This window comes from Epinephelus lanceolatus, chromosome 4 (genome assembly GCF_041903045.1).
Source record: "Epinephelus lanceolatus isolate andai-2023 chromosome 4, ASM4190304v1, whole genome shotgun sequence".
NCBI classification, from domain to species: domain Eukaryota; kingdom Metazoa; phylum Chordata; class Actinopteri; order Perciformes; family Serranidae; genus Epinephelus; species Epinephelus lanceolatus.
In genome coordinates, this window is record NC_135737.1 from 12108059 (window position 1) to 12252237 (window position 144179).

The following is a 144179-nucleotide window of genomic DNA, read 5'->3' on the forward strand; positions in this document are numbered from 1 at the left end:
AAACGAGTTTCTGAGCCAGAAACATGTACTTTGCTGAAGTCTATAGTAGAAAGGCAGTTTCTTCTGGTTTTCATCACTAGTTGGTCAGAAAACAGCAACATGTCACTTTTAGTGTTTTCAGGGCCCGAAAAGCATTTTGACAGCATGTTGTCATTTAGGCTGTTACTTTTGTCCAGAAGCACTCAGAAACAAGTTTCCAAGCCAGAAACATGTACTTTGGTGAAGTCTATAGTAGCAAGGCAGTTTCTTCTGGTTTTCATCACTAGTTGGTCAGAAAACAGCAACATGTCACTTTTAGTGTTTTCAGGGCCCGAAAAGCATTTTGACAGCATGTTGTCATTTAGGCTGTTACTTTTGTCCAGAAGCACTCAGAAACAAGTTTCCAAGCCAGAAACATGTACTTTGGTGAAGTCTATAGTAGCAAGGCAGTTTCTTCTGGTTTTCATCACTAGTTGGTCAGAAAACAGCAACATGTCACTTTTAGTGTTTTCAGGGTCAGAAAAGCATTTTGACAGCATGTTGTCACTTAGGCTGTTTATTTTCACCAGAAGCACTCAGAAACGAGTTTCTGAGCCAGAAACATGTACTTTGCTGAAGTCTATAGTAGCAAGGCAGTTTCTTCTGGTTTTCATCACTAGTTGGTCAGAAAACAGCAACATGTCACTTTTAGTGTTTTCAGGGTCCGAAAAGCATTTTGACAGCATGTTGTCACTTAGGCTGTTACTTTTCACCAGAAGCACTCAGAAACGAGTTTCTGAGCCAGAAACATGTACTTTGCTGAAGTCTATAGTAGAAAGGCAGTTTCTTCTGGTTTTCATCACTAGTTGGTCAGAAAACAGCAACATGTCACTTTTAGTGTTTTCATGCCCCGAAAAGCATTTTGAGAGCATGTTGTCACTAAGGCTGTTACTTTTGACAAGATGCACTCAGAAACAAGTTTCCAAGACAGAAACATGTGGTTTGCTGAATTCTATAGTAGCAAGGCAGTTTCCTCTGGTTTCCATCACCAGTTGGTCAGAAAACAGCATCATGTTACTTTTAGCGTTGTCAGGCCCCGAAAGAATTTTGAGAGCATGTTGTCACTTAGGCTGTTACTTTTGACAAGATGCACTCAGAAACAAGTTTCCAAGCCAGAAACATGTGGTTTGGTGAATTCTACAGTTGTAAGGCAGTTTCCTCTGGTTTCCATCACTAGTTGGTCAGAAAACAGCATCATGTCAGTTTTCGCGTTTTCATGCCCCGAAAAGCATTTTGAGAGCATGTCCTCACTTAGGCTGTTACTTTTGACCAGAAGCACTCAGAAACAAGTTTCCAAGCCAGAAACATGTGGTTTGGTGAAATCTATAGTAGCAAGGCAGTTTCCATTGCTTTCCATCACTAGTTGGTCAGAAAACAGCATCATGTCACTTCTAGCGTTGTCAGGCCCTGAAAAGCATTTTGAGAGCATGTTGTCACTTAGGCTGTTACTGTTGACCAGAAGCACTCAGAAACAAGTTTACAAGCCAGAAACACGTGGTTTGCTGAATTCTATAGTAGCAAGGCAGTTTCCTCTGGTTTCCATCACCAGTTGGTCAGAAAACAGCATCATGTCACTTTTAGCGTTTCCATGCCCTGAAAAGCATTTTGAGAGCATGTTGTCATTTAGGCTGTTACTTTTGTCCAGAAGCACTCAGAAACAAGTTTCCAAGCCAGAAACATGTGGTTTGGTGAATTCTATATTACCAAGGCAGTTTCCTCTGGTTTCCATCACTAGTTGGTCAGAAAACAGCATCATGTCACTTTTAGCGTTTTCATGCCCCGAACAGCATTTTGAGAGCATGCTGTCACTTAGGCTGTTACTTTTGACCAGAAGCACTCAGAAACAAGTTTCCAAGCCAGAAACATGTGGTTTGGTGAATTCTACAGTTGTAAGGCAGTTTCCTCTGGTTTCCAAAACTAGTTGGTCAGAAAACAGCATCATGTCACTTTTAGTGTTTTCAGGCACTGAAAAGCATTTTGAGAGCATGTTGTCACTTAGGCTGTTACTTTTGACCAGAAGCACTCAGAAACAAGTTTCCAAGCCAGAAACATGTGGTTTGGTGAATGCTATAGTAGCAAGGCAGTTTCCTCTGGTTTCCATCACTAGTTGGTCAGAAAACAGTGTCATGTCCCTTCTAGCGTTGTTAGGCCCCGAAAAGCATTTGGAGAGCATGTTGTCACTTAGGCTGTTACTTTTGACAAGATGCACTCAGAAACAAGTTTACAAGCCAGAAACATGTGGTTTGGTGAATTCTACAGTAAGAAGGCAGTTTCCTCTGGTTTCCATCACTAGTTGGTCAGAAAACAGCATCATTTCACTTTTAGCGTTTTCATGCCCCGAAAAGCAATTTGAGAGCATGTTGTCACTTAGGCTGTTACTTTTGACAAGATGCACTCGTTAACAAGTTTACAAGCCAGAAACATGTGGTTTGGTGAATTCTATACTACCAAGGCAGTTTCCTTTGCTTTCCATCACTAGTTGGTCAGAAAACAGCATCATGTCACTTTTAGCGTTTTCATGCCCCGAAAAGCATTTTGAGAGCATGTTCTCACTTAGGCTGTTACTTTTCACCAGAAGCACTCAGAAACGAGTTTCCAAGCCAGAAACATGTACTTTGGTGAAGTCTATAGTAGCAAGTCAGTTTCTTCTGGTTTTCATCACTAGTTGGTCAGAAAACAGCAACATGTCACTTTTAGTGTTTTCAGGGTCAGAAAAGCATTTTGACAGCATGTTGTCACTTAGGCTGTTACTTTTCACCAGAAGCACTCAGAAACGAGTTTCTGAGCCAGAAACATGTACTTTGCTGAAGTCTATAGTAGAAAGGCAGTTTCTTCTGGTTTTCATCACTAGTTGGTCAGAAAACAGCAAAATGTCACTTTTAGTGTTTTCAGGGTCAGAAAAGCATTTTGACAGCATGTTGTCACTTAGGCTGTTACTTTTGTCCAGAAGCACTCAGAAACAAATTTCCAAGCCAGAAACATGTACTTTGGTGAAGTCTATAGTAGCAAGGCAGTTTCTTCTGGTTTTCATCACTAGTTGGTCAGAAAACAGCAACATGTCACTTTTAGTGTTTTCAGGTCCCGAAAAGCATTTTGACAGCATGTTGTCACTTAGGCTGTTACTTTTGTCCAGAAGCACTCAGAAACAAGTTTCCAAGCCAGAAACATGTACTTTGGTGAAGTCTATAGTAGCAAGGCAGTTTCTTCTGGTTTTCATCACTAGTTGGTCAGAAAACAGCAACATGTCACTTTTAGTGTTTTCAGGGCCCGAAAAGCATTTTGACAGCATGTTGTCACTTAGGCTGTTACTTTTCACCAGAAGCACTCAGAAACGAGTTTCCAAGCCAGAAACATGTACTTTGGTGAAGTCTATAGTAGCAAGTCAGTTTCTTCTGGTTTTCATCACTAGTTGGTCAGAAAACAGCAACATGTCACTTTTAGTGTTTTCAGGGTCCGAAAAGCATTTTGACAGAATGTTGTCACTTAGGCTGTTACTTTTCACCAGAAGCACTCAGAAACGAGTTTCTGAGCCAGAAACATGTACTTTGCTGAAGTCTATAGTAGCAAGGCAGTTTCCTCTGGTTTCCATCACCAGTTGGTCAGAAAACAGCATCATGTTACTTTTAGCGTTGTCAGGCCCCGAAAGAATTTTGAGAGCATGTTGTCACTTAGGCTGTTACTTTTGACAAGATGCACTCAGAAACAAGTTTCCAAGCCAGAAACATGTGGTTTGGTGAATTCTACAGTTGTAAGGCAGTTTCCTCTGGTTTCCATCACTAGTTGGTCACAAAACAGCATCATGTCAGTTTTCGCGTTTTCATGCCCCGAAAAGCATTTTGAGAGCATGTTCTCACTTAGGCTGTTACTTTTGACAAAATGCACTCAGAAACAAGTTTCCAAGTCAGAAACATGTGGTTTGGTGAATTCTATAGTAGCAAGGCAGTTTCCTCTGGTTTCCATCACCAGTTGGTCAGAAAACAGCATCATGTCACTTTTAGCGTTTCCATGCCCTGAAAAGCATTTTGAGAGCATGTTGTCACTTTAGGCTGTTACTTTTGACCAGAAGCACTCACAAACAAGTTTCCAAGCCAGAAACATGTGGTTTGGTGAATTCTACAGTTGTAAGGCACTTTCCTCTGGTTTCCATCACTAGTTGGTCAGAAAACAGCATCATGTCACTTTTAGCGTTTTCATGCCCCGAAAATCAATTTGAGAGCATGCTGTCACTTAGGCTGTTACTTTTGACAAGATGCACTCGTTAACAAATTTCCAAGCCAGAAACATGTGGTTTGGTGAATTCTACAGTAGCAAGGCAGTTTCCTGTGGTTTCCATCACTAGTTCGTCAGAAAACAGCATCATGTCACTTTTAGCGTTTTCATGCCCCGAAAAGCATTATGAGAGCATGTTGTCACTTAGGCTGTTACTTTTGACCAGAAGCACTCAGAAACAAGTTTCCAAGCCAGAAACATGTGGTTTGCTGAATTCTATAGTAGCAAGGCAGTTTCCTTTGCTTTCCATCACTAGTTGGTCAGAAAACAGCATCATGTCACTTTTAGTGTTTTCAGGCCCCGAAAAGCATTTTGAGAGCATGTTGTCACTTAGGCTGTTACTTTTGACAAGATGCACTCAGAAACAATTTTCCAAGCCAGAAACATGTGGCTTGGTGAATTCTATAGGAGAAAGGCAGTTTCCTGTGATTTCCATCACTAGTTGGTCAGAAAACAGCATCATGTCACTTTTAGTGTTTTCAGGCACCGAAAAGTAATTTGAGAGCATGTTGTCCTTTAGGCTGTTACTTTTGACAAGATGCACTCAGAAACAAGTTTCCAAGCCAGAAACATGTGATTTGGTGAATTCTATACTACCAAGACAGTTTCCTCTGGTTTCCATCACTAGTTGGTCATAAAACAGCATCATGTCACTTTTAGTGTTTTCAGGCACCGAAACGCATTTTGAGAGCATGTTTTCACTAAGGCTGTTACTTTTGACCAGAAGCACTCAGAAACAAGTTTACAAGCCAGAAACATGTGGTTTAGTGAATTCTATAGTAGCAAGGCAGTTTCCTGTGGTTTCCATCACTAGTTGGTCAGAAAACAGCATCATGTCACTTTTAGCGTTTTCATGCCCCGAAAAGCATTTTGAGAGCATGTTGTCACTTAGGCTGTTACTTTTGACAAGATGCACTCAGAAACAAGTTTACAAGCCAGAAACATGTGGTTTGGTGAATTCTACAGTTGTAAGGCAGTTTCCTCTGGTTTCCATCACTAGTTGGTCAGAAAACAGCATCATGTCAGTTTTCGCGTTTTCATGCCCCGAAAAGCATTTTGAGAGCATGTTGTCACTTAGGCTGTTACTTTTGACAAGATGCACTCAGAAACAAGTTTCCAAGCCAGAAACATGTGGTTTGCTGAATTCTATAGTAGCAAGGCAGTTTCCTCTGGTTTCCATCACCAGTTGGTCAGAAAACAGCATCATGCCACTTTTAGCGTTGTCATGCCCGGAAAAGCAATTTGAGAGCATGCTGTCACTTAGGCTGTTACTTTTGACAAGAAGCACTCAGAAACAAGTTTCCAAGCCAGAAACATGTGGTTTGGTGAATTCTATAGTAGCAAGGCAGTTTCCTCTGGTTTCCATCACCAGTTGGTCTGAAAACAGCATCATGCCACTTTTAGCGTTGTCAGGCCCCGAAAGCATTTTGAGAGCATGTTGTCACTTAGGCTGTTACTTTTGACCAGAAGCACTCAGAAACAAGTTTCCAAGCCAGAAACATGTGGTTTGCTGAATTCTATAGTAGCAAGGCAGTTTCCTTTGCTTTCCATCACTAGTTGGTCAGAAAACAGCGTCATGTCACTTTTAGTGTTTTCAGGCCCCGAAAAGCATTTTGAGAGCATGTTGTCACTTAGGCTGTTACTTTTGACAAGATGCACTCAGAAACAATTTTCCAAGCCAGAAACATGTGGCTTGGTGAATTCTATAGGAGAAAGGCAGTTTCCTGTGATTTCCATCACTAGTTGGTCAGAAAACAGCATCATGTCACTTTTAGTGTTTTCAGGTACCGAAAAGCAATTTGAGAGCATGTTGTCCTTTAGGCTGTTACTTTTGACAAGATGCACTCAGAAACAAGTTTCCAAGCCAGAAACATGTGATTTGGTGAATTCTATAGTAGCAAGGCAGTTTCCTCTGGTTTCCATCACCAGTTGGTCTGAAAACAGCTTCATGCCACTTTTAGCGTTGTCAGGCCCCGAAAGCATTTTGAGAGCATGTTGTCACTTAGGCTGTTACTTTTGACAAGATACACTCAGAAACAAGTTTACAAGCCAGAAACATGTGGTTTGCTGAATTCTATAGTAGCAAGGCAGTTTCCTTTGCTTTCCATCACTAGTTGGTCAGAAAACAGCATCATGTCACTTTTATTGTTTTCATGCCCCAAAAAGCATTTTGAGAGCATGTTCTCACTTAGGCTGTTACTTTTGACCAGAAGCACTCACAAACAAGTTTCCAAGCCAGAAACATGTGGTTTGGTGAATTCTACAGTTGTAAGGCACTTTCCTCTGGTTTCCATCACTAGTTGGTCAGAAAACAGCATCATGTCACTTTTAGCCTTTTCATGCCCCGAAAATCAATTTGAGAGCATGCTGTCACTTAGGCTGTTACTTTTGACAAGATGCACTCGTTAACAAATTTCCAAGCCAGAAACATGTGGTTTGGTGAATTCTACAGTAGCAAGGCAGTTTCCTGTGGTTTCCATCACTAGGTCGTCAGAAAACAGCATCATGTCACTTTTAGCGTTTCCATGCCCCGAAAAGCATTATGAGAGCATGTTGTCACTTAGGCTGTTACTTTTGACCAGAAGCACTCAGAAACAAGTTTCCAAGCCAGAAACATGTGGTTTGCGGAATTCTATAGTAGCAAGGCAGTTTCCTTTGCTTTCCATCACTAGTTGGTCAGAAAACAGCATCATGTCACTTTTAGTGTTTTCAGGCCCCGAAAAGCATTTTGAGAGCATGTTGTCACTTAGGCTGTTACTTTTGACAAGATGCACTCAGAAACAATTTTCCAAGCCAGAAACATGTGGCTTGGTGAATTCTATATGAGAAAGGCAGTTTCCTGTGATTTCCATCACTAGTTGGTCAGAAAACAGCATCATGTCACTTTTAGTGTTTTCAGGCACCGAAAAGCAATTTGAGAGCATGTTGTCCCTTAGGCTGTTACTTTTGACAAGATGCACTCAGAAACAAGTTTCCAAGCCAGAAACATGTGATTTGGTGAATTCTATACTACCAAGACAGTTTGCTCTGGTTTCCATCACCAGTTGGTCAGAAAACAGCATCATGTCACTTCTAGCGTTGTCAGGCCCCGAAAGCATTTTGAGAGCATGTTGTCACTTAGGCTGTTACTTTTGACAAGATGCACTCAGAAACAAGTTTCCAAGCCAGAAACATGTGGTTTGGTGAATTCTATAGTAGCAAGGCAGTTTTCTCTGGTTTCCATCACCAGTTGGTCAGAAAACAGCATCATGTCACTTTTAGCGTTTTCATGCCCTGAAAAGCATTTTGAGAGCATGTTGTCATTTTAGGCTGTTACTTTTGACAAGAAGCACTCAGAAACAAGATTACAAGCCAGAAACATGTGGTTTGCTGAATTCTATAGTAGCAAGGCAGTTTCCTCTGGTTTCCATCACTAGTTGGTCAGAACACAGCATCATTTCACTTTTAGCGTTTTCATGCCCCAAAAAGCATTTTGAGAGCATGTTCTCACTTAGGCTGTTACTTTTGACAAGATACACTCAGAAATAAGTTTCCAAGCCAGAAACATGTGGTTTGCTGAATTCTATAGTAGCAAGGCAGTTTCCTTTGCTTTCCATCACTAGTTGGTCAGAAAACAGCATCATGTCACTTTTAGCGTTTTCAGGCACCGAAAAGCAATTTGAGAGCATGTTGTCACTTAGGCTGTTACTTTTGACAAGATGCACTCGTTAACAAGTTTACAAGCCAGAAACATGTGATTTGGTGAATTCTACAGTAGCAAGGCAGTTTCCTGTGGTTTCCATCACTAGTTGGTCAGAAAACAGCATCATGTCACTTTTAGCGTTTTCATGCCCCGAAAAGCATTATGAGAGCATGTTGTCACTTAGGCTGTTACTTTTGACCAGAAGCACTCAGAAACAAGTTTCCAAGCCAGAAACATGTGGTTTGGTGAATTCTACAGTTGTAAGGCAGTTTCTTCTGGTTTCCATCACTAGTTGGTCAGAAAACAGCATCATGTCACTTTTAGCGTTTTCATGCCCCGAAAAGCATTTTGAGAGCATGTTCTCACTTAGGCTGTTACTTTTGACCAGAAGCACTCAGAAACAAGTTTCCAAGCCAGTAACATGTGGTTTGGTGAATTCTATAGTAGCAAGGCAGTTTCCTCTGGTTTCCATCACTAGTCGGTCAGAAAACAGCATCATGACACTTTTATTGTTTTCAGGCCCCGAAAGCATTTTGAGAGCATGTTGTCACTTAGGCTGTTACTTTTGACCAGAAGCACTCAGAAACAAGTTTCCAAGCCAGAAACATGTGGTTTGGTGAATTCTATACTACCAAGGCAGTTTCCTTTGCTTTCCATCACTAGTTGGTCAGAAAACAGCATCATGTCACTTTTAGCGTTTTCATGCCCCGAAAAGCATTATGAGAGCATGTTGTCACTTAGGCTGTTACTTTTGACCAGAAGCACTCAGAAACAAGTTTCCAAGCCAGAAACATGTGGTTTGGTGAATTCTACAGTTGTAAGGCAGTTTCTTCTGGTTTCCATCACTAGTTGGTCAGAAAACAGCATCATGTCACTTTTAGCGTTTTCATGCCCCGAAAAGCATTATGAGAGCATGTTCTCACTTAGGCTGTTACTTTTGACCAGAAGCACTCAGAAACAAGTTTCCAAGCCAGTAACATGTGGTTTGGTGAATTCTATAGTAGCAAGGCAGTTTCTTCTGGTTTTCATCACTAGTTGGTCAGAAAACAGCAACATGTCACTTTTAGTGTTTTCAGGCACCGAAACGCATTTTGAGAGCATGTTGTCACTAAGGCTGTTACTTTTGACCAGAAGCACTCAGAAACAAGTTTACAAGCCAGAAACATGTGGTTTAGTGAATTCTATAGTAGTAAGGCAGTTTCCTGTGGTTTCCATCACTAGTTGGTCAGAAAACAGCATCATGTTACTTTTAGCGTTTTCATGCCCCGAAAAGCATTTTGAGAGCATGTTGTCACTTAGGCTGTTACTTTTGACAAGATGCACTCAGAAACAAGTTTCCAAGCCAGAAACATGTGGTTTGGTGAATTCTACAGTTGTAAGGCAGTTTCCTCTGGTTTCCATCACTAGTTGGTCAGAAAACAGCATCATGTCAGTTTTCGCGTTTTCATGCCCCGAAAAGCATTTTGAGAGCATGTTCTCACTTAGGCTGTTACTTTTGACCAGAAGCACTCAGAAACAAGTTTCCAAGCCAGAAACATGTGGTTTGGTGAAATCTATAGTAGCAAGGCAGTTTCCTTTGCTTTCCATCACTAGTTGGTCAGAAAACAGCATCATGTCATTTCTAGCGTTGTCAGGCCCCGAAAAGCATTTTGAGAGCATGTTGTCACTTAGGCTGTTACTTTTGACAAAATGCACTCAGAAACAAGTTTCCAAGTCAGAAACATGTGGTTTGGTGAATTCTATAGTAGCAAGGCAGTTTCCTCTGGTTTCCATCACCAGTTGGTCAGAAAACAGCATCATGTCACTTTTAGCGTTTCCATGCCCTGAAAAGCATTTTGAGAGCATGTTGTCACTTTAGGCTGTTAATTTTGACAAGAAGAACTCAGAAACAAGTTTCCAAGCCAGAAACATGTGGTTTGGTGAATGCTATAGTAGCAAGGCAGTTTCCTCTGGTTTCCATCACTAGTTGGTCAGAAAACAGTATCATGTCACTTTTAGTGTTTTCAGGTCCCGAAAAGCATTTTGAGAGCATGTTGTCACTTAGGCTGTTACTTTTGACCAGAAGCACTCAGAAACAAGTTTCCAAGCCAGAAACATGTGGTTTAGTGAATTCTATAGTAGCAAGGCAGTTTCCCGTGGTTTCCATCACTAGATGGTCAGAACACAGCATCATGTTACTTTTAGCGTTTTCATGCCCCGAAAAGCATTTTGAGAGCATGTTGTCACTTAGGCTGTTACTGTTGACCAAAAGCACTCAGAAACAAGTTTCCAAGCCAGAAACATGTGGTTTGGTGAATTCTACAATTGTAAGGCAGTTTCCTCTGGTTTCCATCACTAGTTGGTCAGAAAACAGCATCATTTTACTTTTAGCGTTTTCATGCCCCGAAAATCAATTTGAGAGCATGCTGTCACTTAGGCTGTTACTTTTGACAAGATGCACTCAGAAACACGTTTACAAGCCAGAAACATGTGGTTTGCTGAATTCTACAGTTGTAAGGCAGTTTCCTCTGGTTTCCATCACTAGTTGGTCAGAAAACAGCATCATGTCACTTTTAGCGTTTTCATGCCCCGAACAGCATTTTGAGAGCATGCTGTCACTTAGGCTGTTACTTTTGACCAGAAGCACTCAGAAACACGTTTACAAGCCAGAAACATGTGGTTTGCTGAATTCTATAGTAGCAAGGCAGTTTCCTCTGGTTTCCATCACCAGTTGGTCAGAAAACAGCATCATGTCACTTCTAGCGTTGTCAGGCCCCGAAAGCATTTTGAGAGCATGTTGTCACTTAGGCTGTTACTTTTGACAAGATGCACTCAGAAACAAGTTTCCAAGCCAGAAACATGTGGTTTAGTGAATTCTATAGTAGCAAGGCAGTTTCCTGTGGTTTCCATCACTAGATGGTCAGAACACAGCATCATGTTACTTTTAGCGTTTTCATGCCCCGAAAGCATTTTGAGAGCATGTTGTCACTTAGGCTGTTACTGTTGACCAGAAGCACTCAGAAACAAGTTTCCAAGCCAGAAACATGTGGTTTGCTGAATTCTATAGTAGCAAGGCAGTTTCCTCTGGTTTCCATCACCAGTTGGTCAGAAAACAGCATCATGCCACTTTTAGCGTTGTCAGGCCCCGAAAGAATATTGAGAGCATGTTATCACTTAGGCTGTTACTTTTGACAAGATGCACTCAGAAACAAGTTTCCAAGCCAGAAACTTCTGGTTTGGTGTATACTATAGTAGCAAGGCAGTTTCCTCTGGTTTCCATCACTAGTTGGTCAGAAAACAGCATCATGACACTTTTATTGTTTTCAGGCCCCGAAAGCATTTTGAGAGCATGTTGTCACTAAGGCTGTTACTTTTGACCAGAAGCACTCAGAAACAAGTTTCCAAGCCAGAAACATGTGGTTTGGTTAATGCTATAGTAGCAAGGCAGTTTCCTCTGGTTTCCATCACTAGTTGGTCAGAAAACAGTATCATGTCACTTTTAGTGTTTTCAGGTCCCGAAAAGCATTTTGAGAGCATGTTGTCACTTAGGCTGTTACTTTTGACCAGAAGCACTCAGAAACAAGTTTCCAAGCCAGAAACATGTGGTTTGGTGAATTCTATAGTAGCAAGGCAGTTTCCTCTGGTTTCCATCACCAGTTGGTCTGAAAACAACATCATGCCACTTTTAGCGTTGTCAGGCCCCGAAAGCATTTTGAGAGCATGTTGTCACTTAGGCTGTTACTTTTGACAAGATACACTCAGAAACAAGTTTCCAAGCCAGAAACATGTGGTTTGCTGAATTCTACAGTTGTAAGGCATGTTCCTCTGGTTTCCATCACTAGTTGATCAGAAAACAGCATCATGACACTTTCATTGTTTTCAGGCCCCGAAAGCATTTTGAGAGCATGCTGTCTCTTAGGCTGTTACTTTTGACCAGAAGCACTCAGAAACAAGTTTCCAAGCCAGAAACATGTGGTTTGGTGAATTCTATATTACCAAGGCAGTTTCCTCTGGTTTCCATCACTAGTTGGTCAGAAAACAGCATCATGTCACTTTTAGTGTTTTCAGGCACTGAAAAGCATTTTGAGAGCATGTTGTCACTAAGGCTGTTACTTTTGACCAGAAGCACTCAGAAACAAGTTTCCAAGCCAGAAACATGTGGTTTGGTGAAATGTATAGTAGCAAGGCAGTTTCCTCTGGTTTCCATCACTAGTTGGTCAGAAAACAGCATCATGTCACTTCTAGCGTTGTCAGGCACCGAAAAGCATTTTGAGAGCATGTTGTCACTTAGGCTGTTACTGTTGACCAGAAGCACTCACAAACAAATTTACAAGCCAGAAACATGTGGTTTAGTGAATTCTATAGTAGCAAGGCAGTTTCCTCTGGTTTCCATCACTAGTTGATCAGAAAACAGCATCATTTCACTTTTAGCGTTTTCATGCCCTGAAAAGGATTTTGAGAGCATGTTCTCAGTTAGGCTGTTACTTTTGACCAGAAGCACTCAGAAACAAGTTTACAAGCCAGAAACATGTGGTTTGCTGAATTCTATAGTAGCAAGGCAGTTTCCTCTGGTTTCCATCACTAGTTGGTCAGAAAACAGCATCATGACACATTTATTGTTTTCAGGCCCCGAAAGCATTTTGAGAGCATGTTGTCACTTAGGCTGTTACTTTTGACCAGAAGCACTCAGAAACAAGTTTCCAAGCCAGAAACATGTGGTTTGGTGAATTCTATATTACCAAGGCAGTTTCCTCTGGTCTCCATCACTAGTTGGTCAGAAAACAGCATCATGTCACTTTTAGTGTTTTCAGGTCCCGAAAATCAATTTGAGAGCATGTTGTCACTTAGGCTGTTACTTTTGACAACATGCACTCAGAAACAAGTTTCCAAGCCAGAAACATGTGGTTTGCTGAATTCTATACTACCAAGGCAGTTTCCTCTGGTTTCCATCACCAGTTGGTCAGAAAACAGCATCATGCCACTTTTAGCGTTGTCAGGCCCCGAAAGCATTTTGAGAGCATGTTGTCACTTTGGCTGTTACTTTTGACAAGATGCACTCAGAAACAAGTTTACAAGCCAGAAACATGTGGTTTGGTGAATTCTACAGTAAGAAGGCAGTTTCCTCTGGTTTCCATCACTAGTTGGTCAGAAAACAGCATCATTTCACTTCTAGCGTTGTCAGACACCGAAAAGGATTTTGAGAGCATGTTGTCACTTAGGCTGTTACTGTTGACCAGAAGCACTCAGAAACACGTTTACAAGCCAGAAACATGTGGTTTGCTGAATTCTACAGTTGTAAGGCAGTTTCCTCTGGTTTCCATCACTAGTTGATCAGAAAACAGCATCATGACACTTTTATTGTTTTCAGGCCCCGAAAGCATTTTGAGAGCATGTTGTCACTAAGGCTGTTACTTTTGACCAGAAGCACTCAGAAACAAGTTTCCAAGCCAGAAACATGTGGTTTGGTGAATGCTATAGTAGCAAGGCAGTTTCCTCTGGTTTCCATCACTAGTTGGTCAGAAAACAGTATCATGTCACTTTTAGTGTTTTCAGGTCCCGAAAAGCATTTTGAGAGCATGTTGTCACTTAGGCTGTTACTTTTGACCAGAAGCACTCAGAAACAAGTTTCCAAGCCAGAAACATGTGGTTTGGTGAATTCTATAGTAGCAAGGCAGTTTCATCTGGTTTCCATCACCAGTTGGTCTGAAAACAGCATCATGCCACTTTTAGCGTTGTCAGGCCCCGAAAGCATTTTGAGAGCATGTTGTCACTTAGGCTGTTACTTTTGACAAGATACACTCAGAAACAAGTTTCCAAGTCAGAAACATGTAGTTTGGTGAATGCTATAGTAGCAAATCAGTTTCCTCTGCTTTCCATCACTAGTTGGTCAGAAAATAGCATCATGTCACTTTTAGTGTTGTCAGGCCCCGAAAAGCATTTTGAGAGCATGTTGTCACTTAGGCTGTTACTTTTGACCAGAAGCACTCAGAAACAAGTTTCCAAGCCAGAAACATGTGGTTTGCTGAATTCTATAGTAGCAAGGCATGTTCCTCTGGTTTCCATCACTAGTTGATCAGAAAACAGCATCATGACACTTTTATTGTTTTCAGGCCCCGAAAGCATTTTGAGAGCATGTTGTCACTTAGGCTGTTACTGTTGACCAGAAGCACTCAGAAACAAGTTTACAAGCCAGAAACACGTGGTTTGCTGAATTCTATAGTAGCAAGGCAGTTTCCTCTGGTTTCCATCACCAGTTGGTCAGAAAACAGCATCATGCCACTTTTAGCGTTGTCAGGCCCCGAAAGAATTTTGAGAGAATGTTGTCACTTAGGCTGTTACTTTTGACAAGATGCACTCAGAAACAAGTTTACAAGCCAGAAACATGTGGTTTGGTGAATTCTACAGTTGTAAGGCAGTTTCCTCTGGTTTCCATCACTAGTTGGTCAGAAAACAGCATCATGTCAGTTTTCGCGTTTTCATGCCCCGAAAAGCATTTTGAGAGCATGTTGTCACTTAGGCTGTTACTTTTGACAAGATGCACTCAGAAACAAGTTTCCAAGCCAGAAACATGTGGTTTGCTGAATTCTATAGTAGCAAGGCAGTTTCCTCTGGTTTCCATCACTAGTTGGTCAGAAAACAGCATCATGTCACTTTTCGCGTTTTCATTCCCCGAAAAGCATTTTGAGAGCATGTTGTCACTTAGGCTGTTACTTTTGACAAGATGCACTCAGAAACAAGTTTCCAAGCCAGAAACATGTGGTTTGCTGAATTCTATAGTAGCAAGGCAGTTTCCTGTGGTTTCCATCACTAGTTCGTCAGAAAACAGCATCATGTCACTTTTAGCGTTTTCATGCCCTGAAAAGCATTTTGAGAGCATGTTGTCACTTTAGGCTGTTACTTTTGACAAGAAGTACTCAGAAACAAGTTTCCAAGCCAGAAACATGTGGTTTGGTGAATGCTATAGTAGCAAAGCAGTTTCCTCTGCTTTCCATCACTAGTTGGTCAGAAAATAGCATCATGTCACTTTTAGTGTTGTCAGGCCCCGAAAAGCATTTTGAGAGCATGTTGTCACTTAGGCTGTTACTTTTGACCAGAAGCACTCAGAAACAAGTTTCCAAGCCAGAAACATGTGGTTTGCTGAATTCTATAGTAGCAAGGCATGTTCCTCTGGTTTCCATCACTAGTTGATCAGAAAACAGCATCATGACACTTTTATTGTTTTCAGGCCCCGAAAGCATTTTGAGAGCATGTTGTCACTTAGGCTGTTACTGTTGACCAGAAGCACTCAGAAACAAGTTTACAAGCCAGAAACACGTGGTTTGCTGAATTCTATAGTAGCAAAGGCAGTTTCCTCTGGTTTTCATCAGCAGTTGGTCAGAAAACAGCATCATGCCACTTTTAGCGTTGTCAGGCCCCGAAAGAATTTTGAGAGCATGTTGTCACTTAGGCTGTTACTTTTGACAAGATGCACTCAGAAACAAGTTTACAAGCCAGAAACATGTGGTTTGGTGAATTCTACAGTTGTTAGGCAGTTTCCTCTGGTTTCCATCACTAGTTGGTCAGAAAACAGCATCATGTCAGTTTTCGCGTTTTCATGCCCCGAAAAGCATTTTGAGAGCATGTTGTCACTTAGGCTGTTACTTTTGACAAGATGCACTCAGAAACAAGTTTCCAAGCCAGAAACATGTGGTTTGCTGAATTCTATAGTAGCAAGGCAGTTTCCTCTGGTTTCCATCACCAGTTAGTCAGAAAACAGCATCATGTCACTTTTAGCGTTTCCATGCCCTGAAAAGCATTTTGAGAGCATGTTGTCACTTTAGGCTGTTACTTTTGACAAGAAGCACTCAGAAACAAGTTTCCAAGCCAGAAACATGTGGTTTGGTGAATGCTATAGTAGCAAGGCAGTTTCCTCTGCTTTCCATCACTAGTTGGTCAGAAAACAGCATCATGTCACTTCTAGAGTTGTCAGGCCCCGAAAAGCATTTTGAGAGCATGTTGTCACTTAGGCTGTTACTTTTGTCCAGAAGCACTCAGAAACAAGTTTCCAAGCCAGAAACATGTGGTTTGCTGAATTCTATAGTAGCAAGGCATGTTCCTCTGGTTTCTATCACTAGTTGATCAGAAAACAGCATCATGACACTTTTATTGTTTTCAGGCCCCGAAAGCATTTTGAGAGCATGTTGTCACTTAGGCTGTTACTTTTGACAAGATGCACTCAGAAACAAGTTTACAAGCCAGAAACATGTGGTTTGGTGAATTCTACAGTTGTAAGGCAGTTTCCTCTGGTTTCCAGAGGAAACCAGAGGAAACTGCCTTACAACTGTAGAATTCACCAAACCACATGGTCAGAAAACAGCATCATGTCAGTTTTCGCGTTTTCATGCCCCGAAAAGCATTTTGAGAGCATGTTGTCACTTAGGCTGTTACTTTTGACAAGATGCACTCAGAAACAAGTTTCCAAGCCAGAAACATGTGGTTTGGTGAATTCTATACTACCAAGGCAGTTTCCTTTGCTTTCCATCACTAGTTGGTCAGAAAACAGCATCATGTCACTTTTAGCGTTTTCATGCCCCGAAAAGCATTTTGAGAGCATGTTCTCACTTAGGCTGTTACTTTTCACCAGAAGCACTCAGAAACGAGTTTCCAAGCCAGAAACATGTACTTTGGTGAAGTCTATAGTAGCAAGACAGTTTCTTCTGGTTTTCATCACTAGTTGGTCAGAAAACAGCAACATGTCACTTTTAGTGTTTTCAGGGCCCGAAAAGCATTTTGACAGCATGTTGTCACTTAGGCTGTTACTTTTGTCCAGAAGCAGTTTCCTCTGGTTTCCAGAGGAAACCAGAGGAAACTGCCTTACAACTGTAGAATTCACCAAACCACATGGTCAGAAAACAGCATCATGTCAGTTTTCGCGTTTTCATGCCCCGAAAAGCATTTTGAGAGCATGTTGTCACTTAGGCTGTTACTTTTGACAAGATGCACTCAGAAACAAGTTTCCAAGCCAGAAACATGTGGTTTGGTGAATTCTATACTACCAAGGCAGTTTCCTTTGCTTTCCATCACTAGTTGGTCAGAAAACAGCATCATGTCACTTTTAGCGTTTTCATGCCCCGAAAAGCATTTTGAGAGCATGTTCTCACTTAGGCTGTTACTTTTCACCAGAAGCACTCAGAAACGAGTTTCCAAGCCAGAAACATGTACTTTGGTGAAGTCTATAGTAGCAAGACAGTTTCTTCTGGTTTTCATCACTAGTTGGTCAGAAAACAGCAACATGTCACTTTTAGTGTTTTCAGGGCCCGAAAAGCATTTTGACAGCATGTTGTCACTTAGGCTGTTACTTTTGTCCAGAAGCACTCAGAAACAAGTTTCCAAGCCAGAAACATGTACTTTGGTGAAGTCTATAGTAGCAAGGCAGTTTCTTCTGGTTTTCATCACTAGTTGGTCAGAAAACAGCAACATGTCACTTTTAGTGTTTTCAGGGCCCGAAAAGCATTTTGACAGCATGTTGTCACTTAGGCTGTTACTTTTCACCAGAAGCACTCAGAAACGAGTTTCCAAGCCAGAAACATGTACTTTGGTGAAGTCTATAGTAGCAAGTCAGTTTCTTCTGGTTTTCATCACTAGTTGGTCAGAAAACAGCAACATGTCACTTTTAGTGTTTTCAGGATCCGAAAAGCATTTTGACAGCATGTTGTCACTTAGGCTGTTACTTTTCACCAGAAGCACTCAGAAACGAGTTTCTGAGCCAGAAACATGTACTTTGCTGAAGTCTATAGTAGCAAGTCAGTTTCTTCTGGTTTCCATCACCAGTTGGTCAGAAAACAGCATCATGTTACTTTTAGCATTGTCAGGCCCCGAAAGAATTTTGAGAGCATGTTGTCACTTAGGCTGTTACTTTTGACCAGAAGCACTCAGAAACAAGTTTCCAAGCCAGAAACATGTGGTTTGGTGAATTCTACAGTTGTAAGGCAGTTTCCTCTGGTTTCCAAAACTAGTTGGTCAGAAAACAGCATCATGTCACTTTTAGTGTTTTCAGGCACTGAAAAGCATTTTGAGAGCATGTTGTCACTTAGGCTGTTACTTTTGACCAGAAGCACTCAGAAACAAGTTTCCAAGCCAGAAACATGTGGTTTGGTGAAATCTATAGTAGCAAGGCAGTTTCTTCTGGTTTCCATCACTAGTTGGTCAGAAAACAGCATCATGTCAGTTTTCGCGTTTTCATGCCCCGAAAAGCATTTTGAGAGCATGTTGTCACTTAGGCTGTTACTTTTGACAAGATGCACTCAGAAACAAGTTTCCAAGCCAGAAACATGTGGTTTGCTGAATTCTATAGTAGCAAGGCAGTTTCCTCTGGTTTCCATCACCAGTTGGTCAGAAAACAGCATCATGTCACTTCTAGCGTTGTCAGGCCCCGAAAGCATTTTGAGAGCATGTTGTCACTTAGGCTGTTACTTTTGACCAGAAGCACTCAGAAACAAGTTTCCAAGCCAGAAACATGTGGTTTGGTGAAATCTATAGTAGCAAGGCAGTTTCCTCTGGTTTCCATCACTAGTTGGTCAGAAAACAGCATCATGTCACTTCTAAGCGTTGTCAGACACCGAAAAGGATTTTGAGAGCATGTTGTCACTTAGGCTGTTACTTTTGACAAGATACACTCAGAAACAAGTTTCCAAGCCAGAAACATGTGGTTTGGTGAATGCTATAGTAGCAAGGCAGTTTCCTCTGCTTTCCATCACTAGTTGTTCAGAAAACAGCATCATGTCACTTCTAGAGTTGTCAGGCCCCGAAAAGCATTTTGAGAGCATGTTCTCACTTAGGCTGTTACTTTTGACCAGAAGCACTCAGAAACAAGTTTCCAAGCCAGAAACATGTGGTTTGGTGAATTCTATACTACCAAGGCAGTTTCCTCTGGTTTCCATCACTAGTTGGTCAGAAAACAGTATCATGTCACTTTTAGTGTTTTCAGGTCCCGAAAAGCATTTTGAGAGCATGTTGTCACTTTGGCTGTTACTTTTGACCAGAAGCACTCAGAAACAAGTTTCCAAGCCAGAAACATGTGGTTTGCTGAATTCTATAGTAGCAAGGCAGTTTCCTCTGGTTTCCATCACCAGTTGGTCAGAAAACAGCATCATGCCACTTTTAGCGTTGTCATGCCCGGAAAAGCAATTTGAGAGCATGCTGTCACTTAGGCTGTTACTTTTGACAAGAAGCACTCAGAAACAAGTTTCCAAGCCAGAAACATGTGGTTTGGTGAATTCTATAGTAGCAAGGCAGTTTCATCTGGTTTCCATCACCAGTTGGTCTGAAAACAGCATCATGCCACTTTTAGCGTTGTCAGGCCCCGAAAGCATTTTGAGAGCATGTTGTCACTTAGGCTGTTACTTTTGACAAGATACACTCAGAAACAAGTTTCCAAGCCAGAAACATGTGGTTTGCTGAATTCTATAGTAGCAAGGCAGTTTCCTTTGCTTTCCATCACTAGTTGGTCAGAAAACAGCATCATGTCACTTTTAGCGTTTACATGCCCCGAAAAGCATTTTGAGAGCATGTTCTCACTTAGGCTGTTACTCTTGACCAGAAGCACTCAGAAACAAGTTTCCAAGCCAGAAACATGTGGTTTGGTGAAATTCTACAGTTGTAAGGCAGTTTCCTCTGGTTTCCATCACTAGTTGGTCAGAAAACAGTATCATGTCACTTTTAGTGTTTTCAGGTCCCGAAAAGCATTTTGAGAGCATGTTGTCACTTAGGCTGTTACTTTTGACAAGAAGCACTCAGAAATAAGTTTCCAAGCCAGAAACTTCTGGTTTGGTGAATTCTATAGTAGCAAGGCAGTTTCCTCTGGTTTCCATCACTAGTTGGTCAGAAAACAGCATCATGTCACTTTTAGCGTTTTCATGCCCTGAAAAGCATTTTGAGAGCATGTTGTCACTTTAGGCTGTTACTTTTGACAAGAAGCACTCAGAAACAAGTTTCCAAGCCAGAAACATGTAGTTTGGTGAATGCTATAGTAGCAAATCAGTTTCCTCTGGTTCCATCACTAGTTGGTCAGAAAATAGCATCATGTCACTTTTAGTGTTGTCAGGCCCCGAAAAGCATTTTGAGAGCATGTTGTCACTTAGGCTGTTACTTTTGACCAGAAGCACTCAGAAACAAGTTTCCAAGCCAGAAACATGTGGTTTGCTGAATTCTATAGTACCAAGGCATGTTCCTCTGGTTTCCATCACTAGTTGATCAGAAAACAGCATCATGACACTTTTATTGTTTTCAGGCCCCGAAAGCATTTTGAGAGCATGTTGTCACTTAGGCTGTTACTGTTGACCAGAAGCACTCAGAAACAAGTTTACAAGCCAGAAACACGTGGTTTGCTGAATTCTATAGTAGCAAGGCAGTTTCCTCTGGTTTCCATCACCAGTTGGTCAGAAAACAGCATCATGCCACTTTTAGCGTTGTCAGGCCCCGAAAGAATTTTGAGAGCATGTTGTCACTTAGGCTGTTACTTTTGACAAGATGCACTCAGAAACAAGTTTACAAGCCAGAAACATGTGGTTTGGTGAATTCTACAGTTGTAAGGCAGTTTCCTCTGGTTTCCATCACTAGTTGGTCAGAAAACAGCATCATGTCAGTTTTCGCGTTTTCATGCCCCGAAAAGCATTTTGAGAGCATGTTGTCACTTAGGCTGTTACTTTTGACAAGATGCACTCAGAAACAAGTTTCCAAGCCAGAAACATGTGGTTTGCTGAATTCTATAGTAGCAAGGCAGTTTCCTCTGGTTTCCATCACCAGTTGGTCAGAAAACAGCATCATGTCACTTCTAGCGTTGTCAGGCCCCGAAAGCATTTTGAGAGCATGTTGTGACTTAGGCTGTTACTTTTGACAAGATGCACTCAGAAACAAGTTTCCAAGCCAGAAACATGTGGTTTAGTGAATTCTATAGTAGCAAGGCAGTTTCCTGTGGTTTCCATCACTAGATGGTCAGAACACAGCATCATGTTACTTTTAGCGTTTTCATGCCCCGAAAGCATTTTGAGAGCATGTTGTCACTTAGGCTGTTACTGTTGACCAGAAGCACTCAGAAACAAGTTTCCAAGCCAGAAACATGTGGTTTGCTGAATTCTATAGTAGCAAGGCAGTTTCCTCTGGTTTCCATCACCAGTTGGTCAGAAAACAGCATCATGCCACTTTTAGCGTTGTCAGGCCCCGAAAGAATATTGAGAGCATGTTATCACTTAGGCTGTTACTTTTGACAAGATGCACTCAGAAACAAGTTTCCAAGCCAGAAACTTCTGGTTTGGTGTATACTATAGTAGCAAGGCAGTTTCCTCTGGTTTCCATCACTAGTTGGTCAGAAAACAGCATCATGACACTTTTATTGTTTTCAGGCCCCGAAAGCATTTTGAGAGCATGTTGTCACTAAGGCTGTTACTTTTGACCAGAAGCACTCAGAAACAAGTTTCCAAGCCAGAAACATGTGGTTTGGTTAATGCTATAGTAGCAAGGCAGTTTCCTCTGGTTTCCATCACTAGTTGGTCAGAAAACAGTATCATGTCACTTTTAGTGTTTTCAGGTCCCGAAAAGCATTTTGAGAGCATGTTGTCACTTAGGCTGTTACTTTTGACCAGAAGCACTCAGAAACAAGTTTCCAAGCCAGAAACATGTGGTTTGGTGAATTCTATAGTAGCAAGGCAGTTTCCTCTGGTTTCCATCACCAGTTGGTCTGAAAACAACATCATGCCACTTTTAGCGTTGTCAGGCCCCGAAAGCATTTTGAGAGCATGTTGTCACTTAGGCTGTTACTTTTGACAAGATACACTCAGAAACAAGTTTCCAAGCCAGAAACATGTGGTTTGCTGAATTCTACAGTTGTAAGGCATGTTCCTCTGGTTTCCATCACTAGTTGATCAGAAAACAGCATCATGACACTTTCATTGTTTTCAGGCCCCGAAAGCATTTTGAGAGCATGCTGTCACTTAGGCTGTTACTTTTGACCAGAAGCACTCAGAAACAAGTTTCCAAGCCAGAAACATGTGGTTTGGTGAATTCTATATTACCAAGGCAGTTTCCTCTGGTTTCCATCACTAGTTGGTCAGAAAACAGCATCATGTCACTTTTAGTGTTTTCAGGCACTGAAAAGCATTTTGAGAGCATGTTGTCACTAAGGCTGTTACTTTTGACCAGAAGCACTCAGAAACAAGTTTCCAAGCCAGAAACATGTGGTTTGGTGAATTCTACAGTTGTAATGCAGTTTCCTCTGGTTTCCAAAACTAGTTGGTCAGAAAACAGCATCATGACACTTTTATTGTTTTCAGGCCCCGAAAGCATTTTGAGAGCATGTTGTCACTAAGGCTGTTACTTTTGACCAGAAGCACTCAGAAACAAGTTTCCAAGCCAGAAACATGTGGTTTGGTTAATGCTATAGTAGCAAGGCAGTTTCCTCTGGTTTCCATCACTAGTTGGTCAGAAAACAGTATCATGTCACTTTTAGTGTTTTCAGGTCCCGAAAAGCATTTTGAGAGCATGTTGTCACTTAGGCTGTTACTTTTGACCAGAAGCACTCAGAAACAAGTTTCCAAGCCAGAAACATGTGGTTTGGTGAATTCTATAGTAGCAAGGCAGTTTCCTCTGGTTTCCATCACCAGTTGGTCTGAAAACAACATCATGCCACTTTTAGCGTTGTCAGGCCCCGAAAGCATTTTGAGAGCATGTTGTCACTTAGGCTGTTACTTTTGACAAGATACACTCAGAAACAAGTTTCCAAGCCAGAAACATGTGGTTTGCTGAATTCTACAGTTGTAAGGCATGTTCCTCTGGTTTCCATCACTAGTTGATCAGAAAACAGCATCATGACACTTTCATTGTTTTCAGGCCCCGAAAGCATTTTGAGAGCATGCTGTCACTTAGGCTGTTACTTTTGACCAGAAGCACTCAGAAACAAGTTTCCAAGCCAGAAACATGTGGTTTGGTGAATTCTATATTACCAAGGCAGTTTCCTCTGGTTTCCATCACTAGTTGGTCAGAAAACAGCATCATGTCACTTTTAGTGTTTTCAGGCACTGAAAAGCATTTTGAGAGCATGTTGTCACTAAGGCTGTTACTTTTGACCAGAAGCACTCAGAAACAAGTTTCCAAGCCAGAAACATGTGGTTTGGTGAATTCTACAGTTGTAATGCAGTTTCCTCTGGTTTCCAAAACTAGTTGGTCAGAAAACAGCATCATGTCACTTTTAGTGTTTTCAGGCACTGAAAAGCATTTTGAGAGCATGTTGTCACTGAGGCTGTTACTTTTGACCAGAAGCACTCAGAAACAAGTTTCCAAGCCAGAAACATGTGGTTTGGTGAAATGTATAGTAGCAAGGCAGTTTCCTCTGGTTTCCATCACTAGTTGGTCAGAAAACAGCATCATGTCACTTCTAGCGTTGTCAGGCACCGAAAAGCATTTTGAGAGCATGTTGTCACTTAGGCTGTTACTGTTGACCAGAAGCACTCACAAACAAATTTACAAGCCAGAAACATGTGGTTTAGTGAATTCTATAGTAGCAAGGCAGTTTCCTCTGGTTTCCATCACTAGTTGATCAGAAAACAGCATCATTTCACTTTTAGCGTTTTCATGCCCTGAAAAGGATTTTGAGAGCATGTTCTCATTTAGGCTGTTACTTTTGACCAGAAGCACTCAGAAACAAGTTTACAAGCCAGAAACATGTGGTTTGCTGAATTCTATAGTAGCAAGGCAGTTTCCTCTGGTTTCCATCACTAGTTGGACAGAAAACAGCATCATGACACATTTATTGTTTTCAGGCCCCGAAAGCATTTTGAGAGCATGTTGTCACTTAGGCTGTTACTTTTGACCAGAAGCACTCAGAAACAAGTTTCCAAGCCAGAAACATGTGGTTTGGTGAATTCTATATTACCAAGGCAGTTTCCTCTGGTCTCCATCACTAGTTGGTCAGAAAACAGCATCATGTCACTTTTAGTGTTTTCAGGTCCCGAAAATCAATTTGAGAGCATGTTGTCACTTAGGCTGTTACTTTTGACAAGATGCACTCAGAAACAAGTTTCCAAGCCAGAAACATGTGGTTTGCTGAATTCTATACTACCAAGGCAGTTTCCTCTGGTTTCCATCACCAGTTGGTCAGAAAACAGCATCATGCCACTTTTAGCGTTGTCAGGCCCCGAAAGCATTTTGAGAGCATGTTGTCACTTTGGCTGTTACTTTTGACAAGATGCACTCAGAAACAAGTTTACAAGCCAGAAACATGTGGTTTGGTGAATTCTACAGTAAGAAGGCAGTTTCCTCTGGTTTCCATCACTAGTTGGTCAGAAAACAGCATCATTTCACTTCTAGCGTTGTCAGACACCGAAAAGGATTTTGAGAGCATGTTGTCACTTAGGCTGTTACTGTTGACCAGAAGCACTCAGAAACACGTTTACAAGCCAGAAACATGTGGTTTGCTGAATTCTACAGTTGTAAGGCAGTTTCCTCTGGTTTCCATCACTAGTTGATCAGAAAACAGCATCATGTCACTTTTAGCGTTTTCATGCCCTGAAAAGCATTTTGAGAGCATGTTGTCACTTTAGGCTGTTACTTTTGACAAGAAGTACTCAGAAACAAGTTTCCAAGCCAGAAACATGTGGTTTGGTGAATGCTATAGTAGCAAAGCAGTTTCCTCTGCTTTCCATCACTAGTTGGTCAGAAAATAGCATCATGTCACTTTTAGTGTTGTCAGGCCCCGAAAAGCATTTTGAGAGCATGTTGTCACTTAGGCTGTTACTTTTGACCAGAAGCACTCAGAAACAAGTTTCCAAGCCAGAAACATGTGGTTTGCTGAATTCTATAGTAGCAAGGCATGTTCCTCTGGTTTCCATCACTAGTTGATCAGAAAACAGCATCATGACACTTTTATTGTTTTCAGGCCCCGAAAGCATTTTGAGAGCATGTTGTCACTTAGGCTGTTACTGTTGACCAGAAGCACTCAGAAACAAGTTTACAAGCCAGAAACACGTGGTTTGCTGAATTCTATAGTAGCAAGGCAGTTTCCTCTGGTTTTCATCAGCAGTTGGTCAGAAAACAGCATCATGCCACTTTTAGCGTTGTCAGGCCCCGAAAGAATTTTGAGAGCATGTTGTCACTTAGGCTGTTACTTTTGACAAGATGCACTCAGAAACAAGTTTACAAGCCAGAAACATGTGGTTTGGTGAATTCTACAGTTGTAAGGCAGTTTCCTCTGGTTTCCATCACTAGTTGGTCAGAAAACAGCATCATGTCAGTTTTCGCGTTTTCATGCCCCGAAAAGCATTTTGAGAGCATGTTGTCACTTAGGCTGTTACTTTTGACAAGATGCACTCAGAAACAAGTTTCCAAGCCAGAAACATGTGGTTTGCTGAATTCTATAGTAGCAAGGCAGTTTCCTCTGGTTTCCATCACCAGTTGGTCAGAAAACAGCATCATGTCACTTTTAGCGTTTCCATGCCCTGAAAAGCATTTTGAGAGCATGTTGTCACTTTAGGCTGTTACTTTTGACAAGAAGCACTCAGAAACAAGTTTCCAAGCCAGAAACATGTGGTTTGGTGAATGCTATAGTAGCAAGGCAGTTTCCTCTGCTTTCCATCACTAGTTGGTCAGAAAACAGCATCATGTCACTTCTAGAGTTGTCAGGCCCCGAAAAGCATTTTGAGAGCATGTTCTCACTTAGGCTGTTACTTTTGACAAGAAGCACTCAGAAACAAGTTTCCAAGCCAGAAACATGTGGTTTGGTGAATTCTACAGTTGTAAGGCAGTTTCCTCTGGTTTCCAAAACTAGTTGGTCAGAAAACAGCATCATGTCACTTTTAGTGTTTTCAGGCACTGAAAAGTATTTTGAGAGCATGTTGTCACTTAGGCTGTTACTTTTGACCAGAAGCACTCAGAAACAAGTTTCCAAGCCAGAAACATGTGGTTTGGTGAATGCTATAGTAGCAAGGCAGTTTCCTCTGGTTTCCATCACTAGTTGGTCAGAAAACAGTGTCATGTCCCTTCTAGCGTTGTCAGGCCCCGAAAAGCATTTGGAGAGCATGTTGTCACTTAGGCTGTTACTTTTGACAAGATGCACTCAGAAACAAGTTTACAAGCCAGAAACATGTGGTTTGGTGAATTCTACAGTAAGAAGGCAGTTTCCTCAGGTTTCCATCACTAGTTGGTCAGAAAACAGCATCATTTCACTTTTAGCGTTTTCATGCCCCGAAAAGCAATTTGAGAGCATGTTGTCACTTAGGCTGTTACTGTTGACCAGAAGCACTCAGAAACGAGTTTCCAAGCCAGAAACATGTACTTTGGTGAAGTCTATAGTAGCAAGACAGTTTCTTCTGGTTTTCATCACTAGTTGGTCAGAAAACAGCAACATGTCACTTTTAGTGTTTTCAGGGCCCGAAAAGCATTTTGACAGCATGTTGTCATTTAGGCTGTTACTTTTCACCAGAAGCACTCAGAAACGAGTTTCCAAGCCAGAAACATGTACTTTGGTGAAGTCTATAGTAGCAAGTCAGTTTCTTCTGGTTTTCATCACTAGTTGGTCAGAAAACAGCAACATGTCACTTTTAGTGTTTTCAGGGTCCGAAAAGCATTTTGACAGCATGTTGTCACTTAGGCTGTTACTTTTGTCCAGAAGCACTCAGAAACAAATTTCCAAGCCAGAAACATGTACTTTGGTGAAGTCTATAGTAGCAAGGCAGTTTCTTCTGGTTTTCATCACTAGTTGGTCAGATAACAGCAACATGTCACTTTTAGTGTTTTCAGGGCCCGAAAAGCATGTTGTCACTTAGGCTGTTACTTTTCACCAGAAGCACTCAGAAACGAGTTTCCAAGCCAGAAACATGTGGTTTGGTGAAATCTATAGTAGCAAGGCAGTTTCCTTTGCTTTCCATCACTAGTTGGTCAGAAAACAGCATCATGTCACTTCTAGCGTTGTCAGGCCCCGAAAAGCATTTTGAGAGCATGTTGTCACTTAGGCTGTTACTTTTGACAAAATGCACTCAGAAACAAGTTTCCAAGTCAGAAACATGTGGTTTGGTGAATTCTATAGTAGCAAGGCAGTTTCCTCTGGTTTCCATCACCAGTTGGTCAGAAAACAGCATCATGTCACTTTTAGCGTTTCCATGCCCTGAAAAGCATTTTGAGAGCATGTTGTCACTTTAGGCTGTTACTTTTGACAAGAAGCACTCAGAAACAAGTTTACAAGCCAGAAACATGTGGTTTGGTGAATGCTATAGTAGCAAGGCAGTTTCCTCTGCTTTCCATCACTAGTTGGTCAGAAAACAGCATCATGTCACTTCTAGAGTTGTCAGGCCCCGAAAAGCATTTTGAGAGCATGTCGTCACTTAGGCTGTTACTTTTCACCAGAAGCACTCAGAAACAAGTTTCCAAGCCAGAAACATGTGGTTTGGTGAAATTCTACAGTTGTAAGGCAGTTTCCTCTGGTTTCCATCACTAGTTGGTCAGAAAACAGCATCATGACACTTTTAGCGTTTTCAGGCCCCGAAAGCATTTTGAGAGCATGTTGTCACTTAGGCTGTTACTTTTGACCAGAAGCACTCAGAAACAAGTTTCCAAGCCAGAAACATGTGGTTTGGTGAATGCTATAGTAGCAAGGCAGTTTCCTCTGGTTTCCATCACTAGTTGGTCAGAAAACAGTATCATGTCACTTTTAGTGTTTTCAGGTCCCGAAAAGCATTTTGAGAGCATGTTCTCAGTTAGGCTGTTACTTTTGACCAGAAGCACTCAGAAACAAGTTTCCAAGCCAGAAACATGTGGTTTAGTGAATTCTATAGTAGCAAGGCAGTTTCCTTTGCTTTCCATCACTAGTTGGTCAGAAAACAGCATCATGTCACTTTTAGCGTTTTCATGCCCCGAAAAGCATTTTGAGAGCATGTTCTCAGTTAGGCTGTTACTTTTGACCAGAAGCACTCAGAAACAAGTTTCCAAGCCAGAAACATGTGGTTTGGTGAATTCTACAGTTGTAAGGCAGTTTCCTCTGGTTTCCAAAACTAGTTGGTCAGAAAACAGCATCATGTCACTTTTAGTGTTTTCAGGCACTGAAAAGCATTTTGAGAGCATGTTGTCACTTAGGCTGTTACTTTTGACCAGAAGCACTCAGAAACAAGTTTCCAAGCCAGAAACATGTGGTTTGGTGAAATCTATAGTAGCAAGGCAGTTTCCTCTGGTTTCCATGACTAGTTGGTCAGAAAACAGCATCATGTCACTTCTAGCGTTGTCAGACACCGAAAAGGATTTTGAGAGCATGTTGTCACTTAGGCTGTTACTGTTGACCAGAAGCACTCAGAAACACGTTTACAAGCCAGAAACATGTGGTTTGCTGAATTCTACAGTTGTAAGGCAGTTTCCTCTGGTTTCCATCACCAGTGGGTCAGAAAACAGCATCATGCCACTTTTAGCGTTGTCAGGCCCCGAAAGAATATTGAGAGCATGTTATCACTTAGGCTGTTACTTTTGACAAGATGCACTCAGAAACAAGTTTCCAAGCCAGAAACTTCTGGTTTGGTGTATACTATAGTAGCAAGGCAGTTTCCTCTGGTTTCCATCACTAGTTGGTCAGAAAACAGCATCATGACACTTTTATTGTTTTCAGGCCCCGAAAGCATTTTGAGAGCATGTTGTCACTAAGGCTGTTACTTTTGACCAGAAGCACTCAGAAACAAGTTTCCAAGCCAGAAACATGTGGTTTGGTTAATGCTATAGTAGCAAGGCAGTTTCCTCTGGTTTCCATCACTAGTTGGTCAGAAAACAGTATCATGTCACTTTTAGTGTTTTCAGGTCCCGAAAAGCATTTTGAGAGCATGTTGTCACTTAGGCTGTTACTTTTGACCAGAAGCACTCAGAAACAAGTTTCCAAGCCAGAACCATGTGGTTTGGTGAATTCTATAGTAGCAAGGCAGTTTCCTCTGGTTTCCATCACCAGTTGGTCTGAAAACAACATCATGCCACTTTTAGCGTTGTCAGGCCCCGAAAGCATTTTGAGAGCATGTTGTCACTTAGGCTGTTACTTTTGACAAGATACACTCAGAAACAAGTTTCCAAGCCAGAAACATGTGGTTTGCTGAATTCTACAGTTGTAAGGCATGTTCCTCTGGTTTCCATCACTAGTTGATCAGAAAACAGCATCATGACACTTTCATTGTTTTCAGGCCCCGAAAGCATTTTGAGAGCATGCTGTCACTTAGGCTGTTACTTTTGACCAGAAGCACTCAGAAACAAGTTTCCAAGCCAGAAACATGTGGTTTGGTGAATTCTATATTACCAAGGCAGTTTCCTCTGGTTTCCATCACTAGTTGGTCAGAAAACAGCATCATGTCACTTTTAGTGTTTTCAGGCACTGAAAAGCATTTTGAGAGCATGTTGTCACTAAGGCTGTTACTTTTGACCAGAAGCACTCAGAAACAAGTTTCCAAGCCAGAAACATGTGGTTTGGTGAATTCTACAGTTGTAATGCAGTTTCCTCTGGTTTCCAAAACTAGTTGGTCAGAAAACAGCATCATGTCACTTTTAGTGTTTTCAGGCACTGAAAAGCATTTTGAGAGCATGTTGTCACTGAGGCTGTTACTTTTGACCAGAAGCACTCAGAAACAAGTTTCCAAGCCAGAAACATGTGGTTTGGTGAAATGTATAGTAGCAAGGCAGTTTCCTCTGGTTTCCATCACTAGTTGGTCAGAAAACAGCATCATGTCACTTCTAGCGTTGTCAGGCACCGAAAAGCATTTTGAGAGCATGTTGTCACTTAGGCTGTTACTGTTGACCAGAAGCACTCACAAACAAATTTACAAGCCAGAAACATGTGGTTTAGTGAATTCTATAGTAGCAAGGCAGTTTCCTCTGGTTTCCATCACTAGTTGATCAGAAAACAGCATCATTTCACTTTTAGCGTTTTCATGCCCTGAAAAGGATTTTGAGAGCATGTTCTCAGTTAGGCTGTTACTTTTGACCAGAAGCACTCAGAAACAAGTTTACAAGCCAGAAACATGTGGTTTGCTGAATTCTATAGTAGCAAGGCAGTTTCCTCTGGTTTCCATCACTAGTTGGTCAGAAAACAGCATCATGACACATTTATTGTTTTCAGGCCCCGAAAGCATTTTGAGAGCATGTTGTCACTTAGGCTGTTACTTTTGACCAGAAGCACTCAGAAACAAGTTTCCAAGCCAGAAACATGTGGTTTGGTGAATTCTATATTACCAAGGCAGTTTCCTCTGGTCTCCATCACTAGTTGGTCAGAAAACAGCATCATGTCACTTTTAGTGTTTTCAGGTCCCGAAAATCAATTTGAGAGCATGTTGTCACTTAGGCTGTTACTTTTGACAAGATGCACTCAGAAACAAGTTTCCAAGCCAGAAACATGTGGTTTGCTGAATTCTATACTACCAAGGCAGTTTCCTCTGGTTTCCATCACCAGTTGGTCAGAAAACAGCATCATGCCACTTTTAGCGTTGTCAGGCCCCGAAAGCATTTTGAGAGCATGTTGTCACTTTGGCTGTTACTTTTGACAAGATGCACTCAGAAACAAGTTTACAAGCCAGAAACATGTGGTTTGGTGAATTCTACAGTAAGAAGGCAGTTTCCTCTGGTTTCCATCACTAGTTGGTCAGAAAACAGCATCATTTCACTTCTAGCGTTGTCAGACACCGAAAAGGATTTTGAGAGCATGTTGTCACTTAGGCTGTTACTGTTGACCAGAAGCACTCAGAAACACGTTTACAAGCCAGAAACATGTGGTTTGCTGAATTCTACAGTTGTAAGGCAGTTTCCTCTGGTTTCCATCACTAGTTGATCAGAAAACAGCATCATGACACTTTTATTGTTTTCAGGCCCCGAAAGCATTTTGAGAGCATGTTGTCACTAAGGCTGTTACTTTTGACCAGAAGCACTCAGAAACAAGTTTCCAAGCCAGAAACATGTGGTTTGGTGAATGCTATAGTAGCAAGGCAGTTTCCTCTGGTTTCCATCACTAGTTGGTCAGAAAACAGTATCATGTCACTTTTAGTGTTTTCAGGTCCCGAAAAGCATTTTGAGAGCATGTTGTCACTTAGGCTGTTACTTTTGACCAGAAGCACTCAGAAACAAGTTTCCAAGCCAGAAACATGTGGTTTGGTGAATTCTATAGTAGCAAGGCAGTTTCATCTGGTTTCCATCACCAGTTGGTCTGAAAACAGCATCATGCCACTTTTAGCGTTGTCAGGCCCCTAAAGCATTTTGAGAGCATGTTGTCACTTAGGCTGTTACTTTTGACAAGATACACTCAGAAACAAGTTTCCAAGCCAGAAACATGTGGTTTGCTGAATTCTATAGTAGCAAGGCAGTTTCCTTTGCTTTCCATCACTAGTTGGTCAGAAAACAGCATCATGTCAGTTTTCGCGTTTTCATGCCCCGAAAAGCATTTTGAGAGCATGTTGTCACTTAGGCTGTTACTTTTGACAAGATGCACTCAGAAACAAGTTTCCAAGCCAGAAACTTCTGGTTTGGTGAATTCTATAGTAGCAAGGCAGTTTCCTCTGGTTTCCATCACTAGTTGGTCAGAAAACAGCATCATGTCACTTTTAGCGTTTTCATGCCCTGAAAAGCATTTTGAGAGCATGTTGTCACTTTAGGCTGTTACTTTTGACAAGAAGCACTCAGAAACAAGTTTCCAAGCCAGAAACATGTAGTTTGGTGAATGCTATAGTAGCAAATCAGTTTCCTCTGCTTTCCATCACTAGTTGGTCAGAAAATAGCATCATGTCACTTTTAGTGTTGTCAGGCCCCGAAAAGCATTTTGAGAGCATGTTGTCACTTAGGCTGTTACTTTTGACCAGAAGCACTCAGAAACAAGTTTCCAAGCCAGAAACATGTGGTTTGCTGAATTCTATAGTAGCAAGGCATGTTCCTCTGGTTTCCATCACTAGTTGATCAGAAAACAGCATCATGACACTTTTATTGTTTTCAGGCCCCGAAAGCATTTTGAGAGCATGTTGTCACTTAGGCTGTTACTGTTGACCAGAAGCACTCAGAAACAAGTTTACAAGCCAGAAACACGTGGTTTGCTGAATTCTATAGTAGCAAGGCAGTTTCCTCTGGTTTCCATCACTAGTTGGTCAGAAAACAGCATCATGTCACTTTTCGCGTTTTCATTCCCCGAAAAGCATTTTGAGAGCATGTTGTCACTTAGGCTGTTACTTTTGACAAGATGCACTCAGAAACAAGTTTCCAAGCCAGAAACATGTGGTTTGGTGAATTCTACAGTTGTAAGGCAGTTTCCTCTGGTTTCCATCACTAGTTGGTCAGAAAACAGCATCATGTCAGTTTTCGCGTTTTCATGCCCCGAAAAGCATTTTGAGAGCATGTTGTCACTTAGGCTGTTACTTTTGACAAGATGCACTCAGAAACAAGTTTCCAAGCCAGAAACATGTGGTTTGCTGAATTCTATAGTAGCAAGGCAGTTTCCTCTGGTTTCCATCACTAGTTGGTCAGAAAACAGCATCATGTCACTTTTCGCGTTTTCATTCCCCGAAAAGCATTTTGAGAGCATGTTGTCACTTAGGCTGTTACTTTTGACAAGATGCACTCAGAAACAAGTTTCCAAGCCAGAAACATGTGGTTTGCTGAATTCTATAGTAGCAAGGCAGTTTCCTGTGGTTTCCATCACTAGTTCGTCAGAAAACAGCATCATGTCACTTTTAGCGTTTTCATGCCCTGAAAAGTATTTTGAGAGCATGTTGTCACTTTAGGCTGTTACTTTTGACAAGAAGTACTCAGAAACAAGTTTCCAAGCCAGAAACATGTGGTTTGGTGAATGCTATAGTAGCAAAGCAGTTTCCTCTGCTTTCCATCACTAGTTGGTCAGAAAATAGCATCATGTCACTTTTAGTGTTGTCAGGCCCCGAAAAGCATTTTGAGAGCATGTTGTCACTTAGGCTGTTACTTTTGACCAGAAGCACTCAGAAACAAGTTTCCAAGCCAGAAACATGTGGTTTGCTGAATTCTATAGTAGCAAGGCATGTTCCTCTGGTTTCCATCACTAGTTGATCAGAAAACAGCATCATGACACTTTTATTGTTTTCAGGCCCCGAAAGCATTTTGAGAGCATGTTGTCACTTAGGCTGTTACTGTTGACCAGAAGCACTCAGAAACAAGTTTACAAGCCAGAAACACGTGGTTTGCTGAATTCTATAGTAGCAAGGCAGTTTCCTCTGGTTTTCATCAGCAGTTGGTCAGAAAACAGCATCATGCCACTTTTAGCGTTGTCAGGCCCCGAAAGAATTTTGAGAGCATGTTGTCACTTAGGCTGTTACTTTTGACAAGATGCACTCAGAAACAAGTTTACAAGCCAGAAACATGTGGTTTGGTGAATTCTACAGTTGTAAGGCAGTTTCCTCTGGTTTCCATCACTAGTTGGTCAGAAAACAGCATCATGTCAGTTTTCGCGTTTTCATGCCCCGAAAAGCATTTTGAGAGCATGTTGTCACTTAGGCTGTTACTTTTGACAAGATGCACTCAGAAACAAGTTTCCAAGCCAGAAACATGTGGTTTGGTGAATTCTATAGTAGCAAGGCAGTTTCCTCTGGTTTCCATCACCAGTTGGTCAGAAAACAGCATCATGTCACTTTTAGCGTTTCCATGCCCTGAAAAGCATTTTGAGAGCATGTTGTCACTTTAGGCTGTTACTTTTGACAAGAAGCACTCAGAAACAAGTTTCCAAGCCAGAAACATGTGGTTTGGTGAATGCTATAGTAGCAAGGCAGTTTCCTCTGCTTTCCATCACTAGTTGGTCAGAAAACAGCATCATGTCACTTCTAGAGTTGTCAGGCCCCGAAAAGCATTTTGAGAGCATGTTCTCACTTAGGCTGTTACTTTTGACAAGAAGCACTCAGAAACAAGTTTCCAAGCCAGAAACATGTGGTTTGGTGAATTCTACAGTTGTAAGGCAGTTTCCTCTGGTTTCCAAAACTAGTTGGTCAGAAAACAGCATCATGTCACTTTTAGTGTTTTCAGGCACTGAAAAGTATTTTGAGAGCATGTTGTCACTTAGGCTGTTACTTTTGACCAGAAGCACTCAGAAACAAGTTTCCAAGCCAGAAACATGTGGTTTGGTGAATGCTATAGTAGCAAGGCAGTTTCCTCTGGTTTCCATCACTAGTTGGTCAGAAAACAGTGTCATGTCCCTTCTAGCGTTGTCAGGCCCCGAAAAGCATTTGGAGAGCATGTTGTCACTTAGGCTGTTACTTTTGACAAGATGCACTCAGAAACAAGTTTACAAGCCAGAAACATGTGGTTTGGTGAATTCTACAGTAAGAAGGCAGTTTCCTCTGGTTTCCATCACTAGTTGGTCAGAAAACAGCATCATTTCACTTTTAGCGTTTTCATGCCCCGAAAAGCAATTTGAGAGCATGTTGTCACTTAGGCTGTTACTTTTGACCAGAAGCACTCAGAAACAAGTTTCCAAGCCAGTAACATGTGGTTTGGTGAATTCTATAGTAGCAAGGCAGTTTCCTCTGGTTTCCAAAACTAGTTGGACAGAAAACAGCATCATGACACTTTTATTGTTTTCAGGCCCCGAAAGCATTTTGAGAGCATGTTGTCACTTAGGCTGTTACTGTTGACCAGAAGCACTCAGAAACGAGTTTCCAAGCCAGAAACATGTACTTTGGTGAAGTCTATAGTAGCAAGACAGTTTCTTCTGGTTTTCATCACTAGTTGGTCAGAAAACAGCAACATGTCACTTTTAGTGTTTTCAGGGCCCGAAAAGCATTTTGACAGCATGTTGTCACTTAGGCTGTTACTTTTCACCAGAAGCACTCAGAAACGAGTTTCCAAGCCAGAAACATGTACTTTGGTGAAGTCTATTGTAGCAAGTCAGTTTCTTCTGGTTTTCATCACTAGTTGGTCAGAAAACAGCAACATGTCACTTTTAGTGTTTTCAGGGTCCGAAAAGCATTTTGACAGCATGTTGTCACTTAGGCTGTTACTTTTCACCAGAAGCACTCAGAAACGAGTTTCTGAGCCAGAAACATGTACTTTGCTGAAGTCTATAGTAGAAAGGCAGTTTCTTCTGGTTTTCATCACTAGTTGGTCAGAAAACAGCAACATGTCACTTTTAGTGTTTTCAGGGTCAGAAAAGCATTTTGACAGCATGTTGTCACTTAGGCTGTTACTTTTGTCCAGAAGCACTCAGAAACAAATTTCCAAGCCAGAAACATGTACTTTGGTGAAGTCTATAGTAGCAAGGCAGTTTCTTCTGGTTTTCATCACTAGTTGGTCAGATAACAGCAACATGTCACTTTTAGTGTTTTCAGGGCCCGAAAAGCATGTTGTCACTTAGGCTGTTACTTTTCACCAGAAGCACTCAGAAACGAGTTTCCAAGCCAGAAACATGTGGTTTGGTGAAATCTATAGTAGCAAGGCAGTTTCCTTTGCTTTCCATCACTAGTTGGTCAGAAAACAGCATCATGTCACTTCTAGCGTTGTCAGGCCCCGAAAAGCATTTTGAGAGCATGTTGTCACTTAGGCTGTTACTTTTGACAAAATGCACTCAGAAACAAGTTTCCAAGTCAGAAACATGTGGTTTGGTGAATTCTATAGTAGCAAGGCAGTTTCCTCTGGTTTCCATCACCAGTTGGTCAGAAAACAGCATCATGTCACTTTTAGCGTTTCCATGCCCTGAAAAGCATTTTGAGAGCATGTTGTCACTTTAGGCTGTTACTTTTGACAAGAAGCACTCAGAAACAAGTTTACAAGCCAGAAACATGTGGTTTGGTGAATGCTATAGTAGCAAGGCAGTTTCCTCTGCTTTCCATCACTAGTTGGTCAGAAAACAGCATCATGTCACTTCTAGAGTTGTCAGGCCCCGAAAAGCATTTTGAGAGCATGTCGTCACTTAGGCTGTTACTTTTGACCAGAAGCACTCAGAAACAAGTTTCCAAGCCAGAAACATGTGGTTTGGTGAAATTCTACAGTTGTAAGGCAGTTTCCTCTGGTTTCCATCACTAGTTGGTCAGAAAACAGCATCATGACACTTTTAGCGTTTTCAGGCCCCGAAAGCATTTTGAGAGCATGTTGTCACTTAGGCTGTTACTTTTGACCAGAAGCACTCAGAAACAAGTTTCCAAGCCAGAAACATGTGGTTTGGTGAATTCTACAGTTGTAAGGCAGTTTCCTCTGGTTTCCAAAACTAGTTGGTCAGAAAACAGCATCATGTCACTTTTAGTGTTTTCAGGCACTGAAAAGCATTTTGAGAGCATGTTGTCACTTAGGCTGTTACTTTTGACCAGAAGCACTCAGAAACAAGTTTCCAAGCCAGAAACATGTGGTTTGGTGAAATCTATAGTAGCAAGGCAGTTTCCTCTGGTTTCCATGACTAGTTGGTCAGAAAACAGCATCATGTCACTTCTAGCGTTGTCAGACACCGAAAAGGATTTTGAGAGCATGTTGTCACTTAGGCTGTTACTGTTGACCAGAAGCACTCAGAAACACGTTTACAAGCCAGAAACATGTGGTTTGCTGAATTCTACAGTTGTAAGGCAGTTTCCTCTGGTTTCCATCACCAGTTGGTCAGAAAACAGCATCATGCCACTTTTAGCGTTGTCAGGCCCCGAAAGAATATTGAGAGCATGTTATCACTTAGGCTGTTACTTTTGACAAGATGCACTCAGAAACAAGTTTCCAAGCCAGAAACTTCTGGTTTGGTGTATACTATAGTAGCAAGGCAGTTTCCTCTGGTTTCCATCACTAGTTGGTCAGAAAACAGCATCATGACACTTTTATTGTTTTCAGGCCCCGAAAGCATTTTGAGAGCATGTTGTCACTAAGGCTGTTACTTTTGACCAGAAGCACTCAGAAACAAGTTTCCAAGCCAGAAACATGTGGTTTGGTTAATGCTATAGTAGCAAGGCAGTTTCCTCTGGTTTCCATCACTAGTTGGTCAGAAAACAGTATCATGTCACTTTTAGTGTTTTCAGGTCCCGAAAAGCATTTTGAGAGCATGTTGTCACTTAGGCTGTTACTTTTGACCAGAAGCACTCAGAAACAAGTTTCCAAGCCAGAAACATGTGGTTTGGTGAATTCTATAGTAGCAAGGCAGTTTCCTCTGGTTTCCATCACCAGTTGGTCTGAAAACAACATCATGCCACTTTTAGCGTTGTCAGGCCCCGAAAGCATTTTGAGAGCATGTTGTCACTTAGGCTGTTACTTTTGACAAGATACACTCAGAAACAAGTTTCCAAGCCAGAAACATGTGGTTTGCTGAATTCTACAGTTGTAAGGCATGTTCCTCTGGTTTCCATCACTAGTTGATCAGAAAACAGCATCATGACACTTTTATTGTTTTCAGGCCCCGAAAGCATTTTGAGAGCATGTTGTCACTAAGGCTGTTACTTTTGACAAGATGCACTCAGAAACAAGTTTCCAAGCCAGAAACATGTGGTTTGCTGAATTCTATACTACCAAGGCAGTTTCCTCTGGTTTCCATCACCAGTTGGTCAGAAAACAGCATCATGCCACTTTTAGCGTTGTCAGGCCCCGAAAGCATTTTGAGAGCATGTTGTCACTTTGGCTGTTACTTTTGACAAGATGCACTCAGAAACAAGTTTACAAGCCAGAAATATGTGGTTTGGTGAATTCCACAGTAAGAAGGCAGTTTCCTCTGGTTTCCATCACTAGTTGGTCAGAAAACAGCATCATTTCACTTCTAGCGTTGTCAGACACCGAAAAGGATTTTGAGAGCATGTTGTCACTTAGGCTGTTACTGTTGACCAGAAGCACTCAGAAACACGTTTACAAGCCAGAAACATGTGGTTTGCTGAATTCTACAGTTGTAAGGCAGTTTCCTCTGGTTTCCATCACTAGTTGATCAGAAAACAGCATCATGACACTTTTATTGTTTTCAGGCCCCGAAAGCATTTTGAGAGCATGTTGTCACTAAGGCTGTTACTTTTGACCAGAAGCACTCAGAAACAAGTTTCCAAGCCAGAAACATGTGGTTTGGTGAATGCTATAGTAGCAAGGCAGTTTCCTCTGGTTTCCATCACTAGTTGGTCAGAAAACAGTATCATGTCACTTTTAGTGTTTTCAGGTCCCGAAAAGCATTTTGAGAGCATGTTGTCACTTAGGCTGTTACTTTTGACCAGAAGCACTCAGAAACAAGTTTCCAAGCCAGAAACATGTGGTTTGGTGAATTCTATAGTAGCAAGGCAGTTTCATCTGGTTTCCATCACCAGTTGGTCTGAAAACAGCATCATGCCACTTTTAGCGTTGTCAGGCCCCTAAAGCATTTTGAGAGCATGTTGTCACTTAGGCTGTTACTTTTGACAAGATACACTCAGAAACAAGTTTCCAAGCCAGAAACATGTGGTTTGCTGAATTCTATAGTAGCAAGGCAGTTTCCTTTGCTTTCCATCACTAGTTGGTCAGAAAACAGCATCATGTCAGTTTTCGCGTTTTCATGCCCCGAAAAGCATTTTGAGAGCATGTTGTCACTTAGGCTGTTACTTTTGACAAGATGCACTCAGAAACAAGTTTCCAAGCCAGAAACTTCTGGTTTGGTGAATTCTATAGTAGCAAGGCAGTTTCCTCTGGTTTCCATCACTAGTTGGTCAGAAAACAGCATCATGTCACTTTTAGCGTTTTCATGCCCTGAAAAGCATTTTGAGAGCATGTTGTCACTTTAGGCTGTTACTTTTGACAAGAAGCACTCAGAAACAAGTTTCCAAGCCAGAAACATGTAGTTTGGTGAATGCTATAGTAGCAAATCAGTTTCCTCTGCTTTCCATCACTAGTTGGTCAGAAAATAGCATCATGTCACTTTTAGTGTTGTCAGGCCCCGAAAAGCATTTTGAGAGCATGTTGTCACTTAGGCTGTTACTTTTGACCAGAAGCACTCAGAAACAAGTTTCCAAGCCAGAAACATGTGGTTTGCTGAATTCTATAGTAGCAAGGCATGTTCCTCTGGTTTCCATCACTAGTTGATCAGAAAACAGCATCATGACACTTTTATTGTTTTCAGGCCCCGAAAGCATTTTGAGAGCATGTTGTCACTTAGGCTGTTACTGTTGACCAGAAGCACTCAGAAACAAGTTTACAAGCCAGAAACACGTGGTTTGCTGAATTCTATAGTAGCAAGGCAGTTTCCTCTGGTTTCCATCACTAGTTGGTCAGAAAACAGCATCATGTCACTTTTCGCGTTTTCATTCCCCGAAAAGCATTTTGAGAGCATGTTGTCACTTAGGCTGTTACTTTTGACAAGATGCACTCAGAAACAAGTTTCCAAGCCAGAAACATGTGGTTTGCTGAATTCTATAGTAGCAAGGCAGTTTCCTGTGGTTTCCATCACTAGTTCGTCAGAAAACAGCATCATGTCACTTTTAGCGTTTTCATGCCCTGAAAAGTATTTTGAGAGCATGTTGTCACTTTAGGCTGTTACTTTTGACAAGAAGTACTCAGAAACAAGTTTCCAAGCCAGAAACATGTGGTTTGGTGAATGCTATAGTAGCAAAGCAGTTTCCTCTGCTTTCCATCACTAGTTGGTCAGAAAATAGCATCATGTCACTTTTAGTGTTGTCAGGCCCCGAAAAGCATTTTGAGAGCATGTTGTCACTTAGGCTGTTACTTTTGACAAGATGCACTCAGAAACAAGTTTCCAAGCCAGAAACATGTGGTTTGGTGAATTCTACAGTTGTAAGGCAGTTTCCTCTGGTTTCCATCACTAGTTGGTCAGAAAACAGCATCATGTCAGTTTTCGCGTTTTCATGCCCCGAAAAGCATTTTGAGAGCATGTTGTCACTTAGGCTGTTACTTTTGACAAGATGCACTCAGAAACAAGTTTCCAAGCCAGAAACATGTGGTTTGCTGAATTCTATAGTAGCAAGGCAGTTTCCTCTGGTTTCCATCACTAGTTGGTCAGAAAACAGCATCATGTCACTTTTCGCGTTTTCATTCCCCGAAAAGCATTTTGAGAGCATGTTGTCACTTAGGCTGTTACTTTTGACAAGATGCACTCAGAAACAAGTTTCCAAGCCAGAAACATGTGGTTTGCTGAATTCTATAGTAGCAAGGCAGTTTCCTGTGGTTTCCATCACTAGTTCGTCAGAAAACAGCATCATGTCACTTTTAGCGTTTTCATGCCCTGAAAAGTATTTTGAGAGCATGTTGTCACTTTAGGCTGTTACTTTTGACAAGAAGTACTCAGAAACAAGTTTCCAAGCCAGAAACATGTGGTTTGGTGAATGCTATAGTAGCAAAGCAGTTTCCTCTGCTTTCCATCACTAGTTGGTCAGAAAATAGCATCATGTCACTTTTAGTGTTGTCAGGCCCCGAAAAGCATTTTGAGAGCATGTTGTCACTTAGGCTGTTACTTTTGACCAGAAGCACTCAGAAACAAGTTTCCAAGCCAGAAACATGTGGTTTGCTGAATTCTATAGTAGCAAGGCATGTTCCTCTGGTTTCCATCACTAGTTGATCAGAAAACAGCATCATGACACTTTTATTGTTTTCAGGCCCCGAAAGCATTTTGAGAGCATGTTGTCACTTAGGCTGTTACTGTTGACCAGAAGCACTCAGAAACAAGTTTACAAGCCAGAAACACGTGGTTTGCTGAATTCTATAGTAGCAAGGCAGTTTCCTCTGGTTTTCATCAGCAGTTGGTCAGAAAACAGCATCATGCCACTTTTAGCGTTGTCAGGCCCCGAAAGAATTTTGAGAGCATGTTGTCACTTAGGCTGTTACTTTTGACAAGATGCACTCAGAAACAAGTTTACAAGCCAGAAACATGTGGTTTGGTGAATTCTACAGTTGTAAGGCAGTTTCCTCTGGTTTCCATCACTAGTTGGTCAGAAAACAGCATCATGTCAGTTTTCGCGTTTTCATGCCCCGAAAAGCATTTTGAGAGCATGTTGTCACTTAGGCTGTTACTTTTGACAAGATGCACTCAGAAACAAGTTTCCAAGCCAGAAACATGTGGTTTGCTGAATTCTATAGTAGCAAGGCAGTTTCCTCTGGTTTCCATCACCAGTTGGTCAGAAAACAGCATCATGTCACTTTTAGCGTTTCCATGCCCTGAAAAGCATTTTGAGAGCATGTTGTCACTTTAGGCTGTTACTTTTGACAAGAAGCACTCAGAAACAAGTTTCCAAGCCAGAAACATGTGGTTTGGTGAATGCTATAGTAGCAAGGCAGTTTCCTCTGCTTTCCATCACTAGTTGGTCAGAAAACAGCATCATGTCACTTCTAGAGTTGTCAGGCCCCGAAAAGCATTTTGAGAGCATGTTCTCACTTAGGCTGTTACTTTTGACCAGAAGCACTCAGAAACAAGTTTCCAAGCCAGAAACATGTGGTTTGGTGAATGCTATAGTAGCAAGGCAGTTTCCTCTGGTTTCCATCACTAGTTGGTCAGAAAACAGTGTCATGTCCCTTCTAGCGTTGTCAGGCCCCGAAAAGCATTTGGAGAGCATGTTGTCACTTAGGCTGTTACTTTTGACAAGATGCACTCAGAAACAAGTTTACAAGCCAGAAACATGTGGTTTGGTGAATTCTACAGTAAGAAGGCAGTTTCCTCTGGTTTCCATCACTAGTTGGTCAGAAAACAGCATCATTTCACTTTTAGCGTTTTCATGCCCCGAAAAGCAATTTGAGAGCATGTTGTCACTTAGGCTGTTACTTTTGACCAGAAGCACTCAGAAACAAGTTTCCAAGCCAGTAACATGTGGTTTGGTGAATTCTATAGTAGCAAGGCAGTTTCCTCTGGTTTCCAAAACTAGTTGGACAGAAAACAGCATCATGACACTTTTATTGTTTTCAGGCCCCGAAAGCATTTTGAGAGCATGTTGTCACTTAGGCTGTTACTGTTGACCAGAAGCACTCAGAAACGAGTTTCCAAGCCAGAAACATGTACTTTGGTGAAGTCTATAGTAGCAAGACAGTTTCTTCTGGTTTTCATCACTAGTTGGTCAGAAAACAGCAACATGTCACTTTTAGTGTTTTCAGGGCCCGAAAAGCATTTTGACAGCATGTTGTCACTTAGGCTGTTACTTTTCACCAGAAGCACTCAGAAACGAGTTTCCAAGCCAGAAACATGTACTTTGGTGAAGTCTATAGTAGCAAGTCAGTTTCTTCTGGTTTTCATCACTAGTTGGTCAGAAAACAGCAACATGTCACTTTTAGTGTTTTCAGGGTCCGAAAAGCATTTTGACAGCATGTTGTCACTTAGGCTGTTACTTTTCACCAGAAGCACTCAGAAACGAGTTTCTGAGCCAGAAACATGTACTTTGCTGAAGTCTATAGTAGAAAGGCAGTTTCTTCTGGTTTTCATCACTAGTTGGTCAGAAAACAGCAACATGTCACTTTTAGTGTTTTCAGGGTCAGAAAAGCATTTTGACAGCATGTTGTCACTTAGGCTGTTACTTTTGTCCAGAAGCACTCAGAAACAAATTTCCAAGCCAGAAACATGTACTTTGGTGAAGTCTATAGTAGCAAGGCAGTTTCTTCTGGTTTTCATCACTAGTTGGTCAGATAACAGCAACATGTCACTTTTAGTGTTTTCAGGGCCCGAAAAGCATGTTGTCACTTAGGCTGTTACTTTTCACCAGAAGCACTCAGAAACGAGTTTCCAAGCCAGAAACATGTGGTTTGGTGAAATCTATAGTAGCAAGGCAGTTTCCTTTGCTTTCCATCACTAGTTGGTCAGAAAACAGCATCATGTCACTTCTAGCGTTGTCAGGCCCCGAAAAGCATTTTGAGAGCATGTTGTCACTTAGGCTGTTACTTTTGACAAAATGCACTCAGAAACAAGTTTCCAAGTCAGAAACATGTGGTTTGGTGAATTCTATAGTAGCAAGGCAGTTTCCTCTGGTTTCCATCACCAGTTGGTCAGAAAACAGCATCATGTCACTTTTAGCGTTTCCATGCCCTGAAAAGCATTTTGAGAGCATGTTGTCACTTTAGGCTGTTACTTTTGACAAGAAGCACTCAGAAACAAGTTTACAAGCCAGAAACATGTGGTTTGGTGAATGCTATAGTAGCAAGGCAGTTTCCTCTGCTTTCCATCACTAGTTGGTCAGAAAACAGCATCATGTCACTTCTAGAGTTGTCAGGCCCCGAAAAGCATTTTGAGAGCATGTCGTCACTTAGGCTGTTACTTTTCACCAGAAGCACTCAGAAACAAGTTTCCAAGCCAGAAACATGTGGTTTGGTGAAATTCTACAGTTGTAAGGCAGTTTCCTCTGGTTTCCATCACTAGTTGGTCAGAAAACAGCATCATGACACTTTTAGCATTTTCAGGCCCCGAAAGCATTTTGAGAGCATGTTGTCACTTAGGCTGTTACTTTTGACCAGAAGCACTCAGAAACAAGTTTCCAAGCCAGAAACATGTGGTTTGGTGAATGCTATAGTAGCAAGGCAGTTTCCTCTGGTTTCCATCACTAGTTGGTCAGAAAACAGTATCATGTCACTTTTAGTGTTTTCAGGTCCCGAAAAGCATTTTGAGAGCATGTTCTCAGTTAGGCTGTTACTTTTGACCAGAAGCACTCAGAAACAAGTTTCCAAGCCAGAAACATGTGGTTTGGTGAATTCTACAGTTGTAAGGCAGTTTCCTCTGGTTTCCAAAACTAGTTGGTCAGAAAACAGCATCATGTCACTTTTAGTGTTTTCAGGCACTGAAAAGCATTTTGAGAGCATGTTGTCACTTAGGCTGTTACTTTTGACCAGAAGCACTCAGAAACAAGTTTCCAAGCCAGAAACATGTGGTTTGGTGAAATCTATAGTAGCAAGGCAGTTTCCTCTGGTTTCCATGACTAGTTGGTCAGAAAACAGCATCATGTCACTTCTAGCGTTGTCAGACACCGAAAAGGATTTTGAGAGCATGTTGTCACTTAGGCTGTTACTGTTGACCAGAAGCACTCAGAAACACGTTTACAAGCCAGAAACATGTGGTTTGCTGAATTCTACAGTTGTAAGGCAGTTTCCTCTGGTTTCCATCACTAGTTGATCAGAAAACAGCATCATGACACTTTTATTGTTTTCAGGCCCCGAAAGCATTTTGAGAGCATGTTGTCACTAAGGCTGTTACTTTTGACCAGAAGCACTCAGAAACAAGTTTCCAAGCCAGAAACATGTGGTTTGGTGAATACTATAGTAGCAAGGCAGTTTCCTGTGGTTTCCATCACTAGTTGGTCAGAAAACAGTATCATGTCACTTTTAGTGTTTTCAGGTCCCGAAAAGCATTTTGAGAGCATGTTGTCAGTTAGGCTGTTACTTTTGACCAGAAGCACTCAGAAACAAGTTTCCAAGCCAGAAACATGTGGTTTAGTGAATTCTATAGTAGCAAGGCAGTTTCCTGTGGTTTCCATCACTAGTTGGTCAGAAAACAGCATCATGCCACTTTTAGCGTTGTCAGGCCCCAAAAGAATATTGAGAGCATGTTATCACTTAGACTGTTACTTTTGACAAGATGCACTCAGAAACAAGTTTCCAAGCCAGAAACTTCTGGTTTGGTGAATTTTATAGTAGCAAGGCAGTTTCCTCTGGTTTCCATCACTAGTTGGTCAGAAAACAGCATCATGTCACTTTTCGCGTTTTCATTCCCCGAAAAGCATTTTGAGAGCATGTTGTCACTTAGGCTGTTACTTTTGACCAGAAGCACTCAGAAACAAGTTTCCAAGCCAGAAACATGTGGTTTAGTGAATTCTATAGTAGCAAGGCAGTTTCCTGTGGTTTCCATCACTAGATGGTCAGAACACAGCATCATGTTACTTTTAGCATTTTCATGCCCCGAAAGCATTTTGAGAGCATGTTGTCACTTAGGCTGTTACTGTTGACCAGAAGCACTCAGAAACAAGTTTCCAAGCCAGAAACATGTGGTTTGGTGAATGCTATAGTAGCAAGGCATGTTCCTCTGGTTTCCATCACTATTTGATCAGAAAACAGCATCATGACACTTTTATTGTTTTCAGGCCCCGAAAGCATTTTGAGAGCATGTTGTCACTTAGGCTGTTACTTTTGACCAGAAGCACTCAGAAACAAGTTTCCAAGCCAGAAACATGTGGTTTGGTGAAATCTATAGTAGCAAGGCAGTTTCCTCTGGTTTCCATCACTAGTTGGTCAGAAAACAGCATCATGTCACTTCTAGCGTTGTCACACACCGAAAAGGATTTTGAGAGCATGTTGTCACTTAGGCTGTTACTGTTGACCAGAAGCACTCAGAAACAAGTTTCCAAGCCAGAAACATGTGGTTTGCTGAATTCTATAGTAGCAAGGCAGTTTCATCTGGTTTCCATCACTAGTTGATCAGAAAACAGCATCATTTCACTTTTAGCGTTTTCATGCCCCGAAAAGCATTATGAGAGCATGTTCTCACTTATGCTGTTACTTTTGACCAGAAGCACTCAGAAACAAGTTTCCAAGCCAGAAACATGTGGTTTGGTGAATTCTATATTACCAAGGCAGTTTCCTCTGGTTTCCATCACTAGTTGGTCAGAAAACAGCATCATGTCACTTCTAGCGTTGTCAGGCAACGAAAACCATTTTGAGAGCATGTTGTCACTTAGGCTGTTACTGTTGACCAGAAGCACTCAGAAACATGTTTCCAAGCCAGAAACATGTGGTTTCGTGAATTCTACAGTAGCAAGGCAGTTTCCTGTGGTTTCCATCACTAGTTTTTCAGAAAACAGCATCATGTCACTTTTAGCGTTTTCATGCCCCGAAAAGCATTATGAGTGCATGTTCTCACTTATGCTGTTACTTTTGACCAGAAGCACTCAGAAACAAGTTTCCAAGCCAGAAACATGTGGTTTAGTGAATTCTATAGTAGCAAGGCAGTTTCCTGTGGTTTCCATCACTAGTTGGTCAGAAAACAGCATCATGTTACTTTTAGCGTTTTCATGCCCCGAAAAGCATTTTGAGAGCATGTTGTCACTTAGGCTGTTACTTTTGACAAGATGCACTCAGAAACAAGTTTCCAAGACAGAAACATGTGGTTTGCTGAATTCTATAGTAGCAAGGCAGTTTCCTTTGCTTTCCATCACTAGTTGGTCAGAAAACAGCATCATGTCACTTCTAGCGTTGTCAGGCACCGAAAACCATTTTGAGAGCATGTTGTCACTTAGGCTGTTACTGTTGACCAGAAGCACTCAGAAACAAGATTACAAGCCAGAAACATGTGGTTTGCTGAATTCTATAGTAGCAAGGCAGTTTCCTCTGGTTTCCATCACTAGTTGGTCAGAAAACAGCATCATTTCACTTTTAGCTTTTTCATGCCCCGAAAAGGATTTTGAGAGCATGTTCTCAGTTAGGTGTTACTTTTGACCAGAAGCACTCAGAAACAAGTTTACAAGCCAGAAACATGTGGTTTGCTGAATTCTATAGTAGCAAGGCAGTTTCCTCTGGTCTCCATCAGTAGTTGATCAGAAAACAGCATCATGTCACTTTTAGCGTTTTCATGGCCCGAAAAGCATTATGAGAGCATGTTCTCACTTAGGCTGTTACTTTTGACCAGAAGCACTCAGAAACAAGTTTCCAAGCCAGAAACATGTGGTTTGCTGAATTCTATAGTAGCAAGGCATGTTCCTCTGGTTTCCATCACTAGTTGATCAGAAAACAGCATCATGACACTTTCATTGTTTTCAGGCCCCGAAAGCATTTGAGAGCATGTTGTCACTTAGGCTGTTACTTTTGACCAGAAGCACTCAGAAACAAGTTTCCAAGCCAGAAACATGTGGTTTGGTGAATTCTACAGTTGTAAGGCAGTTTCCTCTGGTTTCCAAAACTAGTTGGTCAGAAAACAGCATCATGTCACTTTTAGTGTTTTCAGGCACTGAAAAGCATTTTGAGAGCATGTTGTCACTTAGGCTGTTACTTTTGACCAGAAGCACTCAGAAACAAGTTTCCAAGCCAGAAACATGTGGTTTGGTGAAATATATAGTAGCAAGGCAGTTTCCTCTGGTTTCCATCACTAGTTGGTCAGAAAACAGCATCATGTCACTTCTAGCGTTGTCAGGCACCGAAAAGCATTTTGAGAGCATGTTGTCACTTAGGCTGTTACTTTTGACAAGAAGCACTCAGAAACAAGTTTCCAAGCCAGAAACATGTGGTTTGGTGAATTCTATATTACCAAGGCAGTTTCCTCTGGTTTCCATCACTAGTTGGTCAGAAAACAGCATCATGTCACTTTTAGTGCTTTCAGGTCCCGAAAATCAATTTGAGAGCATGTTGTCACTTAGGCTGTTACTTTTGACAAGATGCACTCAGAAACAAGTTTCCAAGCCAGAAACATGTGGTTTGCTGAATTCTATACTGCCAAGGCAGTTTCCTCTGGTTTCCATCACCAGTTGGTCAGAAAACAGCATCATGCCACTTTTAGCGTTGTCAGGCCCCGAAAGCATTTTGAGAGCATGTTGTCACTTAGGCTGTTACTTTTGACAAGATACACTCAGAAACAAGTTTCCAAGCCAGAAACATGTGGTTTGCTGAATTCTATAGTAGTAAGGCAGTTTCCTTTGCTTTCCATCACTAGTTGGTCAGAAAACAGCATCATGTCACTTTTAGTGTTTTCAGGCACCGAAAAGCATTTTGAGAGCATGTTGTCACTTAGGCTGTTACTTTTGACCAGAAGCACTCAGAAACAAGTTTCCAAGCCAGAAACATGTGGTTTGGTGAATTCTACAGTTGTAAGGCAGTTTCCTCTGGTTTCCATCACTAGTTGGTCAGAAAACAGCATCATGTCACTTCTAGCGTTTTCAGGCACTGAAAAGCATTTTGAGAGCATGTTGTCACTTAGGCTGTTACTTTTGACCAGAAGCACTCAGAAACAAGTTTCCAAGCCAGAAACATGTGGTTTGGTGAATGCTATAGTAGCAAGGCAGTTTCCTCTGGATTCCATCACTAGTTGGTCAGAAAACAGCATCATGTCACTTCTAGCGTTTTCAGGCACTGAAAAGCATTTGGAGAGCATGTTGTCACTTAGGCTGTTACTTTTGACAAGATGCACTCAGAAACAAGTTTACAAGCCAGAAACATGTGGTTTGGTGAATTCTACAGTAAGAAGGCAGTTTCCTCTGGTTTCCATCACTAGTTGGTCAGAAAACAGCATCATTTCACTTTTAGCGTTTTCATGCCCCGAAAACCAATTTGAGAGCATGTTGTCACTTAGGCTGTTACTTTTGACAAGATGCACTCGTTAACAAGTTTACAAGCCAGAAACATGTGGTTTGGTGAATTCTACAGTAGCAAGGCAGTTTCCTGTGGTTTCCATCACTAGTTGGTCAGAAAACAGCATCATGTCACCTTTAGCGTTTTCATGCCCCGAAAAGCATTATGAGAGCATGTTGTCACTTAGGCTGTTACTTTTGACCAGAAGCACTCAGAAACAAGTTTCCAAGCCAGAAACATGTGGTTTGCTGAATTCTATAATAGCAAGGCAGTTTCCTCTGGTTTCCATCACTAGTTGGTCAGAAAACAGCATCATGTCACTTTTAGCGTTGTCAGGCCCCGAAGACATTTTGAGAGCATGTTGTCACTTAGGCTGTTACTTTTGACAAGATGCACTCAGAAACAAGTTTCCAAGCCAGAAACATGTGGTTTGGTGAATGCTATAGTAGCAAGGCAGTTTCCTCTGGTTTCCATCACTAGTTGGTCAGAAAACAGCATCATTTCACTTTAAGCGTTTTCATGCCCCGAACAGCATTTTGAGAGCATGTTGTCACTTAGGCTGTTACTTTTGACCAGAAGCACTCAGAAACAAGTTTCCAAGCCAGAAACATGTGGTTTGCTGAATTCTATAGTAGCAAGGCAGTTTCCTCTGGTTTCCATCAGTAGTTGGTCAGAAAACAGCATCATTTCACTTTTAGCGTTTTCATGCCCCGAAAAGCAATTTGAGAGCATGCTGTCACTTAGGCTGTTACTTTTATCAAGATGCACTCAGAAACACGTTTACAAGCCAGAAACATGTGGTTTGCTGAATTCTGCAGTTGTAAGGCAGTTTCCTCTGCTTTCCATCACTAGTTGGTTAGAAAACAGCATCATGTCACTTTTAGTGTTTTCAGGCACCGAAACGCATTTTGAGAGCATGTTGTCACTAAGGCTGTTACTTTTGACCAGAAGCACTCAGAAACAAGTTTACAAGCCAGAAACATGTGGTTTAGTGAATTCTATAGTAGCAAGGCAGTTTCCTGTGGTTTCCATCACTAATTGGTCAGAAAACAGCATCATGTCACTTCTAGCGTTGTCAGGCCCCGAAAGCATTTTGAGAGCATGTTGTCACTTAGGCTGTTACTTTTGACAAGATACACTCAGAAACAAGTTTCCAAGCCAGAAACATTTGGTTTTTGATGAATTCTACAGTTGTAAGGCAGTTTCCTCTGGTTTCCATCACTAGTTCGTCAGAAAACAGCATCATGCCACTTTTAGCGTTGTCAGGCCCCGAAAGCATTTTGAGAGCATGTTGTCACTTAGGCTGTTACTTTTGACAAGATACACTCAGAAACAAGTTTCCAAGCCAGAAACATGTGGTTTGCTGAATTCTATAGTAGCAAGGCAGTTTCCTTTGCTTTCCATCACTAGTTGGTCAGAAAACAGCATCATGTCACTTTTAGCGTTTTCATGCCCCGAACAGCATTTTGAGAGCATGTTGTCACTTAGGCTGTTACTGTTGACCAGAAGAACTCAGAAACAAGTTTCCAAGCCAGAAACATGTGGTTTGGTGAATTCTACAGTTGTAAGGCAGTTTCCTCTGGTTTCCATCACTAGTTGGTCAGAAAACAGCATCATTTCACTTTTAGCGTTTTCATGCCCCGAAAAGCATTTTGAGAGCATGCTGTCACTTAGGCTGTTACTTTTGACCAGAAGCACTCAGAAACACGTTTCCAAGCCAGAAACATGTGGTTTGCTGAATTCTATAGTAGCAAGGCATGTTCCTCTGGTTTCCATCACTAGTTGATCAGAAAACAGCATCATGACACTTTTATTGTTTTCAGGCCCCGAAAGCATTTTGAGAGCATGTTGTCACTTAGGCTGTTACTGTTGACCAGAAGCACTCAGAAACAAGTTTACAAGCCAGAAACACGTGGTTTGCTGAATTCTATAGTAGCAAGGCAGTTTCCTCTGGTTTTCATCAGCAGTTGGTCAGAAAACAGCATCATGCCACTTTTAGCGTTGTCAGGCCCCGAAAGAATTTTGAGAGCATGTTGTCACTTAGGCTGTTACTTTTGACAAGATGCACTCAGAAACAAGTTTACAAGCCAGAAACATGTGGTTTGGTGAATTCTACAGTTGTAAGGCAGTTTCCTCTGGTTTCCATCACTAGTTGGTCAGAAAACAGCATCATGTCAGTTTTCGCGTTTTCATGCCCCGAAAAGCATTTTGAGAGCATGTTGTCACTTAGGCTGTTACTTTTGACAAGATGCACTCAGAAACAAGTTTCCAAGCCAGAAACATGTGGTTTGCTGAATTCTATAGTAGCAAGGCAGTTTCCTCTGGTTTCCATCACCAGTTGGTCAGAAAACAGCATCATGTCACTTTTAGCGTTTCCATGCCCTGAAAAGCATTTTGAGAGCATGTTGTCACTTTAGGCTGTTACTTTTGACAAGAAGCACTCAGAAACAAGTTTCCAAGCCAGAAACATGTGGTTTGGTGAATGCTATAGTAGCAAGGCAGTTTCCTCTGCTTTCCATCACTAGTTGGTCAGAAAACAGCATCATGTCACTTCTAGAGTTGTCATGCCCCGAAAAGCATTTTGAGAGCATGTTCTCACTTAGGCTGTTACTTTTGACAAGAAGCACTCAGAAACAAGTTTCCAAGCCAGAAACATGTGGTTTGGTGAATTCTACAGTTGTAAGGCAGTTTCCTCTGGTTTCCAAAACTAGTTGGTCAGAAAACAGCATCATGTCACTTTTAGTGTTTTCAGGCACTGAAAAGTATTTTGAGAGCATGTTGTCACTTAGGCTGTTACTTTTGACCAGAAGCACTCAGAAACAAGTTTCCAAGCCAGAAACATGTGGTTTGGTGAATGCTATAGTAGCAAGGCAGTTTCCTCTGGTTTCCATCACTAGTTGGTCAGAAAACAGTGTCATGTCCCTTCTAGCGTTGTCAGGCCCCGAAAAGCATTTGGAGAGCATGTTGTCACTTAGGCTGTTACTTTTGACAAGATGCACTCAGAAACAAGTTTACAAGCCAGAAACATGTGGTTTGGTGAATTCTACAGTAAGAAGGCAGTTTCCTCTGGTTTCCATCACTAGTTGGTCAGAAAACAGCATCATTTCACTTTTAGCGTTTTCATGCCCCGAAAAGCAATTTGAGAGCATGTTGTCACTTAGGCTGTTACTTTTGACCAGAAGCACTCAGAAACAAGTTTCCAAGCCAGTAACATGTGGTTTGGTGAATTCTATAGTAGCAAGGCAGTTTCCTCTGGTTTCCAAAACTAGTTGGACAGAAAACAGCATCATGACACTTTTATTGTTTTCAGGCCCCGAAAGCATTTTGAGAGCATGTTGTCACTTAGGCTGTTACTGTTGACCAGAAGCACTCAGAAACGAGTTTCCAAGCCAGAAACATGTACTTTGGTGAAGTCTATAGTAGCAAGACAGTTTCTTCTGGTTTTCATCACTAGTTGGTCAGAAAACAGCAACATGTCACTTTTAGTGTTTTCAGGGCCCGAAAAGCATTTTGACAGCATGTTGTCACTTAGGCTGTTACTTTTCACCAGAAGCACTCAGAAACGAGTTTCCAAGCCAGAAACATGTACTTTGGTGAAGTCTATAGTAGCAAGTCAGTTTCTTCTGGTTTTCATCACTAGTTGGTCAGAAAACAGCAACATGTCACTTTTAGTGTTTTCAGGGTCCGAAAAGCATTTTGACAGCATGTTGTCACTTAGGCTGTTACTTTTCACCAGAAGCACTCAGAAACGAGTTTCTGAGCCAGAAACATGTACTTTGCTGAAGTCTATAGTAGAAAGGCAGTTTCTTCTGGTTTTCATCACTAGTTGGTCAGAAAACAGCAACATGTCACTTTTAGTGTTTTCAGGGTCAGAAAAGCATTTTGACAGCATGTTGTCACTTAGGCTGTTACTTTTGTCCAGAAGCACTCAGAAACAAATTTCCAAGCCAGAAACATGTACTTTGGTGAAGTCTATAGTAGCAAGGCAGTTTCTTCTGGTTTTCATCACTAGTTGGTCAGATAACAGCAACATGTCACTTTTAGTGTTTTCAGGGCCCGAAAAGCATGTTGTCACTTAGGCTGTTACTTTTCACCAGAAGCACTCAGAAACAAGTTTCCAAGCCAGAAACATGTGGTTTGCTGAATTCTACAGTTGTAAGGCATGTTCTTCTGGTTTCCATCACTAGTTGATCAGAAAACAGCATCATGACACTTTCATTGTTTTCAGGCCCCGAAAGCATTTTGAGAGCATGCTGTCACTTAGGCTGTTACTTTTGACCAGAAGCACTCAGAAACAAGTTTCCAAGCCAGAAACATGTGGTTTGGTGAATTCTATATTACCAAGGCAGTTTCCTCTGGTTTCCATCACTAGTTGGTCAGAAAACAGCATCATGTCACTTTTAGTGTTTTCAGGCACTGAAAAGCATTTTGAGAGCATGTTGTCACTAAGGCTGTTACTTTTGACCAGAAGCACTCAGAAACAAGTTTCCAAGCCAGAAACATGTGGTTTGGTGAATTCTACAGTTGTAATGCAGTTTCCTCTGGTTTCCAAAACTAGTTGGTCAGAAAACAGCATCATGTCACTTTTAGTGTTTTCAGGCACTGAAAAGCATTTTGAGAGCATGTTGTCACTGAGGCTGTTACTTTTGACCAGAAGCACTCAGAAACAAGTTTCCAAGCCAGAAACATGTGGTTTGGTGAAATGTATAGTAGCAAGGCAGTTTCCTCTGGTTTCCATCACTAGTTGGTCAGAAAACAGCATCATTTCACTTTTAGCGTTTTCATGCCCTGAAAAGGATTTTGAGAGCATGTTCTCAGTTAGGCTGTTACTTTTGACCAGAAGCACTCAGAAACAAGTTTACAAGCCAGAAACATGTGGTTTGCTGAATTCTATAGTAGCAAGGCAGTTTCCTCTGGTTTCCATCACTAGTTGGTCAGAAAACAGCATCATGACACATTTATTGTTTTCAGGCCCCGAAAGCATTTTGAGAGCATGTTGTCACTTAGGCTGTTACTTTTGACCAGAAGCACTCAGAAACAAGTTTCCAAGCCAGAAACATGTGGTTTGGTGAATTCTATATTACCAAGGCAGTTTCCTCTGGTCTCCATCACTAGTTGGTCAGAAAACAGCATCATGTCACTTTTAGTGTTTTCAGGTCCCGAAAATCAATTTGAGAGCATGTTGTCACTTAGGCTGTTACTTTTGACAAGATGCACTCAGAAACAAGTTTCCAAGCCAGAAACATGTGGTTTGCTGAATTCTATACTACCAAGGCAGTTTCCTCTGGTTTCCATCACCAGTTGGTCAGAAAACAGCATCATGCCACTTTTAGCGTTGTCAGGCCCCGAAAGCATTTTGAGAGCATGTTGTCACTTTGGCTGTTACTTTTGACAAGATGCACTCAGAAACAAGTTTACAAGCCAGAAATATGTGGTTTGGTGAATTCTACAGTAAGAAGGCAGTTTCCTCTGGTTTCCATCACTAGTTGGTCAGAAAACAGCATCATTTCACTTCTAGCGTTGTCAGACACCGAAAAGGATTTTGAGAGCATGTTGTCACTTAGGCTGTTACTGTTGACCAGAAGCACTCAGAAACACGTTTACAAGCCAGAAACATGTGGTTTGCTGAATTCTACAGTTGTAAGGCAGTTTCCTCTGGTTTCCATCACTAGTTGATCAGAAAACAGCATCATGACACTTTTATTGTTTTCAGGCCCCGAAAGCATTTTGAGAGCATGTTGTCACTAAGGCTGTTACTTTTGACCAGAAGCACTCAGAAACAAGTTTCCAAGCCAGAAACATGTGGTTTGGTGAATGCTATAGTAGCAAGGCAGTTTCCTCTGGTTTCCATCACTAGTTGGTCAGAAAACAGTATCATGTCACTTTTAGTGTTTTCAGGTCCCGAAAAGCATTTTGAGAGCATGTTGTCACTTAGGCTGTTACTTTTGACCAGAAGCACTCAGAAACAAGTTTCCAAGCCAGAAACATGTGGTTTGGTGAATTCTATAGTAGCAAGGCAGTTTCATCTGGTTTCCATCACCAGTTGGTCTGAAAACAGCATCATGCCACTTTTAGCGTTGTCAGGCCCCTAAAGCATTTTGAGAGCATGTTGTCACTTAGGCTGTTACTTTTGACAAGATACACTCAGAAACAAGTTTCCAAGCCAGAAACATGTGGTTTGCTGAATTCTATAGTAGCAAGGCAGTTTCCTTTGCTTTCCATCACTAGTTGGTCAGAAAACAGCATCATGTCAGTTTTCGCGTTTTCATGCCCCGAAAAGCATTTTGAGAGCATGTTGTCACTTAGGCTGTTACTTTTGACAAGATGTACTCAGAAACAAGTTTCCAAGCCAGAAACTTCTGGTTTGGTGAATTCTATAGTAGCAAGGCAGTTTCCTCTGGTTTCCATCACTAGTTGGTCAGAAAACAGCATCATGTCACTTTTAGCGTTTTCATGCCCTGAAAAGCATTTTGAGAGCATGTTGTCACTTTAGGCTGTTACTTTTGACAAGAAGCACTCAGAAACAAGTTTCCAAGCCAGAAACATGTAGTTTGGTGAATGCTATAGTAGCAAATCAGTTTCCTCTGCTTTCCATCACTAGTTGGTCAGAAAATAGCATCATGTCACTTTTAGTGTTGTCAGGCCCCGAAAAGCATTTTGAGAGCATGTTGTCACTTAGGCTGTTACTTTTGACCAGAAGCACTCAGAAACAAGTTTCCAAGCCAGAAACATGTGGTTTGCTGAATTCTATAGTAGCAAGGCATGTTCCTCTGGTTTCCATCACTAGTTGATCAGAAAACAGCATCATGACACTTTTATTGTTTTCAGGCCCCGAAAGCATTTTGAGAGCATGTTGTCACTTAGGCTGTTACTGTTGACCAGAAGCACTCAGAAACAAGTTTACAAGCCAGAAACACGTGGTTTGCTGAATTCTATAGTAGCAAGGCAGTTTCCTCTGGTTTCCATCACTAGTTGGTCAGAAAACAGCATCATGTCACTTTTCGCGTTTTCATTCCCCGAAAAGCATTTTGAGAGCATGTTGTCACTTAGGCTGTTACTTTTGACAAGATGCACTCAGAAACAAGTTTCCAAGCCAGAAACATGTGGTTTGCTGAATTCTATAGTAGCAAGGCAGTTTCCTGTGGTTTCCATCACTAGTTCGTCAGAAAACAGCATCATGTCACTTTTAGCGTTTTCATGCCCTGAAAAGTATTTTGAGAGCATGTTGTCACTTTAGGCTGTTACTTTTGACAAGAAGTACTCAGAAACAAGTTTCCAAGCCAGAAACATGTGGTTTGGTGAATGCTATAGTAGCAAAGCAGTTTCCTCTGCTTTCCATCACTAGTTGGTCAGAAAATAGCATCATGTCACTTTTAGTGTTGTCAGGCCCCGAAAAGCATTTTGAGAGCATGTTGTCACTTAGGCTGTTACTTTTGACAAGATGCACTCAGAAACAAGTTTCCAAGCCAGAAACATGTGGTTTGGTGAATTCTACAGTTGTAAGGCAGTTTCCTCTGGTTTCCATCACTAGTTGGTCAGAAAACAGCATCATGTCAGTTTTCGCGTTTTCATGCCCCGAAAAGCATTTTGAGAGCATGTTGTCACTTAGGCTGTTACTTTTGACAAGATGCACTCAGAAACAAGTTTCCAAGCCAGAAACATGTGGTTTGCTGAATTCTATAGTAGCAAGGCAGTTTCCTGTGGTTTCCATCACTAGTTCGTCAGAAAACAGCATCATGTCACTTTTAGCGTTTTCATGCCCTGAAAAGTATTTTGAGAGCATGTTGTCACTTTAGGCTGTTACTTTTGACAAGAAGTACTCAGAAACAAGTTTCCAAGCCAGAAACATGTGGTTTGGTGAATGCTATAGTAGCAAAGCAGTTTCCTCTGCTTTCCATCACTAGTTGGTCAGAAAATAGCATCATGTCACTTTTAGTGTTGTCAGGCCCCGAAAAGCATTTTGAGAGCATGTTGTCACTTAGGCTGTTACTTTTGACCAGAAGCACTCAGAAACAAGTTTCCAAGCCAGAAACATGTGGTTTGCTGAATTCTATAGTAGCAAGGCATGTTCCTCTGGTTTCCATCACTAGTTGATCAGAAAACAGCATCATGACACTTTTATTGTTTTCAGGCCCCGAAAGCATTTTGAGAGCATGTTGTCACTTAGGCTGTTACTGTTGACCAGAAGCACTCAGAAACAAGTTTCCAAGCCAGAAACATGTGGTTTGGTGAATGCTATAGTAGCAAGGCAGTTTCCTCTGGTTTCCATCACTAGTTGGTCAGAAAACAGTATCATGTCACTTTTAGTGTTTTCAGGTCCCGAAAAGCATTTTGAGAGCATGTTGTCACTTAGGCTGTTACTTTTGACCAGAAGCACTCAGAAACAAGTTTCCAAGCCAGAAACATGTGGTTTGGTGAATTCTATAGTAGCAAGGCAGTTTCATCTGGTTTCCATCACCAGTTGGTCTGAAAACAGCATCATGCCACTTTTAGCGTTGTCAGGCCCCTAAAGCATTTTGAGAGCATGTTGTCACTTAGGCTGTTACTTTTGACAAGATACACTCAGAAACAAGTTTCCAAGCCAGAAACATGTGGTTTGCTGAATTCTATAGTAGCAAGGCAGTTTCCTTTGCTTTCCATCACTAGTTGGTCAGAAAACAGCATCATGTCAGTTTTCGCGTTTTCATGCCCCGAAAAGCATTTTGAGAGCATGTTGTCACTTAGGCTGTTACTTTTGACAAGATGTACTCAGAAACAAGTTTCCAAGCCAGAAACTTCTGGTTTGGTGAATTCTATAGTAGCAAGGCAGTTTCCTCTGGTTTCCATCACTAGTTGGTCAGAAAACAGCATCATGTCACTTTTAGCGTTTTCATGCCCTGAAAAGCATTTTGAGAGCATGTTGTCACTTTAGGCTGTTACTTTTGACAAGAAGCACTCAGAAACAAGTTTCCAAGCCAGAAACATGTAGTTTGGTGAATGCTATAGTAGCAAATCAGTTTCCTCTGCTTTCCATCACTAGTTGGTCAGAAAATAGCATCATGTCACTTTTAGTGTTGTCAGGCCCCGAAAAGCATTTTGAGAGCATGTTGTCACTTAGGCTGTTACTTTTGACCAGAAGCACTCAGAAACAAGTTTCCAAGCCAGAAACATGTGGTTTGCTGAATTCTATAGTAGCAAGGCATGTTCCTCTGGTTTCCATCACTAGTTGATCAGAAAACAGCATCATGACACTTTTATTGTTTTCAGGCCCCGAAAGCATTTTGAGAGCATGTTGTCACTTAGGCTGTTACTGTTGACCAGAAGCACTCAGAAACAAGTTTACAAGCCAGAAACACGTGGTTTGCTGAATTCTATAGTAGCAAGGCAGTTTCCTCTGGTTTCCATCACTAGTTGGTCAGAAAACAGCATCATGTCACTTTTCGCGTTTTCATTCCCCGAAAAGCATTTTGAGAGCATGTTGTCACTTAGGCTGTTACTTTTGACAAGATGCACTCAGAAACAAGTTTCCAAGCCAGAAACATGTGGTTTGCTGAATTCTATAGTAGCAAGGCAGTTTCCTGTGGTTTCCATCACTAGTTGGTCAGAAAACAGCATCATGTCACTTTTAGCGTTTTCATGCCCTGAAAAGTATTTTGAGAGCATGTTGTCACTTTAGGCTGTTACTTTTGACAAGAAGTACTCAGAAACAAGTTTCCAAGCCAGAAACATGTGGTTTGGTGAATGCTATAGTAGCAAAGCAGTTTCCTCTGCTTTCCATCACTAGTTGGTCAGAAAATAGCATCATGTCACTTTTAGTGTTGTCAGGCCCCGAAAAGCATTTTGAGAGCATGTTGTCACTTAGGCTGTTACTTTTGACAAGATGCACTCAGAAACAAGTTTCCAAGCCAGAAACATGTGGTTTGGTGAATTCTACAGTTGTAAGGCAGTTTCCTCTGGTTTCCATCACTAGTTGGTCAGAAAACAGCATCATGTCAGTTTTCGCGTTTTCATGCCCCGAAAAGCATTTTGAGAGCATGTTGTCACTTAGGCTGTTACTTTTGACAAGATGCACTCAGAAACAAGTTTCCAAGCCAGAAACATGTGGTTTGCTGAATTCTATAGTAGCAAGGCAGTTTCCTGTGGTTTCCATCACTAGTTCGTCAGAAAACAGCATCATGTCACTTTTAGCGTTTTCATGCCCTGAAAAGTATTTTGAGAGCATGTTGTCACTTTAGGCTGTTACTTTTGACAAGAAGTACTCAGAAACAAGTTTCCAAGCCAGAAACATGTGGTTTGGTGAATGCTATAGTAGCAAAGCAGTTTCCTCTGCTTTCCATCACTAGTTGGTCAGAAAATAGCATCATGTCACTTTTAGTGTTGTCAGGCCCCGAAAAGCATTTTGAGAGCATGTTGTCACTTAGGCTGTTACTTTTGACCAGAAGCACTCAGAAACAAGTTTCCAAGCCAGAAACATGTGGTTTGCTGAATTCTATAGTAGCAAGGCATGTTCCTCTGGTTTCCATCACTAGTTGATCAGAAAACAGCATCATGACACTTTTATTGTTTTCAGGCCCCGAAAGCATTTTGAGAGCATGTTGTCACTTAGGCTGTTACTGTTGACCAGAAGCACTCAGAAACAAGTTTACAAGCCAGAAACACGTGGTTTGCTGAATTCTATAGTAGCAAGGCAGTTTCCTCTGGTTTTCATCAGCAGTTGGTCAGAAAACAGCATCATGCCACTTTTAGCGTTGTCAGGCCCCGAAAGAATTTTGAGAGCATGTTGTCACTTAGGCTGTTACTTTTGACAAGATGCACTCAGAAACAAGTTTACAAGCCAGAAACATGTGGTTTGGTGAATTCTACAGTTGTAAGGCAGTTTCCTCTGGTTTCCATCACTAGTTGGTCAGAAAACAGCATCATGTCAGTTTTCGCGTTTTCATGCCCCGAAAAGCATTTTGAGAGCATGTTGTCACTTAGGCTGTTACTTTTGACAAGATGCACTCAGAAACAAGTTTCCAAGCCAGAAACATGTGGTTTGCTGAATTCTATAGTAGCAAGGCAGTTTCCTCTGGTTTCCATCACCAGTTGGTCAGAAAACAGCATCATGTCACTTTTAGCGTTTCCATGCCCTGAAAAGCATTTTGAGAGCATGTTGTCACTTTAGGCTGTTACTTTTGACAAGAAGCACTCAGAAACAAGTTTCCAAGCCAGAAACATGTGGTTTGGTGAATGCTATAGTAGCAAGGCAGTTTCCTCTGCTTTCCATCACTAGTTGGTCAGAAAACAGCATCATGTCACTTCTAGAGTTGTCAGGCCCCGAAAAGCATTTTGAGAGCATGTTCTCACTTAGGCTGTTACTTTTGACAAGAAGCACTCAGAAACAAGTTTCCAAGCCAGAAACATGTGGTTTGGTGAATTCTACAGTTGTAAGGCAGTTTCCTCTGGTTTCCAAAACTAGTTGGTCAGAAAACAGCATCATGTCACTTTTAGTGTTTTCAGGCACTGAAAAGTATTTTGAGAGCATGTTGTCACTTAGGCTGTTACTTTTGACCAGAAGCACTCAGAAACAAGTTTCCAAGCCAGAAACATGTGGTTTGGTGAATGCTATAGTAGCAAGGCAGTTTCCTCTGGTTTCCATCACTAGTTGGTCAGAAAACAGTGTCATGTCCCTTCTAGCGTTGTCAGGCCCCGAAAAGCATTTGGAGAGCATGTTGTCACTTAGGCTGTTACTTTTGACAAGATGCACTCAGAAACAAGTTTACAAGCCAGAAACATGTGGTTTGGTGAATTCTACAGTAAGAAGGCAGTTTCCTCTGGTTTCCATCACTAGTTGGTCAGAAAACAGCATCATTTCACTTTTAGCGTTTTCATGCCCCGAAAAGCAATTTGAGAGCATGTTGTCACTTAGGCTGTTACTTTTGACCAGAAGCACTCAGAAACAAGTTTCCAAGCCAGTAACATGTGGTTTGGTGAATTCTATAGTAGCAAGGCAGTTTCCTCTGGTTTCCAAAACTAGTTGGACAGAAAACAGCATCATGACACTTTTATTGTTTTCAGGCCCCGAAAGCATTTTGAGAGCATGTTGTCACTTAGGCTGTTACTGTTGACCAGAAGCACTCAGAAACGAGTTTCCAAGCCAGAAACATGTACTTTGGTGAAGTCTATAGTAGCAAGACAGTTTCTTCTGGTTTTCATCACTAGTTGGTCAGAAAACAGCAACATGTCACTTTTAGTGTTTTCAGGGCCCGAAAAGCATTTTGACAGCATGTTGTCACTTAGGCTGTTACTTTTCACCAGAAGCACTCAGAAACGAGTTTCCAAGCCAGAAACATGTACTTTGGTGAAGTCTATAGTAGCAAGTCAGTTTCTTCTGGTTTTCATCACTAGTTGGTCAGAAAACAGCAACATGTCACTTTTAGTGTTTTCAGGGTCCGAAAAGCATTTTGACAGCATGTTGTCACTTAGGCTGTTACTTTTCACCAGAAGCACTCAGAAACGAGTTTCTGAGCCAGAAACATGTACTTTGCTGAAGTCTATAGTAGAAAGGCAGTTTCTTCTGGTTTTCATCACTAGTTGGTCAGAAAACAGCAACATGTCACTTTTAGTGTTTTCAGGGTCAGAAAAGCATTTTGACAGCATGTTGTCACTTAGGCTGTTACTTTTGTCCAGAAGCACTCAGAAACAAATTTCCAAGCCAGAAACATGTACTTTGGTGAAGTCTATAGTAGCAAGGCAGTTTCTTCTGGTTTTCATCACTAGTTGGTCAGATAACAGCAACATGTCACTTTTAGTGTTTTCAGGGCCCGAAAAGCATGTTGTCACTTAGGCTGTTACTTTTCACCAGAAGCACTCAGAAACGAGTTTCCAAGTCAGAAACATGTGGTTTGGTGAATTCTATAGTAGCAAGGCAGTTTCCTCTGGTTTCCATCACCAGTTGGTCAGAAAACAGCATCATGTCACTTTTAGCGTTTCCATGCCCTGAAAAGCATTTTGAGAGCATGTTGTCACTTTAGGCTGTTACTTTTGACAAGAAGCACTCAGAAACAAGTTTACAAGCCAGAAACATGTGGTTTGGTGAATGCTATAGTAGCAAGGCAGTTTCCTCTGCTTTCCATCACTAGTTGGTCAGAAAACAGCATCATGTCACTTCTAGAGTTGTCAGGCCCCGAAAAGCATTTTGAGAGCATGTCGTCACTTAGGCTGTTACTTTTCACCAGAAGCACTCAGAAACAAGTTTCCAAGCCAGAAACATGTGGTTTGGTGAAATTCTACAGTTGTAAGGCAGTTTCCTCTGGTTTCCATCACTAGTTGGTCAGAAAACAGCATCATGACACTTTTAGCGTTTTCAGGCCCCGAAAGCATTTTGAGAGCATGTTGTCACTTAGGCTGTTACTTTTGACCAGAAGCACTCAGAAACAAGTTTCCAAGCCAGAAACATGTGGTTTGGTGAATGCTATAGTAGCAAGGCAGTTTCCTCTGGTTTCCATCACTAGTTGGTCAGAAAACAGTATCATGTCACTTTTAGTGTTTTCAGGTCCCGAAAAGCATTTTGAGAGCATGTTCTCAGTTAGGCTGTTACTTTTGACCAGAAGCACTCAGAAACAAGTTTCCAAGCCAGAAACATGTGGTTTAGTGAATTCTATAGTAGCAAGGCAGTTTCCTTTGCTTTCCATCACTAGTTGGTCAGAAAACAGCATCATGTCACTTTTAGCGTTTTCATGCCCCGAAAAGCATTTTGAGAGCATGTTCTCAGTTAGGCTGTTACTTTTGACCAGAAGCACTCAGAAACAAGTTTCCAAGCCAGAAACATGTGGTTTGGTGAATTCTACAGTTGTAAGGCAGTTTCCTCTGGTTTCCAAAACTAGTTGGTCAGAAAACAGCATCATGTCACTTTTAGTGTTTTCAGGCACTGAAAAGCATTTTGAGAGCATGTTGTCACTTAGGCTGTTACTTTTGACCAGAAGCACTCAGAAACAAGTTTCCAAGCCAGAAACATGTGGTTTGGTGAAATCTATAGTAGCAAGGCAGTTTCCTCTGGTTTCCATGACTAGTTGGTCAGAAAACAGCATCATGTCACTTCTAGCGTTGTAAGACACCGAAAAGGATTTTGAGAGCATGTTGTCACTTAGGCTGTTACTGTTGACCAGAAGCACTCAGAAACACGTTTACAAGCCAGAAACATGTGGTTTGCTGAATTCTACAGTTGTAAGGCAGTTTCCTCTGGTTTCCATCACTAGTTGATCAGAAAACAGCATCATGACACTTTTATTGTTTTCAGGCCCCGAAAGCATTTTGAGAGCATGTTGTCACTAAGGCTGTTACTTTTGACCAGAAGCACTCAGAAACAAGTTTCCAAGCCAGAAACATGTGGTTTGGTGAATACTATAGTAGCAAGGCAGTTTCCTGTGGTTTCCATCACTAGTTGGTCAGAAAACAGTATCATGTCACTTTTAGTGTTTTCAGGTCCCGAAAAGCATTTTGAGAGCATGTTGTCACTTAGGCTGTTACTTTTGACCAGAAGCACTCAGAAACAAGTTTCCAAGCCAGAAACATGTGGTTTAGTGAATTCTATAGTAGCAAGGCAGTTTCCTGTGGTTTCCATCACTAGTTGGTCAGAAAACAGCATCATGCCACTTTTAGCGTTGTCAGGCCCCAAAAGAATATTGAGAGCATGTTATCACTTAGACTGTTACTTTTGACAAGATGCACTCAGAAACAAGTTTCCAAGCCAGAAACTTCTGGTTTGGTGAATTTTATAGTAGCAAGGCAGTTTCCTCTGGTTTCCATCACTAGTTGGTCAGAAAACAGCATCATGTCACTTTTCGCGTTTTCATTCCCCGAAAAGCATTTTGAGAGCATGTTGTCACTTAGGCTGTTACTTTTGACCAGAAGCACTCAGAAACAAGTTTCCAAGCCAGAAACATGTGGTTTAGTGAATTCTATAGTAGCAAGGCAGTTTCCTGTGGTTTCCATCACTAGATGGTCAGAACACAGCATCATGTTACTTTTAGCATTTTCATGCCCCGAAAGCATTTTGAGAGCATGTTGTCACTTAGGCTGTTACTGTTGACCAGAAGCACTCAGAAACAAGTTTCCAAGCCAGAAACATGTGGTTTGGTGAATGCTATAGTAGCAAGGCATGTTCCTCTGGTTTCCATCACTATTTGATCAGAAAACAGCATCATGACACTTTTATTGTTTTCAGGCCCCGAAAGCATTTTGAGAGCATGTTGTCACTTAGGTTGTTACTTTTGACCAGAAGCACTCAGAAACAAGTTTCCAAGCCAGAAACATGTGGTTTGGTGAAATCTATAGTAGCAAGGCAGTTTCCTCTGGTTTCCATCACTAGTTGGTCAGAAAACAGCATCATGTCACTTCTAGCGTTGTCACACACCGAAAAGGATTTTGAGAGCATGTTGTCACTTAGGCTGTTACTGTTGACCAGAAGCACTCAGAAACAAGTTTCCAAGCCAGAAACATGTGGTTTGCTGAATTCTATAGTAGCAAGGCAGTTTCATCTGGTTTCCATCACTAGTTGATCAGAAAACAGCATCATTTCACTTTTAGCGTTTTCATGCCCCGAAAAGCATTATGAGAGCATGTTCTCACTTATGCTGTTACTTTTGACCAGAAGCACTCAGAAACAAGTTTCCAAGCCAGAAACATGTGGTTTAGTGAATTCTATAGTAGCAAGGCAGTTTCCTGTGGTTTCCATCACTAGTTGGTCAGAAAACAGCATCATGTTACTTTTAGCGTTTTCATGCCCCGAAAAGCATTTTGAGAGCATGTTGTCACTTAGGCTGTTACTTTTGACAAGATGCACTCAGAAACAAGTTTCCAAGACAGAAACATGTGGTTTGCTGAATTCTATAGTAGCAAGGCAGTTTCCTTTGCTTTCCATCACTAGTTGGTCAGAAAACAGCATCATGTCACTTCTAGCGTTGTCAGGCACCGAAAACCATTTTGAGAGCATGTTGTCACTTAGGCTGTTACTGTTGACCAGAAGCACTCAGAAACAAGATTACAAGCCAGAAACATGTGGTTTGCTGAATTCTATAGTAGCAAGGCAGTTTCCTCTGGTTTCCATCACTAGTTGGTCAGAAAACAGCATCATTTCACTTTTAGCTTTTTCATGCCCCGAAAAGGATTTTGAGAGCATGTTCTCAGTTAGGTGTTACTTTTGACCAGAAGCACTCAGAAACAAGTTTACAAGCCAGAAACATGTGGTTTGCTGAATTCTATAGTAGCAAGGCAGTTTCCTCTGGTCTCCATCAGTAGTTGATCAGAAAACAGCATCATGTCACTTTTAGCGTTTTCATGGCCCGAAAAGCATTATGAGAGCATGTTCTCACTTAGGCTGTTACTTTTGACCAGAAGCACTCAGAAACAAGTTTCCAAGCCAGAAACATGTGGTTTGCTGAATTCTATAGTAGCAAGGCATGTTCCTCTGGTTTCCATCACTAGTTGATCAGAAAACAGCATCATGACACTTTCATTGTTTTCAGGCCCCGAAAGCATTTGAGAGCATGTTGTCACTTAGGCTGTTACTTTTGACCAGAAGCACTCAGAAACAAGTTTCCAAGCCAGAAACATGTGGTTTGGTGAATTCTACAGTTGTAAGGCAGTTTCCTCTGGTTTCCAAAACTAGTTGGTCAGAAAACAGCATCATGTCACTTTTAGTGTTTTCAGGCACTGAAAAGCATTTTGAGAGCATGTTGTCACTTAGGCTGTTACTTTTGACCAGAAGCACTCAGAAACAAGTTTCCAAGCCAGAAACATGTGGTTTGGTGAAATATATAGTAGCAAGGCAGTTTCCTCTGGTTTCCATCACTAGTTGGTCAGAAAACAGCATCATGTCACTTCTAGCGTTGTCAGGCACCGAAAAGCATTTTGAGAGCATGTTGTCACTTAGGCTGTTACTTTTGACAAGAAGCACTCAGAAACAAGTTTCCAAGCCAGAAACATGTGGTTTGGTGAATTCTATATTACCAAGGCAGTTTCCTCTGGTTTCCATCACTAGTTGGTCAGAAAACAGCATCATGTCACTTTTAGTGCTTTCAGGTCCCGAAAATCAATTTGAGAGCATGTTGTCACTTAGGCTGTTACTTTTGACAAGATGCACTCAGAAACAAGTTTCCAAGCCAGAAACATGTGGTTTGCTGAATTCTATACTGCCAAGGCAGTTTCCTCTGGTTTCCATCACCAGTTGGTCAGAAAACAGCATCATGCCACTTTTAGCGTTGTCAGGCCCCGAAAGCATTTTGAGAGCATGTTGTCACTTAGGCTGTTACTTTTGACAAGATACACTCAGAAACAAGTTTCCAAGCCAGAAACATGTGGTTTGCTGAATTCTATAGTAGTAAGGCAGTTTCCTTTGCTTTCCATCACTAGTTGGTCAGAAAACAGCATCATGTCACTTTTAGTGTTTTCAGGCACCGAAAAGCATTTTGAGAGCATGTTGTCACTTAGGCTGTTACTTTTGACCAGAAGCACTCAGAAACAAGTTTCCAAGCCAGAAACATGTGGTTTGGTGAATTCTACAGTTGTAAGGCAGTTTCCTCTGGTTTCCATCACTAGTTGGTCAGAAAACAGCATCATGTCACTTCTAGCGTTTTCAGGCACTGAAAAGCATTTTGAGAGCATGTTGTCACTTAGGCTGTTACTTTTGACCAGAAGCACTCAGAAACAAGTTTCCAAGCCAGAAACATGTGGTTTGGTGAATGCTATAGTAGCAAGGCAGTTTCCTCTGGATTCCATCACTAGTTGGTCAGAAAACAGCATCATGTCACTTCTAGCGTTTTCAGGCACTGAAAAGCATTTGGAGAGCATGTTGTCACTTAGGCTGTTACTTTTGACAAGATGCACTCAGAAACAAGTTTACAAGCCAGAAACATGTGGTTTGGTGAATTCTACAGTAAGAAGGCAGTTTCCTCTGGTTTCCATCACTAGTTGGTCAGAAAACAGCATCATTTCACTTTTAGAGTTTTCATGCCCCGAAAACCAATTTGAGAGCATGTTGTCACTTAGGCTGTTACTTTTGACAAGATGCACTCGTTAACAAGTTTACAAGCCAGAAACATGTGGTTTGGTGAATTCTACAGTAGCAAGGCAGTTTCCTGTGGTTTCCATCACTAGTTGGTCAGAAAACAGCATCATGTCACCTTTAGCGTTTTCATGCCCCGAAAAGCATTATGAGAGCATGTTGTCACTTAGGCTGTTACTTTTGACCAGAAGCACTCAGAAACAAGTTTCCAAGCCAGAAACATGTGGTTTGCTGAATTCTATAATAGCAAGGCAGTTTCCTCTGGTTTCCATCACTAGTTGGTCAGAAAACAGCATCATGTCACTTTTAGCGTTGTCAGGCCCCGAAGACATTTTGAGAGCATGTTGTCACTTAGGCTGTTACTTTTGACAAGATGCACTCAGAAACAAGTTTCCAAGCCAGAAACATGTGGTTTGGTGAATGCTATAGTAGCAAGGCAGTTTCCTCTGGTTTCCATCACTAGTTGGTCAGAAAACAGCATCATTTCACTTTTAGCGTTTTCATGCCCCGAACAGCATTTTGAGAGCATGTTGTCACTTAGGCTGTTACTTTTGACCAGAAGCACTCAGAAACAAGTTTCCAAGCCAGAAACATGTGGTTTGCTGAATTCTATAGTAGCAAGGCAGTTTCCTCTGGTTTCCATCAGTAGTTGGTCAGAAAACAGCATCATTTCACTTTTAGCGTTTTCATGCCCCGAAAAGCAATTTGAGAGCATGCTGTCACTTAGGCTGTTACTTTTATCAAGATGCACTCAGAAACACGTTTACAAGCCAGAAACATGTGGTTTGCTGAATTCTGCAGTTGTAAGGCAGTTTCCTCTGCTTTCCATCACTAGTTGGTCAGAAAACAGCATCATGTCACTTCTAGCGTTGTCAGGCCCCGAAAGCATTTTGAGAGCATGTTGTCACTTAGGCTGTTACTTTTGACAAGATACACTCAGAAACAAGTTTCCAAGCCAGAAACATTTGGTTTTTGATGAATTCTACAGTTGTAAGGCAGTTTCCTCTGGTTTCCATCACTAGTTCGTCAGAAAACAGCATCATGCCACTTTTAGCGTTGTCAGGCCCCGAAAGCATTTTGAGAGCATGTTGTCACTTAGGCTGTTACTTTTGACAAGATACACTCAGAAACAAGTTTCCAAGCCAGAAACATGTGGTTTGCTGAATTCTATAGTAGCAAGGCAGTTTCCTTTGCTTTCCATCACTAGTTGGTCAGAAAACAGCATCATGTCACTTTTAGCGTTTTCATGCCCCGAACAGCATTTTGAGAGCATGTTGTCACTTAGGCTGTTACTGTTGACCAGAAGAACTCAGAAACAAGTTTCCAAGCCAGAAACATGTGGTTTGGTGAATTCTACAGTTGTAAGGCAGTTTCCTCTGGTTTCCATCACTAGTTGGTCAGAAAACAGCATCATTTCACTTTTAGCGTTTTCATGCCCCGAAAAGCATTTTGAGAGCATGCTGTCACTTAGGCTGTTACTTTTGACCAGAAGCACTCAGAAACACGTTTACAAGCCAGAAACATGTGGTTTGCTGAATTCTATAGTAGCAAGGCAGTTTCCTTTGCTTTCCATCACTAATTGGTCAGAAAACAGCATCATGTCACTTCTAGCGTTGTCAGGCCCCGAAAAGCATTTTGAGAGCATGTTGTCACTAAGGCTCTTACTTTTGACCAGAAGCACTCAGAAACAAGTTTCCAAGCCAGAAACATGTGGTTTGCTGAATTCTATAGTAGCAAGGCAGTTTCCTGTGGTTTCCATCACTAGTTGGTCAAAAAACAGCATCATGTTACTTTTAGCGTTTTCATGCACCGAAAAGCATTTTGAGAGCATGTTGTCACTTAGGCTGTTACTTTTGACAAGATGCACTCAGAAACAAGTTTCCAAGCAAGAAACATGTGGTTTGCTGAATTCTATAGTAGCAAGGCAGTTTCCTCTGGTTTCCATCACCAGTTGGTCAGAAAACAGCATCATGCCACTTTTAGCGTTGTCATGCCCGGAAAAGCAATTTGAGAGCATGCTGTCACTTAGGCTGTTACTTTTGACAAGAAGCACTCAGAAACAAGTTTCCAAGCCAGAAACATGTGGTTTGCTGAATTCTACAGTTTCAAGGCAGTTTCCTCTGGTTTCCACCACTAGTTGGTCAGAAAACAGCATCATGTCACTTTTAGCGTTTTCATGCCCTGAAAAGCATTTTGAGAGCATGTTGTCACTTTAGGCTGTTACTTTTGACAAGAAGCACTCAGAAACAAGTTTCCAAGCCAGAAACATGTGGTTTGGTGAATGCTATAGTAGCAAAGCAGTTTCCTCTGCCTTCCATCACTAGTTGGTCAGAAAACAGCATCATGTCACTTTTAGTGTTGTCAGGCCCCGAAAAGCATTTTGAGAGCATGTTGTCACTTAGGCTGTTACTTTTGACCAGAAGCACTCAGAAACAAGTTTCCAAGCCAGAAACATGTGGTTTGCTGAATTCTATAGTAGCAAGGCATGTTCCTGTGGTTTCCATCACTAGTTGATCAGAAAACAGCATCATGACACTTTTATTGTTTTCAGGCCCCGAAAGCATTTTGAGAGCATGTTGTCACTTAGGCTGTTACTTTTGACAAGATGCACTCAGAAACAATTTTCCAAGCCAGAAACATGTGGTTTGGTGAATTCTATAGTAGCAAGGCAGTTTCCTGTGGTTTCCATCACTAGTTCGTCAGAAAACAGCATCATGTCACTTTTAGCGTTTTCATGCCCTGAAAAGCATTTTGAGAGCATGTTGTCACTTTAGGCTGTTACTTTTGACAAGAAGCACTCAGAAACAAGTTTCCAAGCCAGAAACATGTGGTTTGGTGAATGCTATAGTAGCAAAGCAGTTTCCTCTGCTTTCCATCACTAGTTGGTCAGAAAATAGCATCATGTCACTTTTAGTGTTGTCAGGCCCCGAAAAGCATTTTGAGAGCATGTTGTCACTTAGGCTGTTACTTTTGACAAGATGCACTCAGAAACAAGTTTCCAAGCCAGAAACATGTGGTTTGCTGAATTCTATAGTAGCAAGGCAGTTTCCTCTGGTTTCCATCACCAGTTGGTCAGAAAACAGCATCATGTCACTTCTAGCGTTGTCAGGCCCCGAAAGCATTTTGAGAGCATGTTGTCACTTAGGCTGTTACTTTTGACAAGATGCACTCAGAAACAAGGTTCCAAGCCAGAAACATGTGGTTTAGTGAATTCTATAGTAGCAAGGCAGTTTCCTGTGGTTTCCATCACTAGATGGTCAGAACACAGCATCATGTTACTTTTAGCGTTTTCATGCCCCGAAAGCATTTTGAGAGCATGTTGTCACTTAGGCTGTTACTGTTGACCAGAAGCACTCAGAAACAAGTTTCCAAGCCAGAAACATGTGGTTTGCTGAATTCTATAGTAGCAAGGCAGTTTCCTCTGGTTTCCATCACCAGTTGGTCAGAAAACAGCATCATGCCACTTTTAGCGTTGTCAGGCCCCGAAAGAATATTGAGAGCATGTTATCACTTAGGCTGTTACTTTTGACAAGATGCACTCAGAAACAAGTTTCCAAGCCAGAAACTTCTGGTTTGGTGTATACTATAGTAGCAAGGCAGTTTCCTCTGGTTTCCATCACTAGTTGGTCAGAAAACAGCATCATGTCACTTTTCGCGTTTTCATGCCCCGAAAAGCATTTTGAGAGCATGTTGTCACTTAGGCTGTTACTTTTGACAAGATGCACTCAGAAACAAGTTTCCAAGCCAGAAACATGTGGTTTGCTGAATTCTATAGTAGCAAGGCAGTTTCCTCTGCTTTCCATCACTAGTTGGTCAGAAAATAGCATCATGTCACTTTTATTGTTTTCAGGCCCCGAAAGCATTTTGAGAGCATGTTGTCACTTAGGCTGTTACTGTTGACCAGAAGCACTCAGAAACAAGTTTACAAGCCAGAAACACGTGGTTTGCTGAATTCTATAGTAGCAAGGCAGTTTCCTCTGGTTTCCATCAGCAGTTGGTCAGAAAACAGCATCATGCCACTTTTAGCGTTGTCAGGCCCCGAAAGAATTTTGAGAGCATGTTGTCACTTAGGCTGTTACTTTTGACAAGATGCACTCAGAAACAAGTTTACAAGCCAGAAACATGTGGTTTGGTGAATTCTACAGTTGTAAGGCAGTTTCCTCTGGTTTCCATCACTAGTTGGTCAGAAAACAGCATCATGTCAGTTTTCGCGTTTTCATGCGCCGAAAAGCATTTTGAGAGCATGTTGTCACTTAGGCTGTTACTTTTGACAAGATGCACTCAGAAACAAGTTTCCAAGCCAGAAACATGTGGTTTGCTGAATTCTATAGTAGCAAGGCAGTTTCCTTTGCTTTCCATCACTAGTTGGTCAGAAAACAGCATCATGTCACTTTTAGCGTTTTCATGCCCCGAAAAGCATTTTGAGAGCATGTTCTCACTTAGGCTGTTACTTTTGACCAGAAGCACTCAGAAACAAGTTTCCAAGCCAGAAACATGTGGTTTGGTGAATTCTACAGTTGTAAGGCAGTTTCCTCTGGTTTCCAAAACTAGTTGGTCAGAAAACAGCATCATGTCACTTTTAGTGTTTTCAGGCACTGAAAAGCATTTTGAGAGCATGTTGTCACTTAGGCTGTTACTTTTGACCAGAAGCACTCAGAAACAAGTTTCCAAGCCAGAAACATTTGGTTTGGTGAAATCTATAGTAGCAAGGCAGTTTCCTCTGGTTTCCATCACTAGTTGGTCAGAAAACAGCATCATGTCACTTCTAGCGTTGTCAGACACCGAAAAGGATTTTGAGAGCATGTTGTCACTTAGGCTGTTACTGTTGACCAGAAGCACTCAGAAACAAGTTTACAAGCCAGAAACATGTAGTTTGGTGAAATTCTACAGTTGTAAGGCAGTTTCCTCTGGTTTCCATCACTAGTTGGTCAGAAAACAGCATCATGTCACTTTTAGCGTTTTCATGCCCCGAAAAGCATTATGAGAGCATGTTCTCACTTAGGCTGTTACTTTTGACCAGAAGCACTCAGAAACAAGTTTCCAAGCCAGAAACATGTGGTTTGCTGAATTCTATAGTAGCAAGGCATGTTCCTCTGGTTTCCAATCACTAGTTGATCAGAAAACAGCATCATGACACTTTTATTGTTTTCAGGCCCCGAAAGCATTTTGAGAGCATGTTGTCACTAAGGCTGTTACTTTTGACCAGAAGCACTCAGAAACAAGTTTCCAAGCCAGAAACATGTGGTTTGCTGAATTCTATAGTAGCAAGGCAGTTTCCTCTGGTTTCCATCACTAGTTGGTCAGAAAACAGCATCATGTCATTTTTAGTGTTTTCAGGCACCGAAAAGCATTTTGAGAGCATGTTGTCACTTAGGCTGTTACTGTTGACCAGAAGCACTCAGAAACAAGTTTCCAAGCCAGAAACATGTGGTTTGCTGAATTCTATAGTAGCAAGGCAGTTTCCTCTGGTTTCCATCACTAGTTGATCAGAAAACAGCATCATTTCACTTTTAGCGTTTTCATGCCCCGAAAAGCATTTTGAGAGCATGTTGTCACTTTGGCTGTTACTTTTGACAAGATGCACTCAGAAACATGTTTCCAAGCCAGAAACATGTGGTTTGCTGAATTCTACAGTTTTAAGGCAGTTTCCTCTGGTTTCCATCAGTAGTTGGTCAGAAAACAGCATCATGTCACTTTTAGTGTTTTCAGGCACCGAAAAGCATTTTGAGAGCATGTTGTCACTTAGGCTGTTACTTTTGACCAGAAGCACTCAGAAACAAGTTTCCAAGCCAGAAACATGTGGTTTGCTGAATTCTATAATAGCAAGGCAGTTTCCTCTGGTTTCCATCACTAGTTGGTCAGAAAACAGCATCATGTCACTTTTAGCGTTGTCAGGCCCCGAAGGCATTTTGAGAGCATGTTGTCACTTAGGCTGTTACTTTTGACAAGATGCACTCAGAAACAATTTTCCAAGCCAGAAACATGTGGCTTGGTGAATTCTATAGGAGAAAGGCAGTTTCCTGTGATTTCCATCACTAGTTGGTCAGAAAACAGCATCATGTCAGTTTTAGTGTTTTCAGGCACCGAAAAGCATTTTGAGAGCATGTTGTCACTTAGGCTGTTACTTTTGACCAGAAGCACTCAGAAACAAGTTTCCAAGCCAGAAACATGTGGTTTGGTGAATTCTATATTACCAAGACAGTTTCCTCTGGTTTCCATCACTAGTTGGTCAGAAAACAGCATCATGTCACTTTTAGTGTTTTCAGGCACTGAAAAGCATTTTGAGAGCATGTTGTCACTAAGGCTGTTACTTTTGACCAGAAGCACTCAGAAACAAGTTTCCAAGCCAGAAACATGTGGTTTGGTGAATTCTACAGTTGTAAGGCAGTTTCCTCTGGTTTCCAAAACTAGTTGGTCAGAAAACAGCATCATGTCACTTTTAGTGTTTTCAGGCACTGAAAAGCATTTTGAGAGCATGTTGTCACTTAGGCTGTTACTTTTGACCAGAAGCACTCAGAAACAAGTTTCCAAGCCAGAAACATGTGGTTTGGTGAAATATATAGTAGCAAGGCAGTTTCCTCTGGTTTCCATCACTAGTTGGTCAGAAAACAGCATCATGTCACTTCTAGCGTTGTCAGGCACCGAAAAGCATTTTGAGAGCATGTTGTCACTTAGGCTGTTACTTTTGACAAGAAGCACTCAGAAACAAGTTTCCAAGCCAGAAACATGTGGTTTGGTGAATTCTATATTACCAAGGCAGTTTCCTCTGGTTTCCATCACTAGTTGGTCAGAAAACAGCATCATGTCACTTTTAGTGCTTTCAGGTCCCGAAAATCAATTTGAGAGCATGTTGTCACTTAGGCTGTTACTTTTGACAAGATGCACTCAGAAACAAGTTTCCAAGCCAGAAACATGTGGTTTGCTGAATTCTATACTACCAAGGCAGTTTCCTCTGGTTTCCATCACCAGTTGGTCAGAAAACAGCATCATGCCACTTTTAGCGTTGTCAGGCCCCGAAAGCATTTTGAGAGCATGTTGTCACTTAGGCTGTTACTTTTGACAAGATACACTCAGAAACAAGTTTCCAAGCCAGAAACATGTGGTTTGCTGAATTCTATAGTAGTAAGGCAGTTTCCTTTGCTTTCCATCACTAGTTGGTCAGAAAACAGCATCATGTCACTTTTAGTGTTTTCAGGCACCGAAAAGCATTTTGAGAGCATGTTGTCACTTAGGCTGTTACTTTTGACCAGAAGCACTCAGAAACAAGTTTCCAAGCCAGAAACATGTGGTTTGGTGAATTCTACAGTTGTAAGGCAGTTTCCTCTGGTTTCCATCACTAGTTGGTCAGAAAACAGCATCATGTCACTTCTAGCGTTTTCAGGCACTGAAAAGCATTTTGAGAGCATGTTGTCACTTAGGCTGTTACTTTTCACCAGAAGAACTCAGAAACAAGTTTCCAAGCCAGAAACATGTGGTTTGCTGAATTCTATAGTAGCAAGGCAGTTTCCTCTGGTTTCCATCAGTAGTTGGTCAGAAAACAGCATCATTTCACTTTTAGCGTTTTCATGCCCCGAAAAGCAATTTGAGAGCATGCTGTCACTTAGGCTGTTACTTTTATCAAGATGCACTCAGAAACACGTTTACAAGCCAGAAACATGTGGTTTGCTGAATTCTGCAGTTGTAAGGCAGTTTCCTCTGGTTTCCATCACTAGTTGGTCAGAAAACAGCATCATTTCACTTTTAGCGTTTTCATGCCCCGAAAAGCATTTTGAGAGCATGCTGTCACTTAGGCTGTTACTTTTGACAAGATGCACTCAGAAACACGTTTACAAGCCAGAAACATGTGGTTTGCTGAATTCTACAGTTGTAAGGCAGTTTCCTTTGCTTTCCATCACTAATTGGTCAGAAAACAGCATCATGTCATTTCTAGCGTTGTCAGGCCCCGAAAAGCATTTTGAGAGCATGTTGTCACTAAGGCTCTTACTTTTGACCAGAAGCACTCAGAAACAAGTTTCCAAGCCAGAAACATGTGGTTTGCTGAATTCTATAGTAGCAAGGCAGTTTCCTGTGGTTTCCATCACTAGTTGGTCAGAAAACAGCATCATGTTACTTTTAGCGTTTTCATGCACCGAAAAGCATTTTGAGAGCATGTTGTCACTTAGGCTGTTACTTTTGACAAGATGCACTCAGAAACAAGTTTCCAAGCAAGAAACATGTGGTTTGCTGAATTCTATAGTAGCAAGGCAGTTTCCTCTGGTTTCCATCACCAGTTGGTCAGAAAACAGCATCATGCCACTTTTAGCGTTGTCATGCCCGGAAAAGCAATTTGAGAGCATGCTGTCACTTAGGCTGTTACTTTTGACAAGAAGCACTCAGAAACAAGTTTCCAAGCCAGAAACATGTGGTTTGCTGAATTCTACAGTTTCAAGGCAGTTTCCTCTGGTTTCCACCACTAGTTGGTCAGAAAACAGCATCATGTCACTTCTAGTGTTGTCAGGCCCCGAAAAGCATTTGGAGAGCATGTTCTCACTTAGGCTGTTACTTTTGACAAGATGCACTCAGAAACAAGTTTCCAAGCCAGAAACATGTGGTTTGGTGAATGCTATAGTAGCAAAGCAGTTTCCTCTGCCTTCCATCACTAGTTGGTCAGAAAACAGCATCATGTCACTTTTAGTGTTGTCAGGCCCCGAAAAGCATTTTGAGAGCATGTTGTCACTTAGGCTGTTACTTTTGACCAGAAGCACTCAGAAACAAGTTTCCAAGCCAGAAACATGTGGTTTGCTGAATTCTATAGTAGCAAGGCATGTTCCTGTGGTTTCCATCACTAGTTGATCAGAAAACAGCATCATGACACTTTTATTGTTTTCAGGCCCCGAAAGCATTTTGAGAGCATGTTGTCACTTAGGCTGTTACTTTTGACAAGATGCACTCAGAAACAATTTTCCAAGCCAGAAACATGTGGTTTGGTGAATTCTATAGTAGCAAGGCAGTTTCCTTTGCTTTCCATCACTAGTTGGTCAGAAAACAGCATCATGTCACTTTTAGCGTTTTCAGGCCCCGAAAAGCATTTTGAGAGCATGTTGTCACTTAGGCTGTTACTTTTGACCAGAAGCACTCAGAAACAAGTTTCCAAGCAAGAAACATGTGGTTTGGTGAAATCTATAGTAGCAAGGCAGTTTCCTTTGCTTTCCATCACTAGTTGGTCAGAAAACAGCATCATGTCACTTCTAGCGTTGTCAGGCACCGAAAACCATTTTGAGAGCATGTTGTCACTTAGGCTGTTACTGTTGACCAGAAGCACTCAGAAACAAGATTACAAGCCAGAAACATGTGGTTTGCTGAATTCTATAGTAGCAAGGCAGTTTCCTCTGGTTTCCATCACTAGTTGGTCAGAAAACAGCATCATTTCACTTTTAGCGTTTTCATGCCCCAAAAAGCATTTTGAGAGCATGTTCTCAGTTAGGCTGTTACTTTTGACCAGAAGCACTCAGAAACAAGTTTCCAAGCCAGAAACATGTGGTTTGGTGAATTCTATAGTAGCAAGGCAGTTTCCTCTGGTTTCCATCACTAGTTGGTCAGAAAACAGCATCATGTCACTTTTAGCGTTTTCATGCCCTGAAAAGCATTTTGAGAGCATGTTGTCACTTTAGGCTGTTACTTTTGACAAGAAGCACTCAGAAACAATTTTCCAAGCCAGAAACATGTGGTTTGGTGAATGCTATAGTAGCAAGGCATGTTCCTCTGGTTTCCATCACTATTTGATCAGAAAACAGCATCATGACACTTTTATTGTTTTCAGGCCCCGAAAGCATTTTGAGAGCATGTTGTCACTTAGGCTGTTACTTTTGACCAGAAGCACTCAGAAACAAGTTTCCAAGCCAGAAACATGTGGTTTGGTGAAATCTATAGTAGCAAGGCAGTTTCCTCTGGTTTCCATCACTAGTTGGTCAGAAAACAGCATCATGTCACTTCTAGCGTTGTCACACACCGAAAAGGATTTTGAGAGCATGTTGTCACTTAGGCTGTTACTGTTGACCAGAAGCACTCAGAAACAAGTTTCCAAGCCAGAAACATGTGGTTTGCTGAATTCTATAGTAGCAAGGCAGTTTCCTCTGGTTTCCATCACTAGTTGATCAGAACACAGCATCATTTCACTTTTAGCGTTTTCATGCCCCGAAAAGCATTTTGAGAGCATGTTGTCACTTTGGCTGTTACTTTTGACAAGATGCACTCAGAAACATGTTTCCAAGCCAGAAACATGTGGTTTGGTGAATTCTACAGTAGCAAGGCAGTTTCCTGTGGTTTCCATCACTAGTTCGTCAGAAAACAGCATCATGTCACTTTTAGCGTTTTCATGCCCCGAAAAGCATTATGAGTGCATGTTCTCACTTATGCTGTTACTTTTGACCAGAAGCACTCAGAAACAAGTTTCCAAGCCAGAAACATGTGGTTTGCTGAATTCTATAGTAGCAAGGCAGTTTCCTCTGGTTTCCATCACTAGTTGGTCAGAAAACAGCATCATTTCACTTTTAGCTTTTTCATGCCCCGAAAAGGATTTTGAGAGCATGTTCTCAGTTAGGTGTTACTTTTGACCAGAAGCACTCAGAAACAAGTTTACAAGCCAGAAACATGTGGTTTGCTGAATTCTATAGTAGCAAGGCAGTTTCCTCTGGTCTCCATCAGTAGTTGATCAGAAAACAGCATCATGTCACTTTTAGCGTTTTCATGGCCCGAAAAGCATTATGAGAGCATGTTCTCACTTAGGCTGTTACTTTTGACCAGAAGCACTCAGAAACAAGTTTCCAAGCCAGAAACATGTGGTTTGCTGAATTCTATAGTAGCAAGGCATGTTCCTCTGGTTTCCATCACTAGTTGATCAGAAAACAGCATCATGACACTTTCATTGTTTTCAGGCCCCGAAAGCATTTGAGAGCATGTTGTCACTTAGGCTGTTACTTTTGACCAGAAGCACTCAGAAACAAGTTTCCAAGCCAGAAACATGTGGTTTGGTGAATTCTATATTACCAAGACAGTTTCCTCTGGTTTCCATCACTAGTTGGTCAGAAAACAGCATCATGTCACTTTTAGTGTTTTCAGGCACTGAAAAGCATTTTGAGAGCATGTTGTCACTAAGGCTGTTACTTTTGACCAGAAGCACTCAGAAACAAGTTTCCAAGCCAGAAACATGTGGTTTGGTGAATTCTACAGTTGTAAGGCAGTTTCCTCTGGTTTCCAAAACTAGTTGGTCAGAAAACAGCATCATGTCACTTTTAGTGTTTTCAGGCACTGAAAAGCATTTTGAGAGCATGTTGTCACTTAGGCTGTTACTTTTGACCAGAAGCACTCAGAAACAAGTTTCCAAGCCAGAAACATGTGGTTTGGTGGAATATATAGTAGCAAGGCAGTTTCCTCTGGTTTCCATCACTAGTTGGTCAGAAAACAGCATCATGTCACTTCTAGCGTTGTCAGGCACCGAAAAGCATTTTGAGAGCATGTTGTCACTTAGGCTGTTACTGTTGACCAGAAGCACTCAGAAACAAGTTTACAAGCCAGAAACATGTGGTTTGCTGAATTCTATAGTAGCAAGGCAGTTTCCTCTGGTTTCCATCACTAGTTGGTCAGAAAACAGCATCATGACACTTTTATTGTTTTCAGGCCCCGAAAACATTTTGAGAGCATGTTGTCACTTAGGCTGTTACTTTTGACCAGAAGCACTCAGAAACAAGTTTCCAAGCCAGAAACATGTGGTTTGGTGAATTCTATATTACCAAGGCAGTTTCCTCTGGTTTCCATCACTAGTTGGTCAGAAAACAGCATCATGTCACTTTTAGTGCTTTCAGGTCCCGAAAATCAATTTGAGAGCATGTTGTCACTTAGGCTGTTACTTTTGACAAGATGCACTCAGAAACAAGTTTCCAAGCCAGAAACATGTGGTTTGCTGAATTCTATACTACCAAGGCAGTTTCCTCTGGTTTCCATCACCAGTTGGTCAGAAAACAGCATCATGCCACTTTTAGCGTTGTCAGGCCCCGAAAGCATTTTGAGAGCATGTTGTCACTTAGGCTGTTACTTTTGACAAGATACACTCAGAAACAAGTTTCCAAGCCAGAAACATGTGGTTTGCTGAATTCTATAGTAGTAAGGCAGTTTCCTTTGCTTTCCATCACTAGTTGGTCAGAAAACAGCATCATGTCACTTTTAGTGTTTTCAAGCACCGAAAAGCATTTTGAGAGCATGTTGTCACTTAGGCTGTTACTTTTGACCAGAAGCACTCAGAAACAAGTTTCCAAGCCAGAAACATGTGGTTTGGTGAATGCTATAGTAGCAAGGCAGTTTCCTCTGGTTTCCATCACTAGTTGGTCAGAAAACAGCATCATGTCACTTCTAGCGTTTTCAGGCACTGAAAAGCATTTGGAGAGCATGTTGTCACTTAGGCTGTTACTTTTGACAAGATGCACTCAGAAACAAGTTTACAAGCCAGAAACATGTGGTTTGGTGAATTCTACAGTAAGAAGGCAGTTTCCTCTGGTTTCCATCACTAGTTGGTCAGAAAACAGCATCATTTCACTTTTAGCGTTTTCATGCCCCGAAAACCAATTTGAGAGCATGTTGTCACTTAGGCTGTTACTTTTGACAAGATGCACTCGTTAACAAGTTTACAAGCCAGAAACATGTGGTTTGGTGAATTCTACAGTAGCAAGGCAGTTTCCTGCGGTTTCCATCACTAGTTGGTCAGAAAACAGCATCATGTCACCTTTAGCGTTTTCATGCCCCGAAAAGCATTATGAGAGCATGTTGTCACTTAGGCTGTTACTTTTGACCAGAAGCACTCAGAAACAAGTTTCCAAGCCAGAAACATGTGGTTTGCTGAATTCTATAATAGCAAGGCAGTTTCCTCTGGTTTCCATCACTAGTTGGTCAGAAAACAGCATCATGTCACTTTTAGCGTTGTCAGGCCCCGAAGACATTTTGAGAGCATGTTGTCACTTAGGCTGTTACTTTTGACAAGATGCACTCAGAAACAAGTTTCCAAGCCAGAAACATGTGGTTTGGTGAATGCTATAGTAGCAAGGCAGTTTCCTCTGGTTTCCATCACTAGTTGGTCAGAAAACAGCATCATTTCACTTTTAGCGTTTTCATGCCCCGAACAGCATTTTGAGAGCATGTTGTCACTTAGGCTGTTACTTTTGACCAGAAGCACTCAGAAACAAGTTTCCAAGCCAGAAACATGTGGTTTGCTGAATTCTATAGTAGCAAGGCAGTTTCCTCTGGTTTCCATCAGTAGTTGGTCAGAAAACAGCATCATTTCACTTTTAGCGTTTTCATGCCCCGAAAAGCAATTTGAGAGCATGCTGTCACTTAGGCTGTTACTTTTATCAAGATGCACTCAGAAACACGTTTACAAGCCAGAAACATGTGGTTTGCTGAATTCTGCAGTTGTAAGGCAGTTTCCTCTGCTTTCCATCACTAGTTGGTCAGAAAACAGCATCATGTCACTTTTAGTGTTTTCAGGCACCGAAACGCATTTTGAGAGCATGTTGTCACTAAGGCTGTTACTTTTGACCAGAAGCACTCAGAAACAAGTTTACAAGCCAGAAACATGTGGTTTAGTGAATTCTATAGTAGCAAGGCAGTTTCCTGTGGTTTCCATCACTAGTTGGTCAGAAAACAGCATCATGTTACTTTTAGCGTTTTCATGCCCCGAAAAGCATTTGGAGAGCATGTTGTCACTTAGGCTGTTACTTTTGACAAGATGCACTCAGAAACAAGTTTCCAAGACAGAAACATGTGGTTTGGTGAATTCTACAGTTGTAAGGCAGTTTCCTCTGGTTTCCATCACTAGTTCGTCAGAAAACAGCATCATGCCACTTTTAGCGTTGTCAGGCCCCGAAAGCATTTTGAGAGCATGTTGTCACTTAGGCTGTTACTGTTGACCAGAAGAACTCAGAAACAAGTTTCCAAGCCAGAAACATGTGGTTTGGTGAATTCTACAGTTGTAAGGCTGTTTCCTCTGGTTTCCATCACTAGTTGTTCAGAAAACAGCATCATTTCACTTTTAGCGTTTTCATGCCCCGAAAAGCATTTTGAGAGCATGCTGTCACTTAGGCTGTTACTTTTGACAAGATGCACTCAGAAACACGTTTACAAGCCAGAAACATGTGGTTTGCTGAATTCTAAAGTTGTAAGGCAGTTTCCTCTGGTTTCCATCACTAGTTGGTCAGAAAACAGCATCATGTCACTTTTAGCGTTTTCATGCCCCGAACAGCATTTTGAGAGCATGCTGTCACTTAGGCTGTTACTTTTGACCAGAAGCACTCAGAAACACGTTTACAAGCCAGAAACATGTGGTTTGCTGAATTCTATAGTAGCAAGGCAGTTTCCTTTGCTTTCCATCACTAATTGGTCAGAAAACAGCATCATGTCACTTCTAGCGTTGTCAGGCCCCGAAAAGCATTTTGAGAGCATGTTGTCACTAAGGCTCTTACTTTTGACCAGAAGCACTCAGAAACAAGTTTCCGAGCCAGAAACATGGGGTTTGCTGAATTCTATAGTAGCAAGGCAGTTTCCTCTGGTTTCCACCACTAGTTGGTAAGAAAACAGCATCATGTCACTTCTAGCGTTGTCAGGCCCCGAAAAGTATTTGGAGAGCATGTTCTCACTTAGGCTGTTACTTTTGACAAGATGCACTCAGAAACAAGTTTCCAAGCCAGAAACATGTGGTTTGCTGAATTCTATAGTAGCAAGGCAGTTTCCTCTGGTTTCCATCAACAGTTGGTCAGAAAACAGCATCATGTCACTTCTAGCGTTGTCAGGCCCCGAAAGCATTTTGAGAGCATGTTGTCACTTAGGCTGTTACTTTTGACAAGATGCACTCAGAAACAAGTTTCCAATCCAGAAACATGTGGTTTGCTGAATTCCATAGTAGCAAGGCAGTTTCCTCTGGTTTCCATCACTAGTTGGTCAGAAAACAGCATCATTTCACTTTTAGCGTTTTCATGCCCCGAAAGAATATTGAGAGCATGTTGTCACTAAGGCTGTTACTTTTGACCAGAAGCACTCAGAAACAAGTTTACAAGCCAGAAACATGTGGTTTAGTGAATTCTATAGTAGCAAGGCAGTTTCCTGTGGTTTCCATCACTAGTTGGTCAGAAAACAGCATCATGTTACTTTTAGCGTTTTCATGCCCCGAAAAGCATTTTGAGAGCATGTTGTCACTTAGGCTGTTAGTTTTGACAAGATGCACTCAGAAACAAGTATCCAAGACAGAAACATGTGGTTTGGTGAATTCTACAGTTGTAAGGCAGTTTCCTCTGGTTTCCATCACTAGTTGGTCAGAAAACAGCATCATGTCAGTTTTCGCGTTTTCATGCCCCGAAAAGCATTTTGAGAGCATGTTGTCACACTTAGGCTGTTACTTTTGACAAGATGCACTCAGAAACAAGTTTCCAAGCCAGAAACATGTGGTTTGGTGAATGCTATAGTAGCAAAGCAGTTTCCTCTGCCTTCCATCACTAGTTGGTCAGAAAACAGCATCATGTCACTTTTAGTGTTGTCAGGCCCCGAAAAGCATTTTGAGAGCATGTTGTCACTTAGGCTGTTACTTTTGACCAGAAGCACTCAGAAACAAGTTTCCAAGCCAGAAACATGTGGTTTGCTGAATTCTATAGTAGCAAGGCATGTTCCTCTGGTTTCCATCACTAGTTGATCAGAAAACAGCATCATGACACTTTTATTGTTTTCAGGCCCCGAAAGCATTTTGAGAGCATGTTGTCACTTAGGCTGTTACTGTTGACCAGAAGCACTCAGAAACAAGTTTCCAAGCCAGAAACATGTGGTTTGGTGAAATCTATAGTAGCAAGGCAGTTTCCTTTGCTTTCCATCACTAGTTGGTCAGAAAACAGCATCATTTCACTTCTAGCGTTGTCAGGCACCGAAAACCATTTTGAGAGCATGTTGTCACTTAGGCTGTTACTGTTGACCAGAAGCACTCAGAAACAAGATTACAAGCCAGAAACATGTGTTTTGCTGAATTCTATAGTAGCAAGGCAGTTTCCTCTGGTCTCCATCACTAGTTGATCAGAAAACAGCATCATTTCACTTTTAGCTTTTTCATGCCCCAAAAAGCATTTTGAGAGCATGTTGTCACTTAGGCTGTTAATTTTGACCAGAAGCACTCAGAAACAAGTTTCCAAGCCAGAAACATGTGGTTTGCTGAATTCTATAGTAGCAAGGCAGTTTCCTCTGGTTTCCATCACTAGTTGGTCAGAAAACAGCATCATGCCACTTTTAGTGTTTTCAGGCCCTGAAAAGCAATTTGAGAGCATGCTGTCACTTAGGCTGTTACTTTTGACAAGATGCACTCAGAAACAAGTTTCCAAGCCAGAAACATGTACTTTGGTGAATTCTACAGTAGCAAGGCAGTTTCCTGTGGTTTCCATCACTAGTTCGTCAGAAAACAGCATCATGCCACTTTTAGCGTTGTCAGGCCCCGAAAGCATTTTGAGAGCATGTTGTCACTTAGGCTGTTACTTTTGACAAGATACACTCAGAAACAAGTTTCCAAGCCAGAAACATGTGGTTTGCTGAATTCTATAGTAGCAAGGCAGTTTCCTCTGGTTTCCATCACCAGTTGGTCAGAAAACAGCATCATGTCACTTTTAGCGTTTTCATGCCCTGAAAAGCATTTTGAGAGCATGTTGTCACTTTAGGCTGTTACTTTTGACAAGAAGCACTCAGAAACAAGTTTCCAAGCCAGAAACATGTGGTTTGGTGAATTCTACAGTTGTAAGGCAGTTTCCTCTGGTTTCCATCACTAGTTGGTCAGAAAACAGCATCATGTCACTTTTAGCGTTTTCATGCCCCGAAAAGCATTTTGAGAGCATGTTATCACACTTAGGCTGTTACTTTTGACAATATGCACTCAGAAACAAGTTTCCAAGCCAGAAACATGTGGTTTGCTGAATTCTATAGTAGCAAGGCAGTTTCCTTTGCTTTCCATCACTAGTTGGTCAGAAAACAGCATCATGTCACTTTTAGCGTTTTCATGCCCCGAACAGCATTTTGAGAGCATGTTGTCACTTAGGCTGTTACTGTTGACCAGAAGAACTCAGAAACAAGTTTCCAAGCCAGAAACATGTGGTTTGGTGAATTCTACAGTTGTAAGGCTGTTTCCTCTGGTTTCCATCACTAGTTGTTCAGAAAACAGCATCATTTCACTTTTAGCGTTTTCATGCCCCGAAAAGCATTTTGAGAGCATGCTGTCACTTAGGCTGTTACTTTTGACAAGATGCACTCAGAAACACGTTTACAAGCCAGAAACATGTGGTTTGCTGAATTCTAAAGTTGTAAGGCAGTTTCCTCTGGTTTCCATCACTAGTTGGTCAGAAAACAGCATCATGTCACTTTTAGCGTTTTCATGCCCCGAACAGCATTTTGAGAGCATGCTGTCACTTAGGCTGTTACTTTTGACCAGAAGCACTCAGAAACACGTTTACAAGCCAGAAACATGTGGTTTGCTGAATTCTATAGTAGCAAGGCAGTTTCCTTTGCTTTCCATCACTAATTGGTCAGAAAACAGCATCATGTCACTTCTAGCGTTGTCAAGCCCCGAAAAGCATTTTGAGAGCATGTTGTCACTAAGGCTCTTACTTTTGACCAGAAGCACTCAGAAACAAGTTTCCAAGCCAGAAACATGGGGTTTGCTGAATTCTATAGTAGCAAGGCAGTTTCCTCTGGTTTCCACCACTAGTTGGTAAGAAAACAGCATCATGTCACTTCTAGCGTTGTCAGGCCCCGAAAAGTATTTGGAGAGCATGTTCTCACTTAGGCTGTTACTTTTGACAAGATGCACTCAGAAACAAGTTTCCAAGCCAGAAACATGTGGTTTGCTGAATTCTATAGTAGCAAGGCAGTTTCCTCTGGTTTCCATCAACAGTTGGTCAGAAAACAGCATCATGTCACTTCTAGCGTTGTCAGGCCCCGAAAGCATTTTGAGAGCATGTTGTCACTTAGGCTGTTACTTTTGACAAGATGCACTCAGAAACAAGTTTCCAATCCAGAAACATGTGGTTTGCTGAATTCCATAGTAGCAAGGCAGTTTCCTCTGGTTTCCATCACTAGTTGGTCAGAAAACAGCATCATTTCACTTTTAGCGTTTTCATGCCCCGAAAAGCAATTTGAGAGCATGTTGTCACTAAGGCTGTTACTTTTGACCAGAAGCACTCAGAAACAAGTTTACAAGCCAGAAACATGTGGTTTAGTGAATTCTATAGTAGCAAGGCAGTTTCCTGTGGTTTCCATCACTAGTTGGTCAGAAAACAGCATCATGTTACTTTTAGCGTTTTCATGCCCCGAAAAGCATTTTGAGAGCATGTTGTCACTTAGGCTGTTAGTTTTGACAAGATGCACTCAGAAACAAGTATCCAAGACAGAAACATGTGGTTTGGTGAATTCTACAGTTGTAAGGCAGTTTCCTCTGGTTTCCATCACTAGTTGGTCAGAAAACAGCATCATGTCAGTTTTCGCGTTTTCATGCCCCGAAAAGCATTTTGAGAGCATGTTGTCACACTTAGGCTGTTACTTTTGACAAGATGCACTCAGAAACAAGTTTCCAAGCCAGAAACATGTGGTTTGGTGAATGCTATAGTAGCAAAGCAGTTTCCTCTGCCTTCCATCACTAGTTGGTCAGAAAACAGCATCATGCCACTTTTAGTGTTTTCAGGCCCTGAAAAGCAATTTGAGAGCATGCTGTCACTTAGGCTGTTACTTTTGACAAGATGCACTCAGAAACAAGTTTCCAAGCCAGAAACATGTGGTTTGCTGAATTCTATAGTAGCAAGGCATGTTCCTCTGGTTTCCATCACTAGTTGATCAGAAAACAGCATCATGACACTTTTATTGTTTTCAGGCCCCGAAAGCATTTTGAGAGCATGTTGTCACTTAGGCTGTTACTTTTGACAAGATGCACTCAGAAACAAGTTTCCAAGCCAGAAACATGTGGTTTGCTGAATTCTATAGTAGCAAGGCAGTTTCCTCTGGTTTCCATCACTAGTTGGTCAGAAAACAGCATCATGTCACTTTTAGCGTTTTCAGGCCCCGAAAAGCATTTTGAGAGCATGTTCTCACTTAGGCTGTTACTTTTGACCAGAAGCACTCAGAAACAAGTTTCCAAGCCAGAAACATGTGGTTTGGTGAAATCTATAGTAGCAAGGCAGTTTCCTTTGCTTTCCATCACTAGTTGGTCAGAAAACAGCATCATGTCACTTTTAGTGTTTTCAGGCACCGAAAAGCATTTTGAGAGCATGTTGTCACTTAGGCTGTTACTTTTGACCAGAAGCACTCAGAAACAAGTTTCCAAGCCAGAAACATGTGGTTTGGTGAATTCTACAGTTGTAAGGCAGTTTCCTCTGGTTTCCAAAACTAGTTGGTCAGAAAACAGCATCATGTCACTTTTAGTGTTTTCAGGCACTGAAAAGCATTTTGAGAGCATGTTGTCACTTAGGCTGTTACTTTTGACAAGATGCACTCAGAAACAAGTTTCCAAGCCAGAAACACGTGCTTTGGTGAATTCTATAGTAGCAAGGCAGTTTCCTCTGGTTTCCATCACCAGTTGGTCAGAAAACAGCATCATGTCACTTTTAGCGTTTTCATGCCCTGAAAAGCATTTTGAGAGCATGTTGTCACTTTAGGCTGTTACTTTTGACAAGAAGCACTCAGAAACAAGTTTCCAAGCCAGAAACATGTGGTTTGGTGAATGCTATAGTAGCAAAGCAGTTTCCTCTGCCTTCCATCACTAGTTGGTCAGAAAACAGCATCATGTCACTTTTAGTGTTTTCAGGCACCGAAAAGCATTTTGAGAGCATGTTGTCACTTAGGCTGTTACTTTTGACCAGAAGCACTCAGAAACAAGTTTCCAAGCCAGAAACATGTGGTTTGGTGAATTCTACAGTTGTAAGGCAGTTTCCTCTGGTTTCCAAAACTAGTTGGTCAGAAAACAGCATCATGTCACTTTTAGTGTTTTCAGGCACTGAAAAGCATTTTGAGAGCATGTTGTCACTTAGGCTGTTACTTTTGACAAGATGCACTCGTTAACAAGTTTACAAGCCAGAAACATGTGGTTTGGTGAATTCTACAGTAGCAAGGCAGTTTCCTGTGGTTTCCATCACTAGTTGGTCAGAAAACAGCATCATGTCACTTTTAGCGTTGTCAGGCCCTGAAGACATTTTGAGAGCATGTTGTCACTTAGGCTGTTACTTTTGACAAGATGCACTCAGAAACAAGTTTCCAAGCCAGAAACATGTGGTTTGGTGAATTCTACAGTTGTAAGGCAGTTTCCTCTGGTTTCCATCACTAGTTGGTCAGAAAACAGCATCATGTCACTTTTAGCGTTTTCATGCCCCGAAAAGCATTATGAGAGCATGTTCTCACTTAGGCTGTTACTTTTGACCAGAAGCACTCAGAAACAAGTTTCCAAGCCAGTAACATGTGGTTTGGTGAATTCTATAGTAGCAAGGCAGTTTCCTCTGGTTTCCATCACTAGTTGGTCAGAAAACAGCAACATGACACTTTTATTGTTTTCAGGCCCCGAAAACATTTTGAGAGCATGTTGTCACTTAGGCTGTTACTTTTGACCAAAAGCACTCAGAAAGAAGTTTCCAAGCCAGAAACATGTGGTTTGGTGAATTCTATACTACCAAGGCAGTTTCCTTTGCTTTCCATCACTAGTTGGTCAGAAAACAGCATCATGTCACTTTTAGCGTTTTCATGCCCCGAAAAGCATTTTGAGAGCATGTTCTCACTTAGGCTGTTACTTTTGACCAGAAGCACTCAGAAACAAGTTTCCAAGCCAGAAACATGTGGTTTGGTGAAATTCTACAGTTGTAAGGCAGTTTCCTCTGGTTTCCATCACTAGTTGGTCAGAAAACAGCATCATGTCACTTTTAGCGTTTTCATGCCCCGAAAAGCATTATGAGAGCATGTTCTCACTTAGGCTGTTACTTTTGACAAGATGCACTCAGAAACAAGTTTCCAAGCCAGAAACATGTGGTTTGCTGAATTCTATAGTAGCAAGGCATGTTCCTCTGGTTTCCATCACTAGTTGGTCAGAAAACAGCAACATGACACTTTTATTGTTTTCAGGCCCCGAAAGCATTTTGAGAGCATGTTGTCACTAAGGCTGTTACTTTTGACCAGAAGCACTCAGAAACAAGTTTCCAAGCCAGAAACATGTGGTTTGGTGAATGCTATAGTAGCAAGGCAGTTTCCTCTGGTTTCCATCACTATTTTATCAGAAAACAGCATCATGACACTTTTATTGTTTTCAGGCCCCGAAAGCATTTTGAGAGCATGTTGTCACTTAGGCTGTTACTGTTGACCAGAAGCACTCAGAAACAAGTTTACAAGCCAGAAACACGTGGTTTGCTGAATTCTATAGTAGCAAGGCAGTTTCCTCTGGTTTCCATCACCAGTTGGTCAGAAAACAGCATCATGCCACTTTTAGCGTTGTCAGGCCCCGAAAAGCATTTTGAGAGCATGTTCTCACTTAGGCTGTTACTTTTGACCAGAAGCACTCAGAAACAAGTTTCCAAGCCAGAAACATGTGGTTTGCTGAATTCTATAGTAGCAAGGCAGTTTCCTCTGGTTTCCATCACCAGTTGGTCAGAAAACAGCATCATGTCACTTCTAGCGTTGTCAGGCCCCGAAAGCATTTTGAGAGCATGTTGTCACTTAGGCTGTTACTTTTGACAAGATGCACTCAGAAACAAGTTTCCAAGCCAGAAACATGTGGTTTGGTGAATTCTATAGTAGCAAGGCAGTTTCCTCTGGTTTCCATCACCAGTTGGTCAGAAAACAGCATCATGTCACTTTTAGCGTTTTCAGGCCCCGAAAAGCATTTTGAGAGCATGTTCTCACTTAGGCTGTTACTTTTGACCAGAAGCACTCAGAAACAAGTTTCCAAGCCAGAAACATGTGGTTTGGTGAAATCTATAGTAGCAAGGCAGTTTCCTTTGCTTTCCATCACTAGTTGGTCAGAAAACAGCATCATTTCACTTCTAGCGTTGTCAGGCACCGAAAACCATTTTGAGAGCATGTTGTCACTTAGGCTGTTACTGTTGACCAGAAGCACTCAGAAACAAGATTACAAGCCAGAAACATGTGTTTTGCTGAATTCTATAGTAGCAAGGCAGTTTCCTCTGGTTTCCATGACTAGTTGGTCAGAAAACAGCATCATTTCACTTTTAGCGTTTTCATGCCCCGAAAAGGATTTTGAGAACATGTTCTCAGTTAGGCTGTTACTTTTGACCAGAAGCACTCAGAAACAAGTTTACAAGCCAGAAACATGTGGTTTGCTGAATTCTATAGTAGCAAGGCAGTTTCCTCTGGTCTCCATCACTAGTTGATCAGAAAACAGCATCATTTCACTTTTAGCTTTTTCATGCCCCAAAAAGCATTTTGAGAGCATGTTCTCACTTAGGCTGTTACTTTTGACAGGATGCACTCAGAAACAAGTTTCCAAGCCAGAAACATGTGGTTTGGTGAATTCTATATTACCAAGGCAGTTTCCTCTGGTTTCCATCACTAGTTGGGCAGAAAACAGCATCATGCCACTTTTAGTGTTTTCAGGCCCTGAAAAGCAATTTGAGAGCATGCTGTCACTTAGGCTGTTACTTTTGACAAGATGCACTCAGAAACAAGTTTACAAGCCAGAAACATGTACTTTGGTGAATTCTACAGTAGCAAGGCAGTTTCCTGTGGTTTCCATCACTAGTTCGTCAGAAAACAGCATCATGCCACTTTTAGCGTTGTCAGGCCCCGAAAGCATTTTGAGAGCATGTTGTCACTTAGGCTGTTACTTTTGACCAGAAGCACTCAGAAACAAGTTTCCAAGCCAGAAACATGTGGTTTGGTGAAATCTATAGTAGCAAGGCAGTTTCCTTTGCTTTCCATCACTAGTTGGTCAGAAAACAGCATCATGTCACTTTTAGTGTTTTCAGGCACCGAAAAGCATTTTGAGAGCATGTTGTCACTTAGGCTGTTACTTTTGACCAGAAGCACTCAGAAACAAGTTTCCAAGCCAGAAACATGTGGTTTGGTGAATTCTACAGTTGTAAGGCAGTTTCCTCTGGTTTCCAAAACTAGTTGGTCAGAAAACAGCATCATGTCACTTTTAGTGTTTTCAGGCACTGAAAAGCATTTTGAGAGCATGTTGTCACTTAGGCTGTTACTTTTGACAAGATGCACTCAGAAACAAGTTTCCAAGCCAGAAACACGTGGTTTGGTGAATTCTATAGTAGCAAGGCAGTTTCCTCTGGTTTCCATCACCAGTTGGTCAGAAAACAGCATCATGTCACTTTTAGCGTTTTCATGCCCTGAAAAGCATTTTGAGAGCATGTTGTCACTTTAGGCTGTTACTTTTGACAAGAAGCACTCAGAAACAAGTTTCCAAGCCAGAAACATGTGGTTTGGTGAATGCTATAGTAGCAAAGCAGTTTCCTCTGCCTTCCATCACTAGTTGGTCAGAAAACAGCATCATGTCACTTTTAGTGTTGTCAGGCCCCGAAAAGCATTTTGAGAGCATGTTGTCACTTAGGCTGTTACTTTTGACCAGAAGCACTCAGAAACAAGTTTCCAAGCCAGAAACATGTGGTTTGCTGAATTCTATAGTAGCAAGGCATGTTCCTCTGGTTTCCATCACTAGTTGATCAGAAAACAGCATCATGACACTTTTATTGTTTTCAGGCCCCGAAAGCATTTTGAGAGCATGTTGTCACTTAGGCTGTTACTTTTGACAAGATGCACTCAGAAACAATTTTCCAAGCCAGAAACATGTGGTTTGGTGAATTCTATAGTAGCAAGGCAGTTTCCTTTGCTTTTCATCACTAGTTGGTCAGAAAACAGCATCATGTCACTTTTAGTGTTTTCAGGCCCCGAAAAGCATTTTGAGAGCATGTTGTCACTTAGGCTGTTACTTTTGACAAGATGCACTCAGAAACAATTTTCCAAGCCAGAAACATGTGGCTTGGTGAATTCTATAGGAGAAAGGCAGTTTCCTGTGATTTCCATCACTAGTTGGTCAGAAAACAGCATCATGACACTTTTAGCGTTTTCAGGCCCCGAAAAGCATTTTGAGAGCATGTTGTCACTTAGGCTGTTACTTTTGACAAGATGCACTCAGAAACAAGTTTCCAAGCCAGAAACATGTGGTTTGCTGAATTCTATACTACCAAGTCAGTTTCCTCTGGTTTCCATCACCAGTTGGTCAGAAAACAGCATCATGTCACTTTTAGCTTTGTCAGGCCCCGAAAGCATTTTGAGAGCATGTTGTCACTTAGGCTGTTACTTTTGACAAGATACACTCAGAAACGAGTTTCCAAGCCAGAAACATGTGGTTTGCTGAATTCTATAGTAGCAAGGCAGTTTCCTCTGGTTTCCATCACTAGTTGGTCAGAAAACAGCATCATGTCACTTTTAGCGTTTTCATGCCCCGAAAAGCATTATGAGAGCATGTTCTCACTTAGGCTGTTACTTTTGACCAGAAGCACTCAGAAACAAGTTTCCAAGCCAGAAACATGTGGTTTGGTGAATGCTATAGTAGCAAGGCAGTTTCCTCTGGTTTCCATCACTAGTTGGTCAGAAAACAGTATCATGTCAGTTTTAGTGTTTTCAGGTCCCGAAAAGCATTTTGAGAGCATGTTGTCACTTAGGCTGTTAGTTTTGACCAGAAGCACTCAGAAACAAGTTTCCAAGCCATAAACATGTGGTTTAGTGAATTCTATAGTAGCAAGGCAGTTTCCTCTGGTTTCCATCACTAGTTGGTCAGAAAACAGCATCATGTCACTTTTAGCGTTTTCATGCCCTGACAAGCATTTTGAGAGCATGTTGTCACTTTAGGCCTTTACTTTTGACAAGATGCACTCAGAAACAAGTTTCCAAGCCAGAAACATGTGGTTTGGTGAATTCTACAGTTGTAAGGCAGTTTCCTCTGGTTTCCATCACTAGTTGGTCAGAAAACAGCATCATTTCACTTTTAGCGTTTTCATGCCCCAAAAGCAATTTGAGAGCATGCTGTCACTTAGGCTGTTACTTTTGACAAAATGCACTCAGAAACAAGTTTCCAAGTCAGAAACATGTGGTTTGGTGAATTCTATAGTAACAAGGCAGTTTCCTTTGCTTTCCATCACTAGTTGGTCAGAAAAAAGCATCATGTCACTTTTAGTGTTTTCATGCACTGAAAAGCATTTTGAGAGCATGTTGTCACTTAGGCTGTTACTGTTGACCAGAAGCACTCAGAAACAAGTTTCCAAGCCAGAAACATGTGGTTTGGTGAATTCTACAGTAGCAAGGCAGTTTCCTCTGGTTTCCATCACTAGTTGGTCAGAAAACAGCATCATGTCACTTCTAGCGTTGTCAGGCCCCGAAAGCATTTTGAGAGCATGTTGTCACTAAGGCTGTTACTTTTGACCAGAAGCACTCAGAAACAAGTTTACAAGCCAGAAACATGTGGTTTGGTGAATTCTACAGTAGCAAGGCAGTTTCCTCTGGTTTCCATCACTAGTTGGTCAGAAAACAGTATCATGTCAGTTTTAGTGTTTTCAGGTCCCGAAAAGCATTTTGAGAACATGTTGTCACTTAGGCTGTTAGTTTTGACCAGAAGCACTCAGAAACAAGTTTCCAAGCCAGAAACATGTGGTTTGGTGAATGCTATAGTAGCAAGGCAGTTTCCTCTGGTTTCCATCACTAGTTGGTCAGAAAACAGCATCATGTCACTTTTAGTGTTTTCAGGCACTTAGGCTGTTACTTTTGACCAGAAGCACTCAGAAACAAGTTTCCAAGCCAGAAACATGTGGTTTGCTGAATTCTATAGTAGCAAGGCAGTTTCCTCTGGTTTCCATCACCAGTTGGTCAGAAAACAGCATCATGCCACTTTTAGCGTTGACAGGCCCCGAAAGAGCATGTTATCACTTAGGCTGTTACTTTTGACAAGATGCACTCAGAAACAAGTTTCCAAGCCAGAAACTTCTGCTTTGGTGAATTCTATAGTAGCAAGGCAGTTTCCTCTGGTTTCCATCACTAGTTGGTCAGAAAACAGCATCATGTCAATTCTAGAGTTGTCATGCCCCGAAAAGCATTTTGAGAGCATGTTGTCACTTAGGCTGTTACTTTTGACAAGATGCACTCAGAAACAAGTTTCCAAGCCAGAAACATGTGGTTTGCTGAATTCTATAGTAGCAAGGCAGTTTCCTCTGGTTTCCATCACTAGTTGGTCAGAAAACAGCATCATGTCATTTTTAGCGTTTTCATGCCCTGAAAAGCATTTTGAGAGCATGTTGTCACTTTAGGCCTTTACTTTTGACAAGAAGCACTCAGAAACAAGTTTCCAAGCCAGAAACATGTGGTTTGGTGAATGCTATAGTAGCAAAGCAGTTTCCTCTGCTTTCCATCACTAGTTGGTCAGAAAATAGCATCATGTCACTTTTAGTGTTGTCAGGCCCCGAAAAGCATTTTGAGAGCATGTTATCACTTAGGCTGTTACTTTTGACAAGATGCACTCAGAAACAAGTTTCCAAGCCAGAAACTTCTGTTTTGCTGAATTCTATAGTAGCAAGGCAGTTTCCTCTGGTTTCCATCACCAGTTGGTCAGAAAACAGCATCATGTCACTTCTAGCGTTGTCAGGCCCCGAAAGCATTTTGAGAGCATGTTGTCACTTAGGCTTTTACTTTTGACAAGATGCACTCAGAAACAAGTTTCCAAGCCAGAAACATGTGGTTTGCTGAATTCTATAGTAGCAAGGCAGTTTCCTTTGCTTTCCATCACTAGTTGGTCAGAAAACAGCATCATTTCACTTTTAGCGTTTTCATGCCCCGAAAAGCAATTTGAGAGCATGCTGTCACTTAGGCTGTTACTTTTGACAAGATGCACTCAGAAACACGTTTCCAAGCCAGAAACATGTGGTTTGCTGAATTCTACAGTTGTAAGGCAGTTTCCTCTGGTTTCCAAAACTAGTTGGTCAGAAAACAGCATCATGTCACTTTTAGTGTTTTCAGGCACTGAAAAGCATTTTGAGAGCATGTTGTCACTTAGGCTGTTACTTTTGACCAGAAGCACTCAGAAACAAGTTTCCAAGCCAGAAACATGTGGTTTGGTGAAATCTATAGTAGCAAGGCAGTTTCCTCTGGTTTCCATCACTAGTTGGTCAGAAAACAGCATCATGTCACTTCTAGCGTTGTCAGACACCGAAAAGGATTTTGAGAGCATGTTGTCACTTAGGCTGTTACTTTTGACAAGATGCACTCAGAAACAAGTTTCCAAGCCAGAAACATGTGGTTTGGTGAATTCTATAGTAGCAAGGCAGTTTCCTCTGGTTTCCATCACTAGTTGGTCAGAAAACAGCATCATGTCACTTTTAGTGTTTTCAGGCCCCGAAAAGCAATTTGAGAGCATGTTGTCACTTAGGCTGTTACTTTTGACCAGAAGCACTCAGAAACAAGTTTCCAAGCCAGAAACATGTGGTTTGCTGAATTCTATAGTAGCAAGGCAGTTTCCTCTGGTTTCCATCACTAGTTGGTCAGAAAACAGCATCATTTCACTTTTAGCGTTTTCATGCCCCGAAAAGCAATTTGAGAGCATGCTGTCACTTAGGCTGTTACTTTTGACAAGATGCACTCAGAAACACGTTTCCAAGCCAGAAACATGTGGTTTGCTGAATTCTACAGTTGTAAGGCAGTTTCCTCTGGTTTCCATCACTAGTTGGCCAGAAAACAGCATCATGTCACTTTTAGTGTTTTCAGGCACCGAAAAGCATTTTGAGAGCATGTTGTCACTTAGGCTGTTACTTTTGACCAGAAGCACTCAGAAACAAGTTTCCAAGCCAGAAACATGTGGTTTGCTGAATTCTATAATAGCAACGCAGTTTCCTCTGGTTTCCATCACTAGTTGGTCAGAAAACAGCATCATGTCACTTTTAGTGTTTTCAGGCCCCGAAAAGCATTTTGAGAGCATGTTGTCACTTAGGCTGTTACTTTTGACCAGAAGCACTCAGAAACAAGTTTCCAAGCCAGAAACATGTGGTTTGGTGAATTCTACAGTTTCAAGGCAGTTTCCTCTGGTTTCCACCACTAGTTGGTCAGAAAACAGCATCATGTCACTTCTAGCATTGTCAGGCCCCGAAAAGCATTTGGAGAGCATGTTGTCACTTAGGCTGTTACTTTTGACCAGAAGCACTCAGAAACAAGTTTCCAAGCCAGAAACATGTGGTTTGCTGAATTCTATAGTAGCAAGGCAGTTTCCTCTGGTTTCCATCACTAGTTGATCAGAAAACAACATCATTTCACTTTTAGCGTTTTCATGCTCCGAAAAGCATTTTGAGAGCATGTTGTCACTTTGGCTGTTACTTTTGACAAGATGCACTCAGAAACATGTTTCCAAGCCAGAAACATGTGGTTTGCTGAATTCTATAGGAACAAGGCAGTTTCCTCTGCTTTCCATCACTAGTTCGTCAGAAAACAGCATCATGTCACTTTTAGCGTTTTCATGCCCCGAAAAGCATTATGAGAGCATGTTCTCACTTATGCTGTTACTTTTGACCAGAAGCACTCAGAAACAAGTTTCCAAGCCAGAAACATGTGGTTTGCTGAATTCTATAGTAGCAAGGCATGTTCCTCTGGTTTCCATCACTAGTTGATCAGAAAACAGCATCATGACACTTTTATTGTTTTCAGGCCCCGAAAGCATTTTGAGAGCATGTTCTCACTTAGGCTGTTACTTTTGACCAGAAGCACTCAGAAACAAGTTTCCAAGCCAGAAACATGTGGTTTGGTGAATTCTATATTACCAAGGCAGTTTCCTCTGGTTTCCATCACTAGTTGGTCAGAAAACAGCATCATGTCACTTTTAGTGTTTTCAGGCCCCGAAAAGCAATTTGAGAGCATGTTGTCACTTAGGCTGTTACTTTTGACAAGATGCACTCAGAAACAAGTTTCCAAGCCAGAAACATGTGGTTTAGTGAATGCTATAGTAGCAAGGCAGTTTCCTCTGGTTTCCATCACCAGTTGGTCAGAAAACAGCATCATGTCACTTCTAGCGTTGTCAGGCCCCGAAAGCATTTTGAGAGCATGTTGTCACTTAGGCTGTTACTTTTGACAAGATGCACTCAGAAACAAGTTTCCAAGCCAGAAACATGTGGTTTGCTGAATTCTATAGTAGCAAGGCAGTTTCCTTTGCTTTCCATCACTAGTTGGTCAGAAAACAGCATCATGTCACTTTTAGCGTTTTCATGCCCTGAAAAGCATTTTGAGAGCATGTTCTCACTTAGGCTGTTACTTTTGACCAGAAGCACTCAGAAACAAGTTTCCAAGCCAGAAACATGTGGTTTGGTGAATTCTACAGTTTCAAGGCAGTTTCCTCTGGTTTCCACCACTAGTTGGTCAGAAAACAGCATCATGTCACTTCTAGCGTTGTCAGGCCCCAAAAAGCATTTGGAGAGCATGTTGTCACTTAGGCTGTTACTTTTGACAAGATGCACTCAGAAACAAGTTTACAAGCCAGAAACATGTGGTTTGGTGAAATATATAGTAGCAAGGCAGTTTCCTGTGGTTTCCATCACTATTTCGTCAGAAAACAGCATCATGTCACTTTTAGCGTTTTCGTGCCCCGAAAAGCATTATGAGAGCATGTTCTCACTTAGGCTGTTACTTTTGACCAGAAGCACTCAGAAACAAGTTTCCAAGCCAGAAACATGTGGTTTGGTGAATTCTATATTACCAAGGCAGTTTCCTCTGGTTTCCATCACTAGTTGGTCAGAAAACAGCATCATGTCACTTTTAGTATTGTCAGGCCCCGAAAAGCATTTTGAGAGCATGTTGTCACTTAGGCTGTTACTTTTGACCAGAAGCACTCAGAAACAAGTTTCCAAGCCAGAAACATGTGGTTTGGTGAATTCTATATTACCAAGGCAGTTTCCTCTGGTTTCCATCACTAGTTGGTCAGAAAACAGCATCATGTCACTTTTAGTGTTTTCAGGCACTGAAAAGCATTTTGAGAGCATGTTCTCACTTAGGCTGTTACTTTTGACCAGAAGCACTCAGAAACAAGTTTCCAAGCCAGAAACATGTGGTTTGGTGAATTCTATATTACCAAGGCAGTTTCCTCTGGTTTCCATCACTAGTTGGTCAGAAAACAGCATCATGTCACTTTTAGTGTTTTCAGGCACTGAAAAGCATTTTGAGAGCATGTTCTCACTTAGGCTGTTACTTTTGACCAGAAGCACTCAGAAACAAGTTTCCAAGCCAGAAACATGTGGTTTGGTGAATTCTACAGTTGTAAGGCAGTTTCCTCTGGTTTCCAAAACTAGTTGGTCAGGAAACAGCATCATGTCACTTTTAGTGTTTTCAGGCACTGAAAAGCATTTTGAGAGCATGTTGTCACTTAGGCTGTTACTTTTGACCAGAAGCACTCAGAAACAAGTTTCCAAGCCAGAAACATGTGGTTTGGTGAAATCTATAGTAGCAAGGCAGTTTCCTCTGGTTTCCATCACTAGTTGGTCAGAAAACAGCATCATGTCACTTCTAGCGTTGTCAGACACCGAAAAGGATTTTGAGAGCATGTTCTCAGTTAGGCTGTTACTTTTGACCAGAAGCACTCAGAAACAAGTTTCCAAGCCAGAAACATGTGGTTTGGTGAATTCTACAGTTTCAAGGCAGTTTCCTCTGGTTTCCACCACTAGTTGGTCAGAAAACAGCATCATGTCACTTCTAGCATTGTCAGGCCCCGAAAAGCATTTGGAGAGCATGTTGTCACTTAGGCTGTTACTTTTGACCAGAAGCACTCAGAAACAAGTTTCCAAGCCAGAAACATGTGGTTTGGTGAATTCTATATTACCAAGGCAGTTTCCTCTGGTTTCCATCACTAGTTGGTCAGAAAACAGCATCATGTCACTTTTAGTGTTTTCAGGCCCCGAAAAGCATTTTGAGAGCATGTTGTCACTTAGGCTGTTACTTTTGACCAGAAGCACTCAGAAACAAGTTTCCAAGCCAGAAACATGTGGTTTGGTGAAATCTATAGTAGCAAGGCAGTTTCCTCTGGTTTCCATCACTAGTTGATCAGAAAACAGCATCATTTCACTTTTAGCGTTTTCAGGCCCCGAAAAGCATTTTGAGAGCATGTTGTCACTTTGGCTGTTACTTTTGACAAGATGCACTCAGAAACATGTTTCCAAGCCAGAAACATGTGGTTTGCTGAATTCTATAGGAACATGGCAGTTTCCTCTGGTTTCCATCACTAGTTCGTCAGAAAACAGCATCATGTCACTTTTAGCGTTTTCATGCCCCGAAAAGCATTATGAGAGCATGTTCTCACTTATGCTGTTACTTTTGACCAGAAGCACTCAGAAACAAGATTACAAGCCAGAAACATGTGGTTTGCTGAATTCTATAGTAGCAAGGCAGTTTCCTCTGGTTTCCATCACTAGTTGGTCAGAAAACAGCATCATGTTATTTTTAGTGTTTTCAGGCACCGAAAAGCATTTTGAGAGCATGTTGTCACTTAGGCTGTTACTGTTGACCAGAAGCACTCAGAAACAAGTTTCCAAGCCAGAAACATGTGGTTTGCTGAATTCTATAGTAGCAAGGCATGTTCCTCTGGTTTCCATCACTAGTTGATCAGAAAACAGCATCATGACACTTTTATTGTTTTCAGGCCCCGAAAGCATTTTGAGAGCATGTTGTCACTTAGGCTGTTACTTTTGACCAGAAGCACTCAGAAACAAGTTTCCAAGCCAGAAACATGTGGTTTGGTGAATTCTATATTACCAAGGCAGTTTCCTCTGGTTTCCATCACTAGTTGGTCAGAAAACAGCATCATGTCACTTTTAGTGTTTTCAGGCCCCGAAAAGCAATTTGAGAGCATGTTGTCACTTAGGCTGTTACTTTTGACAAGATGCACTCAGAAACAAGTTTCCAAGCCAGAAACATGTGGTTTAGTGAATGCTATAGTAGCAAGGCAGTTTCCTCTGGTTTCCATCACTAGTTGGTCAGAAAACAGCATCATTTCACTTTTAGCGTTTTCATGCCCCGAAAAGCATTTTGAGAGCATGTTGTCACTTAGGCTGTTACTTTTGACCAGAAGCACTCAGAAACAAGTTTCCAAGCCAGAAACATGTGGTTTGCTGAATTCTATAATAGCAAGGCAGTTTCCTCTGGTTTCCATCACTAGTTGGTCAGAAAACAGCATCATTTCACTTTTAGCGTTTTCATGCCCCGAAAAGCAATTTGAGAGCATGCTGTCACTTAGGCTGTTACTTTTGACAAGATGCACTCAGAAACACGTTTACAAGCCAGAAACATGTGGTTTGCTGAATTCTACAGTTGTAAGGCAGTTTCCTCTGCTTTCCATCACTAGTTGGTCAGAAAACAGCATCATGTCACTTTTAGCGTTTTCATGCCCCGAAAAGCATTTTGAGAACATGTTCTCACTTAGGCTGTTACTTTTGACCAGAAGCACTCAGAAACAAGTTTCCAAGCCAGAAACATGTGGTTTGGTGAAATTCTACAGTTGTAAGGCAGTTTCCTCTGGTTTCCATCACTAATTGGTCAGAAAACAGCATCATGTCACTTTTAGCGTTTTCATGCCCCGAAAAGCATTATGAGAGCATGTTCTCACTTAGGCTGTTACTTTTGACAAGATGCACTCGTTAACAAATTTCCAAACCAGAAACATGTGGTTTGGTGAATTCTACAGTAGCAAGGCAATTTCCTGTGGTTTCCATCACTAGTTCGTCAGAAAACAGCATCATGTCACTTTTAGCGTTTTCATGCCCCGAAAAGCATTATGAGAGCATGTTGTCACTTAGGCTGTTACTTTTGACCAGAAGCACTCAGAAACAAGTTTCCAAGCCAGAAACATGTGGCTTGGTGAATTCTATAGGAGAAAGGCAGTTTCCTGTGATTTCCATCACTAGTTGGTCAGAAAACAGCATCATGTCACTTTTAGTGTTTTCAGGCACCGAAAAGCAATTTGAGAGCATGTTGTCCCTTAGGCTGTTACCTTTGACAAGATGCACTCAGAAACAAGTTTCCAAGCCAGAAACATGTGATTTGGTGAATTCTATACTGCCAAAACAGTTTCCTCTGGTTTCCATCACTAGTTGGTCAGAAAACAGCATCATCTCACTTTTAGTGTTTTCAGACACCGAAACGCATTTTGAGAGCATGTTGTCACTAAGGCTGTTACTTTTGACCAGAAGCACTCAGAAACAAGTTTACAAGCCAGAAACATGTGGTTTAGTGAATTCTATAGTAGCAAGGCAGTTTCCTGTGGTTTCCATCACTAGTTGGTCAGAAAACAGCATCAGGTTACTTTTAGCGTTTTCATGCCCCGAAAAGCATTTTGAGAGCATGTTGTCACTTAGGCTGTTACTTTTGACAAGATGCACTCAGAAACAAGTTTCCAAGCCAGAAACATGTGGTTTGCTGAATTCTATAGTAGCAAGGCAGTTTCCTCTGGTATCCATCACCAGTTGGTCAGAAAACAGCATCATGTCACTTCTAGCGTTGTCAGGCCCCGAAAGCATTTTGAGAGCATGTTGTCACTTAGGCTGTTACTTTTGACAAGATGCACTCAGAAACAAGTTTCCAAGCCAGAAACATGTGGTCTGGTGAATTCTATAGTAGCAAGGCAGTTTCCTCTGGTTTCCATCACCAGTTGGTCAGAAAACAGCATCATGTCACTTTTGGCGTTTTCATGCCCCGAAAAGCAATTTGAGACCATGCTGTCACTTAGGCTGTTACTTTTGACCAGAAGCACTCAGAAACAAGTTTCCAAGCCAGAAACATGTGGTTTGGTGAATTCTATACTACCAAGGCAGTTTCCTCTGGTTTCCATCACTAGTTGGTCAGAAAACAGCATCATGTCACTTTTAGCGTTTTCATGCCCCGAAAAGCATTTTGAGAGCATGTTCTCACTTAGGCTGTTACTTTTGAACAGAAGCACTCAGAAACAAGTTTCCAAGCCAGAAACATGTGGTTTGGTGAAATTCTACAGTTGTAAGGCAGTTTCCTCTGGTTTCCATCACTAGTTGGTCAGAAAACAGTATCATGTCACTTTTAGTGTTTTCAGGTCCCGAAAAGCATTTTGAGAGCATGTTGTCACTTAGGCTGTTACTTTTGACCAGAAGCACTCAGAAACAAGTTTCCAAGCCAGAAACATGTGGTTTGGTGAATTCTATAGTAGCAAGTCAGTTTCCTCTGGTTTCCATCACTAGTTGGTCAGAAAACAGCATCATGTCAGTTTTAGCGTTGTCAGGCCCCGAAGGCATTTTGAGAGCATGTTCTCACTTAGGCTGTTACTTTTGACAAGATGCACTCGTTAACAAATTTTCAAACCAGAAACATGTGGTTTGGTGAATTCTACAGTAGCAAGGCAATTTCCTGTGGTTTCCATCACTAGTTCGTCAGAAAACAGCATCATGTCACTTTTAGCGTTTTCATGCCCCGAAAAGCATTATGAGAGCATGTTGTCACTTAGGCTGTTACTTTTGACCAGAACCACTCAGAAACAAGTTTCCAAGCCAGAAACATGTGGTTTGCTGAATTCTATAGTAGCAAGGCAGTTTCCTTTGCTTTCCATCACTAGTTGGTCAAAAAACAGCATCATGTCACTTTTAGTGTTTTCAGGCCCCGAAAAGCATTTTGAGAGCATGTTGTCACTTAGGCTGTTACTTTTGACAAGATGCACTCAGAAACAAGTTTCCAAGCCAGAAACATGTGGCTTGGTGAATTCTATAGGAGAAAGGCAGTTTCCTGTGATTTCCATCACTAGTTGGTCAGAAAACAGCATCATGTCACTTTTAGTGTTTTCAGGCACCGAAAAGCAATTTGAGAGCATGTTGTCCCTTAGGCTGTTACTTTTGACAAGATGCACTCAGAAACAAGTTTCCAAGCCAGAAACATGTGATTTGGTGAATTCTATACTACCAAAACAGTTTCCTCTGGTTTCCATCACTAGTTGGTCAGAAAACAGCATCATCTCACTTTTAGTGTTTTCAGACACCGAAACGCATTTTGAGAGCATGTTGTCACTAAGGCTGTTACTTTTGACCAGAAGCACTCAGAAACAAGTTTACAAGCCAGAAACATGTGGTTTAGTGAATTCTATAGTAGCAAGGCAGTTTCCTGTGGTTTCCATCACTAGTTGGTCAGAAAACAGCATCATGTTACTTTTAGCGTTTTCATGCCCCGAAAAGCATTTTGAGAGCATGTTGTCACTTAGGCTGTTACTGTTGACCAGAAGCACTCAGAAACAAGTTTACAAGCCAGAAACATGTGGTTTGGTGAATTCTATAGTAACAAGGCAGTTTCCTTTGCTTTCCATCACTAGTTGGTCAGAAAAAAGCATCATGTCACTTTTAGCGTTTTCATGCCCCGAAAAGCATTTTGAGAGCATGTTCTCACTTAGGCTGTTACTTTTGACCAGAAGCACTCAGAAACAAGTTTCCAAGCCAGAAACATGTGGTTTGGTGAATTCTATACTACCAAGGCAGTTTCCTCTGGTTTCCATCACTAGTTGGTCAGAAAACAGTATCAAGTCACTTTTAGTGTTTTCATGCACCGAAAAGCATTTTGAGAGCATGTTGTCACTTAGGCTGTTACTTTTGACCAGAAGCACTCAGAAACAAGTTTCCAAGCCAGAAACATGTGGTTTGGTGAATTCTACAGTTGTAAGGCAGTTTCCTCTGGTTTCCATCACCAGTTGGTCAGAAAACAGCTTCATGTCACTTCTAGCGTTGTCAGGCCCCGAAAGCATTTTGAGAGCATGTTGTCACTTAGGCTGTTACTTTTGACAAGATGCACTCAGAAACATGTTTCCAAGCCAGAAACATGTGGTTTGGTGAATGCTATAGTAGCAAAGCAGTTTCCTCTGCTTTCCATCACTAGTTGATCAGAAAACAGCATCATGACACTTTTATTGTTTTCAGGCCCCGAAAGCATTTTGAGAGCATGTTGTCACTTACGCTGTTACTTTTGACCAGAAGCACTCAGAAACAAGTTTACAAGCCAGAAACATGTGGTTTGGTGAATTCTACAGTAGCAAGGCAGTTTCCTCTGGTTTCCATCACTAGTTGGTCAGAAAACAGTATCATGTCAGTTTTAGTGTTTTCAGGTCCCGAAAAGCATTTTGAGAGCATGTTGTCACTTAGGCTGTTAGTTTTGACCAGAAGCACTCAGAAACAAGTTTCCAAGCCAGAAACATGTGGTTTGGTGAATGCTATAGTAGCAAGGCAGTTTCCTCTGGTTTCCATCACTAGTTGGTCAGAAAACAGCATCATGTCACTTTTAGTGTTTTCAGGCACTTAGGCTGTTACTTTTGACCAGAAGCACTCAGAAACAAGTTTCCAAGCCAGAAACATGTGGTTTGCTGAATTCTATAGTAGCAAGGCATGTTCCTCTGGTTTCCATCACTAGTTGATCAGAAAACAGCATCATGACACTTTTATTGTTTTCAGGCCCCGAAAGCATTTTGAGAGCATGTTGTCACTAAGGCTGTTACTTTTGACCAGAAGCACTCAGAAACAAGTTTCCAAGCCAGAAACATGTGGTTTGGTGAATGCTATAGTAGCAAGGCAGTTTCCTCTGGTTTCCATCACTAGTTGGTCAGAAAACAGTATTATGTCACTTTTAGTGTTTTCAGGTCCCGAAAAGCATTTTGAGAGCATGTTGTCACTTAGGCTGTTAGTTTTGACCAGAAGCACTCAGAAACAAGTTTCCAAGCCAGAAACATGTGGTTTAGTGAATTCTATAGTAGCAAGGCAGTTTCCTGTGGTTTCCATCACTAGATGGTCAGAACACAGCATCATGTTACTTTTAACGTTTTCATGCCCCGAAAAGCATTTTGAGAGCATGTTGTCACTTAGGCTGTTACTGTTGACCAGAAGCACTCAGAAACAAGTTTCCAAGCCAGAAACATGTGGTTTGCTGAATTCTATAGTAGCAAGGCAGTTTCCTCTGGTTTCCATCACCAGTTGGTCAGAAAACAGCATCATGCCACTTTTAGCGTTGTCAGGCCCCGAAAGAATATTGAGAGCATGTTATCACTTAGGCTGTTACTTTTGACAAGATGCACTCAGAAACAAGTTTCCAAGCCAGAAACTTCTGGTTTGGTGAATTCTATAGTAGCAAGGCAGTTTCCTCTGGTTTCCATCACTAGTTGGTCAGAAAACAGCATCATGTCACTTTTCACGTTTTCATGCCCCGAAAAGCATTTTGAGAGCATGTTGTCACTTAGGCTGTTACTTTTGACAAGATGCACTCAGAAACAAGTTTCCAAGCCAGAAACATGTGGTTTGCTGAATTCTATAGTAGCAAGGCAGTTTCCTCTGGTTTCCATCACTAGTTGGTCAGAAAACAGCATCATGTTATTTTTAGTGTTTTCAGGCACCGAAAAGTATTTTGAGAGCATGTTGTCACTTAGGCTGTTACTGTTGACCAGAAGCACTCAGAAACAACTTTCCAAGCCAGAAACATGTGGTTTGCTGAATTCTATAGTAGCAAGGCAGTTTCCTCTGGTTTCCATCACTAGTTGATCAGAAAACAACATCATTTCACTTTTAGCGTTTTCATGCCCCGAAAAGCATTTTGAGAGCATGTTGTCACTTTGGCTGTTACTTTTGACAAGATGCACTCAGAAACATGTTTCCAAGCCAGAAACATGTGGTTTGCTGAATTCTATAGGAACAAGGCAGTTTCCTGTGGTTTCCATCACTATTTCGTCAGAAAACAGCATCATGTCACTTTTAGCGTTTTCGTGCCCCGAAAAGCATTATGAGAGCATGTTCTCACTTAGGCTGTTACTTTTGACCAGAAGCACTCAGAAACAAGTTTCCAAGCCAGAAACATGTGGTTTGCTGATTTCTATAGTAGCAAGGCATGTGCCTCTGGTTTCCATCACTAGTTGATCAGAAAACAGCATCATGACACTTTTATTGTTTTCAGGCCCCGAAAGCATTTTGAGAGCATGTTGTCACTTAGGCTGTTACTTTTGACCAGAAGCACTCAGAAACAAGTTTCCAAGCCAGAAACATGTGGTTTGGTGAAATTCTACAGTTGTAAGGCAGTTTCCTCTGGTTTCCATCACTAATTGGTCAGAAAACAGCATCATGTCACTTTTAGTGTTTTCAGGCACCGAAAAGCATTTTGAGAGCATGTTGTCACTTAGACTGTTACTTTTGACCAGAAGCACTCAGAAACAAGTTTCCAAGCCAGAAACATGTGGATTGCTGAATTCTATAATAGCAAGGCAGTTTCCTCTGGTTTCCATCACTAGTTGATCAGAAAACAGCATCATGTCAGTTTTAGCGTTGTCAGGCCCCGAAGGCATTATGAGAGCATGTTCTCATTTAGGCTGTTACTTTTGACAAGATGCACTCGTTAACAAATTTCCAAACCAGAAACATGTGGTTTGGTGAATTCTACAGTAGCAAGGCAGTTTCCTGTGGTTTCCATCACTAGCTCGTCAGAAAACAGCATCATGTCACTTTTAGCGTTTTCATGCCCCGAAAAGCATTATGAGAGCATGTTGTCACTTAGGCTGTTACTTTTGACAAGAAGCACTCAGAAACAAGTTTCCAAGCCAGAAACATGTGGTTTGGTGAATGCTGTAGTAGCAAAGCAGTTTCCTCTGCCTTCCATCACTAGTTGGTCAGAAAACAGCATCATGTCACTTTTAGTGTTGTCAGGCCCCGAAAAGCATTTTGAGAGCATGTTCTCACTTAGGCTGTTACTTTTGACCAGAAGCACTCAGAAACAAGTTTCCAAGCCAGAAACATGTGGTTTGCTGAATTCTATAGTAGCAAGGCATGTTCCTCTGGTTTCCATCACTAGTTGATCAGAAAACAGCATCATGACACTTTTATTGTTTTCAGGCCCCGAAAGCATTTTGAGAGCATGTTGTCACTTAGGCTGTTACTTTTGACAAGATGCACTCAGAAACAATTTTCCAAGCCAGAAACATGTGGTTTGGTGAATTCTATAGTAGCAAGGCAGTTTCCTTTGCTTTCCGTCACTAGTTGGTCAGAAAACAGCATCATGTCACTTTTAGCGTTTTCAGGCCCCGAAAAGCATTTTGAGAGCATGTTCTCACTTAGGCTGTTACTTTTGACCAGAAGCACTCAGAAACAAGTTTCCAAGCCAGAAACATGTGGTTTGGTGAAATCTATAGTAGCAAGGCAGTTTCCTTTGCTTTCCATCACTAGTTGGTCAGAAAACAGCATCATGTCACTTCTAGCGTTGTCAGGCAACGAAAAGCATTTTGAGAGCATGTTGTCACTTAGGCTGTTACTGTTGACCAGAAGCACTCAGAAACAAGATTACAAGCCAGAAACATGTGGTTTGCTGAATTCTATAGTAGCAAGGCAGTTTCCTCTGGTTTCCATCACTAGTTGGTCAGAAAACAGCATCATTTCACTTTTAGCGTTTTCATGCCCCGAAAAGGATTTTGAGAGCATGTTCTCAGTTAGGCTGTTACTTTTGACCAGAAGCACTCAGAAACAAGTTTCCAAGCCAGAAACATGTGGTTTGCTGAATTCTATAGTAGCAAGGCAGTTTCCTCTGGTCTCCATCAAGAGTTGATCAGAAAACAGCTTCATTTCACTTTTAGCGTTTTCATGCCCCAAAAAGCATTTTGAGAGCATGTTCTCACTTAGGCTGTTCTTTTGACCAGAAGCACTCAGAAACAAGTTTACAAGCCAGAAACATGTGGTTTGGTGAATTCTATACTACCAAGGCAGTTTCCTCTGGTTTCCATCACTAGTTGGTCAGAAAACAACATCATGTCACTTTTAGTGTTTTCAGGCACCGAAAAGCATTTTGAGAGCATGTTCTCACTTAGGCTGTTACTTTTGACCAGAAGCACTCAGAAACAAGTTTCCAAGCCAGAAACATGTGGTTTGGTGAAATCTATAGTAGCAAGGCAGTTTCCTCTGGTTTCCATCACTAGTTGGTCAGAAAACAGCATCATGTCACTTTTAGCGTTTTCATGCCCCGAAAAGCATTTTGAGAGCATGTTTTCACTTAGGCTGTTACTTTTGACCAGAAGCACTCAGAAACAAGTTTCCAAGCCAGAAACATGTGGTTTGGTGAATTCTATACTACCAAGGCAGTTTCCTCTGGTTTCCATCACTAGTTGGTCAGAAAACAGCATCATGTCACTTTTAGCGTTTTCATGCCCCGAAAAGCATTTTGAGAGCATGTTCTCACTTAGGCTGTTACTTTTGACCAGAAGCACTCAGAAACAAGTTTCCAAGCCAGAAACATGTGGTTTGGTGAAATTCTACAGTTGTAAGGCAGTTTCCTCTGGTTTCCATCACTAGTTGGTCAGAAAACAGCATCATGTCACTTTTAGCGTTTTCATGCCCCGAAAAGCATTATGAGAGCATGTTCTCACTTAGGCTGTTACTTTTGACCAGAAGCACTCAGAAACAAGTTTCCAAGCCAGAAACATGTGGTTTGGTGAATGCTATAGTAGCAAGGCAGTTTCCTCTGGTTTCCATCACTAGTTGGTCAGAAAACAGCATCATGTCACTTTTAGCGTTTTCATGCCCTGAAAAGCATTTTGAGAGCATGTTGTCACTTTAGGCCTTTACTTTTGACAAGAAGCACTCAGAAACAAGTTTCCAAGCCAGAAACATGTGGTTTGGTGAATGCTATAGTAGCAAAGCAGTTTCCTCTGCTTTCCATCACTAGTTGGTCAGAAAATAGCATCATGTCACTTTTAGTGTTGTCAGGCCCCGAAAAGCATTTTGAGAGCATGTTGTCACTTAGGCTGTTACTTTTGACCAGAAGCACTCAGAAACAAGTTTCCAAGCCAGAAACATGTGGTTTGGTGAAATCTATAGTAGCAAGGCAGTTTCCTCTGGTTTCCATCACCAGTTGGTCAGAAAACAGCATCATGCCACTTTTAGCGTTGTCAGGCCCCGAAAGAATTTTGAGAGCATGTTGTCACTTAGGCTGTTACTTTTGACAAGATGCACTCAGAAACAAGTTTCCAAGCCAGAAACATGTGCTTTGCTGAATTCTATACTACCAAGGCAGTTTCCTCTGGTTTCCATCACCAGTTGGTCAGAAAACAGCATCATGCCACTTTTAGCGTTGTCAGGCCCCGAAAGCATTTTGAGAGCATGTTGTCACTTAGGCTGTTACTTTTGACAAGATACACTCAGAAACAAGTTTCCAAGCCAGAAACATGTGGTTTGCTGAATTCTATAGTAGCAAGGCAGTTTCCGTTGCTTTCCATCACTAGTTGGTCAGAAAACAGCATCATGTCACTTTTAGCGTTTTCATGGCCCGAAAAGCATTTTGAGAGCATGTTGTCACTTAGGCTGTTACTTTTGACCAGAAGAACTCAGAAACAAGTTTCCAAGCCAGAAACATGTGGTTTAGTGAATTCTACAGTTGTAAGGCAGTTTCCTCTGGTTTCCATCACTAGTTGGTCAGAAAACAGCATCATTTCACTTTTAGCGTTTTCATGTCCCAAAAGCAATTTGAGAGCATGCTGTCACTTAGGCTGTTACTTTTGACAAAATGCACTCAGAACCAAGTTTCCAAGTCAGAAACATGTGGTTTGGTGAATTCTATAGTAGCAAGGCAGTTTCCTCTGGTTTCCATCACCAGTTGGTCAGAAAACAGCATCATGTCACTTTTAGCGTTTCCATGCCCTGAAAAGCATTTTGAGAGCATGTTGTCACTTTAGGCTGTTACTTTTGACAAGAAGCACTCAGAAACAAGTTTCCAAGCCAGAAACATGTGGTTTGGTGAATGCTATAGTAGCAAGGCAGTTTCCTCTGCTTTCCATCACTAGTTGGTCAGAAAACAGCATCATGTCACTTCTAGAGTTGTCAGGCCCCAAAAAGCATTTTGAGAGCATGTCGTCACTTAGGCTGTTACTTTTGACCAGAAACACTCAGAAACAAGTTTCCAAGCCAGTAACATGTGGTTTGGTGAATTCTACAGTTGCAAGGCAGTTTCCTGTGGTTTCCATCACTAGTTGGTCAGAAAACAGCATCATGACACTTTTAGCGTTTTCAGGCCCCGAAAAGCATTTTGAGAGCATGTTGTCACTTAGGCTGTTACTGTTGACCAGAAGCACTCAGAAACAAGTTTACAAGCCAGAAACATGTGGTTTGGTGAATTCTATAGTAACAAGGCAGTTTCCTTTGCTTTCCATCACTAGTTGGTCAGAAAAAAGCATCATGTCACTTTTAGCGTTTTCATGCCCCGAAAAGCATTTTGAGAGCATGTTCTCACTTAGGCTGTTACTTTTGACCAGAAGCACTCAGAAACAAGTTTCCAAGCCAGAAACATGTGGTTTGGTGAATTCTATACTACCAAGGCAGTTTCCTCTGGTTTCCATCACTAGTTGGTCAGAAAACAGCATCAAGTCACTTTTAGTGTTTTCATGCACCGAAAAGCATTTTGAGAGCATGTTGTCACTTAGGCTGTTACTTTTGACCAGAAGCACTCAGAAACAAGTTTCCAAGCCAGAAACATGTGGTTTGGTGAATTCTACAGTTGTAAGGCAGTTTCCTCTGGTTTCCATCACCAGTTGGTCAGAAAACAGCATCATGTCACTTCTAGCGTTGTCAGGCCCCGAAAGCATTTTGAGAGCATGTTGTCACTTAGGCTGTTACTTTTGACAAGATGCACTCAGAAACATGTTTCCAAGCCAGAAACATGTGGTTTGGTGAATGCTATAGTAGCAAAGCAGTTTCCTCTGCTTTCCATCACTAGTTGATCAGAAAACAGCATCATGACACTTTTATTGTTTTCAGGCCCCGAAAGCATTTTGAGAGCATGTTGTCACTTACGCTGTTACTTTTGACCAGAAGCACTCAGAAACAAGTTTACAAGCCAGAAACATGTGGTTTGGTGAATTCTACAGTAGCAAGGCAGTTTCCTCTGGTTTCCATCACTAGTTGGTCAGAAAACAGTATCATGTCAGTTTTAGTGTTTTCAGGTCCCGAAAAGCATTTTGAGAGCATGTTGTCACTTAGGCTGTTAGTTTTGACCAGAAGCACTCAGAAACAAGTTTCCAAGCCAGAAACATGTGGTTTGGTGAATGCTATAGTAGCAAGGCAGTTTCCTCTGGTTTCCATCACTAGTTGGTCAGAAAACAGCATCATGTCACTTTTAGTGTTTTCAGGCACTTAGGCTGTTACTTTTGACCAGAAGCACTCAGAAACAAGTTTCCAAGCCAGAAACATGTGGTTTGCTGAATTCTATAGTAGCAAGGCATGTTCCTCTGGTTTCCATCACTAGTTGATCAGAAAACAGCATCATGACACTTTTATTGTTTTCAGGCCCCGAAAGCATTTTGAGAGCATGTTGTCACTAAGGCTGTTCCTTTTGACCAGAAGCACTCAGAAACAAGTTTCCAAGCCAGAAACATGTGGTTTGGTGAATGCTATAGTAGCAAGGCAGTTTCCTCTGGTTTCCATCACTAGTTGGTCAGAAAACAGTATTATGTCACTTTTAGTGTTTTCAGGTCCCGAAAAGCATTTTGAGAGCATGTTGTCACTTAGGCTGTTAGTTTTGACCAGAAGCACTCAGAAACAAGTTTCCAAGCCAGAAACATGTGGTTTAGTGAATTCTATAGTAGCAAGGCAGTTTCCTGTGGTTTCCATCACTAGATGGTCAGAACACAGCATCATGTTACTTTTAACGTTTTCATGCCCCGAAAAGCATTCTGAGAGCATGTTGTCACTTAGGCTGTTACTGTTGACCAGAAGCACTCAGAAACAAGTTTCCAAGCCAGAAACATGTGGTTTGCTGAATTCTATAGTAGCAAGGCAGTTTCCTCTGGTTTCCATCACCAGTTGGTCAGAAAACAGCATCATGCCACTTTTAGCGTTGTCAGGCCCCGAAAGAATATTGAGAGCATGTTATCACTTAGGCTGTTACTTTTGACAAGATGCACTCAGAAACATGTTTCCAAGCCAGAAACTTCTGGTTTGGTGAATTCTATAGTAGCAAGGCAGTTTCCTCTGGTTTCCATCACTAGTTGGTCAGAAAACAGCATCATGTCACTTTTCGCGTTTTCATGCCCCGAAAAGCATTTTGAGAGCATGTTGTCACTTAGGCTGTTACTTTTGACAAGATGCACTCAGAAACAAGTTTCCAAGCCAGAAACATGTGGTTTGCTGAATTCTATAGTAGCAAGGCAGTTTCCTCTGGTTTCCATCACTAGTTGGTCAGAAAACAGCATCATGTTATTTTTAGTGTTTTCAGGCACCGAAAAGCATTTTGAGAGCATGTTGTCACTTAGGCTGTTACTGTTGACCAGAAGCACTCAGAAACAACTTTCCAAGCCAGAAACATGTGGTTTGCTGAATTCTATAGTAGCAAGGCAGTTTCCTCTGGTTTCCATCACTAGTTGATCAGAAAACAACATCATTTCACTTTTAGCGTTTTCATGCCCCGAAAAGCATTTTGAGAGCATGTTGTCACTTTGGCTGTTACTTTTGACAAGATGCACTCAGAAACATGTTTCCAAGCCAGAAACATGTGGTTTGCTGAATTCTATAGGAACAAGGCAGTTTCCTCTGCTTTCCATCACTAGTTCGTCAGAAAACAGCATCATGTCACTTTTAGCGTTTTCATGCCCCGAAAAGCATTATGAGAGCATGTTCTCACTTATGCTGTTACTTTTGACCAGAAGCACTCAGAAACAAGTTTCCAAGCCAGAAACATGTGGTTTGCTGAATTCTATAGTAGCAAGGCATGTTCCTCTGGTTTCCATCACTAGTTGATCAGAAAACAGCATCATGACACTTTTATTGTTTTCAGGCCCCGAAAGCATTTTGAGAGCATGTTGTCACTTAGGCTGTTACTTTTGACCAGAAGCACTCAGAAACAAGTTTCCAAGCCAGAAACATGTGGTTTGGTGAATTCTATATTACCAAGGCAGTTTCCTCTGGTTTCCATCACTAGTTGGTCAGAAAACAGCATCATGTCACTTTTAGTGTTTTCAGGCCCCGAAAAGCAATTTGAGAGCATGTTGTCACTTAGGCTGTTACTTTTGACAAGATGCACTCAGAAACAAGTTTCCAAGCCAGAAACATGTGGTTTAGTGAATGCTATAGTAGCAAGGCAGTTTCCTCTGGTTTCCATCACCAATTGGTCAGAAAACAGCATCATGTCACTTCTAGCGTTGTCAGGCCCCAAAAAGCATTTGGAGAGCATGTTGTCACTTAGGCTGTTACTTTTGACAAGATGCACTCAGAAACAAGTTTACAAGCCAGAAACATGTGGTTTGGTGAATTCTACAGTAGCAAGGCAGTTTCCTGTGGTTTCCATCACTATTTCGTCAGAAAACAGCATCATGTCACTTTTAGCGTTTTCGTGCCCCGAAAAGCATTATGAGAGCATGTTCTCACTTAGGCTGTTACTTTTGACCAGAAGCACTCAGAAACAAGTTTCCAAGCCAGAAACATGTGGTTTGCTGATTTCTATAGTAGCAAGGCATGTTCCTCTGGTTTCCATCACTAGTTGATCAGAAAACAGCATCATGACACTTTTATTGTTTTCAGGCCCCGAAAGCATTTTGAGAGCATGTTGTCACTAAGGCTGTTACTTTTGACCAGAAGCACTCAGAAACAAGTTTCCAAGCCAGAAACATGTGGTTTGGTGAATGCTATAGTAGCAAGGCAGTTTCCTGTGGTTTCCATCACTAGATGGTCAGAACACAGCATCATGTTACTTTTAGCGTTTTCATGCCCCGAAAAGCATTTTGAGAGCATGTTGTCACTTAGGCTGTTACTGTTGACCAGAAGCACTCAGAAACAAGTTTCCAAGCCAGAAACATGTGGTTTGGTGAATTCTATAGTAGCAAGGCAGTTTCCTCTGGTTTCCATCACCAGTTGGTCAGAAAACAGCATCATGCCACTTTTAGCGTTGTCAGGCCCCGAAAGAATATTGAGAGCATGTTATCACTTAGGCTGTTACTTTTGACAAGATGCACTCAGAAACAAGTTTCCAAGCCAGAAACATGTGGTTTGGTGAATGCTATAGTAGCAAAGCAGTTTCCTCTGCTTTCCATCACTAGTTGGTCAGAAAATAGCATCATGTCACTTTTAGTGTTGTCAGGCCCCGAAAAGCATTTTGAGAGCATGTTGTCACTTAGGCTGTTACTTTTGACCAGAAGCACTCAGAAACAAGTTTCCAAGCCAGAAACATGTGGTTTGGTGAAATCTATAGTAGCAAGGCAGTTTCCTCTGGTTTCCATCACCAGTTGGTCAGAAAACAGCATCATGCCACTTTTAGCGTTGTCAGGCCCCGAAAGAATTTTGAGAGCATGTTGTCACTTAGGCTGTTACTTTTGACAAGATGCACTCAGAAACAAGTTTCCAAGCCAGAAACATGTGCTTTGCTGAATTCTATACTACCAAGGCAGTTTCCTCTGGTTTCCATCACCAGTTGGTCAGAAAACAGCATCATGCCACTTTTAGCGTTGTCAGGCCCCGAAAGCATTTTGAGAGCATGTTGTCACTTAGGCTGTTACTTTTGACAAGATACACTCAGAAACAAGTTTCCAAGCCAGAAAAATGTGGTTTGCTGAATTCTATAGTAGCAAGGCAGTTTCCGTTGCTTTCCATCACTAGTTGGTCAGAAAACAGCATCATGTCACTTTTAGCGTTTTCATGGCCCGAAAAGCATTTTGAGAGCATGTTGTCACTTAGGCTGTTACTTTTGACCAGAAGAACTCAGAAACAAGTTTCCAAGCCAGAAACATGTGGTTTGGTGAATTCTACAGTTGTAAGGCAGTTTCCTCTGGTTTCCATCACTAGTTGGTCAGAAAACAGCATCATTTCACTTTTAGCGTTTTCATGTCCCAAAAGCAATTTGAGAGCATGCTGTCACTTAGGCTGTTACTTTTGACAAAATGCACTCAGAACCAAGTTTCCAAGTCAGAAACATGTGGTTTGGTGAATTCTATAGTAGCAAGGCAGTTTCCTCTAGTTTCCATCACCAGTTGGTCAGAAAACAGCATCATGTCACTTTTAGCGTTTCCATGCCCTGAAAAGCATTTTGAGAGCATGTTGTCACTTTAGGCTGTTACTTTTGACAAGAAGCACTCAGAAACAAGTTTCCAAGCCAGAAACATGTGGTTTGGTGAATGCTATAGTAGCAAGGCAGTTTCCTCTGCTTTCCATCACTAGTTGGTCAGAAAACAGCATCATGTCACTTCTAGAGTTGTCAGGCCCCAAAAAGCATTTTGAGAGCATGTCGTCACTTAGGCTGTTACTTTTGACCAGAAGCACTCAGAAACAAGTTTCCAAGCCAGAAACATGTGGTTTAGTGAATTCTATAGTAGCAAGGCAGTTTCCTGTGGTTTCCATCACTAGATGGTCAGAACACAGCATCATGTTACTTTTAGCGTTTTCAAGCCCCGAAAAGCATTTTGAGAGCATGTTGTCACTTAGGCTGTTACTGTTGACCAGAAGCACTCAGAAACAAGTTTCCAAGCCAGAAACATGTGGTTTGGTGAATTCTATAGTAGCAAGGCAGTTTCCTCTGGTTTCCATCACCAGTTGGTCAGAAAACAGCATCATGCCACTTTTAGCGTTGTCAGGCCCCGAAAGAATATTGAGAGCATGTTATCACTTAGGCTGTTACTTTTGACAAGATGCACTCAGAAACAAGTTTCCAAGCCAGAAACTTCTGGTTTGGTGAATTCTATAGTAGCAAGGCAGTTTCCTCTGGTTTCCATCACTAGTTGGTCAGAAAACAGCATCATGTCACTTTTCGCGTTTTCATGCCCCGAAAAGCATTTTGAGAGCATGTTGTCACTTAGGCTGTTACTTTTGACAAGATGCACTCAGAAACAAGTTTCCAAGCCAGAAACATGTGGTTTGCTGAATTCTATAGTAGCAAGGCAGTTTCCTCTGGTTTCCATCACTAGTTGGTCAGAAAACAGCATCATGTCACTTTTAGCGTTTTCATGCCCCGAAAAGCAATTTGAGAGCATGCTGTCACTTAGGCTGTTACTTTTGACAAGATGCACTCAGAAACACGTTTACAAGCCAGAAACATGTGGTTTGCTGAATTCTACAGTTGGAAGGCAGTTTCCTCTGGTGTCCATCACTAGTTGGTCAGAAAACAGCATCATGTCACTTTTAGTGTTTTCAGGCACCGAAAAGCATTTTGAGAGCATGTTGTCACTTAGACTGTTACTTTTGACCAGAAGCACTCAGAAACAAGTTTCCAAGCCAGAAACATGTGGATTGCTGAATTCTATAATAGCAAGGCAGTTTCCTCTGGTTTCCATCACTAGTTGATCAGAAAACAGCATCATGTCAGTTTTAGCGTTGTCAGGCCCCGAAGGCATTATGAGAGCATGTTCTCATTTGGGCTGTTACTTTTGACAAGATGCACTCGTTAACAAATTTCCAAACCAGAAACATGTGGTTTGGTGAATTCTACAGTAGCAAGGCAGTTTCCTGTGGTTTCCATCACTAGCTCGTCAGAAAACAGCATCATGTCACTTTTAGCGTTTTCATGCCCCGAAAAGCATTATGAGAGCATGTTGTCACTTAGGCTGTTACTTTTGACAAGAAGCACTCAGAAACAAGTTTCCAAGCCAGAAACATGTGGTTTGGTGAATGCTGTAGTAGCAAAGCAGTTTCCTCTGCCTTCCACCACTAGTTGGTCAGAAAACAGCATCATGTCACTTTTAGTGTTGTCAGGCCCCGAAAAGCATTTTGAGAGCATGTTGTCACTTAGGCTGTTACTTTTGACCAGAAGCACTCAGAAACAAGTTTCCAAGCCAGAAACATGTGGTTTGCTGAATTCTATAGTAGCAAGGCATGTTCCTCTGGTTTCCATCACTAGTTGATCAGAAAACAGCATCATGACACTTTTATTGTTTTCAGGCCCCGAAAGCATTTTGAGAGCATGTTGTTACTTAGGCTGTTACTTTTGACAAGATGCACTCAGAAACAATTTTCCAAGCCAGAAACATGTGGTTTGGTGAATTCTATAGTAGCAAGGCAGTTTCCTTTGCTTTCCATCACTAGTTGGTCAGAAAACAGCATCATGTCACTTTTAGCGTTTTCAGGCCCCGAAAAGCATTTTGAGAGCATGTTCTCACTTAGGCTGTTACTTTTGACCAGAAGCACTCAGAAACAAGTTTCCAAGCCAGAAACATGTGGTTTGGTGAAATCTATAGTAGCAAGGCAGTTTCCTTTGCTTTCCATCACTAGTTGGTCAGAAAACAGCATCATGTCACTTCTAGCGTTGTCAGGCAACGAAAAGCATTTTGAGAGCATGTTGTCACTTAGGCTGTTACTGTTGACCAGAAGCACTCAGAAACAAGATTACAAGCCAGAAACATGTGGTTTGCTGAATTCTATAGTAGCAAGGCAGTTTCCTCTGGTTTCCATCACTAGTTGGTCAGAAAACAGCATCATTTCACTTTTAGCGTTTTCATGCCCCGAAAAGGATTTTGAGAGCATGTTCTCAGTTAGGCTGTTACTTTTGACCAGAAGCACTCAGAAACAAGTTTCCAAGCCAGAAACATGTGGTTTGCTGAATTCTATAGTAGCAAGGCAGTTTCCTCTGGTCTCCATCAAGAGTTGATCAGAAAACAGCTTCATTTCACTTTTAGCGTTTTCATGCCCCAAAAAGCATTTTGAGAGCATGTTCTCACTTAGGCTGTTCTTTTGACCAGAAGCACTCAGAAACAAGTTTACAAGCCAGAAACATGTGGTTTGGTGAATTCTATACTACCAAGGCAGTTTCCTCTGGTTTCCATCACTAGTTGGTCAGAAAACAACATCATGTCACTTTTAGTGTTTTCAGGCACCGAAAAGCATTTTGAGAGCATGTTCTCACTTAGGCTGTTACTTTTGACCAGAAGCACTCAGAAACAAGTTTCCAAGCCAGAAACATGTGGTTTGGTGAAATCTATAGTAGCAAGGCAGTTTCCTCTGGTTTCCATCACTAGTTGGTCAGAAAACAGCATCATGTCACTTTTAGCGTTTTCATGCCCCGAAAAGCATTTTGAGAGCATGTTTTCACTTAGGCTGTTACTTTTGACCAGAAGCACTCAGAAACAAGTTTCCAAGCCAGAAACATGTGGTTTGGTGAATTCTATACTACCAAGGCAGTTTCCTCTGGTTTCCATCACTAGTTGGTCAGAAAACAGCATCATGTCACTTTTAGCGTTTTCATGCCCCGAAAAGCATTTTGAGAGCATGTTCTCACTTAGGCTGTTACTTTTGACCAGAAGCACTCAGAAACAAGTTTCCAAGCCAGAAACATGTGGTTTGGTGAAATTCTACAGTTGTAAGGCAGTTTCCTCTGGTTTCCATCACTAGTTGGTCAGAAAACAGCATCATGTCACTTTTAGCGTTTTCATGTCCCGAAAAGCATTATGAGAGCATGTTCTCACTTAGGCTGTTACTTTTGACCAGAAGCACTCAGAAACAAGTTTCCAAGCCAGAAACATGTGGTTTGGTGAATGCTATAGTAGCAAGGCAGTTTCCTCTGGTTTCCATCACTAGTTGGTCAGAAAACAGCATCATGTCACTTTTAGCGTTTTCATGCCCTGAAAAGCATTTTGAGAGCATGTTGTCACTTTAGGCCTTTACTTTTGACAAGAAGCACTCAGAAACAAGTTTCCAAGCCAGAAACATGTGGTTTGGTGAATGCTATAGTAGCAAAGCAGTTTCCTCTGCTTTCCATCACTAGTTGGTCAGAAAATAGCATCATGTCACTTTTAGTGTTGTCAGGCCCCGAAAAGCATTTTGAGAGCATGTTGTCACTTAGGCTGTTACTTTTGACCAGAAGCACTCAGAAACAAGTTTCCAAGCCAGAAACATGTGGTTTGGTGAAATCTATAGTAGCAAGGCAGTTTCCTCTGGTTTCCATCACCAGTTGGTCAGAAAACAGCATCATGCCACTTTTAGCGTTGTCAGGCCCCGAAAGAATTTTGAGAGCATGTTGTCACTTAGGCTGTTACTTTTGACAAGATGCACTCAGAAACAAGTTTCCAAGCCAGAAACATGTGCTTTGCTGAATTCTATAATAGCAAGGCAGTTTCCTCTGGTTTCCATCACCAGTTGGTCAGAAAACAGCATCATGCCACTTTTAGCGTTGTCAGGCCCCGAAAGCATTTTGAGAGCATGTTGTCACTTAGGCTGTTACTTTTGACAAGATACACTCAGAAACAAGTTTCCAAGCCAGAAAAATGTGGTTTGCTGAATTCTATAGTAGCAAGGCAGTTTCCGTTGCTTTCCATCACTAGTTGGTCAGAAAACAGCATCATGTCACTTTTAGCGTTTTCATGGCCCGAAAAGCATTTTGAGAGCATGTTGTCACTTAGGCTGTTACTTTTGACCAGAAGAACTCAGAAACAAGTTTCCAAGCCAGAAACATGTGGTTTGGTGAATTCTACAGTTGTAAGGCAGTTTCCTCTGGTTTCCATCACTAGTTGGTCAGAAAACAGCATCATTTCACTTTTAGCGTTTTCATGTCCCAAAAGCAATTTGAGAGCATGCTGTCACTTAGGCTGTTACTTTTGACAAAATGCACTCAGAACCAAGTTTCCAAGTCAGAAACATGTGGTTTGGTGAATTCTATAGTAGCAAGGCAGTTTCCTCTAGTTTCCATCACCAGTTGGTCAGAAAACAGCATCATGTCACTTTTAGCGTTTCCATGCCCTGAAAAGCATTTTGAGAGCATGTTGTCACTTTAGGCTGTTACTTTTGACAAGAAGCACTCAGAAACAAGTTTCCAAGCCAGAAACATGTGGTTTGGTGAATGCTATAGTAGCAAGGCAGTTTCCTCTGCTTTCCATCACTAGTTGGTCAGAAAACAGCATCATGTCACTTCTAGAGTTGTCAGGCCCCAAAAAGCATTTTGAGAGCATGTCGTCACTTAGGCTGTTACTTTTGACCAGAAGCACTCAGAAACAAGTTTCCAAGCCAGAAACATGTGGTTTGGTGAATTCTATAGTAGCAAGGCAGTTTCCTCTGGTTTCCATCACCAGTTGGTCAGAAAACAGCATCATGCCACTTTTATTGTTTTCAGGCCCCGAAAGAATATTGAGAGCATGTTATCACTTAGGCTGTTACTTTTGACAAGATGCACTCAGAAACAAGTTTCCAAGCCAGAAACTTCTGGTTTGGTGAATTCTACAGTTGTAAGGCAGTTTCCTGTGGTTTCCATCACTAGTTGGTCAGAAAACAGCATCATGACACTTTTAGCGTTTTCAGGCCCCGAACAGCATTTTGAGAGCATGTTGTCACTTAGGCTGTTACTGTTGACCAGAAGCACTCAGAAACAAGTTTACAAGCCAGAAACATGTGGTTTGGTGAATTCTATAGTAACAAGGCAGTTTCCTTTGCTTTCCATCACTAGTTGGTCAGAAAAAAGCATCATGTCACTTTTAGCGTTTTCATGCCCCGAAAAGCAATTTGAGAGCATGTTGTCACTTAGGCTGTTACTTTTGACAAGATGCACTCAGAAACATGTTTCCAAGCCAGAAACATGTGGTTTGGTGAATGCTATAGTAGCAAAGCAGTTTCCTCTGCTTTCCATCACTAGTTGATCAGAAAACAGCATCATGACACTTTTATTGTTTTCAGGCCCCGAAAGCATTTTGAGAGCATGTTGTCACTTACGCTGTTACTTTTGACCAGAAGCACTCAGAAACAAGTTTCCAAGCCAGAAACATGTGGTTTGGTGAATTCTACAGTAGCAAGGCAGTTTCCTCTGGTTTCCATCACTAGTTCGTCAGAAAACAGCATCATGTCACTTTTAGCGTTTTCATGCCCCGAAAAGCATTATGAGAGCATGTTCTCACTTATTCTGTTACTTTTGACCAGAAGCACTCAGAAACAAGTTTCCAAGCCAGAAACATGTGGTTTGCTGAATTCTATAGTAGCAAGGCATGTTCCTCTGGTTTCCATCACTAGTTGATCAGAAAACAGCATCATGACACTTTTATTGTTTTCAGGCCCCGAAAGCATTTTGAGAGCATGTTGTCACTTAGGCTGTTACTTTTGACCAGAAGCACTCAGAAACAAGTTTCCAAGCCAGAAACATGTGGTTTGGTGAATTCTATATTACCAAGGCAGTTTCCTCTGGTTTCCATCACTAGTTGGTCAGAAAACAGCATCATGTCACTTTTAGTGTTTTCAGGCCCCGAAAAGCAATTTGAGAGCATGTTGTCACTTAGGCTGTTACTTTTGACAAGATGCACTCAGAAACAAGTTTCCAAGCCAGAAACATGTGGTTTAGTGAATGCTATAGTATTAAGGCAGTTTCCTCTGGTTTCCATCACTAGTTGGTCAGAAAACAGCATCATTTCACTTTTAGCGTTTTCATGCCCCGAAAAGCATTTTGAGAGCATGTTGTCACTTAGGCTGTTACTTTTGACCAGAAGCACTCAGAAACAAGTTTCCAAGCCAGAAACATGTGGTTTTGCTGAATTCTATAGTAGCAAGGCAGTTTCCTCTGGTTTCCATCACTAGTTGGTCAGAAAACAGCATCATTTCACTTTTAGCGTTTTCATGCCCCGAAAAGCAATTTGAGAGCATGCTGTCACTTAGGCTGTTACTTTTGACAAGATGCACTCAGAAACACGTTTCCAAGCCAGAAACATGTGGTTTGCTGAATTCTACAGTTGTAAGGCAGTTTCCTCTGGTTTCCATCACTAGTTGGTCAGAAAACAGCATCATGTCACTTTTAGCGTTGTCAGGCCCCGAAGGCATTTTGAGAGCATGTTGTCACTTAGGCTGTTACTTTTGACAAGATGCACTCAGAAACAATTTACCAAGCCAGAAACATGTGGCTTGGTGAATTCTATAGGAGAAAGGCAGTTTCCTGTGATTTCCATCACTATTTGGTCAGAAAACAGCATCATGTCGTTTTTAGTGTTTTCAGGCACCGCAAAGCATTTTGAGAGCATGTTGTCACTAAGGCTCTTACTTTTGACCAGAAGCACTCAGAAACAAGTTTCCAAGCCAGAAACATGTGGTTTGGTGAATTCTATAGTAGCAAGGCACTTTCCTCTGGTTTCCATCACTAGTTGGTCAGAAAACAGCATCATGTTATTTTTAGTGTTTTCAGGCACCGAAAAGCATTTTGAGAGCATGTTGTCACTTAGGCTGTTACTGTTGACCAGAAGCACTCAGAAACAAGTTTCCAAGCCAGAAACATGTGGTTTGCTGAATTCTATAGTAGCAAGGCAGTTTCCGTTGCTTTCCATCACTAGTTGGTCAGAAAACAGCATCATGTCACTTTTAGCGTTTTCATGGCCCGAAAAGCATTTTGAGAGCATGTTGTCACTTAGGCTGTTACTTTTGACCAGAAGAACTCAGAAACAAGTTTCCAAGCCAGAAACATGTGGTTTGCTGAATTCCATAGTAGCAAGGCATGTTCCTCTGGTTTCCATCACTAGTTGATCAGAAAACAGCATCATGACACTTTTATTGTTTTCAGGCCCCGAAAGCATTTTGAGAGCATGTTGTCACTTAGGCTGTTACTTTTGACAAGATGCACTCAGAAACAAGTTTCCAAGCCAGAAACATGTGGTTTGCTGAATTCTATAGTAGCAAGGCAGTTTCCTTTGCTTTCCATCACTAGTTGGTCAGAAAACAGCATCATGTCACTTTTAGCGTTTTCAGGCCCCGAAAAGCATTTTGAGAGCATGTTCTCACTTAGGCTGTTAGTTTTGACCAGAAGCACTCAGAAACAAGTTTCCAAGCCAGAAACATGTGGTTTGGTAAAATCTATAGTAGCAAGGCAGTTTCCTTTGCTTTCCATCACTAGTTGGTCAGAAAACAGCATCATGTCACTTCTAGCGTTGTCAGGCACCGAACACCATTTTGAGAGCATGTTGTCACTTTAGGCTGTTACTGTTGACCAGAAGCACTCAGAAACAAGTTTACAAGCCAGAAACATGTGGTTTGGTGAATTCTATACTACCAAGGCAGTTTCCTCTGGTTTCCATCACTAGTTGGTCAGAAAACAGCATCATGCCACTTTTAGTGTTTTCATGCCCCGAAAAGCAATTTGAGAGCATGCTGTCACTTAGGCTGTTACTTTTGACAAGATGCACTCAGAAACACGTTTACATGCCAGAAACATGTGGTTTGCTGAATTCTACAGTTGTAAGGCAGTTTCCTCTGGTTTCCATCACTAGTTGGTCAGAAAACAGCATCATGTCACTTTTAGCGTTTTCATGCCCCGAACAGCATTTTGAGAGCATGCTGTCACTTAGGCTGTTACTTTTGACCAGAAGCACTCAGAAACAAGTTTCCAAGCCAGAAACATGTGGTTTGCTGAATTCTATAGTAGCAAAGCAGTTTCCTTTGCTGTCCATCACCAGTTGGTCAGAAAACAGCATCATGTCACTTTTAGCGTTTCCATGCCCCGAAAAGCATTTTGAGAGCATGTTGTCACTTAGGCTGTTACTTTTGACAAAATGCACTCAGAAACAAGTTTCCAAGCCAGAAACATGTGGTTTGGTGAATTCTATAGTAGCAAGGCAGTTTCCTCTGGTTTCCATCACCAGTTGGTCAGAAAACAGCATCATGTCACTTTTAGCGTTTCCATGCCCTGAAAAGCATTTTGAGAGCATGTTGTCACTTTAGGCTGTTACTTTTGACAAGAAGCACTCAGAAACAAGTTTCCAAGCCAGAAACATGTGGTTTGGTGAATGCTATAGTAGCAAGGCAGTTTCCTCTGCTTTCCATCACTAGTTGGTCAGAAAACAGCATCATGTCACTTCTAGAGTTGTCAGGCCCCGTAAAGTATTTTGAGAGCATGTTGTCACTTAGGCTGTTACTTTTGACCAGAAGCACTCAGAAACAAGTTTCCAAGCCAGAAACATGTGGTTTGGTGAATTCTACAGTAGCAAGGCAGTTTCCTGTGGTTTCCATCTCTAGTTCGTCAGAAAACAGCATCATTTCACTTTTAGCGTTTTCATGCCCCGAAAAGCATTCTGAGAGCATGTTGTCACTTAGGCTGTTACTTTTGACGAGAAGCACTCAGAAACAAGTTTCCAAGCCAGAAACATGTGGTTTGCTGAATTCTATAGTAGCAAGGCAGTTTCCTTTGCTTTCCATCACTAGTTGGTCAGAAAACAGCATCATGTCACTTTTAGCGTTTTCATGCCCCGAAAGCATTTTGAGAGCATGTTGTCACTTAGGCTGTTACTTTTGACCAGAAGCACTCAGAAACAAGTTTCCAAGCCAGAAACATGTGGTTTGGTGAATTCTACAGTTGTAAGGCAGTTTCCTCTGGTTTCCATCACTAGTTGGTCAGAAAACAGCATCATGTCACTTCTAGAGTTGTCAGGTCCCGAAAAGCATTTTGAGAGCATGTTGTCACTTAGGCTGTTACTTTTGACAAGATGCACTCGTTAACAAGTTTACAAGCCAGAAACATGTGGTTTGGTGAATTCTACAGTAGCAAGGCAGTTTCCTGTGGTTTCCATCACTAGTTCGTCTGAAAACAGCATCATGTCACTTTTAGCGTTTCCATGCCCTGAAAAGCATTTTGAGAGCATGTTGTCACTTAGGCTGTTACTTTTGACAAGATGCACTCAGAAACAAGTTTCCAAGCCAGAAACATGTGGTTTGCTGAATTCTATAGTAGGAAGGCATGTTCCTCTGGTTTCCATCACTAGTTGGTCAGAAAACAGCATCATGTCACTTTTAGCGTTGTCAGGCACCGAAAAGGATTTTGAGAGCATGTTGTCACTTAGGCTGTTACTTTTGACCAGAAGCACTCAGAAACAAGTTTCCAAGCCAGAAACATGTGGTTTGGTGAATTCTACAGTTGTAAGGCAGTTTCCTCTGGTTTCCATCACTAGTTGGTCAGAAAACAGCATCATGACACTTTTAGCGTTTTCAGGCCCCGAAAAGCATTTTGAGAGCATGTTGTCACTTAGGCTGTTACTTTTGACAAAATGCACTCAGAAACAAGTTTCCAAGCCAGAAACATGTGGTTTGGTGAATTCTATAGTAGCAAGGCAGTTTCCTCTTGTTTCCATCACCAGTTGGTCAGAAAACAGCATCATGTCACTTCTAGCGTTGTCAGGCCCCGAAAAGCATTTTGAGAGCATGTTGTCGCTTAGGCTGTTACTTTTGACCAGAAGCACTCAGAAACAAGTTTCCAAGCCAGTAACATGTGGTTTGGTGAATTCTACAGTTGTAAGGCAGTTTCCTCTGGTTTCCATCACTAGTTGGTCAGAAAACAGCATCATGACACTTTTATTGTTATCAGGCCCGAAAGCATTTTGAGAGCATGTTGTCACTTAGGCTGTTACTTTTGACCAGAAGCACTCAGAAACAAGTTTCCAAGCCAGAAACATGTGGTTTGGTGAATTCTATATTACCAAGGCAGTTTCCTCTGGTTTCCATCACTAGTTGGTCAGAAAACAGCATCATGTCACTTTTAGTGTTTTCAGGCACCGAAAAGCATTTTGAGAGCATGTTGTCACTAAGGCTGTTACTTTTGACCAGAAGCACTCAGAAACAAGTTTCCAAGCCAGAAACATGTGGTTTAGTGAATTCTATAGTAGCAAGGCAGTTTCCTCTGGTTTCCATCACTAGTTGGTCAGAAAACAGCATCATGACACTTTTAGCGTTTTCATGGCCCGAAAAGCATTTTGAGAGCATGTTGTCACTTAGGCTGTTACTTTTGACAAGATGCACTCAGAAACAAGTTTCCAAGCCAGAAACATGTGGTTTGCTGAATTCTATAGTAGCAAGGCAGTTTCCTCTGGTTTCCATCACCAGTTGGTCAGAAAACAGCATCATGTCACTTCTAGTGTTGTCAGGCCCCGAAAGCATTTTGAGAGCATGTTGTCAGTTAGGCTGTTACTTTTGACAAGATGCACTCAGAAACAAGTTTCCAAGCCAGAAACATGTGGTTTGGTGAATTCTATATTACCAAGGCAGTTTCCTCTGGTTTCCATCACTAGTTGGTCAGAAAACAGCATCATGTCACTTTTAGCGTTGTCAGGCCCCAAAAGCATTTTGAGAGCATGTTGTCACTTAGGCTGTTACTTTTGACAAGATGCACTCAGAAACAATTTTCCAAGCCAGAAACATGTGGTTTGCTGAATTCTATAGTAGCAAGGCAGTTTCCTTTGCTTTCCATCACTAGTTGGTCAGAAAACAGCATCATGTCACTTTTAGCGTTTTCATGCCCCGAAAAGCATTTTGAGAGCATGTTGTCACTTAGGCTGTTACTTTTGACCAGAAGCACTCAGAAGCAAGTTTTCCAAGCCAGAAACATGTGGTTTGGTGAAATCTATAGTAGCAAGGCAGTTTCCTCTGGTTTCCATCACTAGTTGGTCAGAAAACAGCATCATGTCGCTTCTAGCGTTGACAGGCACCGAAAAGGATTTTGAGAGCATGTTGTCACTTAGGCTGTTACTTTTGACCAGAAGCACTCAGAAACAAGTTTCCAAGCCAGAAACATGTGGTTTGGTGAAATCTATAGTAGCAAGGCAGTTTCCTCTGGTTTCCATCACTAGTTGATCAGAAAACAGCATCATGACACTTTTATTGTTTTCAGGCCCCGAAAGCATTTTGAGAGCATGTTGTCACTTAGGCTGTTACTTTTGACCAGAAGCACTCAGAAACAAGTTTCCAAGCCAGAAACATGTGGTTTGGTGAATTCTATATTACCAAGGCAGTTTCTTCTGGTTTCCATCACTAGTTGGTCAGAAAACAGCATCATGTCACTTTTAGTGTTTTCAGGCCCCGAAAAGCAATTTGAGAGCATGTTGTCACTTAGGCTGTTACTTTTGACAAGATGCACTCAGAAACAAGTTTCCAAGCCAGAAACATGTGGTTTGGTGAATTCTATACTACCAAGGCAGTTTCCTCTGGTTTCCATCACTAGTTGGTCAGAAAACAGTATCATGTCACTTTTAGTGTTTTCAGGTCCCGAAAAGCATTTTGAGAGCATGTTCTCAGTTAGGCTGTTACTTTTGACAAGATGCACTCAGAAACAAGTTTCCAAGCCAGAAACATGTGGTTTGCTGAATTCTATAGTAGCAAGGCAGTTTCCTGTGGTTTCCATCACTAGTTGGTCAGAAAACAGCATCATGTTACTTTTAGCGTTTTCATGCCCCGAAAAGCATTTTGAGAGCATGTTGTCACTTAGGCTGTTACTTTTGACAAGATGCACTCAGAAACAAGTTTCCAAGCCAGAAACATGTGGTTTGCTGAATTCTATAGTAGCAAGGCAGTTTCCTCTGGTTTCCATCACCAGTTGGTCAGAAAACAGCATCATGCCACTTTTAGCGTTGTCAGGCCCCAAAAGAATTTTGAGAGCATGTTGTCACTTAGGCTGTTACTTTTAACCAGAAGCACTCAGAAACAAGTTTCCAAGCCAGAAACATGTGGTTTGGTGAATTCTACAGTTGTAAGGCAGTTTCCTCTGGTTTCCATCACTAGTTGGACAGAAAACAGCATCATTTCACTTTTAGCGTTTTCATGCCCCGAAAACCAATTTGAGAGTATGCTGTCACTTAGGCTGTTACTTTTGACAAGATGCACTCAGAAACAAGTTTCCAAGCCAGTAACATGTGGTTTGGTGAATTCTACAGTTGTAAGGCAGTTTCCTCTGGTTTCCATCACTAGTTAGTCAGAAAACAGCATCATGTCACTTCTAGCGTTTTCATGCCCCGAAAAGCATTTTGAGAGCATGTTGTCACTTAGGCTGTTACTTTTGACAAGATGCACTCAGAAACAAGTTTCCAAGCCAGAAACATGTGGTTTGCTGAATTCTATAGTAGCAAGGCAGTTTCCTCTGGTTTCCATCACCAGTTGGTCAGAAAACAGCATCATGTCACTTTTAGCGTTTTCATGCCCCGAACACCATTTTGAGAGCATGTTGTCACTTTAGGCTGTTACTGTTGACCAGAAGCACTCAGAAACAAGATTACAAGCCAGAAACATGTGGTTTGCTGAATTCTATAGTAGCAAGGCAGTTTCCTCTGGTTTCCATCACTAGTTGGTCAGAAAACAGCATCATTTCACTTTTAGCGTTTTCATGCCCCGAAAAGGATTTTGAGAGCATGTTCTCAGTTAGGCTGTTACTTTTGACCAGAAGCACTCAGAAACAAGTTTACAAGCCAGAAACATGTGGTTTGCTGAGTTCTATAGTAGCAAGGCAGTTTCCTCTGGTCTCCATCACTAGTTGATCAGAAAACAGCATCATTTCACTTTTAGCGTTTTCATGCCCCAAAAAGCATTTTGAGAGCATGTTCTCACTTAGGCTGTTCTTTTGACCAGAAGCACTCAGAAACAAGTTTACAAGCCAGAAACATGTGGTTTGGTGAATTCTATACTACCAAGGCAGTTTCCTCTGGTTTCCATCACTAGTTGGTCAGAAAACAGCATCATGCCACTTTTAGTGTTTTCAGGCCCTGAAAAGCAATTTGAGAGCATGCTGTCACTTAGGCTGTTACTTTTGACAAGATGCACTCAGAAACAAGTTTACAAGCCAGAAACATGTGGTTTGGTGAATTCTACAGTAGCAAGGCATGTTCCTCTGGTTTCCATCACTAGTTGGTCAGAAAACAGCATCATGTCACTTTTAGCGTTTTCATGCCCCGAAAAGCATTTTGAGAGCATGTTGTCACTTAGGCTGTTACTTTTGACCAGAAGAACTCAGAAACAAGTTTCCAAGCCAGAAACATGTGGTTTGGTGAATTCTACAGTTGTAAGGCAGTTTCCTCTGGTTTCCATCACTAGTTGGTCAGAAAACAGCATCATTTCACTTTTAGCGTTTTCATGCCCCGAAAAACAATTTGAGAGCATGCTGTCACTTAGGCTGTTACTTTTGACAAGATGCACTCAGAAACACGTTTACATGCCAGAAACATGTGGTTTGCTGAATTCTACAGTTGTAAGGCAGTTTCCTCTGGTTTCCATCACTAGTTGGTCAGAAAACAGCATCATGTCAGTTTTCGCGTTTTCATGCGCCGAAAAGCATTTTGAGAGCATGCTGTCACTTAGGCTGTTACTTTTGACCAGAAGCACTCAGAAACACGTTTACAAGCCAGAAACATGTGGTTTGGTGAATGCTATAGTAGCAAGGCAGTTTCCTCTGGTTTCCATCACTAGTTGGTCAGAAAACAGTATCATGTCACTTTTAGTGTTTTCAGGTCCCGAAAAGCATTTTGAGAGCATGTTCTCAGTTAGGCTGTTACTTTTGACAAGATACACTGAGAAACAAGTTTCCAAGCCAGAAACATGTGGTTTGGTGAATTCTACAGTAGCAAGGCAGTTTCCTGTGGTTTCCATCACTAGTTCGTCAGAAAACAGCATCATTTCACTTTTAGCGTTTTCATGCCCCGAAAAGCATTCTGAGAGCATGTTGTCACTTAGGCTGTTACTTTTGACGAGAAGCACTCAGAAACAAGTTTCCAAGCCAGAAACATGTGGTTTGCTGAATTCTATAGTAGCAAGGCAGTTTCCTTTGCTTTCCATCACTAGTTGGTCAGAAAACAGCATCATGTCACTTTTAGCGTTTTCATGCCCCGAAAGCATTTTGAGAGCATGTTGTCACTTAGGTTGTTACTTTTGACCAGAAGCACTCAGAAACAAGTTTCCAAGCCAGAAACATGTGGTTTGGTGAATTCTACAGTTGTAAGGCAGTTTCCTCTGGTTTCCATCACTAGTTGGTCAGAAAACAGCATCATGTCACTTCTAGAGTTGTCAGGTCCCGAAAAGCATTTTGAGAGCATGTTGTCACTTAGGCTGTTACTTTTGACAAGATGCACTCGTTAACAAGTTTACAAGCCAGAAACATGTGGTTTGGTGAATTCTACAGTAGCAAGGCAGTTTCCTGTGGTTTCCATCACTAGTTCGTCTGAAAACAGCATCATGTCACTTTTAGCGTTTCCATGCCCTGAAAAGCATTTTGAGAGCATGTTGTCACTTTAGGCTGTTACTTTTGACAAGAAGCACTCAGAAACAAGTTTCCAAGCCAGAAACATGTGGTTTGGTGAATGCTATAGTAGCAAGGCAGTTTCCTCTGCTTTCCATCACTAGTTGGTCAGAAAACAGCATCATGTCACTTCTAGAGTTGTCAGGTCCCGAAAAGCATTTTGAGAGCATGTTGTCACTTAGGCTGTTACTTTTGACCAGAAGCACTCAGAAACAAGTTTCCAAGCCAGTAACATGTGGTTTGGTGAATTCTACAGTTGTAAGGCAGTTTCCTCTGGTTTCCATCACCAGTTGGTCAGAAAACAGCATCATTTCACTTTTAGCGTTGTCAGGCCCCGAAAGCATTTTGAGAGCATGTTGTCACTTAGGCTGTTACTTTTGACAAGATGCACTCAGAAACAAGTTTCCAAGCCAGAAACATGTGGTTTGCTGAATTCTATAGTAGGAAGGCATGTTCCTCTGGTTTCCATCACTAGTTGGTCAGAAAACAGCATCATGTCACTTTTAGCGTTGTCAGGCCCCAAAAGCATTTTGAGAGCATGTTGTCACTTAGGCTGTTACTTTTGACAAGATGCACTCAGAAAAAATTTTCCAAGCCAGAAACATGTGGTTTGCTGAATTCTATAGTAGCAAGGCAGTTTCCTCTGGTTTCCATCACTAGTTGGTCAGAAAACAGCATCATGTCGCTTCTAGCGTTGTCAGGCACTGAAAAGGATTTTGAGAGCATGTTGTCACTTAGGCTGTTACTTTTGACCAGAAGCACTCAGAAACAAGTTTCCAAGCCAGAAACATGTGGTTTGGTGAATTCTACAGTTGTAAGGCAGTTTCCTCTGGTTTCCATCACTAGTTGGTCAGAAAACAGCATCATGACACTTTTATTGTTATCAGGCCCCGAAAGCATTTTGAGAGCATGTTGTCACTTAGGCTGTTACTTTTGACCAGAAGCACTCAGAAACAAGTTTCCAAGCCAGAAACATGTGGTTTGGTGAATTCTATATTACCAAGGTAGTTTCCTCTGGTTTCCATCACTAGTTGGTCAGAAAACAGCATCATGTCACTTTTAGTGTTTTCAGGCACCGAAAAGCATTTTGAGAGCATGTTGTCACTAAGGCTGTTACTTTTGACCAGAAGCACTCAGAAACAAGTTTCCAAGCCAGAAACATGTGGTTTGCTGAATTCTATAGTAGCAAGGCAGTTTCCTCTGGTTTCCATCACTAGTTGGTCAGAAAACAGCATCATGACACTTTTAGCGTTTTCATGGCCCGAAAAGCATTTTGAGAGCATGTTGTCACTTAGGCTGTTACTTTTGACAAGATGCACTCAGAAACAAGTTTCCAAGCCAGAAACATGTGGTTTGCTGAATTCTATAGTAGCAAGGCAGTTTCCTCTGGTTTCCATCACCAGTTGGTCAGAAAACAGCATCATGTCACTTCTAGTGTTGTCAGGCCCCGAAAGCATTTTGAGAGCATGTTGTCACTTAGGCTGTTACTTTTGACAAGATGCACTCAGAAACAAGTTTCCAAGCCAGAAACATGTGGTTTGGTGAATTCTATATTACCAAGGCAGTTTCCTCTGGTTTCCATCACTAGTTGGTCAGAAAACAGCATCATGTCACTTTTAGCGTTGTCAGGCCCCAAAAGCATTTTGAGAGCATGTTGTCACTTAGGCTGTTACTTTTGACAAGATGCACTCAGAAACAATTTTCCAAGCCAGAAACATGTGGTTTGCTGAATTCTATAGTAGCAAGGCAGTTTCCTTTGCTTTCCATCACTAGTTGGTCAGAAAACAGCATCATGTCACTTTTAGTGTTTTCATGCCCCGAAAAGCATTTTGAGAGCATGTTGTCACTTAGGCTGTTACTTTTGACCAGAAGCACTCAGAAACAAGTTTCCAAGCCAGAAACATGTGGTTTGGTGAATTCTACAGTTGTAAGGCAGTTTCCTCTGGTTTCCATCACTAGTTGGACAGAAAACAGCATCATTTCACTTTTAGCGTTTTCATGCCCCGAAAAGCAATTTGAGAGTATGCTGTCACTTAGGCTGTTACTTTTGACAAGATGCACTCAGAAACAAGTTTCCAAGCCAGTAACATGTGGTTTGGTGAATTCTACAGTTGTAAGGCAGTTTCCTCTGGTTTCCATCACTAGTTAGTCAGAAAACAGCATCATGTCACTTCTAGCGTTTTCATGCCCCGAAAAGCATTTTGAGAGCATGTTGTCACTTAGGCTGTTACTTTTGACAAGATGCACTCAGAAACAAGTTTCCAAGCCAGAAACATGTGGTTTGGTGAATTCTTTAGTAACAAGGCAGTTTCCTTTGCTTTCCATCACTAGTTGGTCAGAAAACAGCATCATGTCACTTTTAGCGTTTTCATTCCCCGAAAAGCATTTTGAGAGCATGTTCTCACTTAGGCTGTTACTTTTGACCAGAAGCACTCAGAAACAAGTTTCCAAGCCAGAAACATGTGGTTTGGTGAATTCTATACTACCAAGGCAGTTTCCTCTGGTTTCCATCACTAGTTGGTCAGAAAACAGTATCATGTCACTTTTAGTGTTTTCAGGTCCCGAAAAGCATTTTGAGAGCATGTTCTCAGTTAGGCTGTTACTTTTGACAAGATGCACTCAGAAACAAGTTTCCAAGCCAGAAACATGTGGTTTGCTGAATTCTATAGTAGCAAGGCAGTTTCCTGTGGTTTCCATCACTAGTTGGTCAGAAAACAGCATCATGTTACTTTTAGCGTTTTCATGCCCCGAAAGGCATTTTGAGAGCATGTTGTCACTTAGGCTGTTACTTTTGACAAGATGCACTCAGAAACAAGTTTCCAAGCCAGAAACATGTGGTTTGCTGAATTCTATAGTAGCAAGGCAGTTTCCTCTGGTTTCCATCACCAGTTGGTCAGAAAACAGCATCATGCCACTTTTAGCGTTGTCAGGCCCCAAAAGAATTTTGAGAGCATGTTGTCACTTAGGCTGTTACTTTTAACCAGAAGCACTCAGAAACAAGTTTCCAAGCCAGAAACATGTGGTTTGGTGAATTCTACAGTTGTAAGGCAGTTTCCTCTGGTTTCCATCACTAGTTGGACAGAAAACAGCATCATTTCACTTTTAGCGTTTTCATGCCCCGAAAAGCAATTTGAGAGTATGCTGTCACTTAGGCTGTTACTTTTGACAAGATGCACTCAGAAACAAGTTTCCAAGCCAGTAACATGTGGTTTGGTGAATTCTACAGTTGTAAGGCAGTTTCCTCTGGTTTCCATCACCAGTTGGTCAGAAAACAGCATCATGTCACTTCTAGCGTTGTCAGGCCCCGAAAGCATTTTGAGAGCATGTTGTCACTTAGGCTGTTACTTTTGACAAGATGCACTCAGAAACAAGTTTCCAAGCCAGAAACATGTGGTTTGGTGAATTCTATAGTAGCAAGGCAGTTTCCTCTGCCTTCCATCACTAGTTGGTCAGAAAACAGCATCATGTCACTTCTAGCGTTGTCAGGCACCGAACACCATTTTGAGAGCATGTTGTCACTTTAGGCTGTTACTGTTGACCAGAAGCACTCAGAAACAAGATTACAAGCCAGAAACATGTGGTTTGCTGAATTCTATAGTAGCAAGGCAGTTTCCTCTGGTTTCCATCACTAGTTGGTCAGAAAACAGCATCATTTCACTTTTAGCGTTTTCATGCCCCGAAAAGGATTTTGAGAGCATGTTCTCAGTTAGGCTGTTACTTTTGACCAGAAGCACTCAGAAACAAGTTTACAAGCCAGAAACATGTGGTTTGCTGAGTTCTATAGTAGCAAGGCAGTTTCCTCTGGTCTCCATCACTAGTTGATCAGAAAACAGCATCATTTCACTTTTAGCGTTTTCATGCCCCAAAAAGCATTTTGAGAGCATGTTCTCACTTAGGCTGTTCTTTTGACCAGAAGCACTCAGAAACAAGTTTACAAGCCAGAAACATGTGGTTTGGTGAATTCTACAGTTGTAAGGCAGTTTCCTCTGGTTTCCATCACTAGTTGGACAGAAAACAGCATCATTTCACTTTTAGCGTTTTCATGCCCCGAAAAGCAATTTGAGAGTATGCTGTCACTTAGGCTGTTACTTTTGACAAGATGCACTCAGAAACAAGTTTCCAAGCCAGTAACATGTGGTTTGGTGAATTCTACAGTTGTAAGGCAGTTTCCTCTGGTTTCCATCACTAGTTAGTCAGAAAACAGCATCATGTCACTTCTAGCGTTTTCATGCCCCGAAAAGCATTTTGAGAGCATGTTGTCACTTAGGCTGTTACTTTTGACAAGATGCACTCAGAAACAAGTTTCCAAGCCAGAAACATGTGGTTTGCTGAATTCTATAGTAGCAAGGCAGTTTCCTCTGGTTTCCATCACCAGTTGGTCAGAAAACAGCATCATGTCACTTCTAGCGTTGTCAGGCCCCGAAAGCATTTTGAGAGCATGTTGTCACTTAGGCTGTTACTTTTGACAAGATGCACTCAGAAACAAGTTTCCAAGCCAGAAACATGTGGTTTGGTGAATTCTATAGTAGCAAGGCAGTTTCCTCTGCCTTCCATCACTAGTTGGTCAGAAAACAGCATCATGTCACTTCTAGCGTTGTCAGGCACCGAACACCATTTTGAGAGCATGTTGTCACTTTAGGCTGTTACTGTTGACCAGAAGCACTCAGAAACAAGATTACAAGCCAGAAACATGTGGTTTGCTGAATTCTATAGTAGCAAGGCAGTTTCCTCTGGTTTCCATCACTAGTTGGTCAGAAAACAGCATCATTTCACTTTTAGCGTTTTCATGCCCCGAAAAGGATTTTGAGAGCATGTTCTCAGTTAGGCTGTTACTTTTGACCAGAAGCACTCAGAAACAAGTTTACAAGCCAGAAACATGTGGTTTGCTGAGTTCTATAGTAGCAAGGCAGTTTCCTCTGGTCTCCATCACTAGTTGATCAGAAAACAGCATCATTTCACTTTTAGCGTTTTCATGCCCCAAAAAGCATTTTGAGAGCATGTTCTCACTTAGGCTGTTCTTTTGACCAGAAGCACTCAGAAACAAGTTTACAAGCCAGAAACATGTGGTTTGGTGAATTCTATACTACCAAGGCAGTTTCCTCTGGTTTCCATCACTAGTTGGTCAGAAAACAGCATCATGCCACTTTTAGTGTTTTCAGGCCCTGAAAAGCAATTTGAGAGCATGCTGTCACTTAGGCTGTTACTTTTGACAAGATGCACTCAGAAACAAGTTTACAAGCCAGAAACATGTGGTTTGGTGAATTCTACAGTAGCAAGGCATGTTCCTCTGGTTTCCATCACTAGTTGGTCAGAAAACAGCATCATGTCACTTTTAGCGTTTTCATGCCCCGAAAAGCATTTTGAGAGCATGTTGTCACTTAGGCTGTTACTTTTGACCAGAAGAACTCAGAAACAAGTTTCCAAGCCAGAAACATGTGGTTTGGTGAATTCTACAGTTGTAAGGCAGTTTCCTCTGGTTTCCATCACTAGTTGGTCAGAAAACAGCATCATTTCACTTTTAGCGTTTTCATGCCCCGAAAAGCAATTTGAGAGCATGCTGTCACTTAGGCTGTTACTTTTGACAAGATGCACTCAGAAACACGTTTACATGCCAGAAACATGTGGTTTGCTGAATTCTACAGTTGTAAGGCAGTTTCCTCTGGTTTCCATCACTAGTTGGTCAGAAAACAGCATCATGTCACTTTTAGCGTTTTCATGCCCCGAACAGCATTTTGAGAGCATGCTGTCACTTAGGCTGTTACTTTTGACCAGAAGCACTCAGAAACACGTTTACAAGCCAGAAACATGTGGTTTGGTGAATGCTATAGTAGCAAGGCAGTTTCCTCTTGGTTCCATCACTAGTTGGTCAGAAAACAGTATCATGTCACTTTTAGTGTTTTCAGGTCCCGAAAAGCATTTTGAGAGCATGTTCTCAGTTAGGCTGTTACTTTTGACAAGATACACTGAGAAACAAGTTTCCAAGCCAGAAACATGTGGTTTGGTGAATTCTACAGTAGCAAGGCAGTTTCCTGTGGTTTCAAACACTAGTTCGTCAGAAAACAGCATCATTTCACTTTTAGCGTTTTCATGCCCCGAAAAGCATTCTGAGAGCATGTTGTCACTTAGGCTGTTACTTTTGACGAGAAGCACTCAGAAACAAGTTTCCAAGCCAGAAACATGTGGTTTGGTGAATTCTATAGTAGCAAGGCAGTTTCCTCTGGTTTCCATCACTAGTTGGTCAGAAAATAGCATCATGTCACTTTTAGTGTTGTCAGGCCCCGAAAAGCATTTTGAGAGCATGTTGTCACTTAGGCTGTTACTTTTGATCAGAAGCACTCAGAAACAAGTTTCCAAGCCAGAAACATGTGGTTTGCTGAATTCTATAGTAGCAAGGCATGTTCCTCTGGTTTCCATCACTAGTTGATCAGAAAACAGCATCATGTCACTTTTAGTGTTTTCAAGCACCGAAAAGCATGTTGAGAGCATGTTGTCACTTAGGCTGTTACTTTTGACCAGAAGCACTCAGAAACAAGTTTACAAGCCCCAAACATGTGGTTTGCTGAATTCTATAATAGCAAGGCAGTTTCCTCTGGTTTCCATCACTAGTTGGTCAGAAAACAGCATCATGTCACTTTTAGTGTTTTCAGACCCTGAAAAGCATTTTGAGAGCATGTTGTCACTTAGGCTGTTACTTTTGACCAGAAGCACTCAGAAACAAGTTTACAAGCCAGAAACATGTGGTTTGCTGAATTCTATAGTAGCAAGGCAGTTTCCTTTGCTTTCCATCACTAGTTGGTCAGAAAACAGCATCATGTCACTTTTAGCGTTTTCATGCCCCGAAAAGTATTTTGAGAGCATGTTCTCACTTAGGCTGTTACTTTTGACCAGAAGCACTCAGAAACAAGTTTCCAAGCCAGAGGCATGAGGCTTGGTGAATTCTACAGTTGCAAGGCAGTTTCCTCTTCTTTCCATCACTAGTTGGTCAAAAAACAGCATCATGTCACTTTTAGCGTTTTCATGCCCCGAACAGCATTTTGAGAGCATGCTGTCACTTAGGCTGTTACTTTTGACCAGAAGCACTCAGAAACACGTTTACAAGCCAGAAACATGTGGTTTGCTGAATTCTATAGTAGCAAGGCAGTTTCCTTTGCTTTCCATCACTAATTGGTCAGAAAACAGCATCATGTCACTTCTAGCGTTGTCAGGCCCCGAAAAGCATTTTGAGAGCATGTTGTCACTTAGGCTGTTACTTTTGACAAGATGCACTCAGAAACAATTTTCCAAGCCAGAAACATGTGGTTTGCTGAATTCTACAGTTTCAAGGCAGTTTCCTCTGGTTTCCACCACTAGTTGGTCAGAAAACAGCATCATGTCACTTTTAGCGTTTTCATGCCCCGAAAAGCATTTTGAGAGCATGTTCTCACTTAGGCTGTTACTTTTGACCAGAAGCACTCAGAAACAAGTTTCCAAGCCAGAAACATGTGGTTTGGTGAATTCTATACTACCAAGGCAGTTTCCTCTGGTTTCCATCACTAGTTGGTCAGAAAACAGCATCATGTCACTTTTAGCGTTTTCATGCCCCGAAAAGCCTTTTGAGAGCATGTTCTCACTTAGGCTGTTACTTTTGACCAGAAGCACTCAGAAACAAGTTTCCAAGCCAGAAACATGTGGTTTGGTGAAATTCTACAGTTGTAAGGCAGTTTCCTCTGGTTTCCATCACTAGTTGGTCAGAAAACAGCATCATGTCACTTTTAGCGTTTTCATGCCCTGAAAAGCATTATGAGAGCATGTTCTCACTTAGGCTGTTACTTTTGACCAGAAGCACTCAGAAACAAGTTTCCAAGCCAGAAACATGTGGTTTAGTGAATTCTATAGTAGCAAGGCAGTTTCCTGTGGTTTCCATCACTAGTTGGTCAGAAAACAGCATCATGTTACTTTTAGCGTTTTCATGCCCCGAAAAGCATTTTGAGAGCATGTTGTCACTTAGGCTATTACTGTTGACCAGAAGCACTCAGAAACAAGTTTCCAAGCCAGAAACATGTGGTTTGCTGAATTCTATAGTAGCAAGGCAGTTTCCTCTGGTTTCCATCACCAGTTGGTCAGAAAACAGCATCATGCCACTTTTAGCGTTGTCAGGCCCCGAAAGAATTTTGAGAGCATGTTGTCACTTAGGCTGTTACTTTTGACAAGATGCACTCAGAAACAAGTTTCCAAGCCAGAAACATGTGGTTTGGTGAATTCTATAGTAGCAAGGCAGTTTCCTCTGGTTTCCATCACTAGTTGGTCAGAAAACAGCATCATGTCAGTTTTCGCGTTTTCATGCCCCGAAAAGCATTTTGAGAGCATGTTGTCACTTAGGCTGTTACTTTTGACAAGATGCACTCAGAAACAAGTTTCCAAGCCAGAAACATGTGGTTTGCTGAATTCTATAGTAGCAAGGCAGTTTCCTCTGGTTTCCATCACTAGTTGGTCAGAAAACAGCATCATGTCACTTCTAGCGTTGTCAGGCCCCGAAAGCATTTTGAGAGCATGTTGTCACTTAGGCTGTTACTTTTGACAAGAAGCACTCAGAAACAAGTTTCCAAGCCAGAAACATGTGGTTTGGTGAATGCTATAGTAGCAAGGCAGTTTCCTCTGCTTTCCATCACTAGTTGGTCAGAAAACAGCATCATGTCACTTCTAGAGTTGTCAGGCCCCGAAAAGCATTTTGAGAGCATGTTGTCACTTAGGCTGTTACTTTTGACAAGATGCACTCAGAAACAAGTTTCCAAGCCAGAAACATGTGGTTTGGTGAATTCTATAGTAGCAAGGCAGTTTCCTCTGGTTTCCATCACTAGTTGTCAGAAAACAGCATCATGTCAGTTTTCGCGTTTTCATGCCCCGAAAAGCATTTTGAGAGCATGTTGTCACTTAGGCTGTTACTTTTGACAAGATGCACTCAGAAACAAGTTTCCAAGCCAGAAACATGTGGTTTGCTGAATTCTATAGTAGCAAGGCAGTTTCCTCTGGTTTCCATCACCAGTTGGTCAGAAAACAGCATCATGTCACTTCTAGCGTTGTCAGGCCCCGAAAGCATTTTGAGAGCATGTTGTCACTTAGGCTGTTACTTTTGACAAGATGCACTCAGAAACAAGTTTCCAAGCCAGAAACATGTGGTTTGGTGAATTCTATAGTAGCAAGGCAGTTTCCTCTGGTTTCCATCACCAGTTGGTCAGAAAACAGCATCATGTCACTTTTAGCGTTTTCATGCCCTGAAAAGCATTTTGAGAGCATGTTGTCACTTTAGGCTGTTACTTTTGACAAGAAGCACTCAGAAACAAGTTTCCAAGCCAGAAACATGTGGTTTGGTGAATGCTATAGTAGGAAAGCAGTTTCCTCTGCTTTCCATCACTAGTTGGTCAGAAAATAGCATCATGTCACTTTTAGTGTTGTCAGGCCCCGAAAAGCATTTTGAGAGCATGTTGTCACTTAGGCTGTTACTTTTGACCAGAAGCACTCAGAAACAAGTTTCCAAGCCAGAAACATGTGGTTTGCTGAATTCTATAGTAGCAAGGCATGTTCCTCTGGTTTCCATCACTAGTTGATCAGAAAACAGCATCATGACACTTTTATTGTTTTCAGGCCCCGAAAGCATTTTGAGAGCATGTTGTCACTTAGGCTGTTACTGTTGACCAGAAGCACTCAGAAACAAGTTTACAAGCCAGAAACATGTGGTTTGGTGAATTCTACAGTAGCAAGGCAGTTTCCTCTAGTTTCCATCACTAGTTGGTCAGAAAACAGCATCATGTCACTTTTAGTGTTTTCAAGCACCGAAAAGCATGTTGAGAGCATGTTGTCACTTAGGCTGTTACTTTTGACCAGAAGAACTCAGAAACAAGTTTCCAAGCCAGAAACATGTGGTTTGGTGAAATTCTACAGTTGTAAGGCAGTTTCCTCTGGTTTCCATCACTAGTTGGTCAGAAAACAGCATCATTTCACTTTTAGCGTTTTCATGCCCCGAAAAGCAATTTGAGAGCATGCTGTCACTTAGGCTGTTACTTTTGACAAGATGCACTCAGAAACACGTTTCCAAGCCACAAACATGTGGTTTGCTGAATTCTATAGTAGCAAGGCAGTTTCCTCTGGTTTCCATCACTAGTTGGTCAGAAAACAGCATCATGTCACTTTTAGCGTTGTCAGGCCCCAAAAGCATTTTGAGAGCATGTTGTCACTTAGGCTGTTACTTTTGACAAGAAGCACTCAGAAACAAGTTTCCAAGCCAGAAACATGTGGTTTGGTGAATGCTATAGTAGCAAGGCAGTTTCCTCTGCTTTCCATCACTAGTTGGTCAGAAAACAGCATCATGTCACTTCTAGAGTTGTCAGGCCCCAAAAGCATTTTGAGAGCATGTTGTCACTTAGGCTGTTACTTTTGACAAGATGCACTCAGAAACAAGTTTCCAAGCCAGAAACATGTGGTTTGGTGAATTCTATAGTAGCAAGGCAGTTTCCTCTGGTTTCCATCACTAGTTGGTCAGAAAACAGCATCATGTCAGTTTTCGCGTTTTCATGCCCCGAAAAGCATTTTGAGAGCATGTTGTCACTTAGGCTGTTACTTTTGACAAGATGCACTCAGAAACAAGTTTCCAAGCCAGAAACATGTGGTTTGCTGAATTCTATAGTAGCAAGGCAGTTTCCTCTGGTTTCCATCACCAGTTGGTCAGAAAACAGCATCATGTCACTTCTAGCGTTGTCAGGCCCCGAAAGCATTTTGAGAGCATGTTGTCACTTAGGCTGTTACTTTTGACAAGATGCACTCAGAAACAAGTTTCCAAGCCAGAAACATGTGGTTTGGTGAATTCTATAGTAGCAGTGCAGTTTCCTCTGGTTTCCATCACCAGTTGGTCAGAAAACAGCATCATGTCACTTTTAGCGTTTTCATGCCCTGAAAAGCATTTTGAGAGCATGTTGTCACTTTAGGCTGTTACTTTTGACAAGAAGCACTCAGAAACAAGTTTCCAAGCCAGAAACATGTGGTTTGGTGAATGCTATAGTAGGAAAGCAGTTTCCTCTGCTTTCCATCACTAGTTGGTCAGAAAATAGAATCATGTCACTTTTAGTGTTGTCAGGCCCCGAAAAGCATTTTGAGAGCATGTTGTCACTTAGGCTGTTACTTTTGACAAGAAGCACTCAGAAACAAGTTTCCAAGCCAGAAACATGTGGTTTGGTGAATGCTATAGTAGCAAGGCAGTTTCCTCTGCTTTCCATCACTAGTTGGTCAGAAAACAGCATCATGTCACTTCTAGAGTTGTCAGGCCCCGAAAAGCATTTTGAGAGCATGTTGTCACTTAGGCTGTTACTTTTGACAAGATGCACTCAGAAACAAGTTTCCAAGCCAGAAACATGTGGTTTGGTGAATTCTATAGTAGCAAGGCAGTTTCCTCTGGTTTCCATCACCAGTTGGTCAGAAAACAGCATCATGTCACTTTTAGCGTTTTCATGCCCTGAAAAGCATTTTGAGAGCATGTTGTCACTTTAGGCTGTTACTTTTGACAAGAAGCACTCAGAAACAAGTTTCCAAGCCAGAAACATGTGGTTTGGTGAATGCTATAGTAGGAAAGCAGTTTCCTCTGCTTTCCATCACTAGTTGGTCAGAAAATAGCATCATGTCACTTTTAGTGTTGTCAGGCCCCGAAAAGCATTTTGAGAGCATGTTGTCACTTAGGCTGTTACTTTTGACCAGAAGCACTCAGAAACAAGTTTCCAAGCCAGAAACATGTGGTTTGCTGAATTCTATAGTAGCAAGGCATGTTCCTCTGGTTTCCATCACTAGTTGATCAGAAAACAGCATCATGACACTTTTATTGTTTTCAGGCCCCAAATGCATTTTGAGAGCATGTTGTCACTTAGGCTGTTACTGTTGACCAGAAGCACTCAGAAACAAGTTTACAAGCCAGAAACATGTGGTTTGGTGAATTCTACAGTAGCAAGGCAGTTTCCTCTAGTTTCCATCACTAGTTGGTCAGAAAACAGCATCATGTCACTTTTAGTGTTTTCAAGCACCGAAAAGCATGTTGAGAGCATGTTGTCACTTAGGCTGTTACTTTTGACCAGAAGAACTCAGAAACAAGTTTCCAAGCCAGAAACATGTGGTTTGGTGAATTCTACAGTTGTAAGGCAGTTTCCTCTGGTTTCCATCACTAGTTGGTCAGAAAACAGCATCATTTCACTTTTAGCGTTTTCATGCCCCGAAAAGCAATTTGAGAGCATGCTGTCACTTAGGCTGTTACTTTTGACAAGATGCACTCAGAAACACGTTTCCAAGCCAGAAACATGTGGTTTGCTGAATTCTATAGTAGCAAGGCAGTTTCCTCTGGTTTCCATCACTAGTTGGTCAGAAAACAGCATCATGTCACTTTTAGCGTTGTCAGGCCCCAAAAGCATTTTGAGAGCATGTTGTCACTTAGGCTGTTACTTTTGACAAGAAGCACTCAGAAACAAGTTTCCAAGCCAGAAACATGTGGTTTGGTGAATGCTATAGTAGCAAGGCAGTTTCCTCTGCTTTCCATCACTAGTTGGTCAGAAAACAGCATCATGTCACTTCTAGAGTTGTCAGGACCCGAAAAGCATTTTGAGAGCATGTTGTCACTTAGGCTGTTACTTTTGACAAGATGCACTCAGAAACAAGTTTCCAAGCCAGAAACATGTGGTTTGGTGAATTCTATAGTAGCAAGGCAGTTTCCTCTGGTTTCCATCACTAGTTGGTCAGAAAACAGCATCATGTCACTTTTAGCGTTGTCAGGCCCCAAAAGCATTTTGAGAGCATGTTGTCACTTAGGCTGTTACTTTTGACAAGATGCACTCAGAAACAAGTTTCCAAGCCAGAAACATGTGGTTTGGTGAATTCTATAGTAGCAAGGCAGTTTCCTCTGGTTTCCATCACTAGTTGGTCAGAAAACAGCATCATGTCAGTTTTCGCGTTTTCATGCCCCGAAAAGCATTTTGAGAGCATGTTGTCACTTAGGCTGTTACTTTTGACAAGATGCACTCAGAAACAAGTTTCCAAGCCAGAAACATGTGGTTTGCTGAATTCTATAGTAGCAAGGCAGTTTCCTCTGGTTTCCATCACCAGTTGGTCAGAAAACAGCATCATGTCACTTCTAGCGTTGTCAGGCCCCGAAAGCATTTTGAGAGCATGTTGTCACTTAGGCTGTTACTTTTGACAAGATGCACTCAGAAACAAGTTTCCAAGCCAGAAACATGTGGTTTGGTGAATTCTATAGTAGCAAGGCAGTTTCCTCTGGTTTCCATCACCAGTTGGTCAGAAAACAGCATCATGTCACTTTTAGCGTTTTCATGCCCTGAAAAGCATTTTGAGAGCATGTTGTCACTTTAGGCTGTTACTTTTGACAAGAAGCACTCAGAAACAAGTTTCCAAGCCAGAAACATGTGGTTTGGTGAATGCTATAGTAGGAAAGCAGTTTCCTCTGCTTTCCATCACTAGTTGGTCAGAAAACAGCATCATGTCACTTTTAGTGTTGTCAGGCCCCGAAAAGCATTTTGAGAGCATGTTGTCACTTAGGCTGTTACTTTTGACCAGAAGCACTCAGAAACAAGTTTACAAGCCACAAACATGTGGTTTGCTGAATTGTATAATAGCAAGGCAGTTTCCTCTGGTTTCCATCACTAGTTGGTCAGAAAACAGCATCATGTCACTTTTAGCGTTGTCAGGCCCCAAAAGCATTTTGAGAGCATGTTGTCACTTAGGCTGTTACTTTTGACAAGATGCACTCAGAAACAATTTTCCAAGCCAGAAACATGTGGTTTGCTGAATTCTATAGTAGCAAGGCAGTTTCCTTTGGTTTCCATCACTAGTTGGTCAGAAAACAGCATCATGTCACTTTTAGCGTTTTCATGCCCCGAAAAGCATTTTGAGAGCATGTTCTCACTTAGACTGTTACTTTTGACCAGAAGCACTCAGAAACAAGTTTCCAAGCCAGAAACATGTGGTTTGCTGAATTCTACAGTTGTAAGGCAGTTTCCTCTGGTTTCCAAAACTAGTTGGTCAGAAAACAGCATCATGTCACTTTTAGTGTTTTCAGGCCCCGAAAAGCATTTTGAGAGCATGTTGTCACTTAGGCTGTTACTTTTGACCAGAAGCACTCAGAAACAAGTTTCCAAGCCAGAAACATGTGGTTTGGTGAAATCTATAGTAGCAAGGCAGTTTCCTCTGGTTTCCATCACTAGTTGGTCAGAAAACAGCATCATGTCACTTCTAGCGTTGGCAGGCACCGAAAAGCATTTTGAGAGCATGTTGTCACTTAGGCTGTTACTGTTGACCAGAAGCACTCAGAAACAAGTTTCCAAGCCAGAAACATGTGGTTTGGTGAATTCTATAGTAGCAAGGCAGTTTCCTCTGTTTTCCATCACTAGTTGATCAGAAAACAGCATCATTTCACTTTTAGCGTTTTCATGCCCCAAAAAGCATTTTGAGAGCATGTTGTCACTTAGGCTGTTCTTTTGACCAGAAGCACTCAGAAACAAGTTTCCAAGCCAGAAACATGTGGTTTGGTGAATTCTATATTACCAAGGCAGTTTCCTCTGGTTTCCATCACTAGTTGGTCAGAAAACAGCATCATGTCACTTTTAGTGTTTTCAGGCCCCGAAAAGCATTTTGAGAGCATGTTGTCACTTAGGCTGTTACTTTTGACAAGATGCACTCAGAAACAAGTTTCCAAGCCAAAAGCATGTGGTTTGGTGAATTCTACAGCTGCAAGGCAGTTTCCTCTGTTTTCCATCACTAGTTGGTCAGAAAACAGCATCATGTCAGTTTTCGCGTTTTCATGCTCCGAAAAGCATTTTGAGAGCATGTTGTCACTTAGGCTGTTACTTTTGACAAGATGCACTCAGAAACAAGTTTCCAAGCCAGAAACATGTGGTTTGCTGAATTCTATAGTAGCAAGGCAGTTTCCTCTGGTTTCCATCACCTGTTGGTCAGAAAACAGCATCATGTCACTTCTAGCGTTGTCAGGCCCCGAAAGCATTTTGAGAGCATGTTGTCACTTAGGCTGTTACTTTTGACAAGATGCACTCAGAAACAAGTTTCCAAGCCAGAAACATGTGGTTTGGTGAATTCTATAGTAGCAAGGCAGTTTCCTCTGGTTTCCATCACCAGTTGGTCAGAAAACAGCATCATGTCACTTTTAGCGTTTTCATGCCCTGAAAAGCATTTTGAGAGCATGTTGTCACTTAGGCTGTTACTTTTGACCAGAAGCACTCAGAAACAAGTTTCCAAGCCAGAAACATGTGGTTTGGTGAATTCTACAGTTGTAAGGCAGTTTCCTCTGGTTTCCAAAACTAGTTGGTCAGAAAACAGCATCATGTCACTTTTAGTGTTTTCAGGCCCTGAAAAGCATCTTGAGAGCATGTTGTCACTTAGGCTGTTACTTTTGACCAGAAGCACTCAGAAACAAGTTTCCAAGCCAGAAACATGTGGTTTGGTGAAATCTATAGTAGCAAGGCAGTTTCCTCTGGTTTCCATCACTAGTTGATCAGAAAACAGCATCATTTCACTTTTAGTGTTTTCATGCCCCGAAAAGAATTTTGAGAGCATGTTCTCAGTTAGGCTGTTACTTTTGACCAGAAGCACTCAGAAACAAGTTTACAAGCCAGAAACATGTGGTTTGCTGAATTCTATAGTAGCAAGGCAGTTTCCTCTGTTTTCCATCACTAGTTGATCAGAAAACAGCATCATTTCACTTTTAGCGTTTTCATGCCCCAAAAAGCATTTTGAGAGCATGTTCTCACTTAGGCTGTTCTTTTCACCAGAAGTACTCAGAAACAAGTTTCCAAGCCAGAAACATGTGGTTTGGTGAATGCTATAGTAGCAAGGCAGTTTCCTCTGGTTTCCATTACTAGTTGGTCAGAAAACAGCATCATGTCACTTTTAGTGTTTTCAAGCACCGAAAAGCATTTTGAGAGCATGTTGTCACTTAGGCTGTTACTTTTGACCAGAAGCACTCAGAAACAAGTTTCCAAGCCAGAAACATGTGGTTTGGTGAATTCTACAGTTGTAAGGCAGTTTCCTCTGGTTTCCAAAACTAGTTGGTCAGAAAACAGCATCATGTCA